The sequence below is a fragment of the Lonchura striata genome, chromosome 1 (assembly GCF_046129695.1).
Source record: "Lonchura striata isolate bLonStr1 chromosome 1, bLonStr1.mat, whole genome shotgun sequence".
Taxonomy (NCBI): domain Eukaryota; kingdom Metazoa; phylum Chordata; class Aves; order Passeriformes; family Estrildidae; genus Lonchura; species Lonchura striata.
The window spans coordinates 21,208,267-21,352,445 of NC_134603.1; the positions used below are offsets into that span (position 1 = coordinate 21,208,267).

General features: G+C 42.0%; 2 protein-coding genes across 3 annotated transcripts; one reads left to right on the forward strand and one right to left on the reverse strand.

Moving 5' to 3' along the window:
• Window positions 1-688: 688 nt before the first annotated feature.
• NCALD (neurocalcin delta) lies at window positions 689-58,640 on the forward strand. 2 transcript variants are annotated; one of them, XM_021529437.2, is made up of 4 exons: window positions 689-857; window positions 41,319-41,715; window positions 48,046-48,151; window positions 48,362-58,640. In XM_021529437.2, the coding sequence occupies exons 2-4, from the start codon at window positions 41,338-41,340 to the stop codon at window positions 48,457-48,459; spliced, it is 582 nt and encodes a 193-aa protein (XP_021385112.1). In that variant the 5' UTR covers window positions 689-857; window positions 41,319-41,337; the 3' UTR covers window positions 48,460-58,640. The 2 variants fall into 2 exon arrangements, with proteins under 2 accessions (XP_021385112.1, XP_021385113.1); XM_021529438.3 differs by having other exon boundaries at window positions 690-857; window positions 48,367-48,491.
• Window positions 58,641-64,854: 6,214 nt separating this feature from the next.
• GRHL2 (grainyhead like transcription factor 2) lies at window positions 64,855-114,288 on the reverse strand. Its single transcript, XM_077781398.1, has 16 exons — window positions 114,203-114,288; window positions 112,631-112,820; window positions 109,719-109,786; window positions 107,810-108,194; window positions 105,325-105,377; window positions 101,998-102,154; window positions 99,679-99,790; window positions 94,620-94,714; window positions 85,762-85,920; window positions 80,217-80,304; window positions 79,991-80,127; window positions 77,976-78,007; window positions 76,805-76,899; window positions 71,808-71,893; window positions 66,502-66,566; window positions 64,855-65,326 (listed from the first exon to the last, which is right to left on the reverse strand). The coding sequence occupies exons 1-16, from the start codon at window positions 114,286-114,288 to the stop codon at window positions 65,212-65,214; spliced, it is 1,923 nt and encodes a 640-aa protein (XP_077637524.1). The 3' UTR covers window positions 64,855-65,211.
• Window positions 114,289-144,179: the final 29,891 nt, after the last annotated feature.

Below are 144,179 nucleotides of genomic sequence, written 5' to 3' on the forward strand. Positions count from 1 at the left end.
AAAAAAAGGAAATTTGGAGGATGGAGTGGATTGTAGCTAGAGTTACAAGGAAACTTGAGACACTGGTGTTGTGTCTCTTCCTGCAGGAGAAGGCTGCACAGGCGAGTCAGAATCAGATGGAAGCATGTGCTGCTTTGTCCCCCTTCCCACGATGTTTTGCTGGGAGCAGATGGGGAGGCTGGCATGCAGGCTGGCAGAGGGAGCACATCCCGAGGCTGAGGGGCCCGAGGCCGAGCTGGCCAGGCAGCTCTGGGGGCCAGCCCCCAGCCCCGCACGGCTGCTGCCCCTCATCACCGCAGCAGGACCGCTGCTGCCTCGCCCAGTCCGGGCAGAGTGCGGGTGACCAAGCATGTGTCACTGCGGCCGTGAATAAAACTTCAGCTATGCGTCATTTAGAAAGACCCTAATTTTAGCTAGCCACCGTGTCGCTGGGGTGCCCCAGCACCCTCGGAGGGCAGCTTTTGTGCCCCTTTGCTCGAGCAGACCAGGTGTATAATGTCTCTTTCCTGCCGGAGGCTGGGGACGCGGAGGCGGAGCGGGACAGGGTTAGGAGCGCGGCCAGCCCCGCCGGCCCGCGGAGCTCGGGCTGCCCGGGCCGCGGCGTGCGCGCAGGGTGACAGATGACCTGTGGAAACCATTCCGGAGCCGGGCCGGCGTTGCCGGGACAACCAGCGCTCCCGGGCCATGTGACGGCCGCCTTGACGTCAGCCGGGGGCTGAGCCTGCGGTCCGGCCGCGCCGTCAAAGCGTGAGAGCCGCTGGATGCTGGAGTCATCCCCGCCGCCGCCGCCGCCGCTGCCGAATCCCAGGGGCTGCCGGAGCATGGACTATTAAAAACTTGCATTTCTGCGGTGTGAGGTAACCATTTGTTTTATGTTCTCATCACGTTTGGATTGTTTTCCTTAAAAAAAAAAAAATAGAATAGAAAGCAGCTCGTATCAGTGAATGATTTTTTTTTTTTTCACTTGTTTGTTTTGGCTGGAAGTTTGTCTTGATGAACAAGCCCAGCGCTATCAGATAAATGCAAAGCAGCTTCCAGTTACTAATGCTGTGTGTAGACGGCAAAACGGAGTTAAATATAGATGAATGATCCGTGAAAGGAGAATAAAATGATATCGCTCTCATTTGACACTTTAGAATATAAATGAACGTGAGTAATCCTAGGCTAATGCATTCGGGAGCTAAAAGAAATTATGTTTAGGCATTGTGGTCTTTATACCTCTGCTGGAATTTGTTGGTTTTTAATTCTGCCCGGTTCAGGCGGGTTTGAGCCCAGCGTGTCCAGTGAGGGAAAGCCAGCAGTCAATGCAGCCAGGAACAGCTTAAAATCCAACTCTCAAAGTTGGAGCATTTAAATCATCTTTGTTCACGCGGAGTCCCTGCACCCTGCGCGCTCCCCGGGCTTTCTGCCCCTCTCCTGCGGCACGCGGCACTCCTGACTGTACACTGTTTACAGAGGAAAGAACCAAAACCTTCCTGAAAAATTATCTGAAATATGCCAAGACAGCAGCACTGCTGTAACACAGGCTTTTACCCTTTTTCTCACAAGCACACATACACAGGGCTTTTTTCTCTCTCTTTTTTTTTTTTTCTGTTGTGCATTGAGATCCGTTAGAATAGCTAAAAAAAGAACTGCAGCATGAGCAGCATGATTTTTCAATCAGTGATTTCACCCTGATTGAAAAATGAAATGCTGTTTGAGTTTTTTTATAAAAACACGAGGGAGTTTGTTTCTGTATCGTGCTTACTCCGAGGTGGCTGTTGTGGGGAAGGATATCCCAGAGCTCCTGAAGTTCAGTGCCACAGGCTGAGTTTGTTTGTGTGGGAACATATAGATTTGTTTTAAGAACAGATTACAGCTGAAGCATCACGTGCATTGTTTCCTGGAAAAGTATGTTAGATCTTTCTTATCTTCTTTAATTATATACTCCCGTTCCCTTCCTCCCAAAGTTCAAAGGGTTTATCAATAATGGTAATGATTCTCTAAAGCAGCTGCTGTCTAAAACGATGTGGAGCTACAAAACAATTTAAACCATGGAGCAGTAAAATATTTTTTTTTTAATTCTATAAAAATTATTCTAATATTATCAAATGCAGCAAAAGTAATTGTTTCAGAAAAAGAGCCAAGACGGACATTAAAACTGAAGGCACTTCTCTAAGGAAGTTATGGCTTAGTGCTCTGGATTTCACTGTATTTGGCATTCTTAACAGAGAACAAGGATAAATGCTGAAATATCTAAGCCGCCTGAAACGTTTGAAAAATCTAAACCATTTCACTTGGTGTTATCTCATCAGTCCTTTCCAATTCAACTGATGCCCTAAGACATTATTGTTGCGGGGCTGAAATATTTCAAATTATCTTTATTAAATTCTTCACCTGATGCCACTGCACCAGTGCATGGGGAGTCTTGCCTGGCTCCTCACAGGTGAGTTTTACCCAGGTTTGCAGGAGCCTCGCAGTGCTAGAGGTGCTGGCACCCACGCACAGCCTTGCCACGGGGAGTGACGGGCGCTCACTGTCCCTGCCCCGTGACCTGCCTGGGCTGAGCTGGGCACAGCTGCTGTGGGGAGCCGTGTTCCAGCCCCTGGCATTCATCCCCCTCCATCTGCATGTGAGTTCCCCAGACTGTAGAGCTGGGCTAGAAGGGGAGGACAGGGAGGTGGTTTTTACAGCCCACCACCCTCTGAGGTCTGCTTGTTCTCCAGCTTATACTGCTGGGGTAAGTCTGCAGAGGGACTAGGGCATGGACTATGGGGACAGATTTGAGCTGAGTGGCACCTGCCATTCAAGAGAACTCATTCACCATCACATCTGCAGGATTTAATTCCATGTGTAGCTGCCATCACCTCCCAGATTGGACTAGGGTGATAATGCTCAGTGTGGGCTGAGGCTTATGCTCATTCATTTAGGCTTGAATACAGTGTCCTGTAGCATATGATGCCTTGAAACCACCTGTAAGTGGAAAAATAATTGATGCAACTTTAGCTCAAGAGCTATTCATTAGAAATGTCTTTAAAATACCTTCCTCATCGCCAGGTGGAATAGAGATATCTTTCTTTAGTGATACTGAGGTAATCCTGAAAAGGCTCTAACTTTACCTTAGAGCAAAGGATGGTAAAATGTGTCACATTTTAGCAGAAGGGTCCTATACATGCTGTTGCAAGAGATCTGAGAGGCAATGTTATAGGGGAAGCCGGTAAGTGCCACTGAGATTGCACAGGGATGCATCCTGCCTTGGCAGAGTGACAGCTCTATCCCCTCTTGGTGAGTCTTTGGGGGCTTTGCAGGCAGTGCCAGAGTCTGCAACTGGAGGTGACACAGATCCCTGCTCAGGAGGGAAGGGAATGGTGTGTGAGAGTCATCCTGGGGCTATGTGCCTCTGCTTGATGCAGTGATGTTGTGATGCTCTTGTTGTCACTGGTCAGCTCTGTAGCAAACCCTTTGGACAAGCACTGAGGTTTACCCTGGCAGTGTGTGAAGCTGCCAGGCAATGTAATGCTAAGCATCCCACCATCTCTGAGCTGCCATGTTTCCACACACCATGAGAAAAGAGCAAACAGCCTGCAGGTTCCTTCCCATCACCGGGAGGGGAAGGTGGCTGCAGCCCATCCTTCAAATTCTGCCCAACACTGACACTGCCAGCTAACTTGGGCTTGAAATCCTCTGGCATAGGGATTAAAAAAGTGAGATGCACATGGGCTTGGCGACACTTCACCTTCTTTTAGGGAGTCTAGACTGGCCCTCCTACTTCCCATCAGCCTTCATGTCATTTGCAGATGTCACCCCCTTGGCACACACATGATGAAGGGATGATCCCTTCCTGCAGTCTCCTTGTCCACGGCGAAGGGCGAGCAGACCTGCAATTCCCGAACTGGAGCGCTTCACCTTAGGAAAGATCTTGGCTGAAGTCACGTCTGAGATCTCCTCAAGTCACTTCTCACACAACTGCATACAGCAGAGAAATCAAAAACAGATGTGAGCTGTTGATGCCTCTGGCCTCATAATAATAACACTCAGTGTGCTCTACCTTGATCTGTTTGAGTTGATGGGCAATGACAATCTAAATTTAGGCCAGAATCATAATAAAACCTAAAATCCACTTGCAGTGCGGAACACTACTCCTTGAATTTTTTCAAACAGAATGCAATTTCTGCTGTCTTTCTAAAGGTCCTAGCTACTGCTGAGGCAATATCATGGGGGGAATAAAATCCTCTGTAGAGGGTGGCAGTTGTCAGTGGGAACTGATGCTTCAGGATGGAGTTTCAGGATCTTAAATTACTTATTGCAGAAGTTGGTTCTCACTCTGCTAAAAATCATTACATTGTGATAATTTAATATCTGCATCAACATTAGGAACAACTGGTTTAAATGATAACTGATCTAGAGTAGATCATTGGCATTTTAACTTACAGTTGTTTTTCCAATTAAACACAGATGCCATGTGTAGGGTACTCTGAATGCAAAATAAAAGTTGACCTGGCTGTTGCTTCCAAGCTAAAGCAACAAAAATCCTAACTCTGGAATGTTTTTGGTAGTCATATTTTAGAAATAATCTTCTGTGGTGAGCCAAAATCTGTACAGCCAGATAACAGCTTAAAAAATAGACTATGCTTTGGCTGTACTTTTCCTGCTGTTAAATCTATCTTCTTAAATATCAGGGAGTATGAGTTGAGGGTTGAGAAACAGTAATTTTGTAATTATTTTATATGGATTGAATTATTCTGTCATCAAATTTGCATTTCAGACAGCATTACAGTATGAAAATATAATTAGAAACTGTAATTCAGGAATTGCTGAATGTGATATTTCCCAGAGGGAGCACTGTGAAGAAGCTGCCCTTACTACAACTTTAGCAAATGTTGAAATTCTATAGGTGGGAAATGTGAAGGCTGAGTTGTAAAGTTCCGCTCCCTTCTGTGGTCTTCACATACTGTCAACTTGCTTCTTCATTTTTTTTATAAGATTCATTTCCACAAAATCATCTAATCATTACAAGCTGAAGGGCTCAGATCCTGTTCTGTTGAATTTCAGGCTGGCTGTGCTGATAGCTGCTGAATTGCTTTCAGCCACAAAATGACACTGAAATAATGTAAGGATCTGATTTACATGCAGAAAAAACAAGAAGCTTGTCATTTGGTATGAAATGCTGGTTTCAATTTGCCCAGCACCTGAAATTCCCAGCCACACCTCCTTTCACAGAAGGTAGCTGAGGATGGGTCTTGGTTTAGCTCTGTATATCTTCTTTTGTAGTTCACTATTTTTTGCAGTATGTGTTCACAGTGTTGTGCAAAGTTTTAGCTGTATAAAACCCACTAATGTCAATCATTATATTTTTTATTCTTGTGACAATCTATGGTTTAGCATAGACATACTAGCTGGAAACAAACGTGGCTTCTGTGTTTTAGCTGGGCTTGTATTGATAAATCCCATGTGCTTTTGTCTGAAACATGCACTTTTTAGAAGAGCATCTCCATGGCCAATTTTTCCCACCAACCTGTTGGGCATTGGTCAGGTCCTTATATGAAAGCAAGCCTGTGATGCACAAAGCAAGGATGGCACTGGGAGGAGACAGAAGCTGAGTGTGGGTCATGCTTGATGCTTTGATGTCCCCACACACCTGTCACAGTGCTGCTGAGTGACAGTCACAGTGCTACTGCAGAGGAAATGTCAGGATGGGAAAAGGAGAAGTGTGGATCTGTGACCCCAAGGATGGCATGGACACATGGGCTGGCTGGTGACATGGTTCCTAGTGACCCAGAGATACTGTCACCCCCAGAGTGCTCTGAGGATCGAGACATTTTGCCTGGGTGCTGGGGAAGATGTCTGTCCCATCACTCACATTTTGGGTGATGCACATCCTTCCCCCCATGTCTGGTATTTGCAGTATGAGCATAGGACAGGAGCTTCAGGGTGTCACTGCAGATGCCCATTTCTGTAAGGGAGGGTGCAGTATGCCAGGTTGGCTCTTTAGGGACGAGTGGCCTTGCTTGAGGTGCAAGTGCTGGTTTACAGGTGGGACACGAGGAGTTCCTGAACATCACAACTGCATTTTTGCACATTTACTTAGGAACTGCAAAAGAGCAGGAGGCAGCATTTCAACTGACTGTGTCTGCACATGGGAGCTGAAAAGCTTTGAGACAGGTTTATATCTGCCACATGTGTCACAAAGCCTCTTAGTTGTCTGCTGAATTTCATTGTGAAGAGAATGGGCTTTGGGAGCAGGCCAGAGCCAGGCTGTCCAGCCACAGGGGCACGGTGGACCAGGAGGGATGGGATGAGGGGGGAAGGAGAGCCCTTGGCAGAGCTGGCAGGATGTGTCCAGGGCAGGCTGATGTTCTTGCACTGCTGCATCTGCCCATGCAGGGAGCTCTGGCCATGCTGCTTCATGTCCCTGGGCATCTGAAGAACAGGCCAGACAACCTTTTTCTCTGTGAAATGGAGCTGTCTGAAGGAGTTGGGAGAATGAAATACTCTGCCAGTGATGTTGTTTAGCTGCCACGTGATGTAGCTGTGGCTAACAGGGCTGCTCTCTCTTCTGGGCACTGGGTTCAAAGTAGGGCTGCAGGAACACTGCACAGTCAACCCTTGTGCAATGTCTGCTACTTCACCCAAGAGAAGAGAAATTAAAACTGAAGAAGGTCAAAGTGGGCTTCTTTCCTTAGCAAATTCCCTCACTCCTGGAGCAGCAAGATTTCCTGATTATGCCTCATACAATCTTTCTGCATCTCCTCCAGGACTGCAAAACTACAATGGTTCCAGCACATATGAAGTGTCTAACTTCAGCTGAATAATACTCAAAGAGACTACATGAAGTAATTGAGCCCTGAGAACCTTTAAAGAAAATATTCTGCTCATGTTGTGCTCACAAATCCAAGATGCCAGGGGGATACAAGCACAAAGAAGTTGATTATTTCCACAACTGCTATGTGCTTCCTATCACAATAGTATTCTTTTGTGCAGAATGGCAGCAAGATTGCAGAGTCCTCTTTAGCTTTACCAACTTCACAAGCCCAGGTCCAATTAGAGCAATTATATCTCAGCAGAAGCACTGTCTGTTGTCTGCTGGACCTGTCTGTCAAGCATCCTATTCATTGCTGTTTATCATGTATGAGGCTTTTCATGGAAAGTTGTTCTGACCCTACTGAAACAGTCCCACCAGACGGGTAGCCTGCATTTTTATTTCACAGGCTGATGTGGATGAGAAGAGTACAAATTTACAACTGGCCAAGGATACATCTTTCAGTCTAACCACGATCTCCTCTCACTTGAGTATTATTGCTGGTTTGACACAGCACACAGCTTTCATGTTCAATTATTTCACTTCACCCTTCATTTTCAATTACTTTACTGCTAAAAATTGAGAACATTATCAGAATTCACAGTTCTTCCTTGCCATGTTCAAGGGTTTCCTTAATCAAAATCTCCAATGTGAATTGCAAGGCATGTAATGGTTGATGACACATGATATTAAACCACTTACAGCTCTGATGTCTGTGTAGACTCCCTGGTCTCTGAGTTACTGAAGTAGTGGGAACTACTAGCTGGGTAGTGGGAACTTCTGTAGAATGACCATTTGTATTTTGCTTTGACTCTCCTGACAGGGCCTGGTGAAGGAGCTGAGTAACTCCTTCCAAGGAAGTCCCCCTTGGCACCACTAAGGTAAAAGCTCAAAAGGAGAACTCATTGAAAGGCAGAAGTGCTGGGACTTGGGAAGGTCAGAGGCAATGCAAAGAGGAACTCTTTCTGAACAAAAAGTAGATATTTATTTTCTCACAGTGCTCTTGGAAAGGAAAATCCAGGGAGCAGTGTTTAGAGTCATCTTTATGAAACAAAGAGAATTATTTTTTGACAATTCAGAAATGAGATTGCCTGTGAGAGAGCATCCCCTGACCCTGCTGCTAGCTCCATGGTATCCATGGGAGTCCTGGCCAACATGCACAGCAGCATTTGGGCAGAACAGGACTGCTTTAGGAACTGAAAACATGAGCTCAGACTTTGGTTGATCTTCCTCCAGTATCATCAGGGCAGTGGTTCCCCCACATTTGTTTCCTATTTTGCCTCTTCTGCAGGTTTTAGCCCAGAAGGTCTGCTTTTGTCAGGAGGAACTGCCAGGCCATCTGCACTAGTGGTCCAGGTGTCACCTGTGCCTTCCCTTGGCAGAGGATGCTGCAGGCAGGAGACCTGTGCCACCCTGACCAGGGCTGCAAGGAGACCTGGCCAGTTTGGCCACACCGGTGGCAAGAAAAAGTGGGAGCTGATGAAGCAGCAGTATAACATGCTCCACATCAGCTCCATGGGGGTCTTGGTGAATTTTTTAAAGATGAGTTTATACTGCTTAACTGGATCGGCAGCCTTGGCAGATTCAGTTTATTTTCTTGCAGTGATGACGTTTTTGCTGAGAACCTGGGAGTAGGTTCTCTGCTGCTGTGCAGAGTCAGACTCCTCCACTTATCATAAACATATAATGTTTGTGATATTCAACTAGAAAAATACAGTTCCTTCAGAGATGGCAAAAGGTGACAGAAACACTAGCAGGGTGACTGCATGCCTGACTTTTACTCTTTTTGTTAGACCTGGGACCTTTGCATAAACCCTCACCTCAATTCAAGGAATCTGATTAGAAATAGAAGAATATTTCACTATTAGTTCACCATGTGCCAGTTATTAGTAGGCTGTGGTGTTGCTCCAAGAGCCTGTGGTAAGACACAGCCTTCCTGCATGCCACTCCCACCATATTTGCAGATGGCACTCCAAATAGGGTGCTGGGGAGGCAGCTGGGAGAGAAGGAGTTAAAACAGGCCACAAATACCAGTTTGAGACATTCAAACTGGTATATAGTAGCTTTTCTTTTGTTTGCTGAATTCCCCATGCTTTTACAGTGCTATTCCCATTATTCATTTATTCCCCAAAATAGCATTTTTAAGCAGAAGAATGACTTGAGTGGGGAGAAGAGGGGATCTGCAGGCCGAATGGGACAGCTGTATGCTCCTGTGTCTGCAGTGAGGGGTATTTCAGTATTTCAGGCAATTTTCCTTCCTCACTGGAAGCCCAGTAATTCCTCTGTGACAGTCCTTGCCTCCCAGGGGCAAGCGTTGCACAGTGTGCTCATGCTGTTTTTATGGCCCAACTTGAAAAGAAGCATCTCTTGCTGGTGGACACTCCTTTGAAGAGGAAGGATGCCTTTGCATCCAAGGATGCATCCAAAGGATGCCTTTGGAAATATAAGCCCAAAGGAGCCTGGCCCTAGGACTAGTGATGCAGGCAGATCCCACTGAGCTGGGAGGCAGTTCCAGCCATCAAAGCTCCTTGTGTGGCCCATCCTTGAATGCTGGCTCAGGAAAGCACTGCTCTGGAGGGGCTCCCTGACAGCACCCACCAGGGCTGGCCAGGGATCCTGCTCCCTTATCCCTCACAGTCAGGCATGCAGCCAAACACAAGCAATGTCAGCTCCAGAAACAGGTGCCAGCAGCCTTCCCCTAGGGCTACAGGGAGGGATGGTAGAAAAGAAGCCCTGAGAGGAATTAAAAATTAGATGCTTGTGTCAGTGGCTTCCTGTCACCACATCTCAGCAGCTCACCTTCACAGTGGCTGGCTGCCTGCCCAAGCACTGGGGAGAGACAGGAGCATCCCATTCTCACTGCCTTTGCTGGAGATCAGCCAGCTCTCCTGTGGTCCTGGTAGGTGGATGAGGAGGAGCTGCTTCACTGCTGCACGCACACAGAACTGACCAGAACAAACAGCATGTGCCTCTTTGTGGAAATCCCCTGAGTCCTAGTGAAAGGCATCACACCCAGATGTGGCCAGACCCAGATGAGTCACATGGCTCTTCAGCAGGTGCAGCTGTCCAAGTGTGGGTGCTGAGAAGCTGAACTTGCCATACCACAGCTCTCTCTGTGGTCTGGACTGTGCAATAAACCCAGTAACAGTGTGCTTAGTGTGGGTGGAGGCTGAGCCCACAAAGACTGGCATTTGGGCTGCAAGGGTCAAGCCAACCAAGGCTGGTATTTGGAGGTAGAAGGGCTGAGCTCCATGGGGACATTTGGCCCTCCTTAGCATCCAGTCCAGCTCCTTGGTGTGCACATGCCCTGAAACCCCTTCAGAGCCCCAGCAGATTCATCACTGAGCCCAAGGTCCCTTGCAGAGCATGTCCAAAATTATTTGAACTTTGGGTCTAGTTCATAATCCCCTCTTAATATCCCACACTAGGTAAGCATTTGCTTCCCCCAAGCCTTGATATTTCTGGTTTTGACACTAACATTCAAGTAAGTGACAAGCTCTCCAGTTTCCTGAGATAATGGCTGTGTCTGTACCATGGCCACTGGCTGTGTCCACAATAAATGAAATAGTGGGCAACCCCAGCACCAGAGCTCAGTAGTCAAAATCACTCTCTGCAGAGCAGTCCCTATCCCAGTCTAGTTCCCAATCAGTTCCCAACCTGTTCACTGGGTTCCAGGGGGCAAATGGCACACAGTCACTTTTCAGGAGGGTGCAGAGTTCAAGAGCACAGACAAGGGAACTTCTGTGCCAGTTGGCCCCGTGCTGGGGAATGCTCCCAGATGCATTTGCTTCATAGTCACAGGTGATGTGGTAAATGTCATCATGCATAACTGGGTGAGAATCCTTGGGGGTGAAAAAAGAGCCTTAAAAATAAAAAAGTGGTTTTTTCTGAAGCCCAGGTCTAGGTAGAGTTCTTGAGCTGCCACGGCCAGGAAATCAGCCCATTGGAGCATGACAAAAAGGCTGGCAACTCCAGTCTGTCAAAAAAAAGCATTGAGGTTCTAATAGGACCGAAGTGAAGGAAATGAGGAGCAGGGCTGGAAGAAAGGATATAAAAAAGCCTTTGGTCCATAGAGCACCAGGCTCTTTACTCCCCTGTTTGTGCAGAGGAACATAATCTTGTACACTACTGACCCTACTCTTTACAGAGTGTGGGTTTGATGCTGATTTCATATTGTTTATTGGTATATACTCTTTCCCCTGTGAGGCTCAGTTTTAATCCTTTTCTAGTTTACAATCCACTTATTTTTAAGATGTGAAAAATGCATAGGTCAGTATCCACTACTGTTCTACCATTTCTCCAGAAGACGTAAATTGTTATTATCTGTATTAGCTTTCTCATTGAGAAACCAACGTTACACTTTTTTAATGCTGTCTCATGCCTAAAATCTGTTTTCCAAATCCTCCTTTGCCTGAAGTAAGCGCTGTGCACTGCACAGTGCATCCTCCAGCTCCCTGGGGACTGCCCAGCCCCACATACAGCACTGCCTTTGCCACATAGCACTGTCAGGAATTTCACATTTCACTCTGCAAAGAGAGAAGTAATGTCCATGTGCTGTCCTCGTAAAACCTCAGGGTTGAAAGAGGTCAGAATGAAGGACACTTCTGAATGCAGTTTTCTCCCAGTACTTCTGATTGTGTTGAATTCAACCTTTCTGTTATGGACCTCGGAGCATAATGGCAGCAGGGTTTGAGAGAACCAGGGGAACATTTGCCTATCTCTTTGCCTGCAGCTCTTCAGGTAGTTTTGATTATTTTAATTACATCCTCTGTTAGACAGGGAGCATCTTCCACTTTCCCTGAATTTCCCAGTCGTGTCAGGTCACAGATCACTTAGTGCTACATGGAAGCCATCATATGGAACTCTGATATTATTTGCGGATTTACAGCAAATTCCTGAAAAGTATGAGGCTACTGGCTGAAAACTTTTGAACAGTGGTGTTTAGTAAAGCAGGACTTGGGCACGACTGTGTGAAAATGTAAAGTTTTCCCTTTTTACTTGCAAACAGGAGTTGCTGTGCTTGTATTGCTCCAAGTAATACAGGGGATTTGGGAAGACTAGCATTAAGACAGTTTTTCAGAGTCATTGAATATGTTTTAATCCTTATTAGCCTTGAGCAATTGGCTCCCAGTGAACTCATGGAAGGAGAGGTATAATTAAAGATCTGTCTTGCATGGCCTGCTGTGCATTTATAGCTCTGCAACTGCTCTCGGTAGTGAAACAGAAATATATCTTTCAAGAAAAGCTCAACAACAAGAAATATTTATTTCAGAAATATGAACACAAATGTTTCTTGCAAGAATCATCAGATAAAAGCAAAATTGTTCTTAAATTTCTCGTTCCACTAAGCACCTGGCTCTAATCTACAGTTCCTTGCCTTTGTTCATTTTTTAACCCATGTGGGATCCTATTTTAAGGCATTGTTATTTCATCCGATAATAAAGGTCTATTCAACCATATGTGTGTTTCATCAGTGTTGACATTTCTTGCTCCCTGTCATATTTTGCATTTTTCTTCAATCTTTCCACTGAAGAACCAGTGTTGTCCAAATTGCTGCTGCTCAGCTGGACACAACTCCCTGTTCCTTGCTATTTGAAGTTGATTACCTAATTCTGCTGGTGGGTAATTTTGATAAAGATTTCACAGAGTGCTAAATTTGTCTGCACAGATGATAGAATGACAGGTTTTTCTCCCAGCCATTGCCGAGGTTTATGATTGCTGCTTCTCAGGTGTCTGGCACAAATGGAAGTGGCACCGTTGTGGGACGTGCTTGTTATGCAGGCATTAGCTTTGAAAAACCCTGGATTATTGCATGGTTTGTCATGTCTGTTTAAGCACACTCTTTCTGCTCCTCCTCCAGTCAATTAGAAACTCTATTAAATTGAATAAACATATTAAAAAAGTAAGAGATTTACTCAAGGAATCTTTATTGCATTTCATTATAAACCACTGAATCTAATTTAACAAAGAAGATTGCTTTAATTATAAGCGGACAAAAGACAGATCTACTCTATGTTCCCACTAGGCAACTATCAGCAACATGCACCTTCTTCATCTAATGCAGTCTTGACAAGTAATTAGGTTTGGTAGTTCTCCTGGGAACAGCAGTTAACTGTATTACAGAACCCCCCAGAGACAATGACATCAGGTGGATTTGTTAGGTTCTGTGGTATCTGTTCTCAGCTGTTTTTTCTTGCCCTGAGGAAACTCATGACACAGCCTAATGTAGGCAGAGGGTTCAGATGATGAGCTGTTGATCTCCCCATCTTATCTCCAGCCAGTTTCACTGCACTTGGTGCTGCCCTCTGGAAGCTCAGCAGATGGGAGAGAGCTCTGGTGGCCCTCTGTGCTTTCAGACACATGCATGGCTAGTTTTTGTTGGCAGAGTGAAGTGCCTTGGTGCCATTCACTGTTTTGTACCTTATTACTATTTCAAGTCCCAAGCAATTTTCAGAGGAGAAAAAGGAAGAGTCAGTCCAAGGTGGTGTGCTAGAAGAACTCCCTGCTGCCTGTGTCCTTCCCTGTTAGATGGACATCTGAAAACTGAGTGAAGGTCTAATAAGCAGAGGAATTCCTCCATATCTGTCATGGTGTGGTTTGGAAGGGAGCATGAGGTGACATGGTGCCTTCCCACTGTCACAATTGAGGCAGTGCTGGGCGTGCCTTGAGGCAGAAGGATGGCTGTCAGGAGGTTTAGGTGCCCACAGCCTCTGAGCCCAGGTAGGGTCAAGAAGTGCCTGATGAGAGTCTGTTCTGTGCCATCCTCCTGTGAGTCTCTGCCAACCCAGGAATCTTGAAAATTCACCCCAACTAGTCCAGGAGCACATAACCAGCTGACAAAAAAAGTCATATAGATGAAAAAATCCTTTCCTTCCTCTTCCTGTGCCTCTGTTCAGTCAACACTAGTGCAGCTGTCACCCAGTAATTTTAGTGAAGTCATCAGAACTATTCAGAAGAAAAGAATGGTATTGTTAAATTATTGTGTTCCTTAGAGGAGACAAAAGGATGACAATAAAGAGGTGAAATTTTGTAGAAAGTTTGAATTGTTCAATACTGAATAGAGACCAGGCACGTCTGTAATTCACTTTCGAAGAAAATGCAAAACTTGATTTGGACAACAGCCTGCTAATCCTCCTGACTCCAAGGTTAAGCCCAACCAGCTGTGAATTTTATTGAGGCTATTTGTAAATCTTAATTTCAGTTAATTTTTTTGCAATAATGTATTGCTGCTCTCAGTGCTGTCTGATGCTTGAAGTGACAGAGCTGGCCAGCTTTCCTGACCTGTCTTTTGCATCCTGGCACTTGTTCCTTTGCTTGCCTAAAACTCCCCTCACATTCCTGCCACTGCCCATCACTGACATGTGGTAGGAGGTGATTACATAGTGCAGAGGAAGATAAAGATATTGCAAACTTGTTTACTTAACAACACTGTTTTTGGCTCTCCTCATGGTGATCCTCTGTGCCAGAAAAACTGCCCGCTGTAATAAGCATGCATGTTTTTTTGGGTGCTATTTCTCTTCCAAAAGTGAGGACAGTAGGAGATCACCTGACTCCCCTAGTCCACTGCAGGTATCCATGTGATATATAGACCCTCTTTGTGGAGTTTTAAAATTGCATTTTCCCATGACTTTGGCTTTTTGTCTTGTGATCTTTGAAGAAGGCTGTTCCACAGACTTTGCTGCTCTAGTGGTTTGAGATTTGCTTCTCATTCCCAGCCAAAATTTATTATGGCTAGTTTATACCCATTTGTTCTTTTGCCAGCATTGTCCTTTGGTTTAAACAGCTTTTCTCCTTCCCTGGTGTTTACCCCCTCTGATGTATTTATAGACTTCAACCATATCCCCTCTTGGCCTTTCTTTAGCAAGGCTAAACATCCAAGTGCCTCTGGTCTCCTTTGAGAGCACAGGCTTTCCATTCCCTTATTTGGCTTAATAGCCCTGCTCTGCAGCCACTGCAGGCCAAAATCCCTTTTCCTCAGTGTGTTTTCCTGGCCATGTACTACTTTCATCCAGGTGAGCCCTCATATTTTTAAAGACTGCTCATAAAGAGTGTTAGTATTTCACCCTCCCCGAACTACACAGATTGGTCTCAGCAGGTTCATTAGAAAGCATCACTTGTGTTCTGCAGGACACATCATATTGGTATTTTCCTGTTATGGCTATGTAAGTCCTCCAGCTCTTCCTCCTGCTCCATCATTTCTAGTTAAGAACATCAATTATTTCCACTTGTCTCTCACATGCTGCATTTTGCAATAAGGAGTCCCATCCCTTTGCACTCTTCCAGGGCTAAGATTGTCCCATTCTTCTGGTGGGGTAGTCTGGTGTCCACCTGATGGTGCCTGTCACCTTGGTGTCATCAGTAACTGCACCGCTTTGAGATTATGCATCCTGGTTATTAATGAAAATGTACAACAACATCCATCCTGAGACTCAGCTTGGAAGAACCCTACTGTAACCACCTTCCACCTGAGATTTCACCTCTGATTTCAATTCATGATCCTGAAAGAGGAAACATCTGCCTTATTCTGTCCAGCACATCCCTGAAGGAATGATTTGCTTTGATTTTACCCAAGTGGTTTTGCATTAGCCTTTCTGTATACATCCATGTATCTATTAGAAATGAATGCAGGTTAGAAAGCCAGTGCAGGCAGACTTCCTACAGACTTTCCATATAAGGTCAGTTCTGCCAAGAAACTTCAGTATTAACCTCTAACATTTCTACAGCTTCAGTCTGAGATCTCTCTTCAGCAGCACTTGCCAACTGTGGTGCTCAAGTTGGGGTGTTAGCAGATACGTTTTGCTCTGCTTCAGTCTCCCAGTGGATTACAAAGCCAAATTCATGAGTTTAATCACTACACTTATTTTTCAGACTTAGTACACTTTTTATTTTTTAAATGGGAATTTGGAATGGGCTGAAAATTCATTTGTGTTCTGGCAAGTGTCCCTCATATCTTGGCCTGCAGATGAAGAGCAAAAATGATATTTGTACCCTTTACATTCAAAATATGTGAGATTATAAATATATTGTAATCTTAAAACATTCCTGCTTGTTCTTAAATTAAGACTGTGAGATTTCTCCCTGAACATCTCCCTGTGAAGTCTGACAAACATCTGATTGTCTTCTTCTTTGTGCTAAAGGACTTAGAGAATTTTGGAGGAGTTGGTGGTGACATCTCACAAAACAAATAACACAGCTACTTCTCTTTTGGGCTCAAATAGACCAACAGAAGAGAAATTACAGACTATTTAGCTGCCCTTTTGATGACAGGAAAATCAACCATTGTCCTCCTTCCCATGAGTAGTTCCAGTTTTTATATCTATCAATGTTATCAGCTACTTCTTCTGAATATATTGTATAAATGAGAACTGAATGGACTGAATGAGAACTAGTTCCTTTAAAAAGAAGAGGAAGGGGCCTTCAGAAATAACAAGTCAATCTAGTTACGTTAGTTTCCTGCTTATAATTTAACTTTTTTATATTAACTTTAGAGCATTCTCTGATCTGAACAATAAGCTTTCATCTTTTCATATTCTGGGCTGGCTGAAAAGCCTTTGCCTAGTGCCTACATCTTATAAAACCAAAGATCTGTGACATTCCAGACTTCATCTTGTTTGGTGGACCAGTTATCCTGGACACTGCTCAAAGAATAATTGATTTGAGGATTTGTCAGCTAAACAGTCAGGTAGAAAAGTCTTTATTTTGTCATGAGGTTTCATTTTCCAGCTATTTTTGTTAAAATCAAGGAACTTCACATCAAGAAGGGATTATATAACTCAATCTGACACTCCATGTTGAGCAGACTGTTGTCTGCTCTAGCAATTTTGTGAAACTAGATTCCCATATTTCTGTTTCTGCCAACCATAAATTTGGAATTTGCTCACTCACTCTCTAGATTCCATTTAGAGATGGTATTGACTAGATTTCTTTAGCTTATATAGAGACAGTGAAATATAGATTTCTGAATCTGGAGTTTTCTGTAAGTAAATAATGTGGAGTTTGATATTAAGACAATGGCCTCCTGAACTGTTGTCGAAGGATGTATCTTGTTAAAGGTTGATTCTAGATTCAAAGCACTCAGTGTGTACCTGCACACATTCTCTGAGCCAGTCCAGTGTCCTTGCTCTGTTCAGGCAGAACTGGGGGCTGTGGCTGGGAGTGCCCAGCAGTGGATCCCTTCCACCAAGGAAGCTCCCTGCTGATCTGAACCTTCAGAGGGAAGGTGAAGATGAGCAGAACTGGACAGCTGGGTGCCCAGCAGCTGCAGAGCTCATGGTGTCAGTCAGAGAAGTCCCCGGGGGCTGCAGCCCCCGTGCCACCCCACAGGCTGGTGCAGAGTCACACTGTGCAGCCAGTGTGCACCAATTGGAACCAAATTTCGGCCCTCTTACCTCCCTTCCCATGGCATCATCACTTGCTGAGAAACTTGAGTATAGGAAGCATCCAAACCAGAAGCATAGGCAGGGGTGTGTGCCAGTCTGCAGCTGCTTAGCATCTCAAAAGGAAGACTGAATTCCTTGTATCTGGCGATGATCGAGATGCAGGGAGTCACTTTATTGACAGAATTAGTTCATATTCCAATCCATCTTGTGTGCAGATAATGCACTGTGGGATTGAGCTACTGTAGTAATAAATTTCCTAACCTAATTGTAAAAGATAAAAGCTCCAGTGAAGTGAGGCTTCATGGCACACTCCACTCCATTCAGTTTCCAGTCCTTCAGAAGAGCAGGCGAGAACGCCCTCCCTCAGGTTGCTGCTCTGTGTCTCTGACCTCCTCCTACAAAAGCAAATTTTCCAGGGAAGGAAATAGAGCAGCACTAAATCTTCCCTCCCTCTGGCTACCAGCATCTGCTGTCACTTTGCAGCTCACGTGAAAGGTCGTATGGAGCAGGGCCCCATATGGAGCAGCCCTCCAGGTAAAATAGGGAATGCTGTCTGGCCCCAGACCTGCCTCCCCCTGTCTGCTTCCTCCCCTCTTCTGCAGCAGTTCCTGACCACCCTACTCCTCCAATGAGTTTCAGATAGCCACAAGCACTGCCAGTCCACTGCACCTTTGATCTGGAAGCAGGAGTGGCTTCTGAGTACTGCTGGCACATGAGATGCTGATTCCCACTGGCTGTTGCAGCTCGGCAGCAGAAGGAGGAGGGAGAGAGCAACCTGTGGCACAGTGATGCTGGGTAGACATCTCAGGTCTTTGTTCATATTTTGGGCTCAGGGAGGGCTGAATGCACTGGGCATTGCACGAGGTCTGATGGTGTCTGGGCATTGCTCAACACCCACAGGCCTCCTGTGGCAGCAACTGAGGGACAGATACTGCAGCCAGTAAGGAAACCCAAAGAGCTGAGCATTTTAGGCTGATTGACAGCTTACACCTCAGCAGTGCAACTGCTGAACTTGTCCATCTCTGCAGCCTCAGAGACGGGAATGGCTCTGATGCAGTGTGATCAATCCCCAGGGAATGAGGTGGCTGCATGTGCATGGAGCAGCCGTGCAGAGAGGCAGACAGGTGCCCCTCAGCATCACAAGTCAGAGTCAGCAAATAGTTGAGGCTGAGAAGGACCCTTAAATGTCATCTGGTCCAACCCCTACATCTTAGCAGGTCATTGATTTCCATTCATGATTGAGCTGCCTTGCACTGCTAGTGAGACTGGAGTTTCTTGGAACTTCACTGAATTAAATTTTCCTCTGGCCATGCCGCTAGGATGGTATTCTTAGAAACCACAGGAATGAAGCTCATGTAATGCTGGTGGCAGTAGCTTTATTTCTCTTGGCCATGCTAGAGGAGTTCTCAAGCTCCACCAGACTTCTCTGAGAAATCGGTTGTCTTCACATTTGAAAAGACAGCATTTACATTGCAGCATTTACATTGCAGTGTGCTTGGTATGTGCTAGCTTGATATAATTTTAAGCTGTTGATCAGGACAAAAAGGAATCCCTGTGTTGATGTGTTGTCTTCCTTTATGAAGGCCAAAATATTTGATGCTCCAAGCAGTGTGCTAAAAACATCTGCAATAAGGAGACAGTGGCATATTGTTCACTTGGAAACTCCTGGGAAAAAGTATTCATGGCTTCTATATTAACAAAATCCAAATAAATTAGTACTGTTTGTGCTGTTTGAGTTCTTAGAGTGCAGTTGAAAAGGAGAGTCACACCAAAAAATATAACATTTTCGGGTACTCTTACCCTGCCCATAATTATTGCCTGCACAGACTGCTACAACCTATTTACTTGCACCAGCTTCACAGCTGGCCTCCAGCCAGCAGCTGAGGTTCATCCCTGCTCTAGATGTGAACTTCAGACGAGGTTTACAGGAAGCCTTCAAAAAATACGAGTTGGTGGTTTCAGCAGGGCTCAGCAGCACCAGCTCCACGGGTCTTCCTTTGCCTGCTTATTTTAATATCATATTTTACCATCTGCATTTCAAAGAGAAGCATTTGCAATTTTTTTATGAACCAAGGTTGGTATTAGACACTAAAGTGAACAAATGCTTTTTGCTTGGATTCTTTGGCCAATATGCACATTGCTTACAAGTTCCCATTTGGAACAGTTGTCACACAGGTGTGTAAAACACTCTGAAAAGCCCTTTCCTTCACTGCTGCAAGCACTTCCATCATCATGCAGAGCTCCAGAGCTGCTTATCGTCTCTGTGCACAGCACACCCATGTTACCCACCTCCACCTCTGTCTCAGCTTATCTTCCCTGTCTCTGCTGCGTGGGATGCAAGGTGGAATGGACTGTGGCCACAGACAGGACAGAGTCTGGGGAGGCACCAGAGGCAGTAGGCCAGGCAGTAGGGTGTGACGAGGTCAGGTGTTTTTGAGCAATCTGCTCAGTTCTGTCAGTTCTCTCTCAGCCAAGCCTAGGAGGTCTCTAGGCTCAGTTCTGCAGGAAGTTCCAGAAATGCTGCTGGTAGCTGCTGGACATCACTCTGATGTAAGCAGTGATTACTTTGCTGATCTGAGGGAGGGAGACATGTTGCATGTAACAGCTGTTACATGTTAGGGAGGTCTGGCCCATTTCCATCATGTTGTATTGTTATTTTCCACAGAAGTATTTACCAGCAGTTGCTCCAGCCACATACCAAAAAAAAAAAGAGCAGTTTTTCTTCCTTCAAATAAGAGTGAATGGAGCATTGGAACTACATATACATATTTTTATACTTGGTAGTTTCTCACAATAAATGTGCCACATGGCATAGGATGAAATTGTATTAGAGGAACCGGCACACACATCAAAGCTTTGATTGTAAACTTCCAGCTCAGAGAACGAGATGAGCAATCTCTATGTTCAATTATAGCTGCAGATATTTCCTTTTTCCTAAGCTGGTGTCTGTTACCATGGCCACAACCTTCAGAGTTTTCTGGCTGTTTTAAAGTCATTACTAGGAGTGAAAAAGCAGATGTTTAATTACATTCTTCTTATTCCATTCACTATGTACAGCTGACCTTTTAGAAGCCCTCAGTAAAAAAATAAACCATTTATTATTATTATTTTCCTAGAGAAAAATAGCAGAAGTTAAATAATATATGCCAATATGTACTTGGTCTACAACTTCTGAGTACTGGTGAGAAGGGCAGTTTCCTGACATCTTAAGGACCGGGTATTAAATTGGTATTAGCAGTAATCAGAGGTAAGTGAAAACCATGCTGTAGAAAATATAGCAGTTGTTGTCCTGGTCACTGACAACCCCAAAGGATTGAGAATATCCTTTGAACACTCTGGTTTCCACCCAAAGAGACACTGTTAAGCCAGAGCCATGTATCTGTACATCACCAGCAGAGTCCTGCACAGGTGTTGTGGCAGCACACCTGCTGCCCAGGTGTTGTGGCTGTCACTATCCCCACTGTGTGTAAAATCCTCTAGGATTTATAAAAACAGGAGGATTCCCCAGAAACAACTTCTCCACCACATTTTGGCATTTCTGGTTTGTGGATAGAGACAATAGTTACTCAGGAGATTGCTCAGCCAACAGGACTGCAGGGAACGTGGTCCCCTAGATTGTTCATGGATTGTTCATGGTATGTTCCTCTTTACTTAGACAACATTACCACTTGTGTCACAGAATAGAAGATTTGTTTATTAAAACTTTCTGTACTCAGGGTTGCCTAAATTTAGCATTTTGTCTGTAATATTGGTTACTCCAGTATATGATAAAAGCTTTGTCATCTCCCTGTGCACACCCCTCCCCACTAGACTCTTCTCAGGCCAAAAGAAAAGGTTGATTATAAGAAAGATCAAGTATGAGGTAGGTCCCGAATCCTACTGAGACTGGTATGTAACTTGGTTTATACAGAGAAATGTAACAAAAAGGCAGTCTCTGATGTCTGCCCACTTCCAGAGCTGCTGAGCAGGGACTTGGTGTGTTTGGCTTGAGCACAATTGGATAGAGCAACCCTACTTCTCATCCCACTCTTACCTTCAGTGTCTAAACTTACTTGGATCTGTGTTTTGTTGCTCTGTGCCTGAGCTCTTCACCAAAGACTTCCTTGATGTACTGAAGTGTTGGAAAGGTAAATGCACTAGAGAAGTGACAGATGTGAATTCATATCTCCATATTCAGGCTGCTCTCCCATTCTTTTCTACAGATTGGTGTTGTAGACCAATGCTGTTAAACACCTTCCTAAGTTTTCTTAAATCAGAACTCCTAGGTATCAGCTTCCTAATGAATTATGAGGTCTCATTGTTTAGCTGTTTTTACATAGCTCCTCTTGGTGGTGGAGCTTGCTGTAGCTAGTACTGCTACTAACTTGAAGCTATTAGTGTATTAAGACAACCATAGTCTCATCAAGAATTATGCTGATGAACACTGATTTAAAGATTTTGCAAACTGGAGCAAAGGACAGTGCTATCTCCCCCTCATAAACAGAGGTCACACTATGGAAGGAGACCCAGAATGGGACTGGAACCCCAAATGGAAACAGAGATGCCAAAAGAGGGAATTTAGTTCAGGGTCAATGGCTGCAGAAAATCCCGTGGTGGGAAATGTGTTCAGTGTCCAGCAGCTTCTCAGCATCCCTGCTGCTATGTGATGCTTACAGGATGTCCACACACAGCTGCTGCTGGGCAGGCAGGGGAAGAGCTGGCCAGCAATGGATGCTCCTCTCAGCCACTATGGAGAGAGTGTTGGCTGCCCAGCAGTCCCTTCTCTGACCATGTGAAGCTGGGCTGTCATGTTTTTGCTTTTATTTTTGGTTATGCAATTATTTTGCTAAGTTGCAGTCTCTCGTGTTGCTGTAAAAGCTGCTCTTGCTTCTGCAGTCTGTAATTAAATATGACCCCTCTCATATTGTGCCTACAGTACACACACCATGCACTATCCAAAACTCACAGTACCTTACACTTTTTCCCATTCACTTGTTTCTCAGAGATGTCAGTGTCATTTCCATGGTTGCAGTGAGTTCAGCAATAGAAGGCTTATCTTTGGGCTTTAGGAACTCATTCCTTCTAGAATAGTAATATAATGCTGCAGACTTACCTTAAGTAATCCAACCACCTAGTGTGGCTGAGCTGCAGGACAGAAACAGTCTTCTGCCTACACAGAGGCATAATCACCCTTGAGCAGGAAAGGAGACAGGAGAGCATCCATGGAGAGGACAGCACATTTTTAGGCAATCCCTTACTTAAGGCATGTTTTTAGTTTGCAGTGCTGGAAGAAAAGTAAGTGCCTTGTTTACAGCATCTGCTTCACGCTCCATGCATGACTGATCAGATCATATCTCGCTGCAGCAGCTCAGCAGAGCTGTGGTGCCAAGGTCATGTGAAGGTGCAGGGGGTGCTGTGCTAAGCAGCTGTGACAGCCAACCTCAGATCTATCTACCAGTTCTGAAGGACCCATTTGGTTCTCTCTTGAGAGCACTCACAGTTCAGTGTGGCATCCATCTCTGCACGAACTGTATATACAACTCTATGTAGTCATATATATATACGACTGCATATGTCGTATATATAGTTCATATATCTACATATGCATATATTGCATGAAAAGATAAAGGTGAATTTTCAAGTGGTTGGAAAAGCTGAAATTTGGGTAATCTGTGCTTTCTCTCTCAACTCTTCTAGCATGCATCTTTCATATAATAGGAGCATATATATTAGTGCAGTCAGTTTCCAATATGCTTCATATTGTGACACTCCTTGGAAAGTAGTTGCAGAAATCCAAGAGTGGGGTCTCTGTGAATAAGGAAGATGGCTTCAGAGAGGGGGAATTTACTTAAAATTCAAAAACTGCACACCCCAGATTCTTTTATTTAGTGCATCCTCAAGTAGAGACAGTCCTGCAAATCAGTGGAATCTGCCCAGCATCAACCACAGCTCTCCCCTCAAATAATTTGGGTGTACAAGGGGCTTACATGCATTACTGTCCTTGAAAGTGTAACTTTGCCCATTTGCTCAAGTCCTATTGCTACCTCAAAAAGTATCTGGAGAGTTTTCCATTTTGAACAGTCCTGTCTCTGTGTCTTTCTCAGCATGAAGATGCATCCGTGTTCCATAGTCCAATGCACCTTTCAGTGGTATCTCAGTGTTCCTAGATCATCTCATCAAGGGCCTGTAGTTTCTTCTGTGAATGTGCTATTCTAGACATTTTTGGTCAAATTTAAGTTAAATATGCTTCTGTTATCAGCTAGCTTTGTAAATGAAAGGGGTCAGAATATATAAAAGCTTCAGAGTTCCCAGATGAAAAAGTTAATGTCTCAAATGGCCATTGAATAGATACAGGAGTGATAATCTGCTGAGGTAGACTCCTGCAGGAAAAAAAAAAAAATAACAGAATAATTATTTTTTGTTTGTGACTACTTTCAAAGTTCACATACAGAGGCTCCTTTCCTTTCTTTGAGCATCTCACACATATTCTGTAGAAAGAATATTTTAATGATAAACCTGAGCTGTCTGGTCTTCCCTGAGCATCCTTGTTTACTCTGGGCCCACTTCAAAGCTGTGCTTAAAAGATCTGGTATTTTTTTAATAAAGAGTAAAACTAGCTTCTAGATGAAATGTGTAAAATAATGTCCATGCTTATGACTGTGCAAGGGAAGCTGGATAGAACATTCTGTGTTCAGTGTAAGGCCCTATTGCTGCCTGGTGCAGAGAGCAGGTAGACGTATGTCCCCAAGTTTTCAGAAGATGTTTGGACTAGGCAGGTGAGTTCTGCCTTCTGCCTTGGGGCAGAAGGAAATAAATCCCCTGCATGTGTTTGTAGATGAGCAACCTAAAGCTGAATATGAGTCAGCAATGCCTTGGCAGCCAGAAGGGCCAAGAGTGTCCTGGGGGCATCAGGCACAGCATGGCAACTGGGCAAGGGCGGGGATTGTCCTGCTCTGCTCTGCACTGGGGCAGCCTCACCTTGAGTGCTGGGGGTGGTTTTGGGCAGAAAATAAGAAATCTATAAAGGCATTAGAGGGCACCCAAACAATGGCAACAAAGACGGTGAAGGGCCTTGAGGGGAAGCTGTATGAGGAGCAGATGAGATCACTTTTGTGTTCAACCTGGAGAAGAGGACACTGAGGAGAGACCTCAACTTCCTCATGAGGGGAAGAGGAAGGGCAGACATTGATCCCTGTTCTGTGGTCCTTGTGATAGGACATGAGGGAATGCCCTGAAGTTGTATCAGGGAAGGTTTAGGTTGGATTATTAGAAAAAGGTTCTCACCCAGAGGGTGGCTGGGCACTGGAACAGCTCCCCAGGGAAGTGGTCACAGCACCAAGCCTGACAGAGTTCAAGAAGCGTTTGGACAATGTTCTTGGGCACATGGTGTGACTCCTGGGGATGGTGCTGAGCAGGACCTGGAGTTGGACTTGATGTTCGTTGTGGGTCCCTTCCAACTCAGTTTATTCTGTGATTCTCTGACTTACACCTCCTAATTGTTAAGATGATGGCAAAATCTGCTCATCTGCAAGGTGAGTGGTCCCATTCAGGGTTGCCTTCTGCCTTTTCTTCATGCGATATTTCATTGTCATCAGTCAAGAACTAGAGAATTGATTACATGGTGCATGGACATTTGTGCTCATACAGTGTGAAACTGGTGCTGTCATCAGGATGGTTTAACAGTATAAAAGACTTGTGAGGGAGATGATATATTTTTATTATGTGAGTTTATATGCTGTGAAACAGCAGAATGTACTGTTGGCATACACTATTGAGTGTTGCAGGCTGGCATCTACATTAAGAGATCATTAAAGAATTCCTGCCTGAGATGGAATAAGGTTACACCTGGAAATTAGTTTTTTCCTGAGGTCTTCCACTTGGTTTCAAGTAGCCCTCCTCCTTTCCCAGTTCATCAACTGAATTAAATTGTCCCAAGAACTGTCAGGTGAGATCAGGCCTTGCCAAAGCCCCTACAGTCTTCAAAACCAGTGGATTCCAGATGTATTTGTTGCCAGATATGATACAGATCTTCTAATGCACCATCTGCCTCCTTTAAAATGAAGGTGAGACTGCTCCATAGAGGTTAGTGACAACCTCCTTCTCCACCAATATCCCTCTCTGCTCCAAATGTGCTAATTACCCTTTTGTGCCATGCTTATAGTGCATTAACAATGATAAACTTGCAGGCCACCTGTTTCTCTCCCATGTTTATCTCAGGGCTTACTGCTTTGTTTGACCTGCTAAGGCACTTGAGAGAGTCCATTTATTTTTACCTCATTAGGGGGTCAAATAAAAGATTTGTTACAACCCTCCTTCACAAACACAGCTTCTTAGCAGCAGTATTTAACCCGTCTCATCCAGTTGTGCAGTATTTAGCCTTTTCACATGCAGAAGCTGGTGAGGACACCCAAGCTCTGTGCTAGAGAGAACACCCAAGCTTGTGCTGGTGAGGACTGTGTCCTGGTACTCTGCCAAGGAGCAGCACATGCAGCTGCTCAGGAGCACTGATACAGGTTTTTGGTCAGAAGACAACCCCATTATTGGATTCCCAGATGCATAACTAAGCAGTGAGTGGAGAAGAGTACACAGAACTTGTTTAGAAAGACCTTTTTTTCCCCTGCCAAAGGAACAGGAGAAATCTAAGTGGTGAGATGTGCATTATTTCAGTACAGCTTTCCACTTTGTGCTTGAGGTAGCAGCAGCTGCTGTGCCAGGACTCCATCAGACCTTTCACTCCCAGCACATATCCTCAACCCCTGGCCCATACAGGTTTGTTACCACTTGCTGGCCACACAAAACACTTTGCTGTGGCTAGCCAGCATCATGGCTTGTCCTCCTGACAAGCAGGAGGAGAGAGACTTTTAAAGTATGAGACCTTTATTTTTATAAGGCATGACACTGAGAGTGCAAGAGGTTACTACTGTAGCAAGAATGGGTCATACGGGACATACAGAGCAAGAAAAGAAACTGGAACAAATGTCAGAGACAGAACTCCATTGGTGAGATTATGATTAAATAAGAGCATATGTCCCTGAAAGGATCTGAAATATTTGCCATCAGGTAACTGGTAAATCTTTCATTAGCCACAGGCAAAATATTCTCATCAGAGTCAGCATCTCTCAGGCCAGTAGTCCCTGCCAGGGGTCCTAGCGTGTCCATGTCCTCAACTCCTTTGGAGGGATCTACAGATATGTGGCATGAAGACTACTGCTAGGTATCTGTGAGATAGATCAGGACTTATTCAGGAACTGGGAATTGGGGGCTCAGCATGGGACAACCTTGCCCACACAGCAGTGGTGCACACTTGTTTCTGTGCACATATAAAACTCAGAGTAGAGAGAGCCCATCATTTAAGTGAAGAACATGTTGTCGAACTTTGGCCTCCACTGCTTTGACTACAGAAGAAAACAAGGGTCTAAAAATAAGGGAATGTTTGCCTCTTGGAAATTTTCTAAGCAATTAATCCAAGAATTATTGATGTTTCTAATTTTGTTAGAAGAGGGAGGACCATCAGTCACACTCGAAAATACCAGCTCTTTGCTGATAACTCATGAAGTGGAATGGCTTTTTAATGAAGCTGCCAGAAGAAAGGTTTGCTGCCAAAATCAAGGATATTTCTCTATCCCGCTCATACTGCTTCATCAAGGAAACTTCCAAGAAAATTTTGATTTTCTCCCAAAGTTGTTGTGTGGGATTTTTTTTTTTTTTTGAGTGCCTGAAAACCAACTCCAAAGCCAACTTTGCTGCCAACCTTTTAAAAGAAGTAATGACAATATATGCTAATAGGAGGTTTCACAAATGAGTATGAGATCACTGAAACCAGTTCCCATCTGATCACACATGAATGAAAAATGTGTGGGTTTGAACTGTGTTCATGATATGATGATAGCTCCATCTTTCATTCAGATTGAGATCAAATTACTATTACCAAGTGCTGGGTGGTAAACTGTTGGTAAGTCACTGTTTTATCATCCTGTGGAGACTAATTTGAAAACATCCTGGTTTTAATGTAACCAAGACATAGATTTTAAAGCACCTATGAATGAAATAGGTACTGTTGCTTAATGTGGCTCCCTTTCCTAGCAAAATCATTAAAAAGCAGTGAGCCTCATAGGGTACATCCTTCTTTTAATAAAGAAAAAAAAAAGTAGAAAATCTGAAGTTTTCTACATATATTTGCATAGTTATCCATTTTTAAAACTTTTCTTTTTTTGAGGGTTCCTTTGGTAATTCACAGGATCCCTGTGTTGCTTACTGACTTAAGTGACTTTCCAGTGAATTCATTAGATCAAGATCTGAGAGTTATTTGGTAAATCTTTCATTAGCCACAGGCAAAATATTCTCATTAGAGTCAGCATCTCTCATGCTTACATACATTTTCACTCCTCTCCATGTCTGAAAAGTAATGTTTCCCAGGAAAAGGAATCAGAACATCAAAATCTGAATTTGTAGTTGACATTGGTGATAATGCTGTTCAGATTTCGGAAACTGCTCTTAAAACCAGCAGTACTCTAGTACTCTAGTACTAGTACTCTACCATTATGGCAAAAGCAGCAAGGCAAATCATAGTAGATGGAATGGTAATAGTTTTCTATTAATTAGATACCAAATACATCTTCGCTACATTTTTTTTGGATGATTTAACCATAGAGAGACACAGAGATTAAGCCATAGATGGTCTTCTTCCAAGGTTTAGAAACCCTGCTGCTTCAGAGATTATATATTTCATTGTTAGGATATTGTTTTGATGGTGCATAGCATCAAAAATGCCATTATTTGCAAATGCTAGAAGTAGGAATGGACATGTATAGGAAATGCAGGAAAACTTAAGAAAAATTATGTAACAGACTTTTTCAAAGATAGTAGGAAAACTAAGAAAGTTTGTGTTTGTTTTAGGGAGCTAAAGAATAGTAGTGGACAGTAAAAGGTAGGGGAAAAAGACAAAGTATAAGAAAGAAAGGACAAAGTTTTATATACTAACACAATAAATAAAAATCCTAGAAAATTAAAAATGGGGAAAGGCACTAAAACTCACAAGAAATCTCAGAGAAGCTGACATCTTGAGAACAGCAAAGACGCAAAAGTACACTGGCCTAAAAATGTAACAGGATCAGCTTTTCTGTTTATTTACAGTCACTAGGAAGTGGTGAATAGTGACATTTTGTTTCATGTTGGATAGAATCTGGTTTTCCTAAAGTTAAACTTCGGAAAGAAGCTTTCTGGTACTGGCACTTCTTCTTTTATACAAGAGTGATACAAATTGTTTGTTTTTCACATGAGAAAAAACAGTTAGTTTGTTTGAAGACAGTCATCTGATGGACTTTGTTTACTTCCTCAAAGGATGTTAGTAGTGAAGGAGGAGATGCTGTTAACCCTTTCTTTTGTGAGGGAGTTCATCTTAGTTGAATTTACGGAATATTTTCAGTGATGACAGAAAAGATCTCATAATTCATATTTTTCTGCCTAGATTTTGTCTTGGGTTTTATACACGATTTATTTTTGCAATCTCTGCAATGCTATAAACTTGTAAAAAAATCTGTTGAATTCATGCAAACAATTTTTTACTTCAGTCTGTTTAATGACTGTATGATATATCGCATTTCAAAAGTTCCTTTGTAAACCAGTGCTGTATATGAGTGTCTACTACCTAACTTAATTTTGAGAACTGCTGTGATTTTGTTTACTGATAACAAGCAATAGTCAAGATTATACAAGCATTTGTTTACATATGTGTGAGAGACAGAGAAGCATGGCAAATTATTTTTGCACTTCATTTGTCAAATGTTTTTCTATGCCTCTTAAGGGAGTTTGCTTACCGACCTTTACCATGTTGTTGAAACTCCCAAATTCATTCCTGTTGAGTAATTTCTAAAATCAGGCAGCACACTGTGTTATGCATGAAATAGCAGTTGGGTAAGACACAGCTCTGTGTTTTTCATGGTGGGCTGTCAGCACTGGATGTCATTCTGAGTTTCAAAGTGAATACAAATCAAAATCTTCTTCCAGTAACTTTATAGATTATATCCTAGCTAAGTTTCCCAAGCTAAGTTTTTTTTCAGGTTTGTATACAAATGGTGCTCAGAGGGAACAGAATCTCCACATTAAATGCCTGTTGTGCACTGCCAGATTCATCCCTCCCAGGTCAGCTGTCCATGTAGAGTGCAGAGGAGGAGGTGCTGTGAGGTGGCTTGAGTAATCATCAGATTGTCAGGGAAAGGAAGAGATACTGTCATCACTAATGGTAACCACATCCTTGTCCATGGAAACTTCGGGGGGCACAGCAAAGCACTTGAACTGGGATCCATGGCTGAGCTTCATAAGCTGACTGTATTGCTGGACCAGCTCAGTGGCAATTATATGGTTTTCCTGTACCTTATTTGTAGCACAAAGGTTGTATGTGAAGACAGACAAGAGGTCTTAGGAAAAAACAGCAAAGATATTGTCTTAAAATTAAAATATTACTTTCTTTCATTTGCTAAAATCCTTCATTCAGCATACCGTCTCAAATAGAATTAATATTATGACTCATCTGGATGAAATTAACTTTTGAAATAAAATATATTTATTTAACTGTTAATTTTCAAAAATGGGCATTTATCACAGAGCAAATATTCTATTTAAATTATCAATTTAAAACCTTTGTAAAATTGAAGTAGCTTACTGCACTGCAATTTGAGAATTCCAAGTTTCTTTTAAATGTAGGAGCTGTAGGCTGTGCCATATGTCACTGGAAGGATGTTTTCTCATATATTCACAGGAAAATCTTGGATTTGCAAGATGAATTCCATGAACTTGGCAATAGAACATGAGGAATAAAAGACAACTAGAAGCTAGAAACTTGCCATATGTCATTGACTTCCATGAGCAATGCTGAGCAAGAGAATATCACCCTCTCTTGCAGGATTAAATACTGCCCCAAGTCATTAATATAAAGCAGATGGCTTTGTTGTTGATTAGAGCTGGTTAGAATCTGAAATTCCCATTCCAAAGGAAATTTTGACATTTGTATTTATTTTCACTGCATATTGGAACAAAACATAAAAAATTTCCCAGTGGGATGGATATTAAAACTGCTCTGGAAACACCAAGTTATTTCACTTCATTGGTACTGAATTGTTTTCTCAATAATATCAAACCAGTGTAATTCTAAAATTTATCAAATAGAAATGCCAAAACAAAATTAATAAACATATAAAGTAACTGAAGTAACTGAAACATTTTGCCATGTTAAAAGGAAAAATTTAAATTGAAATTATAAATTCCAACATTTTAAAATAATTTGTTTTCTTGAATGTGACAAAACATTTGGATTTCAGCTAAGATGCATTATCCTAATGGAAATGGGCTCTACTGAAAAAATGGTCACCCAGTGCTGTTTGTCCAGGGCCAGTAATGTACAGGATCATCTCGCAAGTTCAAGGATGTAAAAATTCTGAGAAATAAGACATGCACAAAGAGAAAATTAACACAATATATGCACTTTGGGAACATCTTTGAAGACTGTCTTAAAAATTCCTACAACTCCCACAAAATTCCTTTAGTCTTCTAGATCTCTCTTACATTAGCTCTCTTTTGTTCAGGCACACTTGAGAGTGTTAAATGTGGGACAGTAATCCCTGATATGGACCTTCATATTTATGAACTTGTAAACTGTGACATTATCTTAGTGTGCCTTGTTTCCATCTCCTTAGAAAAATTCTGGTCCTGACTGCCAGAACCTCCCACTCCCAATCTCCAGCTGCCTACTTTTCTGGAGAAAGTTCCAATAACTTTCTTCAATATGGAACAAAAACTCACAGTTACTGGCCAGGTAGGAGCCTTCACAATCATTCCTTTCCCTATCATAAGAACATCTTTAAAAATACCTACTTTGCCAGCTAATGGCTCCATTTTTTCCAGTATCACGATTTCTTTTTTTTTCTGTCAACACTGCATCTCTGCTGTGGGATAGGAGACCATCTGTTAACAACTTTTTTAAGGATAGTCTAACCACAAATGTCAGTCTTTTGGAGTCACATGTTATTTATTTACAAAGAAAAAAATCAATATCATGAATTCACATCAGCTTCTCATCTTACTTTGTGCAACAGTAGCTTTCTGCTTTAGTTTCCACTACCCTCCACCAAGGTATTGCATATAAGATTACATAAAAGGACCAAACAAGATGTAGGACAGATTAGAAACCTGATGAAGTAGCTTCTGGATGAGTTTGATGACTGGTGTGCTCAGGTGCACTGGGGAAGATTATGTTACTGCTGGTGAGTGCCCTGCACAAAGGAGAGAAGCCCCACAGAAGAAAGGAGAACAAGCTGGGCTTGACGTGGCTGGACACGTGAGTATCAGGATAAAGACAAACAGCAGTGACGCAGGTGTGTGGGAAGGGTGGCTTTTCTAAAGCACTCAGGCCCTTAGTAGGTACCAAAATCAGTGGTGCTACTTTCTGGCAGGTCTCAGTTTACTGGATACAGATGCTTTTTGAGAAATTACCTATTGCACAGGTGTCCAAAGGGAAGGTGTGTTTTGTTTGAGAAGCCCAAGTTTAATTGTGGGTACTGGGAACTTGGAAAAATGTGACCTTGAGTATTTTAGGAAATGTGGCTTAAAAAGGTATTGTTAACCAAAGAGACTTTAGGCTCACAAGTTGCTTAATAGGAGACACAGTAACTGCAGAAAATTTCCATAATTTGGATCTTGATATATGGTGTTCTGAAAGAATGTTAATAGATAAAGTCACCTCCAGATGGAACAGGTGAGAGATTTTGCCAACTCCCCTGCTGTCAGCATTAACATCCATGTTTATAAATACTGCAGATGTCCTGTGCTTAGTGAAACAGCTGAATGCAGTAAAATATGGAAAGGCAGCTTCCTGAGGGTGGATGTTCTAATGTGCTGTTAGCAAAGTCTCTCTTGCCTTTTGCCATACAAAATTAGGCAAAGGCAAACATAATTTACAAAAATACTATTTCCGTAGAGGTTTTAAGAAATCACATATATGTCTAATGTATATCTAATATATATCTAATGCCCAAAAAGAGTCATCTGAAGTCTGCCAAGACAAAGAGTTAGTTATTTTAAAGACCATAGATTGTTCTACCCTGGGTTAATGAACAAAATGTTATGTTTTTTTCTTATGTGGTAAAGTGCTGTTTCTCAACTTCACAAATAAATAAATGAATGATTATGAACCAAAAAAAGCATGTGAATATTGGCATGGTTTTTATTGTTCTGAGTTCTAAAAGAATTAGGAAGAAATGAAATTAAATACCAGGACCTTTTCTGAGTGTAAGAGGAGATAAACAAATCTGTATGAGTTCTTCCTCTTTTGTCTGGTTTCTTTTTTTTTTTTTTTTTTTTTTTTTTTTGTCTTTTTCTCATTTCTCATTAAGGAATAAAGATTACTTTGATTACTTTCAAGCCATTCTGGATGGGTGAAGCCTTTGCTGGCCCCTAGGGAATGACTGTCCAACACTTCCAACACTTACTGTATCATTTTTTGCCCTGCTCATACAATGGTGGCAGCACTTCCCAAGGGACTCCAGACAAAGCCCAGGACACTGAGAAAGGCTGAAGTGCTGGATACCCCACTGTGTGCACAGAGGAGCCCACATTTACACCCTCTGACACTTTGGAGGGTCACTGTAGGAACTGGGAACATGGATTGCTTTATATGTATCTCCAGCAGCCCCTTTTCTGTGTGTCTGCCCTGCCTGATGTTAACTGAGCAGACAACCTTCCTAAAGATGCCTGGGTGTGCTCAGTGTAAGCAGCAGAGACTTTTTATAAAGTGATAGAGCTTCATCTCCCCTCTGTGACAGCCAGGCTGTTGATGCAGCAGCAGCAAGTACCTGGCTGCCAAAAGGTTAATGACAGATCTGATTGCTAAAATCTAATGGGTAGAGTTAGCCCATTACAGACACTCCTCTTTGGTGGATAGAGATACACCAAATTTCAGTCAGGAGCAGCTTCAGAAACAAGCTCTGAGTCCTAAATGCAGGGCATTAAGTTGGAAAGAGTGACCAGCCATGAATGAGAGAGGAATCACTGCACAGGGTGACACGCTGTAGAAATGCACATAACATGCTCTTTTCCCCAGCTCCTGGTATTAGAAGTGCTCATGTGCCTAGTCATCCTTTTTGTACCACACACTCCATCTTTCAGGAAATGCTTTGGAAACAGAGACCTTCTGTGGAAGCCCCAGCGATGCTGAAGGTGATGGGAAGGCAAGGGGTGTGCACATCAGCCCTTTGGCTGCTTGAGACTGAAACACTGTGTATTGGTCTCTAAACAGCCCCAGCCAAGACTGTGGGCATTGCTGAGAGTAGCATGACAAGCACTAGGCCATTGTCTAGTTAACCCAGTGGTGCTGAAGATCCCAGCATTTATTGATGGGACACTGCCTTTCTGCTGCATCCCCCTCCTACACCCTCACACCAGCTCTCATTGCTAAAATGCACTAAGGAATTACGATAAAGAGAAATAGGAGATGAAGTCCAGCAGCTGTAGCATTTCTCTGCCAGAGCAAATCAGAAGGGAGAAGAGCCTGGGCTTTTGATGTTACCCTTGAGCACCTCCAAGTCTGAAACGTGAACTCTTTGCAGCTGCTCCTGCTTGGACTGCTCGCCTCAACCAAAACACAGAACTATAAAGGATTTGCTTTCATTTCTTGTTTTGAGTTTCTCCTGGGGTAGCAGGAAAGCACAAATTCTGTCAGGAAAGAATAAATACTGTCAAAGGAGAAGTTAGGGGCACCTTTGGTAGGGGAAGGACTCCCAGTAAGGGGCTAGAGAAGCAGGAAAGTGACACTAAACAAAACAGGAACTTAGAGCAGTGAAAATGTCAGGATCCTGGGATCAAACTAAGATCCTAATATAAAGAGATGAGTGAATATGGTGATGAACATATTTGGAAGTACCAGTGGGCAACTGGATGGCACATGACACCTCTTCCTTCTATTGATAAATAAAGCATAAATACCCAATGATGATCCCATCCACACCTCTTCCTTGTTTTTTTTCCTCTTAATTTCTTCATTCATCTTCATTCCTCTTCTTTGATGTCAGCTATAGTTTTAGCCAGATGTATTTGGGTACTTGTTTTACTCCACTGCAAATCTGTTTACTGCCGTTCCTTCTGAATATTGTAAGAGAATGTCAGAATTTTTTTTAGTCTTGCTCATTCATTTCATTCAGTTTTTGCTCTTTGCCAATAGAAAAAGATAAATGGAGGGTGGCAAGGCTCAACATTTTTTTCTGCATGTATTATTTTTTTGTTAAGTCCTTGTGTGGTTTTTAATAAATTTGGTTTTCTTTCAAAAATATGTTCCGAGATGCTGTTAAAAAAAATTAAACAAAAGCCTTTCTTGGCAAGCATCTTCACACTGGTTACTCAAATGATAGTGTGAAAACAAACTAGAAATGGCCAGAAGGAAGCAAAGTGGCTGCTTCCAAGAGCCTGAAGGGTTGTTTTCTGTGGGATGGAAATAAAAAAAAAAATCTCTTGACCAAGTAGTGCTTGCATGTGATGGCAGGAGACTAAAACCAGAGAAGTCATTCTTCCCAGCACAGCTGCTGCTGCTGTTTCATGGTGCAGTGTCCCACCAGCGGGATCCTGCACGGACACTGGAATTTCCAGTGGGACAGTGGAGAGCCGTGCTGGAGGTGACTCTGAGGCTGTGAATCAGGAGCTCAGGGACTGATCACAGAGTCTCCTGGGCTGGAGCACACCAGACATCAACAAACATGTCCCTGCCTTGCTCAAGTCTCACTGGAGAGCTCCAAGATCACAAGACAGTGTTTTGCCCACATTTACTCTTGGGTTTGCATTCATGAGGAGGATTGCCAGGGAAGCAGTGTACACAATGGGGAGGGACTGTATCACTGAGGTAGCTGTTGCTCTGAACTGCCTCATTACGTAGCTCGTGCAGCAGTTAGCAGCCCAAAGGAATAACTGACCTTATGAAAGAGACTTGGCTTTTATATCAGATTGTGTTCACCAAGCCTTGACTTTTGGAACTGCACATAACTTCCCCCTTTCTGTAAGGACATGGACATAGATGAACCAGGGCTGCATTTGGGAGCATGTGTGCACTGTATGTGTACAAGTAACAGCAGAGTTTGCAGAGACTGACACATTGTGGTGAACTGGTCCTTGGTGTCTGAAGCATTACGGAGCAATGAGAGCAGCTGGCAGAAGGGAAGGAGGAGAGTAGTTCTAATGCAGTGAAGTTTGATAACAGGGCAAAATTTTGGCTGGGAAGCCCTGGGGACATATTCCCAGACAAAATCTCACACTCTTGAGATGCACCTCAGTCTCCTCTCGATATCCCTCCACTTACTGCAGGGTAAGGGGATGCCATACTGCAAGGTTTGGTCAACCAGGACGGGGCAGCACCCCTCCTCTGAGCTTGTGACAGAGCTGAGTTGCACAGTGGCAGCAGAGGAAGAACTGGTAGGGGTGCCAGAAAGTGATGGCAGAGGAATTTGGCTTGCCAGAGCCCTATCTGCTGTGCTGTGAAAGCTGGTATGCATTGACAGAAGACTGCTGATGGGTAGGACATAAAAGAAGGTGAGCTCCATGCCATTTCCAGATGTGCAGACAGCTTAAAAGATAGGTGGTCTATATGAGTCCACTTGTCACACATCCTAGTTTTCAGTAATGATCTGACAGGAGGAAAAGCCACAGCAGTGATGGTGAGTGGAGAATCACGCTGGTACCTCAGAGTGGCATTGCCACAGGGGATTGACTCATGGAGCACTGCTTTCTCACCATTGTCAGGTAGCAGAGCTGGCTCAGAGCGATGCTGTTCTCCTGCTCATACTTTAGTTCATTCCAGCAGTCATCAGGATCTTGTGCAGCTGCTTGGCAGAGATTGAAATCCCATGATTGCTAGTCTTGGGAAAATTCTCAAATTATGTGTTAGAAATGTATTAAAGACAGCATTGCACCCATAAGTGGATTATTTCTTGGGAACAGGTCAAACTGTGTGTTAGAAACCAAGAAACAGAAGTTTCTGAAGACAAAAATCACTTTCATTGCTTCTTTCTGAAAGGTTTTCTGCTTTCATTTTTACAGAATAGGTGTCTGTAGCCAAGCCTATGGTGTGATTCACCTTGCTGTTCCCACTGGAAACAGCTCAGGCAGGACCTGTTTTCAAATTGGTTCCTTAGACCTCTGAGGTGCTTTATGCCCTGTTAGCTATGAAGTACCCAATCACCTAAAAACTCCATTTTTAGAATAAGACTTCCCTGCACAAATGTCCTCTTCTCATAATACTTTTTCCCAGCAGGGGACTTCTCCTCAGATTTAAGCCTAAATAGAAATTAAGAAGTCTTGCTGTCTTTGGCAGACTGAGCTCAATACAACAACAACAACAACAACAACAACAACAACAAATTAAAAAAAACCAAACCCTTGTGATAGCAAACCTTCAACAGAAAGACAGAAAACATTTGCTTTTTTTAAAGAAATATGTTTAGATGTTTTACATGTTTGCATTGCAAATCTGTTTGCATTGCACTGCACTCGTTTCAGTGGGTTGGCTGCATGCTTCTGGTTGCTGCACCTTTCCAGCTCCTGCAAGGTTGTTGCTTAAGCAGGGGCAGTGTTTGCCTCACTCTGAGGTTTCTGATGGAGGAAACAACTGCGTGTGAGCAGCAGCAAGCTGCTGGCAAAGAGACACGTGGTAGCAGAGGTGCTCACTGCCCTTCTGCCCAGTCAGAGCTCCCTGTGTGGTGAGAAGGCTGAAACTGCACACGGCTGATCTGCTGCCCTGCAGGGAAAGCCATCACAGCAGTGGCACTCTTGGCTTGTGCTGAATCCTCACAGGCCAGCTGTCTGTCAAACAACTCTGTCGCCTGCATCTTAAAAACTCTGCACATGGACCTGAATAGAGGAACTTCAAGTATTTCCTTTCAGGAGCATCACCTATGACGTTTCCTCCCATAATCAGTGAGCAGGGATTCCTTCTGTAGCAGTGGCACTTTACTTCCTGATATTCTATAGTTGTTGGCTGAAATGGTATCAACCATTCAAGCCATAAACACATCACATTCTTTTACCAAAAAATACTGCCTTAAGAATTAAGACCTTTGTATTTTGATATGTTGTTCTATGTAGCAAGTCATTCATACATATTGTATCTAACACCATTGTGTCAGAGGAAGAAATTGCAGAATTAATTTGTCTTTCTCTTTGTACTCCTACATCATCCATTTCTCAGTATTGTCATATTTTACTATGCTATTGTGATTGGTGTTCACTATTTACTTGCTGTATTTAGAATTTCTATGTAGAAGATTGCTGCCTCTCCAGGACGGTTTGAGTGAATGAAGACGAGAGATCTCTGAAGGTTGCTCTTGGGGAATGAGGTTTATTGGGGATGCAGAAAGGTCCTGCCTCGAGCTGCTGAATGCAGCACGTGGCGAGGCTTAAAGAGGTGGAGGAAGGGAGAGACAAGAGGATGTTTTAGGAGAGGGGAAGTTCTAAGAGGAGGGGAAGTTCCAAGAGGCCGTGTGGCCCCTCGGAGACCCCTTATCAGGGGGTTTCAAGGTGGGCTGGAACAAGGCTTGGGCCAATGGGGTTACAGGCACTTGATGTTTTAGGGGAGGGACAGAGGTGCGAGGTGAGCCGTACATTTTGGGGGGTGAGATGGAACAGTCCACTCGACCCCTGGACCCATCCGTAGGCAAGGGCATTGTCCGGCTAGCTGGAAGAACTGTTCTCATCCTGGCTGTATTATTTATGAATAATTATATTTATCTATCTTCTGCAACACTTCTAATCATTTATTAGAAATTTGAAAGATCTACAGGAATGATAAAGCGTGAAAAAGTGTGAAAATCAGTTTCAATTTCATTTTGTTCTGTGCATTTATTGCTGTTATTGTTAGCTGACATCCTCTCAGTTTACTGCACTCTTCCTACAAGCTAATCTATCTTGAAGAGTCAGACAGCAGTCTGTGAAGTGATTGTAAGGATCTTCAAGTGCCTTCAATGATCTTCTGTACTTGGACTGCAAAAGCATTTTGGTTTTGATAGATAGAATAGGCACAATAAATCCCATTGTTGCAGTTCCTAGAACACTACCTATTAAAAAGGAACAATCTGGAGGGCAAAGAACATGATAAAAATTCATCACAAGTGGACTCGGGAATAGTGCTACTAGTTTTGACTGCGTCACCTGGCATCACAACACCTGTGGATTTCAACCTCACACTGTAAGTTATATATGGTTAGCTCACCCTTTCTCCCTGGAGAACACAGGATTTTCTGGTTATGATGCTCTGAAAGGCAGTGCATTCTACTCTTCTGTGGTTTTTATTATTTGGTGAAAATGTGTTGCACCTACAACACTCTGCAGTTATAGAGGCATTCACTTTTAGAGAGAAATACAGTCTTATTGGCCACCTCTTGAAGGACTGCCTGCATCTTACCTCACTATTTTCCAGAAGATTCTGGACTAGAAATGTGCAAGCTGAGTTTTCCATTTTCAAATGTTTGAGTTATTAAAAAGGAGGGGATTATATGGCTAATTCTAGCTCATTGCTACCCCAGCTGGCGTGCACCTTAGTCAGCAATCGTCCCTCCCTGCTCTCTGGCCTGGAATTGTGCTGCCCCTGGTGCTGCCGAGGAGCTGCCAGCCGGGGGCATGGGCAGCTGCTGCCTACGCTGGGATTTTACTGGGGGTTTGTGTTAAACTGGGGCTGCTACAAACTGACCCTGCCCACCTCCCCTGTCCAGTCGCTCTTCCATCCCACTGGCAGACCCTGATCATGTTGTTTGGCCTGACATAAAGCCCTCTGGCTGCCCTAATGTAACCCATTCCCTCAGCTAATTCCCAGGTTGTTTATTATGGGGCCATCCAACACCCGTGGAAGTAACACAACATTCAGCTGCCTTGGCAGCTGTTGGACCGGGCCTGTGAAACAAGGACTTTTTTGCTATTTTCAGGGCATTAAGAGCTTGGATTGCTTAAAAACTGTACAGCATGTTTTGATCAGGATTAGAAGACCAAAAGACAGTAGAAAAAAATTACCTTTGAAGTGGCATCTTCCACTTTTCAAGTATTTCGAAGATGCTTTAGAGGAAAAGATGTTGTTTGGTCAACATAGTCAACCAAGCCCCTGAAATTGTCAGAAGTTGGATAGGCTCTCATGCGGCAGGTTTCTTCACCCTTCCCATCCTCCTGTCTGTGAACAGGGAAGCCTGTTCTCCATGAACTGTACACAGAGAACAGCAATGGATTTAGACAGGACATACAGTTACCAAACTGTGATGCTGCTTGGTTTTTGCCTTTTTTCTTTTATATGTTCCCTGTATTCTTCACACATATATTTGTAACTCTGTGGCCTATAGTATTAACGACAGGTTTTCCCAGTACTTTTCCATAGCCTTTCCCTGGGCAAATTCCAGAACCCCAAGGCCCCAGGGTACAAGACCCCAGTGCTGTCTTGGCTATTCCTGGGAACAAAGGCTGAGAGTACCAAGGAGAAAACTCCAAAGAAAGGGCTTGACCTGAAGGAAAATTGCATCACCACTTGTCCTCCTAATTGGTGCTTTTTATCAATTATGCTAATTTCCTGAAACCCGTAAAATGTATTCACCCCTAGAGGGGTAGGCTTGTGTGGACATCTTTCCATAACTGCTTCTGAAGGCCTTCAAATAAATATCCGCTCTTATATTACCTCCTTACTAAAATTATCTTGAGTTTCATTTCCAGGTTGGGAAAAAGGCAACAGCTATATGCTACCAGACAGCCATCAGTGAATCCTGGAAACACAGATAGATCTAGGATGGATCCTGTGTTTTACACTTGAGAAATACAACTTTTTGGTCATTCTGGTCCAAGAACATAGGAAATTAAGGAATCAATCCTCTACTTGTCTTGGGGAGTTCAAAGTCCTTGGGGAGAAAGGGAGCTTCTCACAAGAAAAAAAAAAAAGTATTATCAGCCTGGGGGAACCTCATTTTCTTCTTCCCAATGCCAAACAGAGGAGACAGTAGATTAGCTTCAAATGGTGGTACATTTCTCCGTAGCTGCTTCTGCGATGCATTGATACTGTATTATTCTTCATTTTTCATTTTTAACCTTTCTTGGTTAAGAAAGGACATTTTATTGAATGCTCATTAGCCATTCCAGTCATCATTATTAGATCCATCTCTGGGCCACAGACTCCATTCTGACAACAGTGTGAGTCACATTTAAATTATTTTGCAATCCTACTTTACTTATCCATACATCATATCTTAGTTGTGACTGTCATTTGTGTGACCAATTCTCAGGCAGGTTTCTGTCAATAGAGAAGGGCTTCCCACAAATCAGCATAATGTTAAGCTTACAGTAAAACTGATGTTGCCTTTCAGAGCCAACACACTCGGGCTCCAAAACTTAAAACCCAGCGGCATCCATCATTAGTAAATGTGCTGCACAATGTGATATGTACCAACTTGCCTCAAATGAAATATAATTAAGGTGATTTAATAGAGACTGTATCCAATAATACTTCTTAGTGGTTAATTTAAGGGAAATGAATTTCCAATTTTATTGCCTGAGTATACAACACATTAATAGTTTGAGTGGAGGAATCCGCTGTTGATAAAATCTCTTCAGATTTTAACTTAATTTTGAAGTAAAATGGGAATTGATATATGCCAAACAAAAGAGGCAGTTTCTGTGTTGCTTTCTGGTTATAAAGATAGGTGTGGAAGGGCTTTGGAGCATACACTGCAGTTGCACTTTGATCCCATTTTGGAAGAAGACCAAGGGAACACAGGCCTTTGTACCAGTCTGGCTTCCACCAGAGATACAAAAATTGTGTCTCGTGAGGCCAGGTCCTCAGCACAGCTGGGTGACTGGGATGGAGGGTGTGCTCAGCACACAGCTACTGTTAGCTGTACCTTGCAACATCCATGGCTTACCTCGTGATTTCAAGCATGGCAATGAATTCAGTGTAATTACTGTTCTCCAAGTTGTCAAAAGACAATGTAATCAACATGTGGATTACATTTATTAATTTTTTCAGAGTATACATGTAGTTCTGGACATTGTCCAAGGTTTCAGTTGATACCCAAGAGTGAACTATCATCAGAAAACTCAGAATACAGCATACTGTTCTTCTACAGCCTCCAAGATAATCAGTATCAATAATGAATAATAATTAATATGTGTTTGTTTTTGCTCTACAGGTAATACTTTAACTCCAATATGGGAAAGCAAAACAGCAAACTGCGCCCTGAAGTCATGCAAGATTTGCTAGAAAGTACAGACTTTACAGAACATGAAATCCAGGAGTGGTACAAAGGCTTCTTGAGAGACTGTCCAAGTGGACATTTATCTATGGAGGAGTTTAAAAAAATATATGGAAACTTTTTTCCTTACGGGGACGCTTCTAAGTTTGCAGAGCATGTATTCCGCACTTTCGACGCCAATGGAGACGGAACAATAGATTTCAGAGAATTCATCATAGCCTTGAGTGTAACGTCAAGAGGAAAACTGGAGCAAAAGCTGAAGTGGGCATTCAGTATGTACGACCTCGATGGGAATGGCTACATCAGTAAGTCAGAGATGCTGGAAATCGTGCAGGTAGGTGCTGCTCAGAGGCACCCCTGGGCTCACTCCTTGAGAGCAAATTATGAAGCAATGTAACAGTGAATGAAAAACTGGCAGCACTGGTTTACAATGTGCTAAAACTGCTTGGATATAAAATGCTATTTCATTTGGCAAAGATTGTGTCACAATTCAAACTACAGCTTAATATCCACTGCAAGTTCTTCCTGAGCAACAGGCTGCATGGCTATTTCTTCCCTGGGAGCTCTGTTGGGCTCAAACACAGCAATTAACCTGCTGATAAATGTGATTCTCTAACCCTGTCAATTAATTATGATTAATTGCAGTTGAACCAAGCAGGTATACTAGAACAACCAGGCAGTGTGCTTTTAAGGAAGGCAGGCTCCCTCCACAATAAGAAGCAAATCTTTGAAATCATGTTATTATGAAGAACCAGCTCAGCTCACATATTATGAAGGTATTTTGTCTGCCTAATTCCAGTGAGGAGTGCATTATTAGAATCATACTAGCTGTCTTCATACTAAGTTGGCAGTATAGATAAACCTTATCTGAGTAGATAATTATCCCATACATAGCTTCTTTGGTTGTGTTTGCATGTGATGTTAGTAAGAGTCCCATGTTGCTGGCTTTCTCCAACATGTTTTTGCCCTTGAGGCACATCACTCTACTGAAAGATTTAAAACATTTTTTTTATTTGGCAGTGTATTTACACAGCTTGAATCTGTATAATGCAGCACCGTTAAAAAAAAAAAAAAAAAAGAAGAAAAAAAGAAAAGCCTGTTATCAAGATCCTTTCCTTTCCCTGGAAATTTTGAAGTGCTAACAATGTGCTGTATTATTCAGACTTGTATTTGCACTGAAAAGCAGGGAAAAGTAACCCACACAAATTACAGGCTGTGATAGCCAGGTGCATGTAGCGAGTCAGACTAATGGATGGTGCTCCTGTCTTTCTACCAGGGCCCTTCTCACATCCTCCAAGCAATACCAATACCAGCACTTGCACTGCTTCAGCAAGACCAGATCCAGAACTCAGCTGCAGATCTAGAGTTTGTTGTCTTTCACTTGGTCTGTTTTGTGCTCCTGTGTCTGAGTTGAGGAGCAGGACCTCCCTGTCTGCGCCATGACAAACCCCATGGAATATTTGCATTAGAAGATCCTCTGGTCCTTACAAATCTTCCTCTCCCCCAGGCAGGGTAAACAGACTGTCAATTACTGTTTTTCTGTCTGTATTTCTCCTCATGAAAAAACAGAAAGAATCCCAAGAGAACTAGCATAGACCATAGGAAACACAGGAACCAAAGCTGGGTGATTGCCATTCCTTCAGAGGAGGAGACAGCCCAGCAGCTGCAGGATCCCTCACTGCTGTCGAGGAGCCCAGGAAGGCACCAAGCCCACAGGCAGCACAAACCCTCCAGGCAAGGAGAGCTAGAAACAGGCAGAATTTGGCCAAAAATTTGTTCATGTCAAATGAAATTAAAATATCAGTGGCTGGATTTTCTATAGTAAGCCAAACAAGGACCAGCAAAGCTGGAAGCTTTTTCCAGGTTTGCTTGCCAGCAAGTCTAGAGGCTGAAATGCTCTGCCTCCTCTTCATATTTATGTCAGTACCAAATCATAGCATTGTCTTTTACAGCCATGATGGCATCATCAAACAAAATTGCAGCTGAGGGGTCAGTGTAGGGTGGCATTCTGTCAACACGTGCATCCAACACTGAGCAGCACTTTGGCTGGGCACAGCCCTCAGCCTGGCACTCCAGCCATCCCTCTGCACTTCTGGGAGGTTTGGCTCTCTCTCTCCTTTCAGACTGAGTGTGAAACTCAACTGAGTGATGCTCATAATCTCACCTCATTTTGAGGGACCCAATTTTGAGGGACCACACAAGAAACAATTATGGAAGTGAACAGCCTGAAAACCAGTTATTTCTGTACTGTGGACTATCAGCAATTTTTAAACCATGAAAGCTGCCCTTTCTGTGATGGAGCTTCCCATAAGGCAATGTCCTTGTAGATCTCACCCTGTTCTCTTCTTTCAGGTTTTTTTTAATGCATTGGTCTCCTTGTATTGCACTGGTCACCAGGAGCTCCTCCCAGTGGGATGGGATTTGTTGTGTAGTCTCTGGAAACATGTTCAGCTGATATCTGAAACTGAAGTAGATGAGCATATTTTCATGCTTTGATGAGAAGTTCCTTTGATGTAAAGTGATTAGATACAAAAAGCCAGCAAACAACTATCACTTTCATTTATGAAAGATTATTATTTTATTATATGGAATGACAAGATTCTGTATCAAATGTCTTCCTGGGGGCCCTCAGCCATCACAATTTTTCTGAGAATGAAAATCAGAACTCTGACATATCTTTATGTCTCAAAGGAACCTAATGCCAGTCCCTTATCTAGCAAATTGATAGAGTAGGATTATGTTTTCATTGGGATTTTTGCCTGAGACAATACATCAGAGTGAACACTAAAATAAACACCTTTAGTCTAAAAGTCTTAGTTTAACAGAAAAATACTGTCCCTGTGGGATTACTGTATTTTAAATGGCATAAGGGCAACACATATGTTTCTTCTTTTTTAGTCTGCTTTTTTTTGTGCTTTGAAATCCCTCATTCTGCAGTGATTTTCACTGTTATGCTGGTACTTCTTTGCATTTTCTTTCCATTGCTCTTGCCTAATCTAACAGCACTGCAGGCAATGCAGGCATTGCACTTTTGCCCAGCATTGCATTAAGAGATTGAAGTAACAGTTGTACGGCAGCACTGGAACAGCAGAGCTGCTGGTTAAGATGTCCCATGGGAGCCCTTGTGCCTGGCCAGCTGCCAAGGAGGTGAAGGTGATGGTCCATCCATAACTGTCTCAGGCCTGTTTTCCTTGCTAGATGGCAAAGCACGTGCCTTCCTTTGAGCTCTGTGCACTGTCATGCCCTTAACCACACAGGCACAGCCCAGTGCACTCACCATGCCTGTCCATGAGCATCCCTAGGGCAGTCACCAAAAAACCCTGCTTAGAGATCCACATGGAGCCACCTGCACAGTTTGGAAGCTGAAGGTCTTTAGTGGTGCCTGACAATTGTAGAACATCAAAAAAGAAAGTCCCTGGGATACTGCTACATTCACCAGGCATAGCACATCTGCAGGCTACTGTGGGAAGAGGCTTCACAGCCTGCCCTCTTGACAGACCTTGTCACAGCTCCTCTCAGATTCATGTCTCAGGCTTTTCATGTCCCCCATATGTTTACCTATAATCTAAATAGCCCAGTCCACTCAAAAATAGCTGCAAACCAGTTAGGAGTTTTGTTCCTCTTGCTGAAGCAGGACATATTTGGCTAGTCTCTTAAAATAAGAGTTCAAATGAGAGATGGAAACCTTGTTCTAAGGATACATTTTTTCACTATATGGACTCAAAAGACATTTTAAGAATACTGGGCAGAGACAAGAATAATACTTTCAGTTTAATAAAAACAGAGCACGCACGTTTCACTTGCTGGGATAGCTTCTTTTCAAGCTAGGAAGAAACAGAAGCTGGCATGGGAAGAAGCAAAAGCTGATAGGGCTCTGTAAAGACAGTGTCAAAAATCTCCATGAGACTGAGAAGAAAACAATTTTTTTTCAGGCCAGTCATTCACTTCATGGGACTTCTAGCCATTAGAGCTTATTTCAACATAGTAAAAAGGACCAACTGAAAATTTGTGCTGTCATTGCTGCTGCCATTGCAATGCCAGAAGCCATCACCATAATGAGCTTTTGGACAGTTTGCCAAGCATACCTGGAAGATGCAGCCATCACCAAAGCCTCTGGCCTGAGTGCAGCAGTGGCAGCCAGCAACTGGGAGCAAAACCTGTGTGAATGGGCAAAGGGATGAGATTTGCCCTAAAATCACCCATTGCTGCTCAACCAGATGGAGCTGGAAAATCAAAGGAGAGAGTTCAGCAGGGCAGCAGATGAGGCTGGAGCCTGTGCTTGCTCCAGTGACATACACAGGGCTCTGGAGGGTACAGCTTCCTGGTGGCACTCAGGGGTGCCAAGGTGCTGTAAGGAGCACTCCTGACAGAAATTCACTTATTTAAGCTGCCCTGACTCGAGAGACTGCTGACAGGTATCAACTTCCAGTGCAGAATGCCACTGAATATCACCTGGGATTTCAGCCCAGGTTCTGGGAGGCTGAGCAGTTGCACTCCATGTGGAGTGGGACCCCTGCAGCCTCTCAGTCACGGGTCCTAGCCCAGGGTTAGAACAGCCCAGCTCTATGTAATTATTGCATGAAACCAAATTCCTTTCAGAGCTTGCTCTTTCAAACATACAATAAAGAGTTTTGTGTAGCTGCACTGAATTAATAAGGGGTATGTCTCAAGATTCTTAATCAGCTTTAGCTGGCTTTTACTTTGGGAAAACTTCCCAATGAACTTCTGAGTAAGGACATAAGAATTTGTCCAGAGTAACCATTTTCAGCATGAAAAGAACGCTCACTATGTTATTCCCATCTGGCTTTCCTAGAATATCTCATCTGTTATTCCCTTCACACGCCTCTGTGAAAAGGACCCTGTAGGATGAAGTCATCCTGAAGTGCTTTTTTTGTCCTAAAAATCTGCATATTCTTACTATGGTTACTTTGATCAGGGTAAACATGCCCTCACTCCCAGTCTGGGGCATTCCTCCCACACTTTCAATGCAGATTCTCTGCTTTGGCATCCTTTCACCCAGAGAGAGGGAGTGACCCCTCCACCTCTCTTCCTACCCCAGACAAAAGCCAGACAGCTTCAAATGCTTAAACACTGGCAGATTTATCAGCCTCATCTCTGCTCTGACCCTGGCAAGCCTTGCATGCTGATGAGGATGAGCAAGGTCTAAATTCTTACTGTCCACCCTCTCCATTTTTTTTCTTTCCCTATTGCCTCCTTCCCCCAGTTCCCTCATCCCTGTGTTTACGTGCTTGTATGTTCATCCTTTCTTCTGTGCTCCTGGTATTGGGGTGTCATGGTTGTGTGAACAGCATCCCTGCCTCTACTGAGGCTCTGCCCAGTACTGTGGAACACTAATTCTCCTGGGAGACGTGAGGGGTGAGCTGCTGGCAGAGGAAAAGCCAGCAAGATGTCCAAGGAAGCGGCTGCTCCCTAGTCTGAGTGTAAAATGTCTGTGCTGCTTAGTGGCATCCTCCATCTGTGCTGTTACATTCCTGGAGCCAGTCCTTGGGGATCCTGAGCCAGATGATCTGAGCTGCTAGGCAGAGTGACTTTGTGAAGGGAAAGAGGGGAGAGGGGTAACCCAATGAGAAATCTTGACTTGCACAAAGGACCCCCCACTCCCAAAGCAGAAGGAAAGGAAGAAGAAATAACAAAAGCAGTCAGGTGACAGCAGGTGACAGCCAGTGAGTTGCAGTGGGCAGCAGAAGGGGCCAGTTGGACCAGGGTAATGCTGCCTTGGACTGGGATGTGCTGCCCCTCCACATGGCTGGGAGGAACCCTCAAGGCCACCACCCTGCAGCCCTCTGAGTGCTGCTGCTCTCCCAGGTGTGGCACTGCAGACACCTAACACAAAGCCCTGGTGTTTACTGGTGCTGCATGCTTATGTTTGCCAGCAATGTTTGGATAACCAGTGCAGAGACAGATCCTCATCCTTACTTTAAAATTAACATTAACCCTCTTTCAGGGAAGCTAGTAGCAAAGGTGGCTAATGCATTTGTCTGTGCAGAGACTAGGTATGGGTGGCAGTGGTGCTCTGTAGGCCAGAACATCTGGTCTCTGTGGAGAATATTGTGGAAGGGGTTTTGAGCTGTGCACACACACCAACCTCCCATGAAAAGGCCACCTCCTTGATGGTCCAGTCTTTGTTATCTGTGACAAGGAGTCACTGCTCTCCCTACAGACAGGATGCTTACAGGGAGGGAGACAAAGGAGATGGGGGAGAAGCAAAGGCAGGGTGAGGAGACAGGTGTGGTGAGGATGAAGCCTGTGTGCCCAAAGCATGGAGATTCATCACAGCACAGGACAAGACCTTGGTGGTCTGGCTGTTCCTCCAGGGTCTGGAAGTTGCCATTGCCCAACATATTGTACAAATGATACATTTGTCCAAAAACTGCTTTAATAAGGAAAAATGTAACCTTAGTCCAGACCCAGGTGGTGTTTGGTCATGACTAAATAAAGAAACACAGTATTTCTTAAATAGTGTCTTACTGAAGAGGGAAGCTGCATGTACTGGTGCCACCCAATGCCCTTCAGCATCCAAAGAGCAGGTCCTGCTGCTGCTCCAAAGATATTTTCTCATTGTTTCTGTCACAAGAAGATCACCATACCCTTGCATCAAGATAATGTGCTTCTTATCAGCTTTTTGCTCGTGTCTATCATGCAGGCAATCTATAAGATGGTTTCTTCTGTAATGAAGATGCCAGAAGATGAGTCAACCCCAGAGAAGAGGACCGAGAAGATCTTCCGCCAGATGGACACCAACCGTGACGGTAGGCACCCGCAGGGGTGGCTGCGGTGTCCCGGCACGTGGGACGATCTGCGGGCCAACAGGGGGTAGGCAGGCAGGTCTTCACCTTGCAGCGTTGCTTTCCCAGGAATTTTCCTGGCTTCCCCAGCTTCCTTCCATCATGCTTGTCCAGGGGTTTAACAGGTGTGCTGCAACCCACCACGTGCTGTAAGTAACCATGTTTCTTTTCTAGGAAAGCTCTCTCTGGAAGAGTTCATCCGAGGCGCCAAGAGTGATCCGTCCATAGTCCGTCTCCTGCAGTGTGACCCCAGCAGTGCCGGGCAGTTCTGAACCTCTACTTTGGATCAATTATGTATCTGCTTTTTTTTTTTTTTTTTTTTTTTTTTTTTTGCCAAACAACATTCATGGTAGTGTTGCCTCTGTATGGCCAATTATGCCTTCATTTGTGGCATCTTATAGCTTATTTTGTTGTGGATTAATTATAAGAATGCTGAATTGCTCTTAACAATTTGTCCAGGGCATGGGCAGTACTGTTCTAAACAGATATTTTGGTGTTATAATTGTTTTTAAAATTCCTTTTTGTTTATTTGTTTGTTTGTTTGTATCTGTTTTGGAAAGTAACGTGTTGAGGAGGAGTAAACCTACAACAAACCCCTTGGCAGCAAGACACACTGACAGATTTTAGATTGCTGCTTTAGTTGTTAGGTATTCACCTGCAGGACCTGAAAGTGTAGTAAGGCTGAACCAAAGGGGTTGTGATGGGTGGGGTAGGATTCACCTGGAACCTCCTCGCCCGTCCAGGAGGCACCAGTTCAGATCAAAGACAGGACTGGGAAGAAGTATGAAAATGCAAAACATGTGTGGTGTGTATCATCCATTCCTACGCCTCATTGTTTCAAGGCTGTGAACACTTTCCAGGTTGTGAAGAAGGGACAAAATGAAGATTGACATTTTTTTACTAGGTTTACAGTGGTTGAAGTCATATGGCTTTATCTGAAAATTCAGCAATTTGCAATCCTGGTCTCCAAATCCACAACTGACAATACCTCTTGCCGTTTGGGATCAGCAAAAGCAGACACAGATATGAAAAGCTGGGTCTTGACAATGAATTTAAGGGAGATACATGTTGAATGTGAAATTTTCAGGTTAGTAATAAAGCAGTTGCTACTTGGGAGAGTGGGCATTCACGTGAGGAACTCACAGACACCTGCAAGCAGCTCCAGCTAAGGCACATCTGCTGTTCTCAATGCTCTTGCATAGCAGGTAGTTTTGGGGGTGATTTTGTCTCTCTCCATGTAGCTACCAGAGTTTCTGGACCTGCTCTTAGGGGAAAGCTGTCATCAAAACTTGTTTTAAACATAAAATTGTAGCATTTATATTTCATTTATTTTAGTAAAGTTAAAAAAAATCTGTACTGAAATGAGGAAATGGTACGCTTTATGATATATTTATATATATAAAAATTAAAACAAAAAAAGATCAGCTCTTGAGAGAAATGTTGAATGTTTATCTTTCTGCCCAGGTGCAGGAGTTCTGAAATTTGCTGCTGCAAAATTTTGTCCTTTGGTCAAAGTTGCTGTATGCAAAGCTAGTACACACATGTGGGATTTCTTAGGGACTTTACAAGTGCAAAAGAAAAGCTGGAAAAGCTTTAGCAACAGGAGGCATTATGCTGACTAAATTGGCATTAATCACTCATTAGCTGAAGTCTGCTTTGTGATCCTGCCGGAGAGCTACCCATGCAGGCAGCAGCACGGTGTTGGGAATTCATGAGCTCATTAGAGTAACCTTTGTCTGACAGGCAAAGTTGGCATTTTGTCAAGTGACCTTGTAGATGCTAATCCCCAGTAGCCTTAATTTAAAATAAACCAAGTAAAAGAAGTCTGCTTTGCAGGTGATGATTAGCTAAGTACTAATTAGAAGTCACGAATAAGTAGTTGAGCATAAATAATCTTCTATGGAACACTAGCTAGCATGTACAATAACTGACAGAAGCAATCCTATACTTAATTTTTCCATACCATTTGCTTTGCTAGGTGTTAAGGGCAAAGCATTTTAGAAGAAAATAAAATTAAATTGAAAATAACATTGTTGATTAGTAGTACTAAAATTTTTATGAGTGGCTAATGACAATAAATGTCTTCAAGCACACATCTCTGTCTCAAACAATCACAAAAATCCAATTGATGATATATTTCCATTACATTCATCAAAATACTGAGCTGAGATGAGTGTGGGAAAATAAAAAAGCAAAGAGGGCCCAACCACAGGTACAAAGAGATTTTAATACACAGCACTTTCAGGTGTTATGAGCAACACTAGCAAGTTTTGCACCAATTCTTCTGGCTGATGAAAATATTCCCTGTCTCCTTCTCCCAAACCCTAATTAGACACCATGTGCACAAATCTAACCCTTCAAGGGATAGTCTGTGCCTACCTTCTTCAAGGTAATTTTCTGTGTTACCTAGAGAGGTTCTGGCCCTCTCTTCATGTCCATTACCTCATGGATTTTGGAAGTTATGTACTTGAGGGTTGTTTTTCAGCAGAAGAAGCCTGGCCAGACTGCTGGGGATTGCTGGAGGAAGGTCAGTGGGCACACACTGATCAGCACATCCTTCTGCCAGATGGGAATGACCTGTGCCACAGCCCAGCCTCTCCGGGGGTGCTCCATCACCACCCCTGCATGAGCAGGACAAGGTGACACCAGAGGATCCCTGCTGAACTTCCAACCTCCTGGCTCAGCACAGGCACCTGTGTCCAAAGCAGCCCAGGCCTGTGGAAGCTGGCATTTACTGAAGGTGAACTCGGATACCTCCTACGGTTCCATCTTCTTCCTAATGCTGTGAAAGCAGTTGCATGTGACATTTTAAAATGTTGCCTTTTCTTTAAGTGTATACCACCTCTTCTTCATTTTACAAGACACTTCTGGCTCAGAACCTAATCTCTCAGTTTGTTTTTGCTCAGTAGTTTTGGGGTGTTGGGGCCAGGCTCACCTCCTGTGTTACTCCCATACAACACGAGTTTGAAAGCACACGTTGTGCTGTGACCCCAGCAGAGATCTAATGCTTCCCACAGTTCACAAAATTTGGAATAATAAGAACTAGCTTACAGCTGCAGAGGATATAGCTGCAGATAAGGCTATTGTATAAACATTTACAGAGTGAGCTAGGGTTATTCTTTTACCTGACTGCCACTGATGATTGGTATTATTTTAAATTATTAACTATCCCTTTCTTTTTCTGTCTCTGCATGTACTTAAAGAGTGATTCGTAGCTGCAGTTGTGATAGGAACATCTGCAGACCTCAAATCAGCAGGACAGCAGTGGTGTGCTGTACCTGAGATTGAAATTTTCTGCTTTGCTGTCATTTGCATTTGTAATAATAATTGCCTTCATAAAGCTTTTGAAGGCGAAGTGGTGTATGCAGTATAAAATAGCACAGTAAGCCAGACTTTTGAGTGATTCATTAGCAGTATCTCCACACAGGAAGGATGGAGACAGCACATACTATTTCATATCACTTCTCAGTTTTGTAGATGCATTCTTTAGTTTTACTTGCATGTGCAACCGGCAGCGTTCACTCCTCAAATGAAGTTTAAAATCTAAGAGGATTTTCTCAGGTGGGTTTGCTAATCACCATCATCCTGTGATGATCACCCATCATCATCAACACTCCTGTGTTGTCCAAAGGAATTAATGAGTGTATCTCATGGAAAATGCCAGTCCCATTTATCTGGCATTCTCAGTCAGCTTGTCAAACTCTGGGCCAGAAGATGTGAAGTGAGGACTATGACTTGTGAGTTTTGCAATACTCTCTTTGTTTTAGGGTGCTTTGGGAAAGGAAAAGGGAACACAACCCTTTTAAAACCAGCACACGTGTTCTTGTAAGCACTTAGAGTTTGAGAGGGACTGAAGAATATTTATGTTTCAACATTATTTTTTAAAGCTATGTCAGTTCACAGTTCAGTGATGTTTCTGAGGTACCTAGAGCTATGCTCTTCCCTTGCCGTTCTTAGGAGCTTGTAGGATTTTTATCTTTTTCCTGGGGCATTCTTTGTTGCTCTGTGTTATAAGGCATGACCTCCACATTTTCTGCTGCCTAAAACCCTAAGTCAGAAGTGTGTACATTTCATAGCTGGATGAGCTCTGTGTGCAGAAATACTGTACACCAGCACAGGAAGTAGTCACACATGACCAAATCCCTGTGGTTTGAACAGTGCCCCTGGGGGATGAGCCCCAGGACTTCACTGATGGCAAAAGTGCAGTAATGCGGCTTAGCTTGATTTTCTTTCACTGCAGATCAGGTTAAGTCTCATTACCTTGCATTTGCTGTGGGCAGAACCTTGTCTCAGCTGACTCATGGAAACTTGGTGAACTGTGGTAACTTGGCGTTGAGCCCTAATCTGCCAACTAAGCTAAGATGAGAAGATGGCCTTGGCCATATGTCTCAGTACATGTGAACCAGGGAACACGGTGACAACTGGCAGGTCGCTGGGGACATGTGGCAGTGGGAAGGGAATCTCATGCCTCAGGGCAAATGCTTTGAGCTGAGCTGCCTCCTCTTAAAACTCTCCCCTTTTTCAGCACCGTTGGTGTAAGATGCAACATGATAGCAATATAGCAGGTCAGGGTTGGAGAGGCATCCTACAAGAGTTTCCTTTCAGAGTTTAGTGCCAAGTGAAACAATCAGACTAGTCTGATTGCTGGCTGGACAAGTCTTCCTGAACACTCGGTACACCAGCACCTCCTTTCATCTTTCTCATGGTGCTCCCTCTGTTTCCAGGCATGGCAGTCCTTGGGCTCAGCAGCTAGATGTCAGATACCTGGTGCAAGACTGGTGGAGAAGAATATTTCACCTGCCCTTTGCAGAAATATTTGGATGCATTCTTTGCTCTGGGTCTTACAAAGCAGGATGTCGTGTAGGAGTAGGAAAGCTGGGAAAGTTGGTTTTCTTGGTATCACAGGCAGAACTTGTGCTTAGAAATGCAGAGAAACTTGTCAAGTGCCAGGGAGCTGAGCAGTGCTCAGAGCTGTGTGCAGAGTTTTCCACTGATTGTGCAGTAGGCAGATAAGATAAACAGCAGTGATAAGTCAGGCACATGGTGTGATGTGCTTTGAGATAGGGCTTGACTAGAAATGGCACCTTCTGTGTGAGCAGCTCTGTCTGCTGCATATTCTGTCAGAGGTGCTGACAAAATACACTCTAAAATTAATCAGCAGAGCTGTTCACCATACCCTGGCAGGTACTGAACAAACAGCTCCCATGATGAGCATAAGGTTTTCCTTAAGTGCAGCTGAGGACAAAACATTGCCTATGGGAGTTAATTCCCAGTTGTGGTAGAAAAGAAGGGAAAGCACTGTTGATTCTCAAAGCCCAAGCTAGGGATGGTGGAATCAACATCTGTGCTTTAAGCACATAGAAGAGACAGGAGAGATTGTAAACTGGCATGGAAATCAGTGAGATTAGAGAACAGGACCACTGCTGAGGGACTGCAGAAGCCATTAGGTGCCTCTGGCCTTCAGAGAAGTAGAACCATCAATTGGATGCACAGTCAGTCTCCTTGCCCTTGCAGAAACTATCCCTGTATACTATGGGTATCTGAACAGCATCCCTTATTCCATCCTGGCTTTTGCTGCTGTTGTTTCCAAATTATCCATACTGAGAAGTTGTTTCCAGAGTGAGGATTTTCTCAGGATAAGGTATAAAGCTTTCCATATGTACTGTCCATATCTTAACAAGCTGGAAAGGCAGATGCAAGGGGCCTCTCATTGTTTCCCACAGGCTGTGTTATTTCAATGTGTAACTGGGATTAAGCTATCACCTGTAAAATGCTGACTAATAAGTAAAGCAAAAAAAGAGCTTGAGTTGTAGTGAAGAATGGGAAAAGACTAGAGAAATGAAAAACTGTCAGGACATCTCTGCCTGTAGCCCAGGGTCTGGATTTGCACAGTGAAACCCTCTTAGCAGAAGCCAGCACAGAACATCTCTACTCCAGCGCAGTCCATGGGACCTCCTGGGCTGCTTCAGCCCTGTGTGGTGAGGCTGGGGACTCTGGATCCTGCCACAGACATGATCATCTGAGATTATTAGGCACACTGAGGGCTTCCTAGATCTTGAGGCATGCAACAGCCATCAGCTCTTCAAAGTATTCACTTACTGTGCACCTGAGATGTTTTAGATCTTTGCCTCTTGCCCTGACCTTATACCAAAGATATTCTCACCTTCCCAGGGCATGTGCTCAGGGTGTCCAGCTCTCCAAGTCTTTGCAGCCACCTCCCAGTTGCCATCCCCAACCTCTGTGTGAACAAATAACAAACACCAGCCCTTGACATGTGAAGGAGCCAAGCTTGATGCGCTTAAATGGAACAGCTTCTGATTTGGTTTCCCATCTTTGGCCCACCTGTGAGTACCACACTATTTATTTCTTGTTATTAAGTAATGGCAGTATTGAGTATTTTAAGGGCACACCGAGCCTCTGAAACAACTTGGTTTTCGTGATGGCATCGGTGTTTGTCGAGGCACTGCAGGCTGGACGTGCCCGGTGCCCACTCTCCGCTGCCCTGGTCACTCCACAGAGAGCTGGTTTCTTCATGCTGCTGCCAGCAGCACCTGGCTGTGCATCCCCTGCAGAGCATCGTGCCCCCGGCCCACAGGAGCACCCAGCTGCTGTGGACCAGCAGACAATTTTGGCATAGTTACACCAGGCAGAAACTCTTCCTGCTCTCTGTCACAAACAAGTGTTGGGGTGTGACCTCTGGTTTTCTCCTCCTTGGGCACAGGGGTTTCAGCGATGTTCAGGGCTGGCCTCACGTTTTCCCCACCAGATGGGACAGCAGGATGAGGGTGATTAGCAAATCCACCTGAGAAAATCCTCTTAGATTTTAAACTTCATTTGTGCTGCTCATTGGCTGCACTCAGAGGGGAGATTAATGGGTCCAGTGTGGTAGTTTGAGGGAGAACTTTCAGTTTCTTGCCACCACCACCTTTTTATTTCCTGTCATTATTCCCATTTCTAGGGCAACCAATATTTTTTTATTAGTATCTGGAAGAAAAAGAAAAATCCAGGGTTTCAATCCAATAAGGATCTAAGGAAGGTTAGATATGGACATCTAACCTTCAACTAACTGTCCATATGAGTGACATGCTCAGTGTTAGTCGTATGAATGTTTCACAAAATGATGTTGCTTTGGTATTTTGCGTTTAATTTTCTTATTCACGTTTCAGGCATGTTTATGATTTATTTCATTATTTTGGATCCTCTTAGATTCAGCCCTGCTGGTCCTTCAGTTGTTATGCACAAGTCCCAAAGACCCTGAGAGCAGAAGTGACTGAGCAATTATTAGCAAGGTGGGCACACAGTGCTGGGTAAAAATGAAGAGTTTAATTACCTTAGGGATTTTTTTGTCTGCACACTTGCTTCAAGGAGACAAATTGAGCTGCATTTCAATATGTTTATCTCTTCCATTTTCTCACTTCAATTCCAAGCAGTCTTGTAGTTAATATTTGTATATTCGGCATTTTTTTGCTCTTGAACCTGAAGTGACCAATATTGTCTTCCTCTGACAGGAGTACTTAATACCTTTGATTTTTAAATATTGCTGAGTGAGTGAGGTGATGGATGCAAAAGTAGTTACACATTTGTGTGCTGGCTTTGGCTGTGATAATTTTCCTCACAGTAGCTAGAATAAAGGTCAGTTTTGGATTTGTGCTGGAAATAGTGTTGATAACAGAGGGATGTTTTCATTACTGCTGAGCAGTGCTTATATGGTATCAAGGACTTTTCTGCTTCCCGCCCCATCAGCAAGGGAGTTTGGTGCACAAGGGAGATGGGATGAGACACAGCCAGGACAGCTGATGCCAGCTGGCCCCAGGGATACCCCAGACCATGGCATCATGCTCAGCATATAAAGAGGGAGGGGAAAGAAGGAGGAAGAGGGTGACAAGTTCAGAGTGATGTCATTTGTCTTCCCAAGTCACCATTACCTGTGATGGAGTCCTATTTTTCTGGGGATGGCTGAATACCTGCCTGCCTCTGGGAATTGGTGAATGAATGCTTTGCTTTGCTTGTGCATGGGACTTTTGCATTCCCTATTAAACTGTCTTTATCTCAACCCATGGGTTTTCTCACTTTTGCCCTTCCAGTTGTCTTTTCCATCCTACTAGAAGGGAGCAAATGAATGGCTTTGTGGGACTTAGTTGCTGGTTGGGATTAAATCATAACAATTTGTTTAAATTTGGGCAGATATTTTTGAGGCTGTAGAAACTAAATTGAGATAAAACATGGCCAAGAGCTGAATAGATCAAAGTGTCCAGTTCCTATTTAAGTCCATGACCATTCCACAGGGAGAGCTTTCTCTGTTCCCTCAGGCTGTTGCATCATTGCAGCACAGAGTAGACATAACAAATCAGACTTATAATGATCTACTACGAGCAGACTCACTGCAGCAGCATGGAGTTCAGTATATCCTGTGTCTTGGCAAAATTAGATACCTCTATAGATTAATGCTTTGTAAGCAAACCTACATATCCTAAGGAAGACTTTTACTATTCAGAAAGGAGAGAGACAATTATGAATTAAATTAATTTGGTCCACATATTTTTCTTACAGCTGTCTAGAATTGCAAGTATCCTGTGTGTTGTTGCCTGTAGCTGTTGTGATGTGTTAATTTACCCCCCTAGTTCTGTGGTAAGCTCATCTGGTGGTATCCTGATTCTCCAGCTGGTTCTCTGGCAGGCAAAGCCCATGAGAAGGACACGTAGAGTCAAGTGGCTTTCAGGCACACCAGGGACAGCTTTTGGAGATGTGGCCCTGTGCTGGTCCATGCTTTGGGGGTTCTGTACCTACAGAGCAACATGTTAAACCTACTTGATAAAATGAAAGCAGATGATCAGGCCACCGAAGGAGACAGATAATTTGGCGGAGGGTTGTGTGTGTTCTGTGCCCCCCAGCATGTGCACGGTTTCCCCAGCTATTAACTTCCAGTTAAGGACCTTTCCTGAGCTCTTAGTGTTAGAGTTTTCTTCTGCTGATAATGTATTTGTATTATGCAACATACTCAGAAAACAGAAGATTATCTCTCTATGAGTGTCCTCTCCTCTTGAGAAGCTCTTCTCCTCTGTACATATGATATGCAGAATGTATGGGAGTCTTACCAGTGTTGGTTTGCATTTTTAAGACTGTACTAATTAATGTGTGATACTATTGTGTTTTTGTAGTGGCATCTTTGATGTAAGATGTAAAAAGTATTTAATTTTTTTTTTATTGTTCAGCTTTTAGAGATAGCACCAAGGACTGCATGTTCACTAGAATCAGCCTTTTTCAGGGGCTGTCATAGCTGCACGCAGGCACCGGTGTTTCACCCGGCATGTAGCACCTGCGTTCCACTTTTAATAGGGGTCAGTTTTGAGTGGAAAAGAATTCTTCCTGAAAAGTCTAGTTTTGTCTTTCCCTCTCTTAGATTCAAGCTCCCCCCTTCCATGCTGTGTGTGCCAGCCCTGGCCCCAGGAGGAGACCTGGGAGGAATGTCTCCTGACCCGGGGCACCCCTTGGCATCAGACACCCTCACCCCGTAGCTCACCCAATGTGTGCTCCTTGGAACTTGGTTTTCCTTGGAACTGCTGGCTGTGCCAGCACAACAACAGTGGGCTCACATTGCAAGACAATTTGTGCAAATGACTTTAAAATGAATTAACTAAAATTGAGGGGAATTAAGGAAAATAAGAGCCTGAGCAGCAATTTTAGGGTCAGAATCTTACTGGGGTGCTTAATACAGCAAGAACTTGGGGTCAATTCCTAAAAGACAGGACCATTTGGATGGCTTAGGTCTACATTTCTTGTCAGGTTTGGAGAGTGAAGTGGGGCTCAAATCCAGCCTTTCAGGCAGGGTTGACTTACAAGATAGACTGAGTCTGAGATGCTTGTCCAGATTATATCGTGGGCCAAAACACAAGACATGCTGCAGCTTAGGAGTTACTTTTCTTTCAGATTTGTTTTTTTGGGGTTTTTTTTGGTTTGTTTTTGGATTTTTGGGGGTTTTTTTGTTTTTTTTTCATTTTTAATGGAGAAAGCAGTTCAAACTGCACCTGGCAAAATGACTGACTTCAAAAGCATGTTTTTCCTTATTATATAGACACTCACAAAACAGCATTGTGTGGCTAAAAAAGCACATATGTGACAGTTTCTTTCTGAGTGCCAAAATATATAAGCAGTATTGTTTGAAGGGAAATAATTTTTTTTTACTGTATTGTTATTACTGTTGAACAAATATATTGTTTTTAAATGTTAGATTTTGAAGACTTTTGTATTGTAAATTGTTTTGTGACACGGTGCTTTTTCATACTGGAATTATTGATTGCACCTAAATATTAATTATTGCTTTCTTATATAAATATGTGACCTTGAACAATCTTGATGAAAACCAATGTATGGTGGATACCAACAGTTCAAAAAAATTCACCTACTGAAATCCCCTAAATGTTCTTTCCTACTAATAAACATTCTGCTGCAGCTAGTGATGGTGTGCCATGTGCTTTACTCCCTTCACAGAGGAGCCTTAAAGCCTCACATAGCTCCATGGTCTGGGGAGAAAACCCCAGAGAAGCCTTTGCCTGCTGCAAAGTTTGGAGGGCTCAGCCAGGGCTTAAACTGGGCATGGGCTGGGCTGGCACATTGCAGCCAGCTGGGCGCTCCACTCTAACACAGATTTTGCTCCAGCAGCTAAAGCCAGCAGCTGGGCAAGGAGTAGGATATCCTCGGGGTGGGTTATAAAAGCAAAGGAAGGACAGCACAAGACTGAGATCCCTGGTCCTCTGAAGCTGGAAAGAGCAGCTTAGCTGACTGACAGCAACTTTCCCTGCGATAGATAAATCCCTCTGCAGGTTTAGGGGACTTTTTTACCCCCTAATGACTGTCACACACATCAAGGGAGCATGGGCAGGGTAGTAGCTGTGGTTAGTCGCTCTGAGACGTGGCTGATGAGGCAGCAGCAGAGTTTGTCACAGCAGGGACTCCTGGCAGCCTCAGACAGGCTCTGGAGAGGGCTGGCTGATGCTTCTGTGCATGCTCCTTAAACTCCTCAAATTTTTACCTAGGTTAAATTTGGAGCTGGGATTAGCCGAGTGCAAAAAGTAGTTTAAAGCACACTGGAAGGTAGCAGAAACCAGTGCCTACTTCCTTTTGAGATTAAACAAAAATGTCTATTTGTGGAACTGCACATTAATCTGAGCTTGAGACAGGCTGGAGCCAGAATGAAGCATCAGTTGCAGTATTCAGGTATCTCCTGTGCTCAATGCAAACCAGCTTTATTACACAAGCTTCCAGTGTGCCAGACTCCCTGTGATGGACATTGTCCTCACCCTGCCCTCAGGGCCATCATACAGTGTTGCATAGAAAGACTGGGTGTAAGGAGGTGTTTATTTGTACAGGGGTGCTAAAATACTCCACTTATTACCCTTGCTGTCCCTCCTCTTCCTGTTCAAAGGCATCTGCCCCAGGCACTGGAGCACGTTGGACTCCCACAATCTTGGAGTGGACCTCCCACCACCTCAGGAAGAGGGAACCTGTGATCCTACAGCTCATGGCCCCATCTGGGGAGTAGCATGCTCCAGAATCTGTATCAGTGTTTTCTGCAGCACAAATTAAGCCAAGAGATTGGGAAGGTGCTGAAAACGATGGCTTTGCTGCTCCAGTGAGTCCTCTAAAGTTTTGGTCAGGAGCTAGAGGTGGAGTGTTTTGCTTCCTGCTCCTAAAAAGGGGTCAGTTCTTCTTAATGACCTTTAATCAAGGTGAGCTGAGTCACCTTGCTAAAGCCTGGCTCAGCCACGCCACAGTCCAAGCCTTGAGCGTGCAGTGGTTGCAGTGGCTCCCATCAGCCAACACACTTCTCCTCACCGCTCCATGGCCTCGCAGATGGAGCACTGCCAACCATGCAGCTCTAAAGCACTTGCATTTTAGGAGCCACTCAGTAAAACCACCTCCTGTAAAACATAATTTAACATCTATCACAGGCAGTGCCCAGGAAATGTGGTTACCTTAAAGGGCTCCATGGGAGCTGATCCTGGCTCACCCTGCACTGCTCATCCAGAGCACTGAACTCCTCCACCCCACTGTCCTGCTACTGATTGGGGAATCAACCTTTCCTGAGGCAAATGCTATCCCAAACAATTTCCCACCTACTAAGATGTTCTGACCTCCCGAATCTTGTTTGAAAAGTCAAACTCAGCTGGTGGAGAATAAAATGTTTGGTGAAAATGTTTTACTGCAAGCTATGTGGCCAGGTATGCTTCAGTGCTTTGGGAGTAGATGTGGGTAAGGATCTCAACTCAGGTGCCCAGGAGCCACAAAGATGTCAGTGTCAGTGCTTCCAGCCAGGTTCCCAGGACACTCCAACAAGTCACAGAATCACAGAATAGCTGGGGTTGGAAGGGATTTCTGTGGTTCATCTGATCCAATCCCCCTGCTCAAGTAGGGCAAATGAGAGTTGGTTGTTCAGGACCATGTCAAGGCAGCCTTTAAATATCTACAGGGAGAGAGACTCCACAACCTCTCTGGGCAACCTACTCCCCGATTTCAGTGGGAACCTCCTGTGTTTTAGTGTGTATCCACTTGCCTCTGGTCCTGTCTCTGGGCACCATTTAGAAGACCCTGACTCCATCCTCTCTGCACCCCCTTCAGGTACTGGTACATAGTGATTCTCTCTCTCTCTCCTGGAGAGATGTAGTAATACACACCACAGCACCAGAAATATTATCTCATACATAGGAATATTTATTTTTTTCCTTCTTAAAAATGTACAAAAAATAAAATAACTGTATTTACAGCTTATCAAACCCCTCTCCCAGTTGCAACACTATTAAGTTACATGAGCTATATTCTTAATATAAAAGCACACTATACATTAAGTTTCCTTGTTTGCCAGAAAGACGGCTTGTCACAATCTTTGGCACAAACATTCTTGTTTGTATCTGTCTCAATTAATAGGAAATGGAAGAGCATATAAACATTTAATAAGCTTTACATTTTATAAGTCATAAGATACTCCTTTCCAGTTCCACTTAAATCAATATACAAGCATCTCTGATGACAGCTAGAGAGTTTAGATTTTACTAATTGTTTGAATTAATTTACATTTAAACAATTCATAGAATGAAAGAGAAAAATATATAAGAAAGACATTCGATCTCTGAATTCCATTGACCAAAAACTTTGTGAGAGAGGACACACATGAAAAAAACATTCTTTTCTTTGTAGTTTACACTCAGTGTTAAAAATCCTCCAAAATGTCTTGATGGGGTTATCATAGTACATCCACAAAGCTTCACTCAAGGGATGCACTGTATTTTGGGAATATCAGCACGTGACTGTAAGAAAGAACTAGAATTTGAGAATTTGAATAGGATTTCATAATAAAACATCAAGTGGACGGATGAAGTGCCAAATCCGCAGCAGGAACCAAAATTAGAAGACTGTTCTCCTTTTGTACATTTCTATCTAGAGACTTTCAAAATGTAACATCTACAGACAGTACTGCTATAGCTCTTCATAGGGAAAATGCACTGAACAGCAAGCCACTCTTCAGGCTGCAACTAGTTAAGATTCAAGATTGCTATCTTGAAGAAGAGAAGGAAATGAGAATTTTGTTCCTTTAAATAAACAACCACAGCAGTGCCACAAAGAAACAAAAGGAGGCAAGGCAGATATTCCTGTCTCGTACTGAACAGTAGCCAAATCTTACTTCCATTTAATTCATAATATTTGGAATGTCCAGCATTAATCAATATTTTTTATCAAACAAAAGCAACATGCATATTTTAAACAATATACATGTAAGCACTGTGTACTCCTCAGGATATCTGAGTCAAGCAGGGCACAAGGCAGCCACTGCTTCAGAAGTTTGCATTACTCATACCACTCCTGCCCCTTTCCCAGCACTCTGATGGACTGATTAGGACCAACAAGGTGAACCCTGAGAGCTTGCAGCCTGCCACAACCAGCATCCAAGGTTCAGGGCTCCTCCAGCAGCTGATGCTGTAACTACAACTGAAGGGGTGCAGCATGGATACTCAGTCTTAGTGCTTGTGATGCACCTGTATCTGGAGCAGAAAACAAAGCCCTCAGACCTTGGCAGATAAAGCTAAGGGTGATCATCCTTACCTAGCTCTAGCTGCTTTAAAATAATCTTACCACCAATGTAGTCACGTTCCTGATAACTTCATTGAGACTCTAAGAAGGAGCTAAAGGCAAAAGTATTAGCTTTCTACTATCAGGAATTTGCACACTTTAAGATGTATTTAGAATAGCTTTCAGTTAATCTTGGAAGCAACTTTCCTTTTCTGGACAAGTGGCAGACTGAAAGCTCCTAAAATGACAATGGAAAGAAAGGTCCTGAAGGCCCAGTATTTCTGGAGCTCTACACTTCTCACTGATCCTGCACTGTTCCTCATCACAGGATGCTGGAGCACCCAATCTCAGCTCATCTCGACCCAAAAGTAAGACAAAACCATCCCATTAACCTGAGTGCTGGTGCTGCCAGGACTACCTGTCCTTCTCTGTGAACTCTAAATTCTCTACTGGCTTTTCTTAATGCAGCACATTCCAACCCAGGCCAGCCCCAGGTATTCCCTTGGACAGCAGGTTTGTTGAGGGCAGAACTAGGGCTCAACTCCTGCATACAATTACTCCTTTGCTTCACCTGCAGCTTCTGCCCAGACATCTTGACCAGCTGAGAGATCCCAGATGATAGTCTGAGGATTACAGATATCAACAGAGAAATACAAGAACTAACAGTATTGCTCACCAGTCCTGTGTGCTGAACCCAGTTCCTAATGCCTCCTGTCCAAACTGTCCTCTTTTTTTCTCTAATAAAAAAATATCTGGGATAAGTCAGCATAGACTTTTTATGTCAGTCTGAGCCAAACAGAAACAAACTGAATCATCATAAATCTCTTATATTCCCATATTGTTTACTCTTGAGCAGGGTAGCAAAAGCATCTTTGCTGGAGTGCATTTTTATATAAAATTAAGGAAATTACAACAGAATTCTGCATCAGAAGGGGAAAAAGTGCAAGACAAAAGAAAAGGGCAGGAGAAACAGAGAATACATACTTTGCTTTACAGGCATATGTGAATTCTGGGTATGTTAGTGCTGATGCTACCAGCCTGAACCTTTAACAGTTTCTGGTCCCACAGAAACTTTTACATGTACTTAACATTTCTATTAAAGGAAGAGATTTTAATGGGATGCTACTGCTAATGAAGATAAAGTGTGCATGAACTTACAGGACAATTCATGCAGATATGGCCAAATCAGACTGATCAGTTATCCCAGCTACTTTGCTTGAATGTAAATAGCTCCACACAGCTCAAAACACTACATGAGCCCTGTTAAACATGGCAGTGTTTCTCTCTGCCATTAACCACCAAATAATAAAGGTTGTGTGACTAAATGAGAAAAAGTTTTAGAAGGAAAATAATAAACTTTAAAGGCTGCATGTAGGGAAGGACCCGCACTTCTGTTTGTCACACAGGATCCATGTACATTGCATAGAGAATAAAATGCAACTGAAACTCATGGAATTAGGTGCTAAGTGAGGAGCTCATTACAACAGTCAGAGGAGCTGGAATGGAGAGAGAGAGATGGGGGGGTTTGGAAGTCATAGGGACATTCAGCCCTTGAATCCCTTTCCTGGTACAATTTCAGCCTGCACAACTTTTATCTCTTCACAGAGTTCACAAGGCAGGTGTGGAATTTGATGGAATAACCATGTACTTCAACTTGGGTTCAGCTGCAGCCCTTGAGAGAGACCAATCTCCACTCCTCGTCGTGGGATACTCCGTCTCCAGTGGAAAAATTATTCCAGCTTTGATAAAATATTTACATCAAGCCCAGGCTTATACATCACCCAAGTGTCCTAGGAATCACAACAGAATCATTCAATGGAAATACAAGAGCAAATATACTTAGAAGGAAGAGTTTGAAGTCCTGTTTCTTACAGTCTAGAGGAAGGCTTTGACACACAGGCTGCTGCAGAAGTAACCTTTCCACTACAGGTTTGAGAAAAGACCACTTTAGGAGTCTCTGCTTCATTAAAGGAAGACGACCAGGAAGAAGTCCCTTCTGTACCTCTTGGCAAACCAGGCAGCAGACATGTGGTGTCTCTTGGATTCTGTTACAGCTGGATGGAAGACTTGGGTACCTACAGCTGGGACTTGCCCCATTGTGCCAGATCATCCAAGACCCATGAGAGAGCCTGAGCCTGCTCTAATATTTTAATATACAATTGTGTGAGCAAGGATGGAGCATATGAGTACAGATTCAATTATCAGCTTCTCAGTACACACTCCTTAATAGATTGTAGCAATTTAATCCTCTAGGAAAGATTCTATTAAACCCTAAACCAAATACATACAAAAACATAGTGGCAGTAAATATGCCCACATACAGTAGTTAAAATATATTATTGCATATTATAAACATTATATACAAGGTTAAAATGGTTTCTTTTCCATTTACTTACAAGTGACAGTTGTAGCTGAATGCTTTACTTACAAGTCCTCATTGCTACGTGCTGAGAACTACCAGAGGTATTTGGCAAGACTATACAATATAGAGATATAGATCAGTATGAGCAAGTGAACTGTAAGCCACTTTGCCCATTTTTAGCACTGCAACAGATTTTTAGCAATGACAGAGGCAACTACTGGTAAAGTGATTTATACCAGATTTCTGAAATTAGACCAGCATAGTTACTGAATGTGTTTTAGAATGAGCTTATCCACACTGAAGTGTGGATTAAAATGCTGCATTTCACATTTGCAGTGGATCATCTGGTTACAATCTGGGGCTGGTAACTGCTTGTACACTAAAGAGTGAGGAACAATAAATAAGGGACCAGGTTAACGTGAATGGCCTTGTGCTTGACAAACCCAAGTCTATCTGCAGTGGGTGCACTTGTGCAGAATGGACAGTTTTCAATGCAGTCGTGTAACAGTTTCTCTGATCAATGTCTGTCAAGTAAATGGGAAATCTGCTTTCCAAGAAGGATGAAATGCTGTGGTTCCTTACAAAAAGGCTCTGCCTGAGGCTAGATCTCTGTCAGTGTGATCTTGAAGCCTTCAACCATGCTCTCCATGTTCAGGATGAACGTGTCCTCATTGGAGTAGTGCTCAATAATGTTGTCATCCATGTTTACCAGGATGCTGGTGACAAAGGCAGAAATCAATGTTTTTATGTACCAGAACACTGAAAGGAAAAGTTATACACTCTGCCACATGTACTTGCTTCTCTACAACACAAAACCAGACTCCAGCACATGCCAGTACAGGCTCTCTAGTAGGAATTATCATCAAGATCTGCCCCTCAGTCTCTTATAGTCTTCAGATTAGAGGCTGCTCCTTGCCAGAGCAGTTAAGGGACACACCAGGGCTGTTAACACACTTAGGCTACCCACAGATGAGCTGCACTTCACATCCCTGTCAGACCCAGCTAGCTGATGCTTCCCATGCCTGGTGGTGGCCCCCACAGGGACACATCCATGCTACTTCCTCAGGCACATCATGTGAGCTGCTAACACAGGGAAGCAGTGTAATTTGTGCTTTGCACACAGCTCACAGACTTAGAACTCAGCCTGGATGTGAAATTATCAACAATGACTATTACAAGTGTGTATGAGAGTTTTCCTCGCTCTTTACCTCCAAGTGTTTCTTCTGTCACTTAGAAAGAAGCAAAACATGAGGCGTTTCACCTGTCTTCTCAAAAGCTAAAGAAATCTCCAGACAACAATGCTCTAAGCTAGTTACAGCTGAAAATAAATGACTGGTTCAAAATTATATTGCTACAATCTTGTGGTTAAATAGAACTTTAAAAAACAGTTGAAGTGAAGAGATGTAGTTTTACGGCAAGGAGCAGAAGCCTAGCTATTCTAAAAGTCCAGCTGCAATGTTCATGTCTAAATTTATTTGGCTGAAACCCCTGCAGCAAACATTGCCTGCCTGTCTTTCAGAGCAAGACAGTGGCCTACTTCCTGCTAATACTGCAGGAAAACTCCACACTGCATCCACAGCAAAGGCAGCAGCTCCCATACTGGCCCTCCACGATGTTATTAAGCACATTGTCTACAAAACAGACTTTATCCACATGTCTTATCCACAAACCCTTCCTTCACACTAAGTTTATGAATACTGGTCAGACACAGTTTGGAGATCCATGTTTCTTCTTCTGCCATCCCTTAGAGTCTCCATAGACATGAAGATTTCAAGCACACGGGTATATCTCCTGAAAGAGTTTGTGCTGCCCATGTGCAGCATCATGAGGCCCCAAGTATAACTGAGATCTCTGAGTACTTCTAAGATCCTTAGTTATGTAACTAACTTACCCCTTTTTACTCTTCTTATAAAGCTTTGCAATCTTTTCAACTGGTAGCCCATATTTCTCAGAAATCTGAAACAAAAATAAAAGAAATATCACTAAAGATGAATAAGAACTATAAAAAATCTTACCTTACATAAGACATGAAAACAAATCTCTGCAAACTTTGACAGGGTAGCTATACAGAAAAGTCTGACACAACCATATCATGCTTTCATTTAAGGATGACTTGGGGAGCAAGAATCCTGAACCGCTTAATCAAAACCCACAATTGTCTCCATCCAGAAACTCAGATACTATAGTTTTTATAGGGTGTGAGTCATCAGAACTGCCCCAGCATCTCCTAGTGCTCTGTTCAAGGAGTCAATGCTCTTCCCAGCTTCAGATTTTACTAGGGAATTGAAATCTGATCTTTCTGTTTTTTCTTAATTTGATTTTTTGGGCTCATGGGAGCATAGGCTTCTCCCACCAGGCAGAAGGCAGACACATGGCAAACCAACAGGAGCTGACTGACCAATGGAAAAACAAAACCATACACATTTCTATTTCTCAAAGAGATTTCAAAGTTTATTAAGCTAACAGGATTCTCCATGGTGGTACTTTTGTCTGAAAAGTATCTTCAAGGTACCTGTTATTGTAGGAGGGCTGAGGGCCTCTTACTAAGAACTCTTACTGGAACTAAGAGGCTTCTGTATTACTGGGAAGGTAACTAAGTCTAGTTACTACATTAGCAAAATGAAAACACTATTTGGCTCACAAAACATCATCTGAGTGCATAGATAACAAGATGAGATGTCACAGAGAAGTGTGTTATCAAGGTAAAGGACTTGTAAAATAAACTTCTTACTAAAGCAACTAAAGCAATAAAGCAGAAAATACAGTAAAACTTTAGAAGGAAGAACTACTTAGCTGACAAATTACCCATACCAACAAGTACTTCATTGGGATGCTTTGGCATTGCTTTGCAGCCGTGTACTAGCAACTTTCTTGGATGTCTATTCTGCAGTGACTTTGTGGTGTGCTTATGGTGTCCCTGGGCCCTTCATCTGAGCCAGGTTTGCTTTCCAAATTATGATTTCTCTTTGAGGGAACAGGTCTCACAGTTTACACTTTAGAAGAGGATTGTCCCAAAAGGCAAAATAGTTATAGAAAAAATACTTTTTTTTCTCCCCAGTGATTAATGTTCTGTGGTGTTCTACTGCCAAGCAAAGTAAGTTTCCAGCTCTTCACAAATAAATGAAGTTGCAGCTAAATAGCTGACTACTTCTGTATTAGGGAACTGAAATGCATAATTAAAAATCCATTTAAAGACTGGCAAACATCAGGCGTGGTAAAATCCTTTATTTGTGTTTGTATTCAGAGTTCTGTTGAGAAAAGTTATTTTAGGGAAGTACATTAAAGCAATTATCACAAAAGAGAAAATGGAACGGATAAATTCAGCACTGAGGACAGATTCAAAGAGTTACATGTTGAACACCAAGCATGGCTCCCATCCAGACAACCAAGATTCTCTGAAAGAGAGAATTAATTAGCCCATACTTTTCTATATCACCTATAATAGTATAATTATCATCTTAGGCCAGATGCAATTTTGTACTTAAAAACTATCCCTAATAATGCACAAGGGTATCAGCTTGACTGGTGTTCTATAGCATAACTCCAAGATTCTGAAGAACTAATAAAACTTCTCTTACACTGAAAACAGTGTTCTCTGACTATTAGCATACATCAGTGGCTAACAGAAAGGGGAATAACTGATGAGGTACAATAGACCCAGCCACTCCCCAAGTTTTTCACCTAAAAAGCTAAATTCAGCTGGTATTTGCTACTTCAGTTTCGCTTGCACCAGCATGCTTCACTGTTCTTTCACTCTTTATTATCCTCTGGCTTTGCTTATCATGAACAGAATGACATCAGATAAACAATCTGGTGTTGAATTTTTTATCTGTATTTCTGTTGTACCCTTAACTTTAAGTTTTCATGTAAAGCAATAATAAAAATGGCTCAATTTCATCAGACAGTTGAAAAAATCCTTTGTAACAGGCATTGGAGAAAAACTGGTAACCCAAAACTGCAGAAAGTGTCACAAGTGTGTGTGAATATGAGGAAACAATCTCCTTCTCTGGGTTGTTAACTCTGAAGCCCAGTGATATTGTAAAGATCAGCACTTGAAGACACTTTTCACTGACTCCATGCAAATACACAAGCTGAGCAAAACATTTCTTGCCAAGGAGGCTTAATAGCAGCTAATATACAGCATTCTGCACATTCCAGCATAAATCTTCCCTAGGATATTTGGCATGCCTAACACTCATACATTCCAAATGTTGCTCAAAGCGTTTTGGGACTCTGGGACATCACTTCCTACATAAACTATGAGAGGTTAGGCTGAGAAAGCCTTGCCTGTCACACTGCCTATGACAGGTGTAGGATTTATATAACTTGCAGGGATTAGTGAGCTTTGCAAAAGACTTCCAGCTGACTGAATAAGCACATTTCTCAGGAACCCCTGGGATTCAATCAATTATACCAAACAGCAAGCTGTGGAAGCAAGACTTAAAGTGGGGGTATGGGAGAGCCTCCCCCTCATAGTCTCCAGTACAAATGCACTAAGTCCTGCTGCAGAATTGGAGAAAGCATAGAGCGAGCATCTGCTAGGGCATCTCACTTAACACCCGCTTCTCTGAGAGTTTGCTGCCAGCACAGGGGACCACCACTTACTGCCAACTTCCATTCAGAATGACAGGATTTCTCACCTGAACCCAAGCAGGCTACAATAAATTTTAAAAAGGTGTCTCTATTTGGAGGAATATTTTTCCTTATCATCTCCATTGTCCATTTGTCAATCTTCTGAGATTTCTTTCTCTTAGGATGCCTGAAGCAGTGTGACAGCCTTCCAAGTGGCACTGAAATAGTTGTCTGGGTGTCCCTTTGGGCTGCAGTCCCCTGGCACGGTAAGTTTGTCTGATTGCACAAGCCACCAGAAATGCTCTCTGCTGGAGTCAGGAAACCAGAAAGGGCAATATCTGGGTGTGTCCAGGCATGTAGGAAAACACCTTTGCCAGCTTATTTCTATTAAATGGTCTAGTCTGTTGTCCTACACTAGCTGGAAGATCACATATATAGACAGGTACCTAACAGCCTACCTAGCTCTATTGAACTCAGATGTTAGCTTTAAATTATTGAAAGACTTTGGGAAATGCCTGAATTTCCCAATTTGAACTGCCTTCTGTAATTTGAATAAATATGTAATTTTGCACAATGTAAGACTGAGGTACCTACTGGGATCCACAGTTATCCTGACTTTGGCTCAGGCTGAAATCAGGGTGTAGAGCTGGTCAGTCACCACATGTGTGATGTTTTATATTTTCCCTTGATCAAGACTGATTAGTGAAAACCAAACATCTAAGCTGCTTCCTGAGAAGTGCTGCATTTCTGAAACCCAAAACCTCTAGATATTTGCCAAAAGGAAGATATCTGAAAAGTAATCTAATTGTTAATTTGGAATAAGGATATATATGAGAACAAAATAAACACAGGATCTGAGAAAAGCATACCATTAATAACAGAAAGTTAGGGGAAAAGTCAAAGATCTGGAATAGTAACTAACAAAAAGAAAAGATTAAAATCCATAAACAAAGAAGGAGAGTATGACTGAGGATCACTGGAGCTCCCTTTAAGATGTGGGGTTCTGTAATACTCAGAGGCTCAGTTCCTAAGTTCTTAATACTGAGAACAGAATGAAGCATTTAAGATACACACAATTACAAAATTACATGATTTGCTGCAATGACTGTAGAGAGAATATTTAAGAATATGCAGTTTGACAGCTTTTTGGCATTGTTTTACCCACAATATCCTACCAAAGAGAATTAAAATTTTCTGAATGTGTTCCTTCCAGTGAACTGAGACATTTTACAACAGATCAGATTTCTCTAGTGCCGAAAACATGCCAGTGAGTCAGCAGCTGCACTGACTGAGGTATGCAGAAACCCTTCCTGCTTCTGCACCAGCTTTGTTTTTGTTACATGGTGGCTGGAGAACAGGCATGGAGAGGCACAGACTACTGGAGAAAAAATATTCATGCTAGCTTGAACAGTTATAGAAGGATTATAACATTCTTTTACCTTCCATACAAAGACAAGATGAAATCATGTTGCAGCTTACCATGAATCAATCTGCTGCTGCCTCTTCAAGTAGAGCCTGGTTTTTGTTACCCATGTGCTCTGCCTGACAGCTGAGCTGCAGTCACAGCTAACAAACAGCATTGGCAGAAGCACAGTTAGGACATCCTTAGTGTGCCACCGACTATTCTCAGAGATACCCTCATCTAAAGAGGTGCTTTAAGCAAGTTCACTAACCCACAAATCTTTTTCTGCCTTCTGCTACTGGCCAAATATTGACCAAATAATTCAATCTTTACTGCATTAAAAGTGTTCAGTAAATGCAACAAGATACTGTGACAGTTTTCAGAGAGCATAAATATACACACTTCTAGCACTTGGCTGAGTTCTCTAGGGGCACTTCCATCCATTCCCGTCTTCTCCCCTACAAGTAAACAAGGCTGGAAATCAACTCAGCATCCCACATGTCAATCTCGCATTCCTCCACTGAAGCAGTGAAACACGTGATTATTTCTTAACTCTTCCCTTACCAAATTTCATGAGCCATCAGCTCATATAAAGAGGATTAAACACAGAAATAGCAACTCTTATGATGACAGCTAAAGGATAAAAAGCAAAAACTCAAAGAATGAGCAAAGAGGCAACTGGTAGGTAGGTCATGCTGTAAGCGAGGACTAGAGAAGGAATTTGAGACAACATATGAATGACAAGTCTGCACTGGCTCAGCACCTGCCTCCTACATGCTCAACAGCAATTGCACAAAGGCCATATGAAATTCCCACAGAAACAGAGCATCCTTGGGCCCCTTCTTGGAAACCAGGCTGGGAATGTACTGACAAGCTTTACAGGAAAGGATTCAACAGGCTCTGAACTATCTGTTCAGAAAGTTTCAGAAAATGAAGGTTGCACCTCTGTCTTTCCCTGACACTGGTTAACTAGTGCTATTCCTCAAAGTTCAAGTCTCCAATAATTAGTTCTGAGATGCTGTTTAAACCCCATAAACTAGCTGACAACACTGAATTAGGAAAATGATAGCATTTCAGAACTGTGCTCCAGAAAGCCTTTAAGAAATGCTTTAAATGCATTTGAGAATAACTTCATCTTTATATTATGGTTTATCTCAATAATACATGGAAAGCCTCAAGATTTTCTTGCCAAGAAAGACAATATGAGGATATTGGATACTTACAGCTTCCATTAGCCCCTTTACTGTGGGTGATTTCAGCATCAAAGCATCAAACACCTCATCTGTCTCCTTCCTCACATACAAAAGCACTGAAATAGAAAAAAAAAAATCAAACTCAAAGCAGGTTCAGTCAATTGCACAGATTAAATATCCCACAGTGAATAGAAAAACAAATATTAATCCATGACAGATAAAATGAAGCGCTGAAGATGATTTGCACTTAAAGATGTACCTTTAATATCATCAGTGATCTAGACATGGACAATACATTGAAATGGACATGGACAATGCATTGAAAATTCAGCAAATTTAATCTAATGTGAAGAATCTCTACCTTCCAGAATCTAAATCTCCATTTACAGAAAGAAGCTAAAAAGCAGTGGGGCCTTGTCCCTTGGTTATAGGGCAAAACACACAATCTAGATCATCTTAAACCTCTGTCTTGGCTTGTACCTCTCCAGGTTTAATCTAAAAGGCTGGGAAAGTATATTCAAAAAAGGCAAGTCTGGGCTGCCTTTAGCTGTGCCTTTGGGAGCAAAATCAAATAAAAGGTAAAGAAATAGTTGTCTCTGACATTACCATGCAGATGACTACAAATGCCCTGACCAGCATAAAAATAAACACTGGGGAAAATGAGTTCAAAGTAATTTGAGACTTTACAGGGAAGCCATTCAAGAGCACAGCTGGCAAGCAGGCATTTACCAGTGTGCCCACCTGCTTAGGCACCCAAATACCATTTGTGTTCCTCCTCCCTCAGATGTTAGCTGCTAGCTGTCCACAGGCACAGTGCCCTGCCCTCTCTAGCTTTTGCTTTCTTCACACTTGCAAAGGTAAAAGGAGGAACCTTGCTATAACATGGCAGAAGCAAACAGACCAGGTGCAAAGCATATAAGCATAGACACTAGAAAAGTATTTTAGGCATCATCTCACATAACTGATAAGTAGCAGATTAAATAAGATGTTTTGCAATTTATTTTGTTTCCTAAATGAAATGCCTTTTCAAATAGCACTGTTGCACAAACACACATGCACTGTGATGTCTGTGTGACAAGTTACATTGATAACCTTTTTTTTTTCGGTAGATAGAAAAGGAAATATTTTGAAACTACAAATTTTCATGGTCCAAGAGATATCTTCACCACGTAACTCAATAGATGACTCTCTCATTTGTGGAGAATTGTAGCTTCTTTGCCCAGGTTTTGAAGTGACTGGAAAGAAATAATGGGTAGCTCTGTCCCTTCACTTTGCCTACAAACCAAATACTCAGGTCAATGTTGGGTTTTTTGCATCTTCAATTCAGAAATATAAGCCACAAAACTGCTACCACAGCATGTAGAGTCACATCCTTTTCACTTATATTTTGGCTACTCTTTGGGGCCTGGTTTGAAAACATCCTTTTAATGGAGCTAGAAGCTGAGTCAACTTTGGGTCAAAAATGTAAACTGTCAAAATGTAAAAGAAAAAAAAAATCCACACCAGGAGTTAAATTTTGCCATGCCTGATATGTTTAATTGCATGAACAAGCACTCACTCAATGGGCTAATTTTACCAGTACTAACACTTTTATATTAATTTAGTAAACATTTTCCTTGTGATTAAAGGGTTGTCCTTTAACTCCTGGCTTTACAAACATCTGGAGCTCTGCCAGCCTTAACAATTACAAATGTATCTGAAAGGAGAAAAAAAAATCACTTGGTTCAAAGTTAAGCTTGGGTACATTACACAATCCCAGTGCTGAGCTTTACATCTCTGTTGTGCCTGGTGTGCCAGGCAACATTATACACATAGAGAGACAGGATTAGTAAGCACATGGAGGGTTGTTAGGTTTTTCTTTACTCTGACAGGTGTGAAACTCCTGGCTCTGATTCAGTAGAGCACTTTTCCACAAATGACTTGTGGTGACAGTGATGCCTTAGGATGTCCCTGTCTCATCCTTGCCCTTGCACTCTCTTATTCTGGTTTGTCTCAACAAATTTTCCTGGATGACAAATTCTCTCAAACAGCACATGTGAGTGAAAAAACAACCCTTTTTTTTTGAGTTATTCTCCAGACAGATCAGATCCCTGCCTCAGTGTACAATGCAGCCCCACAAGCTTTCATGCTGGCAGAGCAGCAGAGATGGCTGTGCAGGGGGCACAGCTAGAGAGGAGGGAAAAGGGCTGCAAAGGCTCCACTGGGCTCAGCAGCAGCATTACCACTACATGACTGTGACCATGTAACACAACTCACATCCTCTGATCCTACTGTCATCACATTCACAGCATCTAGATGGGATCTCTCTAACAGTACAAATTACAAGATTTGCAGGGGAACAAGGAGGAAATATTGTACAAGGTAATGAGCCATTTTTGCCTGAAAGTTACAAGATAAATCCAAATTTGTCTGATCTACTCCCTGGTCTTAGTCCTTAACCTTCTTGCCAGCACTGAAAACTACTACAGACCTTAATATTCTTTAGATGTTAAAAAGAATAGCAAAAGATGAGGGGAGATAAATTTGTCTTTAGTTACTTAAGAAATAGCCCCAAACAAACCAAATTGCAGAGGGGCAAACAGCCTTTGCTCAAGACAAGGGATGTTTTTGCACCAGTGAGACTTTTGGAAGCCAGGCCACCGAATTGAGGATTATGTGTGAATGCAGAAAAACAATGTTAGATACCTCTTTTAAAATTGTTATCAACAACACACATGAGGAAAAATGAAACTAAGGACACAATGAGTCAGTAAGACTTGAGGCATTAGGAAGGTCTGAGCCTGGGCACTACCAGTGCTGTGACTGGCACCCTATGAACAATGACTACAGTCTCTTTTAAGTAGTCTCTGGATAAAGATGTGGTACATCTTAGTCAAGGAAAGAAGGGCTGGTAGCTGTAATTTAGCTTTCCTTTCTCACTTTTGGAGTTTTTGTTACTGCCCAGGCACAAATTCCCTTGGATGGCTCTAAAACCCCTGATTGTTATGAATCCAAAATGTTTCAGAGTAGTTTAACATGACTTTCCTAAGAGGAAAAAAGCCAAACAAAAAAATTACTTTCTTGAAACTGAGAACTACAGGACTGGAAATCCACCTGATCTATAATTCAGCTGCTGGATTTATAATTAATGGGAAACTCCCTATGAAATCTGAAAGGAAAAGTGATTTGAAAACTTACTGAGAACTCAGAACAGGAAAAAGCCAAGTCTAGCCAAGTAATTAGCTGTGATGCACATTTAGTACAGATTAACATACTTTACATTTCTGTGTTGGGCACTTGGACTTCCCTGAGAGGTCAAGGAGATGAAAGAATAATTCAGAAAGAGGCAGCTACCTGAGTGAGAATATGAACCATGTTTGCAAATCCCTTCAGACCTGTTCTTTTGAAGGTTGCCCCTTAATATTTTTACTTCCACCAGACAGTGTTACAAGTAGGTCCATAAGGGTGAAGTCACACACTTCCACTTCAGTCCTTCAGTGGAGCTTGGACACCTCACTGGCTGCTATTTACCTGCACTTCTCTGCTAATAAGACACCTTGGGATTACACGGCATTTAATGCATATTTTAACGTACATTTTCACATATCAGACCTGCTCCCTATCAAACATTACACCTGTACCCCATCTACACCTGCTCTCTAGGAGTGATTGATTCTGCTGTACCAATAAATCTTGAGAAAAGAAGCTTCTAATATGGCAATGCTGGGGGAAAAAACCAAAACATTTTAATGCCCAGTGAATTCTCTGGCAAAGACAGAGTTCTCAAGTGGGTAGATTCAGCTGAGCTGCACACCATCAGCATGATCCCAGATGCAAGGTTCCAGATGGCAGGAAGTTCACCAAGGCAAAGGCCACACTGGAAAAGCCTTGGCCTCCAGCCAGCATAGTCCAAGATGAGAGAAACACTGAACAGGAAGGGGATGTGAAGAGAGCATCCTCCAGCTTCTCTGGTTCTGTGCCTCTCATGGATTTAATCACTTTACATAGTTTTGCAACCAGCTAATTTTTTTTTTTCTTTCTAATCTTACCTTTGAAATGCTTGCAAGTCCTGAATGATATCAAAACAACTAACCACAGCAAAGAACAGAAATAATCAAAGCAAACCAATACCTCCTTGCAGGCAGCTTCCTAGGCTTCCAGCTGGGAAACCCAGGTGAAATTGTAGGAAATGACAGCTCTTTATGTAGCCCTCATGGCTGTCATCTTCTACTTGATAATGTGAATTTAGCCAAAGTCTTGAGTCAATCAAATGCAAGTCTATGGTCAGTGCTAACCTCACATATTAAATGTAAGACTTAACTAAAATAACCGTATGTTCACATTTATTTAAAGAAGGTATGAGTCTCCATCCTATAATCTTCTATGCTTCCCCTGGTTCAAGCAGACCACCCTAACCGACAGAGAAACTTTGCAAATGCAGGCTTGTGGGAAGTAATTTCTATAAAGTTCAACTGCAACTGTAACAATACCCATCTGGGCAGTGAAAACAGTTAAGGGAAACAAACCCTTAAAAAATTCAGTTACATCTTCTGGAAGATGTCTCTCCATGTTTTATATTTCTAATAAGGTAGGAAATTTCTGATTTTATTCCAACCAATCTAAGTCTGCAGTCAGCAGGAGCTTGCCTGTTAAGGTCTCTGCATTTAACCCAATGCATCTTGCATATTTGCTTGTGATTGCAGATAGAACAGAAAAGATGAGCAAAAGTTAAAAATAGACCATCACAGATTTGCTACTGGAACTTTCATAAACTTTGTAGCTTGGCCCAGAACCAAGAAACTTCCTGAGTTTTTTTCTATACACTTCTCTCCTGATCCCTTCTTGAAAAAGCACAGTTCTTTTTTTTAAAGTAATTTTTAGCATTTGTTGCCTCCTTATAGCCTGCAGATGCAAAGATCTCTTCTTCCATCTACCCATATTTGCACTAGCATCCTACAACTGACTTTGTCCAAACCACACCTGCCCTTCCCACCTTGAGGGTTTGAGTCCCACACAATGATTTTTAACTGCTAAGAATTGACTGTTACCTCTTTTCAGACCTTCTTCTTTGATTTGTTTCAAAGGGGAAGGACCAAACTCCTCCTCCACAGGCCGGAACATCCTTTTGACCAGGATACTGCTACTAGAATACACAAACAGGGACCACCACAGTAAAACTGTGCTCACAGCAGAAGAGGAGACAACAGCAAAAGTCATGACTCACTTTGTACTCTGTCAAAAACACTCACTAGCTAGCACCAAAAGCCGAAACTGCAAGGACTTAGCTTTTGATGCTTATCTGAATTATCCAGGCCTTTTAAAACTGCCGAGACTGACTGGCTGGGACAGATGACAGGAAAACATGTTCCGATGTTACATGCTAATTTGAAAGCCCCAAAGGCCCTTAAGTGTTTGAGGGAAGGGTGGTGGGTATTGCTTGATGCAATAAACCCCTTTGTTTCTCAAATTCCACTGTAAGCCTTATGAAGAGCATTAGTTTTAAAAAGAATAAAAAGGGCCTCATGTTTTCAAGTCAGTGTTGACTGCAGGTGCTTGGCCAGTCCCTACCACAGGTCACTTTTTGCAGGTTTATGGCAGTGTAGTTATGTTACTCCATAATCTCAGATTTGAGGGATTCAAGCAATTTACAAAAGTATGAGGCTGACACATAATGCAGGCTGAAATTCAGCAGCCCATATTAAAACCCTTATTTCATGGCACCTCTAACTATTAGAGGGACTTTAATAAATTCTTGCAGTCCCTCCAAAGTCAGAGAGGGGATTCTCCCATTTCCAACCTTTGTCCTTCCCAGGCTCTCCCTTCTCTTTCTGTCTTTCTCTTCTGACACTTGGCCATTCTCTCTGCAGTTCCTGTATTTGTTGCATACACATGTGTGCACTGCTAAACAGCTTTCAGGAATGTAGTAAAGTTCAGTGCTTCAACAAAAAATTCTCGGTTTTTAAATTATTTAAGAACCCTCATGCTTACATAGATGGCACTTCACTGTCAAATATAATTGTCCTCTCCCTGTATCAAACCTTAGGGCTCTTTTACTTGGAAATGTATTAAAATACAGACATAAAAAGCAAACACTTTACATAGGAAAATATGAGGGAATGGGGAGAAATGGGTCAGTTTTATCTGATTTTGTAGTTTGTATCAACTTTCTATGAGTTTAAACTGTTAACTGCAAAGCTTGGGAAACAACAAATATCTTACCCTTCTCTCTCGTCATCTGTATTATAGTAAACCTAGAAGGATGGAAATAAAAATCAATTACTCCCAAAACTCAGACACTTGCTTAACAGAATAACTTCAAAAGGGAGAAAAGACAGTGTTTTGCAGTTTGTCATATGTTAAAAATCCTCTTCCTCCTATAAAACACAAACCTCTCGTTCTAACTGTTATCTGGAAGAAGAAGTGTGGCTTGGAGAAAATGCTGTTGAATATCATCTACTGGAAATATATTAAAGTTTATTTGAGCAATATTACCCTCTTCCCTGCTTTATATCATTTTCCCAATTACTTTACAATCCTCTTAATCAGATTGCTACTCACCTAAATAACCCCTAATACAGTTTAGGCCACAACACTCAAAAGCTTTTGTACATATTTAATACTGTCTGAAAATCTAATTAAACTATAAAGAATAAGATTAAACTACAGGCCTAAAGGAAATACAATTACTAAAGGTACAGCTGAACATTTTTTGCACAGGCTGTGGGCAGAAGCCCAAGCTCAGTTTTATGTAAATCCACGTAGCTCAGAGTCGCCGGGACCGAATTTACAACAGCAGCAAATGAAGCTGATAGTAGCAGGGGAGGTATAAAATCAGTCTGTTGTCCAACACTTTACAGAACAGTCAACCAAACTCCTCATAACGTGCCCACACTGCAGGTCTGCATCAACCAGTGCAACCCTGCAGCTGCTGAGCTGCAGTGCAAGTGCGGGTCAGAGGCACAGGGCACCACAGCCACTCCTGCAGGGCAGGGCAGGGCAGGGCAGGTCTCCAGCACTGAGGCTGGCAAGACACTTCAGAGCACACTCGACTCTCACTGGGAGCCTTCACTTCTGAATCTGTGCCATGAAAATAGCTCAGAGGTGTACGTGTGCAAAGCCGAGGTCTGTAACAATAAGTTACAGCAATAAAAAACATGGCTGAACGTTGCCGAAGAGCTAGGAAATGGGGATATCTTCCAGTTAGTTTAGAAAATTATTTACAGGATTATATATACTAAGGAATGTTTCCACCATCTCCTGTTTTGAAACAAATCCACATTTTGGTTAGAAAGCCATGAGGACAGAAGGTACCCAACACTGACATGTGAGTGGGCGTCTTTCCAATTTGGGAGAGTAAGCCAGTGACAGCTGTGATTACAACGTCTGTGCTCTTTGTGCTTTGCTCAACTACAATTCTCACTGCTTCAAAATAATTGACAATTCCAATACTCAGTTTCATTTAATCTTCATCATTTTCATATTTTTCAGCAAGATGCATATTAAATTTTCTAACCAACTATTTGTCTTTATAAACACATGCATAATGGTTTCATTCTACTCCCTGAGATGCTAATATATAACACGTTCATAGTAAAAAAGTTGTCAGAGCTGACCCTCCAATTCAGGTTTTCAACTTCCCAGCAGGGGATAAAATAAAAAAGAGCCAAGTCAGGAAAGACTTCCTTATGATCGTAACTGCCAATACTGAGTATTTACATTAGTATGTTAGAGTTTTACTTAGAAGAGTGAAAATATTTTTTTCAAGGAATTTCCAGATCTCTAGGTGATGCCAACAGAAAATGGATAGTGGTGCTTAGTGACCCTACTCTCGATGTTTCTACACGTGTTAAGAGCTTGGTCTTTGTTTTCAGCTGTGACAGGGAGGGGGATCTCTGCTACCACAAGGTGGCACTTCATTTCACCAAGCCAAAGAGTGCACTCAAAACCAGATTGTGTTTCGGTCACAAATCAACGTTATACTTAAAAGCAGAAGAATGACAGAACTGTAACAAAACCAAACTAGTCAGTTGTCAAAGAAGCATAAATTCCTTTTCACCCAGAACTCCGAAAGGTACTTGCCTCTTGTAAGGTCTTCTACAAATGATGTGCCAAAACTGCATTTACCAAAATGAGAGCTGAAAGAAGTGGCCTCCAGGAACAGCAATTTATTTCCCTAAAACCTGCCCCAGAGCAGAGGCAGCCAGGTGGCACCTGCTCATCTCATTATTTCCTACCTGTCCAGTTCTTTGTAGGTTTCCAAAGTGAACATCCGGTATGAAGAGAACTGGCTGGGAATCCAGGTCAGCCATTGTTTTGAAGAAGGTGATATCACTCTTTTTCTGCAGAGGGAGTGCACTCAACTTCCCTTCAGCTGTTAGGTGGATCACAAAGCACAGAGTTGTGAAAGGAGGAATGTTCAGCCTGATTTAGCCCGAGACCAGAAAGGCCCACTTCACTCACCATTATTACATGATGTTTGGGATGCCTGGCCTTTGCCTTTCTTCCTGTTCTGCTTTCTCTCTTCATCTCGGATTTTCCTTTCTGCTCCCTGATGCAAAAAAGACAACCCACAGATATTACCCAAAGAGGAACCACTGTGAGCATTGTACTTTGCAATGCCTGGAAATACGCATCAGACACACAGAAATGCTGAAAGATAAACTGGTTATTTCACTGAAGACAGATCTGCCCAGTCTGTTGGAAAGGTACCGGGCTTTGCATAGATCACCTGTGCCTGAGACTCAGCTGGCACATCCAGTAGCTCCCAGGGCTGCAGACAGCAAGGGAAACATATCCACATGTTGGTTTGGAGGAGTCAGGACAGGCAGTGTGCAGTCTGTAGCAGGACTGATGCCAGCACAACTTGTGCAAAAGGCATCCCCAGCCCAGAGGCTGCAATGGACAGAGTGCTCAGGCCAAACATTTTGTGTATGTAATGGCATAAAACACCTGCAGGATCACTATCATTTTACATAATGTCTGTGCTGAGGTCTTCCCTAAACTCTCCTCCACCCAGGAGAATCTCTCCAGAAATAGGAAAGCAATGTAGCACTGCCCTATTAGGCACCAGGAACTCCTGGGAAGTTGCAGGCTTCTGTAATGTAAATACACTCTCAACAAGTTTAAAAAATAAAACTTGTTACTGACATAAAAAGCAGCAACACCTCCTTTGAAGTTCTCCTAATTTACTTTATAAATAATACCTATCACATTGTGAAGGGTAACGAAGATCCATATGCTCCCAGACGGTTGGCATGGAAGATTACAGAATTTTTTTCCAAAATGAAATTAGAGGTTTCTTGAATAGAAAGGGAGAGGAGGAACATAAGGAAAGCAAAAAACACCCACTCAAGATGGCAAAATTCACACATGAGTCAATGAACCAAGTTTAGAAAGAGTGCAAGGAAAGATGTACTCTTGGCTGTGATCTATCAGTAGATTTCCAGAGGCTGAAAAATCTGGAGGAAGAAATAACTCTTTAGGAAAACAATGTGTCAGACAAACACTGCCTCCAGACCAGGTCGCAGTCCAGTTGTCACTCACCAACCTCAACCACAGAAGCCAAAGGATTCAGAGTTGTGCACTTATCAAAATTGTTTCTAGAGGTACTTTTGTAACCTTTAATGACATCTGTTCTAAGAAAGGAGCAAAAATACACAGCCATTGTTTATGTCTCCATACATTTATGTCACAAAAAACACCTCCTGAGAAACCTGTGCTGCACAAAGAGCTCTGCCAGGCAGCCACAGCCCTAGCTACCACTTGGTGCTGCCACTCTGCTGCTCACAGGGAACGGGATGAACCACCAAAGTATTTCATACACAGCAGCAAGTGTGAGTTTCCTCTCAGGAAAGCAGAAACTGAGGAGGACTCAGCCTTTTATACATAAAAAAATATATGTTTTACTGATTTTCTGTATATTCTTTGCAACCATGAACTTGATGACACTTGACAGCTTTCTCTTCATTCATTCATTCAAACCAACACACCCCAAGATCTCTGGGGTGCAGGCATTCCCTGAGCTGGGCAGTCATTCCCATCCACCAGTGTTGATTTTTGCCACAGCCACTTCCCAAATGTGGCAACTGCAATACCCACAAAACTACCTACCAACCCTTTTGAGCTTTGAGCAGCCCACACAGCACATGGCAGGGGCCAGCTAAGCCTACAGGATGGATGTCACAGTCACAGGGACAAGACCACAAAATGATTTTTGCATACTAGAGTATTTCTGCTGCATTGTTTTGACAGCTGAGCCATCTGACACATATCTAATAAACCACAGTTGGCACATCTCTTCAGGACAGAAGAAATTACCCTCCTACAGGGGACTATAAACTATGCTGTGACCAGTGAAATGATGAAAAGAGTTTATAATTTTTCCATTGATATCTGGGCTTTGTATAAATGCAAGGAGTACTTCCGCTACTAATCATTAACAAAATGCAGCCTACAAATTTTAGCTGATTCAAAGTGTTTTCTTCCTAATCCTTCAACTCATTTAAACTGAAGTCTTGCACTCTAGCTCCAGCCTGACAAAGCCCTTGCCCTCATAAGGACCACTCCCATCACCACTCTGACACTCATGTGCACACTTGCTTCTAGTTCCAGGCTAAAGCATTCCACATCTCATTGGGCAGGCACATAGACATCAGCCTTCTTCTCTCCAAAGCTGAAGATTAACAGGCAATTGGAGTTGCTCAACACACTATGACAGTCCATCTTCTCTATGATGCTCCACACCAAAAACAAGGACGCAAGAACTGCACATATTCCAAAGAACATGTATTTTTTCAGGTCAAACAAAACTGGATTAATTTATTTTATAGTGGATGAATGTTATGGTATTTGTCAAGTTCTACTTTCTTTTCAGCAAAGATAATCACATATGGAAAATCAAGTAGCTCTGAAGTCCCAGTTCTTTCATACACAGTGGCTAAAGCATTGTGCAATATATAAATATAAATATAAATATGCCTGGTAGCAATATATAAATATAAATAGGCCCAGTTTCCCTGACAACCTACTTAAGGAATAAAAATTATATATTCTTATAATGCAGCATCAGTGATCTGCACATGATAAAAAGACTGCAAGGCAGAGAATTAGCACTGACAAAACAAGATGTGGACTGTAACAAATTCTTTGAAGATTGCCTACTGAAAAACAAACATGGACAAAAGACTGGAGGACAAATAGGGAGTATGATAAAGTTAGATTTGTTAAATAACATTTACAGCCTTTGCAGCATTTATCTCCATATATTTATGTCACAGAGCACATTCTGGACATGAGTTGGTGTTGCTCTCAAATTTATATGTCAACTAATATTAAAATCAAGGAATTGCCAGAAAAAATACTAACATATATATATAATATGTACCATTAAGCTAAATGCAGATTTATTTCTTCAAAGATAACTCTTCCCACAACAGCTATGCTGTGTTGCAGCTATAAGACAATAATTTGTCAGCAAATATTCTTAAAAACTGCACACCTCCACCTGCGATTTATTTTAGTGAATATACAAATACACCCACTAGTCTTAAAGAGGCACCACCACTACAGAGATAAACATTTTTAATAACACTTCAGGCACAGAAACATTTTTTTCTGCCATGTTCTAGAATGAGAAACATTTCACACGTAGGGAGGAGGAATTTACTGTACAGTTCCAGTAGGCCAGGTGATTGTAATAAATCAGGTATACTTTTCTCATCAGCTTCTCTTTGAGGCTGTCAGATTGGGGCATAACAGCACAGTTCACACTTTCAAAATATATAAAGATCATTATATGATTGCTGGGGCTTTTTTTATGTCCCTATAGTACCTCTTCAATTCATCATGACAAGGAGGTAAGCAATAAGTAATAGTCTCAGCTTCACAGCCTTTCCAAGGAGGCAGCAAGCTTTGTCCATGTCACTGAGGGGGGAGTCACAGGCTAACAAGAGAAATTGAACTATTTAGCACCACCTTGACTAGAGCTAGGTGTTTATTTTGACATCTTGGAAAGATGAGGATACCCCAGCCACATCAGCTACCTTCCTCTGAGCACGATGAATTTTCCCAGTGCCACTTGCAAGTGGAAATTCACCGAACATTTATTTACTTAGAAAAGCATCCTGTGACAAAGGGATGTTGGTAAAGAACTGCCAGCATACATTTCAGGAGAAGCAAGAATTCATGTCTTACCAAGTGCCAATTAGCACGAACTGTCATGTGCATTGACATTGATAATTTTTACGTGCTCAAGTAATTTTCACACCTGCATTAACTTAAAAAGCTCTACATGTGTGCATACATTTATATTAAGCACATATATAGCCTATTATCAGTATTCTTGAGCCCTTCAGTTCCCACTTCCAATACATTTTTGGTGTGTATAGCACTTTAACTACCCTGTGATCTTTCTGTCTACTTTGAGACAATTTTGATTAATAGACTCAACATTCATTTCCTGCATTTTTCATCTGGATATTTGAAGCTCCAATTAAGCTAAAAGATGCAATGAACATGTATTATTCAAAACTCTACCAGTTGTATCTAGGGGTCACCCGTGATGAGTTTGTGCCCTGAATTTCCTTCCTTTTTAAAAATAATTCAAGTTTTTCTAATTGCTCTTCAGAAATAGGCAGATGAAAACTACTTACTTTGTATTTACTGAGCTGTTAAGATCCAGCTGTAGCTTCAAATCTCTCAATATTTGACATTCAAAGTTACAACTGAAAGCATAGCATTTTGGCTGCAAGACCTCAGTGCATACATTTACATTCATTACTTCCAAAGATTTTCCTCCACTAACATAACTGACTGATCAGCCCTCAAGATGTCGTTGTCAAAACAGCAACAAGGGAATGAACTGAAAAGGGGGAAGGAGCAGCAACACAGAGACCTGAAACAGCTGAACTCTTACCCTTTCCATTAAAAAGTTAATGTTATGTTTTGCCTGGGGCATGGCCTTTTGTCTTTCTATTCCCACCTGTAGGATGGTAAGACTAATTTGGATAAATTTCCAAGTCACTTAAATAGATGTAGGCTCCTGAATCCCTGAACCTTGACTAGAATCCAGGCATCAGCTCCCCTATGAAAGATGTTTCTCAGCATGGAGAAAGTCATCAGCTGGCAGATGCTGAACAAAACTGAAAAGTGGTCACACTCTCTTTGAAGAATCATCACCGATATTTCTGAGCAACTGTTTCTACATGGTGATATACACTGCTGACCACGACACTGTCTAATTCATTCAGGCATGACCTATGTCTGGGTGCTAAAACATCTTACTAGTTTCCACATAGGAGCAGTCATACCTACAGCAAAAAACCAAAATTTTGCTAAAGAAGGTATGAACACACAAAAAATAGTTACTGAATTACAAAATGGAAATGGCTAATATATTTTTTGGATTTTACTTTTGATAAGAAAATCTCAGCAACATAACAGCTTCTAAAATAACTGTAAGCAAAGCAGGGAGAAAAGCCTTCAGCTGTGTCACTGGAATTTGCTGGTTTCCACTGCATTATAAAAGGGAGTTTAGCAGGCCCTTATTGAAAAATGCATTTTTCTGTCAGAGAAACTGACATGAAGTTTACCTGCTATCTTATCCTGGCTGTCAGAAGGGATGACATCAGCAGACTGCCACTTATGTAAGCCTATGATCAGCACTAACCCTCCAAATAAGAGATATTTGCATTTGCACTTTATATTACTTTTTGATATTCCAGAATCATGACCTATAACATGCTGTGCTCAAACAGTCCAACTATTGCTCACAAGCTGAGGAATCAGGGCCAAAAAGGCTGCTAAGCAGTAAAATAATTACATGATAATCAGATTTGTGATATAGCTGGTCCAAATGTTATGATGAAATACATACAATTCTTCATAAAATTTTTGAATACAATTCTTTAAGGAAAGAAACAGCATTTAATTAGGTCTAAAATACAGCAACAATAAACTGCCTAACAAGATTCCTCCTTCATGCATGGTAACTGTGCTTTGCACTTACCTTGTCACAAAACACCTTGATCTGGCAGTAGGCTCGGTGGATAGGTTTATTGCTGCGGTTGTTGTAGCTGTAAGTATCGATCTGAATCATCAAAGGAAGACCTTTTACTCCTTTTTGTGAGGAGAAGTCTGTGCTCAAGCAATTCACTGTGATGAAAATCTGTGTGCCAGAGAGATTACTTTTTAAAATGTGATGCAAACAACAATTAAACTTCCAGAAATAGTGGCAAGAAATGGGAAAATAAAAAAGTTTTAATTCAGCTATGATGCACGCTCTGGCAATTCACACATTTATCCTCCACTTCTGTCCAGCAAAAATACTTTCATGCTAGGAAGAAGAGCAAACTGGAAAGCCATATATTAGTGCTTCAGTTTGGATCAGAAGTTCACATTTGAGGTGAATAATTTGGTTCTCCCAACTTACCGTGCTTTGGTTCACACCAGAGCTCAGAATACATGAACTGGATTCTTTTTGGAAGAACCAGACCAGAAAGCTATGTTCCAGGAGCACTCAGATCCTCCAGCTGCTCACAGTTGCTAAATTCATGGGAACTGACTAAAGATAATCTGAGATAAAACCTCCTAAAATGTGCTTTATGTGGATGTCAGGATGCCAGCCCTTACATATTTCACTCTACAACCCTGCTCTGTTTGCACTATTTGTTGATACAGATCACCTTGCTTCACCCTTTCCAGCTGCCTTAGGTATGGCTTGATCATCTGACAGCTCATTCCAATTTAGTGGGACAAAGATAAACTCTACTCCTTTTTTTTTATTCTAAAAATTTTCTTCACGCTCTCATCAATACTACTGCTTTCTCCATCCCATTAATAGATACTCCTGTGTTTCACTTTAAGGCTCCTTCACAGTCTCTTGTCAGTTTTGAAGATGCATCTCACCCTATCTTTCAAACTAGGAAGGAATTTTTCAAATATTCATAAAACTACTCCCTACCTCTTCTCAGAAGTTTTCTTTGTTAAACAGCATCCATGTAACTTGACACTGCATTGAAAGAGTCACAGAATCGTCTGAGGTGGAAGGGACTCAGAAGCATCATTGGGCCCAGCTCTTAATGGCCCATCCAGAGATGGAACCCACAACCTTGGCATTAACAAACTGAGCTAGCAAGTCTCCTGCTTGCCTGCTTCAGAAATTCATCTCTTGCTCTCCTTCGACAACAAAAGCTTACAACTTGATCGCCACTAATCATATCTCCCTCTCATTAACTCAGTTGGCACCATGGTGTGTGTCATCTATACAGGACCTGGGAGAAGGGTTTCTCACCACCAAAGTCTTCCAAGGACTATTCTGACGTAAAGGAAACATGAACTGAAATATCACCAATAGCTTTCAGTCAGGATGGCATGGATAAAATTCAAGACAAGAAACTATAGTAAAAATCTAATTTTCAACCCAGTGAAGAATATTGCATTACATAATAATTTGGGGCAATTGTCTATTAACCTGATTCTACTTTTCACTTGCCCTTAGTTTAAAAGGAACAACAAAAGACCAAACAAAACCCCAAAAGTGTGAACCAAGGAAAAGGACTGAGAAAACCAGCAGTACATACTCCTGAACCAGGAGGACGTAAAACCTGCTCCAGAAGAATAAGGACACTCAGGAAAGAAGAGATCTCAAACTGGTTTCTCAAACACACCTGATGCACACCTCACCAGGCAGAGGAGAGGGCAGCAGGCCCCTGGGGTCTGGGAGGATTTCTGAAGGAAGAGCATGAAGGACATTTCCCCCCCTTACCCTCCATTCTACAAACAGGGAAAATAAACCAACAGGTAAGTGAACAGAATGCAACATCCCTAAGAAAGACAGCTGAAAATAAAGAAGGGCTCCAGCAGGGCTGGTGGGGGATACTTTACCCTCCTGGCTGAAGTTAACATTACAGTCAGGGTCTTTATGATGGAGCCAGAGCAGCTTGTTTGCCTGACTGAGCTAATGGCCCCTCCTCTCTGCTTCTGATTGTATCACAGAGCTGCATTTACAAATGAAATAGTTGAACTTTAACTGCAGAGAAAAGAGGGAGGCAGGGAAAGGCCCTAGGTGAAACTCTGATTTTGAAGCTGATAGCGTTATTTCTGTTTCAAATTACAAGCTGATCTCCTCCAGCTCCAAAGATAAGCATAGACACAAGGAATACACCTTTGAAATATGACAGCCTGAATTTTCATTTGCCTTCAGAATCATTTATAGTGTCAGGGCAATGGTTTAAAGTGTGTGAACACACAGCAGTGGAATGAAGTCTAACATAAAACAGAATCTGGTCTCCCTATATTTTAGCCCATACTTCTGCACAGGGATTTTCCAAAACGTACGTTCAAGTGTGAGAAGACATGCAGGCTTTGCATCAACCTAGCAGCTCATACTTCTTCCACCTTTGCTGCACACTCAGCTGAGAAGCAAAAAAGATCATGTCCCACCTTAATCAACTACAAACACTATGTCATCAACTACATACACTATGTCATCTTTTTCACTGCCTCCACAATCAGAGAGCAGAGCAGGAATGGCTGGAGAAGACAGACTTCATGGTTTCAAGAGTCCCCATACAGCAATAACAGATTATTCAGCATGAATAATAGATAGATGCTGTAAGACTCAATATCTTGTCCTGACACTGTAATACATCAGGATCTCTCTGAGGAGCAATGACTGTACATTCATGCACATGAAGTGTACTACACTTTATGTCATATCATTTGCATCTCACAGATAGATGGATTAGAATTAACATAGATCATTGATACTGGGGAAATTTTCTGCCTCCATGCAATGTTCTATCAGCTTTCCTGTAAAGCATCACACTGACTTTGAATTTGGAAAACACTGGGGTGTATAGAGACAAAGAGGACATAGGTTCTGTTATTTATTTTACAGGGTTTTTTTCTTTGCATGATTAAAGATTTGCAGTGCAGCAGGCTGCTATGGTGAAGAGGACCTGAAGAAACATCTGGACAGTCCCCTCCTCTCTCCCCTGGTCTGATCAGAAACTACCTCCCCAAAGCAGTGACCTGCCCTGAGCAGCACTGATTTCAGCCATTTGTCCTAACACATCCTTGCTTTGCCTTTTGCAGCTCTCACCTTCCCCCTGTTCCGAGCTCCTGTCCATAATGCATGTACTCCCACTCTCAATGAGACATGAAGCAAAACGACTCCATGGGTAGCCACAAAAAAAAAAATCTTCTAACTTTTCTTAGAAGATGCCCAGATTTAAGATCTCCTTTGCTGTGGTATTTTGCATAGTAGAATTAACATGATTAGAAAATGTAGAGTTAAGTAGAAATGACAGTAGCAGGAAGAGAAATCACTGTCTCCCTCCCACGCCCTGTCTATACTTGTCTTAGAATTATATTAATAAAATTTAGTATGATTGTACCCAAATTCAAATACATCCTTTTTTTTTTTTTTTTTTTTTTTTCCCTGTGCAAACTGGAGTTTAGCAATGTTTTGCTATCTGGAACACATTGTATAATTGTCATTATAGTGATGTCTTTTTTTTTAATGTCAGCATATCTTAGATTAGAGCAATTAATGGCAGAGTTCCACCCATGTAGTCTCCAGCTCAGGCATGCCATTGGCAATTTAATACGAATTTAGAGAAACATCTGGTGCTGAGAAAGTTTCACAAGTGGCCCAAGATAATGGCAGCTCTTTTATTTGTTATAGAGTACATCTAGAAAAAGCACTCTATCTTTTGGGGACTACTCCTCCACGATGTAGCTGCTATTATGAGAATTACTGTTTGTTAAATACTGCAGCATAATTAGGGATGTACAAGACACAAACACAGTAATCCGCCTTAAGGGAAAGCAAGGCTCAGAAGTGCATTTCCCTTTTTATCATTTAATTCAGCCAACATGACTCTTGCTGCGGTCTCTCAGCTTATACACTAAAGGTCTACAGCTACGAAACTTCTAATATAAGCCTTTTATTTCTATTTACATTTCTGGCTCCCATTGTTTCAGAAACTGCCAAGGGCAGAAGGGAGGCACAAAATAAGAAACTTAAAGCAATTTCTCTGCTGAATACTGGCAATACATAGAACCGGGGTGACTGGTCTCTTAAAAGTCTTCTTTAAAAGGTTCTCCCTCCTGACTCCTAACAACAAAGAGTTAACTGACTCTCAAATGACTAACATCCATCCCATCATTCCTCACATACACAGAAAGTGTGGGTTTATAGTTTCTCCTACCAGCCGTTACCTTATAAATCCCACACAAAGGTAAGACCTTTGTTTTATTTCAATACAAATGTCTCCAGCAAATGTTTACACTTCTCTTTTGAAGCTTCCTCAACCCACACCACACCCCGGCAACTACATAAAAATGCCATTTGCTTTGAATCCCAGATACATACTTACCAAGCCATTTGTATACACTGAATTTCAACACAATGTGCTACCACAGGTTAACTGTTCTCTAATATATACACGTGTGTGTGCATGTCTCGCATCTATATATACACTCATATATATATACACTCATATATATATATATACACACATGCGCACACAGACATGGTTTATTAAAGTAGATGCCAAGTCTAATCCTACATAATTTCTGCTACTAACTCCCCGAAATGAAGCATCTTTTCCTTCAACCTTTACATTTTTGGAGTAGAGTTGATGTTAATTTCCTTCCTAATTAAATTAAATTTGATGTAACTTAAGAAGGAAATTCACGATTAAGAAAAATAAATCTTACACTAGTCAAAGCCTGTCCTAAGTATCACTAACAATGTCTAAGAAATATGGATTGCCACAATACAAATTACTGCTAGAGATAGTGCTGCTCTATAAGCTTGATTTTACCATTGTACCCACTGGAATTGGAGCTCACTTTGGCCCACAATATCCAAGAAACTAATCCTGCAAATCAGTCACTCTTTGAAAATAGCTTATTACTGTATGAGCCATGCCAAAACTCATTAAATAACTGGAAAGGTTCCCGGAGGCTTCAGCATACTTTGGATTAAAGATCTACTTTTCAGTTAAATATAGCAGGGCAGTTATTGCATGCAAGTACACACAACAACTGCTCAGCACACAACTCCTGCACTCACTGAAATCACCTCACTCATCTGCCAGCACTTGCCTAAATAACAGAGCCACCAACATGTCTGCTTATTGCATGTCCAACTTGCAGTGCTTAGCAGAAATCTGTAATTCTCTTGATATCACTGAAAACTGTTTGTCTCTTTAAGGTGACATTTTTTTGTTAGCAACTGTTCACTGAAGTAATATCTTTGATTTTAAGGCTAAAAAATACTTTCCCTAAAAATATACAATTAATTGTTTCAGAAGTAACACCATCAAAGCCAATTTAAATGCGCCAAGTACCTACCAGAGAGAAGACATATCTCAAGAAGGTGGTATGGTTTATAACAAATACATTATCCTTTGACCAAGAGAATTCTGTCTCTTTAACCATCTTTCTTGCAAACTAACTTCTATCAGTGCTAACACTGCAAGCAGACAGATGAATGTCCATCAGAAATGAACCTGTGTCCAAGAGACTCCACTAGAACTTTGTCAACTGGCTAGATGCTGCAGCAAAATCTTCTATAAGGCATCAGCAAGTCAACAACATAACTTCTAGCATATTATAAAGACACTTGTAAAATATAGTTAAGTCAGACAGTTGTTGTTAATTGTTGTTTGTTTCCTCATCTTTTTTTAAAGAACTCCTTTAAAAATACTAAACATAGCATTTGGGTTCAACCAAAGGGAGATAACAAATCACCTTACCCATAAATGCTACATATTTATAGCAAAATTAAATTTGGGAGGGAAACAAAGATGGATTGTACAAAACTGTTCTTCTCTTCCGATCCCTGCTCCCTTACAGCAATATTTTTTTTTCTTAAGAAAGCACTGAGTCTGACATGGCTATGGAGTCTTCCCCTCATTTCCCTGGATCCTGCTCTGAACCACAAGCCCCCCAGTGACCTCTAGATACCAGCCCCAGCAGAAAAGGATACTGTTCTAGAAAAGGGTAATGACGTGCCAGGACTAACTCTCCTCTGCCAGAGGCAAGGGGACTGCTGCTGTCAACCAGACACAGCAGAGAAAACACTAGCAGAGTGGTGTTTCTGACTTTGATGCTGTTTCCTTAGTTCACAGAAAGTAAGTGGGATTATTCCACCTCTTTATATGCACTGTACAAGATTCTGTTTCCACTGACTCGTTCTGCCAAGCAGCAGTTGGAAGATGATGCACCAAGCATGATGAACTGGAGCCAACAGCCCAGTTCCATTGACATTACTGAGACAACACAGAGGGGCCTCTGCCTCTACCCTCTGGATTCCTGTTTATCCCACTAAGACCCAGCTTACCAACCCTTAACACACTTAGTGGTAGCTGGCAGATTGGGACTGCCATACCCATTCCCTTATACCTTCATCCTGAAGGATTGTGAGGGGAAGGCTGCTCTCTGTGTGTGTGAGGAAAAGTTTGACTTCAAATGAGGAGAAATACAGCTTTAAGTTAGCTGCCATCCAGATGGAGTACAAAAGTGAGAAACCTGATGTTCAAGATAGGTCTTCTAAATGTGTGATTCGGTTTCCCAGGAGAGAGAGGCGTATTTTGTTAGGTGATTTCTACTACCTCTGTTTAATTTTCCATATCACTCCCCAGTGAACTTCCAACGAGAAGTTTTTCTTTGCTTCTTCCAGGGCCAGTAGTGTTTCATCACATCCCAACTCAGAGGCCCTGAAAAGAACTGTTGTGTACCACTTTTGTTTGACTTGGGAAAAAAAAAAGGCTTTTGTGCCTCTGAGGGGTTAAGTTTTAATCTTGAAGTTGTAGTGAAAATGGAAAATAATACTGAACAGAAACAATTGAGGCAGTTGAAAGATCATCATTCAAAAAGCTTAGGAAAAGGGAGTCTGTAATTATGCCTTGAAATTCTTGATCTCCCATGGATGAGGTAATTGCTGGAGAAAAAACAGCCTCCAGTGACATGCCTCAGAAGCCACAGCTTTCCAACACCGCAGGGGCATCCTATGGGAATCCCCAGACCCAGTGCAATCAGCTATTTTATCATACTTTCCAGCAGGAGCAAGCATGTACACATGCATGTGTGTGGGGAAGGGAAACACTTTAGTGCAGACAAGGTGATAAGCTTTCCTGTACAATCTGATTCATGCTTGATAGCCGAACACTAAAGCACATTATGAACCCTCTTTTATCAATACATTTATAGTTCAAGCTCCTGAAAGATCAGATATTTAATATGCCAAAATAAATATGCATAAGCCAATTTGCATTTTAATCACTTTCCTGCTGAAATACAAGCAGCTTAAATTTTACTCCTAGCACTTTTTTAATCCAGAAGGAGTCTTTATTTTAAAATCTTAGCTTGTTTTGTTTCCAATGATCATTGCAAAAGTTGCGTTCATAATATCAAGGCTAGAGCCAGGTGAATGGTATGAGATTAGAAAAAAACATCCAAGCTTAATACCTGACATTAATGGATATGACTTCCTTGTTCCTAGATCAACATGGGTGTCTTGCTAAGTCTGGCTCAGAGCTGCAAATGTCTTATTAGAGAACTGCCAGTCCTGGGACAAGACTGCCAGGTTCTAGCCCTGGCAGCGCTTCTATAAAGGTCCTCGAGGAAGACTGCTGTGTTGGAGATCCCAAATTGGTGTTTGCTTGCACAGTGATCACACACACACACAGCAGTCACCTGTTGTGACTGCAGAGGACAACCTACAGCTGTATTTTGAAATGGAAACTCATAATAGGGAAATATCTGGGCCGATCAAAATGTAATCACTACATGAGTAAATACAGCACCATTAGCAAGTGGGCCAAGTACAACTCTGTTTATCAAGGCCTGCTTTTGAAAGAGCTGGGTGATTTTCAGAACTATTGTCTTTTCTTTTAAGATGCGAGTCAGAGATTAAAATCCCTCTTACTATAAACAGCCAGCACTTTCACCTTCAGTCAGGAGTCAGGAGGCTAAGTGTTAATGCTACCACTCAGTGCGCAAAACAAGTTCTCAGAGGACTTGCTCTGAGGATGCAACCTCTCTAATGCTGCTGGAAACGCAGTGGGCAATTGTGCATGAAGAGGTCTTTGAATCTGAAAGATTCATAGCTCTACTTAAACACTGGACATTTTGTGTTCACCATGAAAACAGTATCAGGAGTTTGCCGAGCTCAGTGTTTGCTGTTTATTAACTCTACATCTCCAAGAGTACTGCTTTACCCCCACTCATTTTACACAGCCTATTTCCCTTGTTGTTTGCTTTCCAGGGGGCCAACTACTTCTTATAATTACCGGCAGTTTTTCATTTCTCCCACACTAGTCCGTGCTGTTGAAGCACTCTGACAGCCTTTATACAACCTTATCTGTAAGAAACTAGTTAAGGTGTTCTGATGTTCTGGTTTATAGGTCCACTTAAGAGTCACATTCCTGAATGAAAACCCCATGCCTGAGGGTACTTGACCATTAAAAAAAAAAAAAAAAAAAAAAAGGTAAAAAAAAAAAGCCTCAGTCCTCAAAAATATTCGAGGGACAAATTCATTCCAATTTGCAAAGATGGTCTGTGTAACAATATAAAAAATAATGGTACCAACACAAGGGAAGGCACAGTCTAACTTGCAGAATATGGATTACTGGAGATGCTTATAATGTAGAAAGAAAGTCGACAATTTACAGAAAGAAAAGACTCAGCTTGTGTCTTACACCTGGCTTTGCAAATGGGAAAAAAAATCTGTTTCTCAAGATGGGCACCTACCAACAAGCTCTCTTATTTGTCAGAATGGAGAGAAGTGGAACAGTGCCTAATGATGGATGATACTTATAAAGGGATGTCACCTGCATGGCTTTTCCTCACCTTTGCCTCCTCATTGACATCCCAGGTAAAGGACACAGCATTGAATGCAATTTCTTCAATATTCCCAATGGTATTAAAACTCTCCTTGTAATCAGCTGTAAGAAAAAAAACAAGAGTAATGAAAAAATTTGAACTGTTTTACAACTCATAGTGCTTCTTTGCCTCTTAAGCTAGGTTGTCTAGTGCATCAAAACCACCTCTTGTATTGTTTATGATTAATTATGAATAATCTTAATTGCAAAGAGGTAATATCATGCAACCCAATTCTTATACATAGTATATCATTAGCCAATGTTCTTGTAAAATATTGTTTGCTCTCAAAAAGGAGTGTGACTCTGCTGGCAATGGTGCATTCATTAGCTTGACCAAGGAATGGCCAAAACTGGAAAATTAACTGAAAACTACTGAAGCATTGAAAGGGACTGTTCAAACCTTAATATTAAGAAAATACATGGTAAATCCTAAAGAAGCTTTCTAAAAGTCTAAGAGCTATGACTGGAGGAAATCATCAGTGTGCATTCCAGCTTTCACAGGAATTATTGCACTGGATGCTGAATTAATATTTATATATTATTAAAAATAAAATTAAAATCCCCACAAAAATCCAAACCACCACAAATCTTCCACAAAGAACCAAAACTACAAAGATCCTTTCTCCAAAGTATGTGCACTAATAAAACAGCAAATGAAGAAAAAAAAAATTTAATTTGTCTGACTACAAAATCGGCACCTTCTTCTCACTTCTTCCCCACGTGCTGTTATTATTTTCATCAATGAAGTAGCATTTTGGAAGGAAGGAAAAGCAAAAGGGAGGAAGATTTCAAAGTTGACTAACCCTCCCCCAAAATAGTAAGGCTGGAAAACTATGTAAAAGCAGACAATTCCCAAGTCTTCTTTATCATTGGAAAGAGAAACAAGCACTGCTTTTCTCTTACTTTGCTGGACAGTTTAACACCTTTTATTCTTTTTGATGACAGATTAAGAGAGATACCAGGTAATAGCAACTTGATTAAAGGAACTTCCAGATCGTTCACAGTATTGGCATAAAACTCTCTCTGGGATGAAGATTTCCTAAGAATTCCTCGAGGGCTGTAATTGGACTCAGTGCCATAGGGCTGAGATTACACTCCTGATCTAAAGTTTACCCAAATCTGTGCTTCAGAAGCACGCGGATTCTTTGCTTTGTAATCAGTTATAGAAAGAGGATATTTTTGTACTCTGTAAGACACGCAAATGGGTCCAATATTCATTCCCTTTGCCTAAACTGTTGGTCTCTAAAATATAATTTCTAGATAATAACTGCTTTAAAATAATTTATAACAAAAACATTGCTACAATAAGAATTATTTCATGTTTGGCAATCAGTATACTTTTATCTCATTTGAAACACAAGAATGCTGACATCTCACTGGGCAAATAAAACTGTATTCCTGGGAAACATGAATGATTTTGGATACAGTAAAAAAAAAAAAATCAGTTTAGACCATAGAAACAGCTTGAGATATTTGGTGATGTAGCAAATTAACAAAGTGCTTGAGAGGGCAGGCAGGCTTTTCATTCCCACCTTGAACTCAGATCTTTTTAACTGAAGTAATTGGCTTCACTATCTAAATTCAGTGTGGGGATGCAAATGAGAGGAATTAGGAGACACATAAGTAGTTTAATATGCATGTGCACACATCCACCCACCTCTTAAATTTATGATTCACCAGAAATGGCCTAGTGCAACTGACTGCTGCATATGGGCGTGCTCTGTAGGTGCACTTAGGAAAGAGATGAACAAGATGTCTCGTAAAAAAACCTGTTTTCTTGTCTTAAAAGGCTGTCAGAACCTCACCAATCCCTCCCTTCTCTCAACACATGCCTCTCCTTTAATTGCAGTACACAAATCTCATGGGGTGTCTATGTGACACTGTGTTAAAAAGCAGAAGTGCATCCTATTCCCCTCAATTTACAGACAATTAAAAAAGAATGCTCAGTTGATTTAGAAACCATTTACACCTCAGAATATTTGAAAGCTGTTAGAGTCACTACAACTTTTCCTCTTCTCCTGCTGTGAGTTACCAGAGTTGTTCAATATGCAAAAAAAGGCTGCACAGGAATTATTTCCTCTTTTGTTACTTTGCGTATTAAACAATGGCAAATTTTTAATGTTAAACACTAATCATGTATTACATGTCATTGCATACTTTTGTATTGTGGACATAAATAATACAAACTATCCTGAAAAAAACAAGGGCAAATTTCTATGGAGCACAAAGCTTCCACACCCACTCTTCATATTTGAACCTGTTCTAATATGTCAAATTATTGTACTTATTCTAAGTAATCAATATCTACTGCAATTGAGTATTCTTTATTTTAAAATATTTGAAACAAAAAATTTAGTGATCCAGTGTCACAGCACTGGGAAAATAAAGCTGTTTTCCCCCTGCCCCCTTATTCCTCCTACAAAAGTAAACATGCACCTTAGTCCTTCTTCAGAAAAATCCATTACAGTACATAGGCTAAGTTTTGGAAAATACCTCACCTTCTTGCTTAGTAAGTGTCAAGCCCTCAAGTTTATCCCTCAAGCACTAAGGATTTGAATACATGTAAGTACATGCTTGTTTTTATTAATATCAACACATCTTCAGACCTGTCACTGCACCTTATCCACTGAAGCATCCTTCCTCCCAGGAGGTGCACCAGCCAGTACACAAAACAAATTAAAGCAGTGACCCCTGTGTGTCTGGAGTGAAGGAGCAAGTCATTATTTCCTCCAATGTTCAGAATGTAACTGCAGGCCAGAAAGCAGACAGACAGATCCCTGCCACAATGGAAAGCAGCACAAGCATAGTCCCCCTGTCCCTCTGAGATCTGAACAGCTGGAACTGAAGCATCCCAAATTGATTTGATCCTCTGCCTGCTAAGGACCACATCATGCTCTAGATTAAAAGTGCATTTATAAACAATTAGAAATGATTCACAGATGTTAAACATACTACAAACATCAAATTAAAATAAGAATAACATCTATGGAACAGGTGATGCAGAGTTTTAAACACTTAATTTTCTTTGTTTACTACACAGGGCCTGGACATTAACTCCAAGTATTTATAGGACTCCTTCAGGGATGTGAAATTTTAAAGGGAAATCTTCTTAGAGTAATTCAAAATAATTTTGCATGGAAGGGACCCCTGGAGGTTATCTGGTTCAAGCAAGGCCAACTTCAAATTTAGATTAAGTTGCTCAGTTAGATCATTTGATGATAAAACTAGAAGATTTTGTTAAATGCAGCTTGATACTTGGGAGCCATTCTGGCCTAATAAGCCAGTTAGCCATGCCAAAGAAAATGAAATGTACTTCAGAAATATCATCCTTGTAAGAGGTAAGGCTGTATTTCAGTTGTTCTCAAGAAAACACTACTGTGCAACATTTAGGTCTTTTTTTTCTGAAAACTGAGGTGAACCATGCTCTTACAGCTCTTATATCTGAAGGGCTGTATCAGTAATTCTTACTACACTGTGCTTTGCTCATGTTTGCAGTGCAAATAAAGAATATGCGCCTCAGTGTTCAAAAGTGCCTCAAAAGTCAGCACAGAGCTATTTCACCTCAAACTAATGGAAAATTAAAAGACATTCACTTTAACACAGGTAAACACACAGCTCATGCACAGCACTTATTTTGCAGAGCACTATTTTTCAGAATATGTATCATAAGTTAACTTGTTGGGCTAAGGCAACCGAAATGTGCCAGGACACCACAAATGCAGTGGAGTTAGAGGGTGCTGGCACTACAGTGGAGTGAGCTGCTCAGCACATACTTTTCGAAGGTATAAGCACTACTACCACAAGCTTGTAGGGACTAGCACAAAAAAAAAAGCAGCCTTCAAAAGAGCTGTAAGATGGCCTGTTTCTTCTTTTAATGTGTCACAATAAAAGTAATTTGTTCTGGGGTGGCGGTTTTACTGAGTCAGGTACCCCAATGGGCAAGAAGAGAAAATGGGGGAAAGGGGGAAAAGAATGAAGTTAATGAAACTGTTCAACCAGAATAATGATAAGACAAGAAGCAGAGAGGACATTCTGGAAGAGCTGTTTGGACAAAATACAATCCACCCTAAATAACGCCAGACCTCAGTGGAAACTGCAGCATTTGAAAATACACAGGCAGCAGAGTGATTAGGACCACTTGGGGACAGATTCCCTGATCACACAGTTCAATCACCCCCTGAAGTGTCCAAATGTTCTCTCCAAGTAACCCTGCTTTGGTTTAGCCCCCCTCTCTGCCCACTCTCATTCCTGCCATTCAATGGTTTGGTTCCCTCAGGCGGTCAAAACAAGATAGACTTTGCCTGCTTTGGTCTTGCCGACTCCTTTAACTGGAATCCGAGCAGATGGGTGCATGTGTAAACTGCACGTGGGAGGGGAGAAACGCTTGATGTCTAGACACTGCCACTGACTTCAACTTCAGGCTCCTTGGCGGCAAGTACGTGCTCTTCCTCTGCTAACATGCAGATAGGACAGCTGGGGGTGACGTGGGCTTGTAAGTACTTTAGATGGGATGAAAGGTAAGCAGGTCTCTCAGGACAGCATACCAGAATTTGCTTCTCCCTCACTGCTGACTCAAACTCTAGGGGTGTAGGAATCCTGCACACTCCTTTGCAGTCACCACAATGATGACATCTGCACTCTCAGGCTGCAATTCCACATCAATTAGCTAACATAACTGTTGCTGGATCAAAGACTGGATCACCCTTTGAAAAAATAAATGTAACAGATACTCTGCCACACCTGAGGAGGTGCAGACCTTGATTTCCCAGCTGCAGAAGGAGATACACCACTAAATACACATGCAAGGGGCAGCCCTTCTGTGTAAATACTGACAACCATTCCTTCTGCATGGTTCTTATCCAGCTCCATAGACCCCACAGTCCTAGCAGAATTGAGCCATTGCTAAAAACTCTGGTACAAGCCAAGAAGCCATTGCCAATATATTCCACCATATTCCTGTGCAAGGCACCAGAGCTTTCCATATCTGAAATCTTGCCTGAAACATCTGGAGATGTTCTTAGACTTACCAATGTCAAGGACTCTCTGTTTAGCTGTGTGCTGCCGGGAATGCCAGTACTTCCAATATTTCAGTTGTTCATCTCTGTTTTTATCCTCACTGAATACAACCATGACCACACTCTATGGAAAACAACACCATTAGTTAAATAATTAATAGTCAGGAACACAAAAATTAAAATCTCCATATGCCTCTAATTCTGATCCAGCCACTACCCTCTCCCAGTACTTTGGTTGTACAAGATTGGGCTTTATCAGTCCAATACTACAGTGTAGTTAAAGACTCAGGGCAGAAGAAATGCAGTTGTAAAATAATGCAAGGCCCAGGATTATGTTCTTGATATCCAAATAAAAAGTAATAATATTCTTAGTTTTAAAAAGCCAGCTTCACTGACTAAAGGCAAGACATTTTCAATTTAGTATACACAAATACTCTTTTTGGGAGCAGGACTCTTGCATTTATGTGCTTAATGGCAAATTCAGTGTAACTATTTACTTTGAATTTGCTTTGTTAAATTGTGATTCAAAGGAAACAGATTGAATTTTTATGCAAAAATTTACACAAGCAATTTTTGAAAAAGCCCTGCTGTAGGCAAGCAAAACAACATAAGACAATGAAGGAATGATCATACCAATTAAAATTAAGTGAAAATAAACCACAGAGGAAAAAAACCTTCACTTTTAAATGTCCTGTTTTATTTTCACCCCAAGACACTAAGCCCAAAAAAATCACTACCAAGCTGCTTTATAAGCCAAGGAGGTAGATTACAATTGTTTCATCATCTGTGTCCCTCCACAAGCCACCACCACAACCTTTCATGCACTCTGTGACCTTCTGCAGTCCACCTATAAAATGCTGAACACCATCACCACATCTTCCATGTCTACCTAGCCTCTCCATGGGCATGAGGCATATTGGGTGGGCACCAGGTGTGTGTGGCTGGCCAGCTGATGCACTAACCAGAACTGGCCGAGCAGACTAGCTTTTCCACCAAGGACAGCACCGATGTTTTTATTAACCACTTACAGGGAACTTGTAGAGGTTTAATACCTTCAAAACCTCTTGCCCCTCTGTTAGCTTTGGATGGAATTGGCAACAAATTCAACAGTCACTTGAATACAGCCCTGGCAAACAGAACATGATTGTGAAAGTTGCACACTGTTTCACAATCTTCTGTCAACTACATCCTCTAGAAGGATGCAATCTCACCTCTCCTTTATAATTTCCACCCTTCTGTTTCCACAGCTTCAAAATTCATGTGGCAGTGCATTGAACCAGGCATATGAGGACTGGTTTTCAGTCAGACTAGTGACCTCCTGACTCCTGTTTCAGCTCTACAAGTCTAGAGCTGGAACCACAAAATGGGAAGGAATGTGTGGCAAGGAAAGAGATTGCACAGAGCAACACAGAAATCTTACATCAGATTTAGCTAACAGCTTCATGTCCTAAGGAAACCAGGCTAAAAATTAACTACTCATTCAGGTTTCCAAATCACTGCCTCTGTTTAGGAAGAGTCTCTCTAAACTTGTATGATAGAAACATATAGGTTGTTGTCTGCTTCAATGCTCACATTGACTTTCATTGGTCCCTTTAACTAAAGTCACAACATTTTTAGAGAGTTTCATGTATTTGGATGGAAACATTTTTCGGCCTCATACATATGCAGCTCTGCCAGCTTCAGGGCAAAATTTACAGGACTCATTGTTAATTCCAAGGTTACTGGGTTAGGATTTATCAACTCAAAAACATTACCAAGGAAATCAGGACACCCATTCACCAGGTAGATGTTGCTGAATACACAAGCTACAGTTCTAGGCATAGAATCCAAGATGCAAATAATTCATTTTGTTACACTTCTGGGTGAATGTCAAGTGAAAGCTCACTCTTATACAATGAAAATTATTTTAAATTTATGTCAAAAAGGATGGATTCAACTCCTCACGTTTTCTCTGAAATGCACTGGAAAAGCTGATGCATTGCACCAGTGAGTAAAGATGGACTCCCCAGTACATGTGGCAGATCGTGGACTTCTTTGCTTTATTCACAGCAATAAGTTCACCAGTGTTAAGTGTATCTGTGGAACCACCAAACTGCCAAATCATAAACTGAGGCTATATCATTAACTCCTAAGATCACACTCTGAAAAAACTGGACTGCAAAGCATTTGTTACCACCATCAGTAAGGTGCTCTCCCACCTTTACATTAAGCATGAGAATAAGCTTGCTCTGTCCTTCCCCCAAGAAAAAACATAAAATTAAAAGCAAATCAACCACAGCCATATCTGTCTGCAGAGCTCCATTCCCACCTAGGAAAGAAATGGGACTATACCCTGACTTTGCTGATGGGATGCCGGAAGCATTTGTTGTCACCCGTCTCACTCAGGGTGATGGCATAGAACTGTCCTTTGTTCAAGTAGGTCATGGGTCCTTCCCCTTGCTTTTGACGCAGAGACTTGGTAGCTTCTAATGTGTACTGAAAAGTGCTGCTGAAAAGACAAGGAGAGAAACACCCACAAAATCCATGTCACTTTCCCCTCTTCTCTTTTATCATGTAATTATTGCATGAATAAGGTATAAGAAGCTAATAACAAAATTCCAGGAAACTGTCACATGGCAATTTAAAATTGCAATTTTCTTTTTTGACTTCATCAGATCCCGCAATCAAGCGTAAAATTATCTGGACTTTAAGTTTCTCAGATCAAAGGCTAGAGCTGTACTATCTCTGAAAGGAATCATTATGAATTATGAGACTGTGTACCTCACAATGACAGTGCCAATTACCAAGAGGGGATTCAGCATGATTTGCAGGAAATCATCAACTCCACAGACATTTAAACTTAGAAGTGTTGCAGAAAAAGAAATAAATAAATAGGTTTCTTTTAAATCCCAACTAGAATAAAACATGCTGCAAAAGATGGATGCAGAGAATGGAAAGTCCTACTGCTACTTTCAGCACAGTTCCAAGATGGAATACAAAGAGAAGCAAGTTCAATTGTTTATAGACAACATGCAAATCAAGGTTTTTATAAGCTTTCTTTTCAAAATTAGTCAGACTGAATGAAGTACCTACATTTAGCTTTATCTTCAATCAAGTAACTTCCCTTTAGAAAAATATCAGGGGAAAACAGCTCTTGTGTTGAAATTTTAGATCTTAAAAAGACCCTCCTTCACAGAAGAACTTTCCAACTTCAAAGCATGAACAGTTAAGGCTCCATTAACTAGTGAACTGGTAGCTGGAAACACTTCTCACTGAGCCTCCAGCCACCACCTCCAATAGTGGTCTTGAACAATAATCCAATAAAAATGATGCCTGCAGCTCCTCACAGTTTCTTAAAAAAAAAAAAAAAAAAAACCAAACAAAAACCTCAAACTGCACTGGAACCTTAATGCAAAGTCCTCATGAACTGGAGATATAGTGGAAGCATTTTCACAAAGGCTCTTATTCAGCAAAGTGTTTAAGCAGTGCCAGAACAGAACCAAAAGGAGGAATATGTTGGTCCAAAATAACAGTGTATCCTTAACTTTCTAATTCAAGCAAATACTCTAGATCATCACAGTACTGCCACAGCAATATAGAAATAAAGGGAATGCAAAAGATATTTTAACTATTCAGTGGAAAAAAAAACCACAACAAAACACGTAACTAATAATTACATTTAAATCCCCACTTGAAGAGAAGGTAGGAAAAAACACAAGAGATCCAGTCTTCCATCCAAAAGGAGTTTCAGACAGCTTAGTATCAATTTTTCAGTTTGGTTGCAAACATTCAATCAAATGAAGAGAACTTGTAAGTCCTTCTTAGCTTATAAATTGAAATCCAGTCATTTTTCTAGTTGGTTAAAAGTTACAAATAAAAGCAAAACTAAGGTAATAAGCAAAGACTCATCTATACCTATCAACCCACCGATGGCAATGCTGCTGCTTCCACACAAAGCAGCTGCTGCCACCATGAAGGCTCTTGCATGCAGCAGGAGGGCAGCACAAGGGCACCGCCGTCCCCTCTGCTGTGGCATGTGCTGGCACAGCCCCTGTCCTGTGTGCAAGGGGAACAGAGACACTGGCAAGTGTGGACCCATCTGAGCAGATTAGAGCTATACCACCAGGGCTGCAGAACCAGCATCCATCCTGCTGCAACACTTGTCCTACAGATGGACCACCACAGAGGTAGGGGCACAGCCTTGATTTAGCATCACACATAGGGATTGCAGATAGGGTGCCCAAGACCACTTATGACACACATTAAAGCACACTGAGTGCCCTGAGAGATCTGCCTCAAAACCTCACACCAGACAGAAGAACTAACAAGGATGTGTGCTCAGAAGGGCTTAGAATGATCAAAGTCAGACACACACAATGTCTTAACAGAACTCCTACAGTCTGCCACAGGCTGGTCTTCCGTTCCCTAGCATTCTATATGTTCCGGTAAAAAAATGTAAATCCCAAACACATTCCACTTGGCCAGTTTTGGAGCCTCTGTGTAGCATCATTTGAGAGTTTTCTTCTTGTTTCCAGTTGGCAAGCAAAGCATGCCCTATAGCAGGAGGATTACTCTCACTCTTAAAAACTTATTGCAGTCACTCAATTATTACAATACTATTATGAACTTCACCATGAGTCTCAACTAAACCCCTGTGTAGTCACTAAGAGATCTTCTAGCAAACTTCCAATTACTTGCATATTTACCACTTCTTTTTTCAATCTGAAATTCTCATTTCTGAGCCTTCCACTTCCAGGTAGACCAAATACATATTTCCCAGGAGTTTTCTTAATGTGCATTCAGAGGTTTCATTCTTAATGTAACCTGGGCTGTAGCATGAAAGAATTAAGAGTGTGGGAATTTTTAACAATACCAATGCTTCAAGATTCAATGTTACAAATGTTCAGTGTAGTAAGTGAGCAGCCTTTGCTAAATATAATTTTCCTATCTTCTGCCTATATAATGACTCAGTTCTGAGCTCACTGCAGTTAATGATTGTTTAACATTCTTCAGAAAAAATATCAAGTTGTAAGGAACCTTCACCACAGTCCCAGTCATATGCCTAATCCACAAAAACTACGTAGGCATGTCCCTGATTCTAAAGTGAGAGTAATCTCTCAGATATAAATAGAACCATTCACATGGATGAAATAAAGCATCAGTTTAAATCTTTAGTGATTACAATCTTTCCTAGATAAAGGGACTCTGTAGTGTTTGCCCACTTTACATACACATTCTTCTGTGCTTAGACAGAATGGTATTCTTTTCAAACTTTAATTTTTAAAGCTTTCTCTTGAAGCTTTTCAACTGTTCTGGACATTTGACTTGTGCATTTTGCCATCCTGAAAAGATTTTTCATGACCTGATTGTCAAAGCTATGCTCTTTTACCTGGGGAACCGCTCAAAAGTTTTCATCTTTCATATCTTGGGCAGGAGGCTTCAGAGGAATTACAAGTTTAAAGCAATGCTGAGGGAAGGCAATAGATGAAGATATAAACTGGCCAGATCTGAGAGCTAGCATGAGCAGGAGAATTAGAGGAGACATGCTTGGCAGCATCAAGGGAGGCCTGCAGGTACCCCAGGGTGAAGAAAGGAAGGGTGGGAAGTGGACACAGGCAGCTACTGCTCAATACATTCCTGCCTGATGCCAGCCAACACATTGCAAAGCTTATGCCATACCTTGTTTGTTCATAAATATATTCTTCAGCCCCCACTGACACACTCCGATACTTCTGAAAAATAAGAGCAATTAAATACTGTTTGATAAAATCAAAATTCAAATACCAACAAAACTGCAACTAGGTTTAAAGATAACTCAGAGGAAAACATCAACTATTTAAAACTCCAAATACCTAAAAACCGCTGTGGATATTAATAAGCTAATCACATTTTATACAAAGGTTAGAGGTAGACATTGTAAAAAACATACAATTTACTTACCTAACCTCAAAGAATTTGTTTATACTATAAAGAGCTAACAAACTAAGCACAGCTAAACAAGAAAATAAGAGATTAGAACAGTATATTTATAATTGTTAAAATTGTAACGAAGAACACAGCAAGCAATTGACCAAAGTGTCCACTACCATAGGGACCTATAAACTCAGCACTCCTTCAGTACAAGACAACTATAACCCCATAAATGTTTTAAACCCATTCCTAAATATGTATTTATAATGTGTTTGACAATTAACTAAGTATTAGAACAAATCCAAACCCACTCATTCTCACCAATACTTAAGGAATACTTTGCAAGCACTTATGAAAACTAGTAAGAACAACTGTCTTCCTACTTCTAAACACTAACTTTGCCTAAGTTTCTTTTGGCATGTTCTGGCATTTTACATTATGGTTTCCCCACACCTGCTCCATCCAGCTGTGCCTACACAACAGTGGCTGGTGGAGCAGTCGGAACACAGGCTAAGCACATCCTGGGGTTTGGGCAGTTGAGAAAAACAGAGGCAGACCCAGTGTTCAGTAAGGCTACAGCAGGGTGGCAAAGCTCTGACTGCTCCCATGCCACATGCATGAGAACACTTGCAGCTGGAAGGCCACCAACAGTGGCACACATCTCCCCTAACAACTATGGCTGGGGACATAAAATTTATTGTCCAGTGTCCCTTGTAGAATTAATAGGGGATGTGAAGATGGAGAGGAGTGAGTGTACTTAGAAAACCACTACAGCCAGTTTTGGCAAGTGGAGTTGAACAGATTCTCTCTCCACAGACTGTAGAGAAATCCTAGATGACAAGTACTGTACCCTGTTATTAACCAGACATTTTAAAAACTTGTAACAATATACAACCATTGTAACAAAATCACTGTAACACAGAATCATGTAACAACATATAGATGTTAAGTTCCTATTTATGTCCAAATTTAACAAGTTTGCATGTTTGACAACTCTCTCCACAGGGCAGATTGACTGTTTGGGAACCTCTCAGCAGCATGTCCCAGAACAAACAAATGGAATGGAGTCACTCTGCTACAGCACCCCAGGGAAAGCCAAGAGCATGGTACCATAAGAGCCATTGACCAGTAACACAAAAATTGCCCAATTAATATTACTTGATAATGCAGAGCAGTGTCTCTAATCCAAGGTTTGATCCTACTGATTTTACAATGGGAAGCTAGATTTCTTCATTATTTATTCACTTAGTTGACCTACATGTGTTCTGTATCTGAAAAGATTTCACCTCCAGATATCCTGGATCTGTGTCACTCATGGAGGCAATGTACTTTTCCATAATACACATACACAAACACACAGTAAATTTCTCATGCAGTAAATCTAGGCAGCTCAACCTTAATGTAGCTTGTCTTGTACTTTTGTTATGTTTACAATTTTGTAAAGTTGGGAGGAGAAAAACCCTAGGGGAGTTTTACCATCTAATATCTTTAATTATTTGCAGAGGTACTATCAGCTTTAAATTGTCCTCACTGATCTACAATTCCAGCTTGTCTGCCTTATTCTGCAGCAGGCAAAAGCAGCCAGAGGGTACTCACTATAAAAAAGTTGATGTAAAACTACTTTGACAGTAGCATAACTGTAAAATAGTTAGGAGTTCTCCTTGCCTTTTTTCTTCTCATTCCTGTACACATACATGCAGTTCTTCCTTGCCTGTTGAATTCTCTGTTCCCCTCTATTAGTCTAATTCTGCTACTTTTTCTCACTTACTTGTGTTGCAGAATAGAGCTTCATGCAACAAACAGCTTCTGAAATTACTTGGGTTTATCCAGCAGCAGAGGCTGTTGCTACTCATTTGCATTTTCAAAAGAACATCTAGAATTTCCCTGTTACAAAGTCGCTATTTCTTGCTATTCTGAAGGCAGATCTTGTTAATGGTAAATCAATCTTCTTTCAGAATAACACAATACCCCAAAGACAAAAAAAATCTGTATTTATTATTCTCAGAATTTTCAATAAACAACTTTAAAATTGTCTTCTGAAACGTCTCATGATGCTCCCCTTTAATCAGAGCACAGACTGATGGGAACACAGCAAGGAGTAGAAATTAATTTGTTGAAACAAGCATCACTATTCTTCTAATGGCTCTCGTGGACAGTTCAAATCTCCTTATCTTGTTTACAAGCTCAAATATCCTTATCTTGTTTACAGCTTTTTATTGCATTCTTAGATGCTAATTTGAGGTGGAAAACTTACTTCTGTTCCTCCATCTTTGAAGGTGTCGCTGTAGGTACTGTCAGGAGTACTGCGCTGATCATCTTTAAGATAATTTGTGTGGGGAGCAATGTTGGACACTTCGTATGGCTCAAAGATAACACCCCGGTGCTCCTCATTTTCTCCTCTTGCATAGTGTGTTTGTGGGGTCATAAAAACAGGGGTGAATTCCTCTGCTTTAACCACAGTCACTGCTGACCCTGTGATGGGTGTTGAGCTCCCAGACACATTTGTGTTGTATTCCCTTTTGGATGACTCCAAAGGATCTTGGTTCAAGGAAAGGTTAACGGGCACTGTCTTCAGGACTTGCACACGGTTCTCTCCCCCACTTAAGTTATTCTGAGCTTCCGTGGTATTAAGACAATTTCTGTGAGACAAACCAAAAAAATTTATAAACTGTCCTGATAGAGGAAATCTCCTTAAATAGCTTAATGGTCTTAAATGTCAGGGAAGAAGATTTTTCAATTCTGATAAGACACTGCCATAAGAAGTAATACATTAACAAATAGGAAAAAAAAAAAAAAGAAACTGTGAGGCAAGCAGAGAGGTCCAGACTCTTTAACAAATGGGGAAAGACAATGATTTGATTTGACTTGTTACAATAAATTCTGGGTATCCAGGATTGCTCTTGCCTTAGCTTATAATTTGGATGCAAAATCAATCCAGCAGTACAACAATCTTTAGACACAAAATAAGAATAAAGAGTAAGGCAGGACATGGATTACTCACAGTAGATATTTTGCACATGAAATAGGCAGAATATCAACAGCAAAATTCATATGGAGATGGCATGCTCTCAGGCCACTATTATTTGCTTAACTCTGGTAGCAATGCTATTCTAAAAGATCAAGCCCAGGAATTCCATTGTAGCAGAGTAGATCAGTAACTATAGTGGCTACAAGGTAACCTCAGCAGCATTCCCACAGCTACCCTCAGTTGCTGTTGAAAGCGATCTGATTGCTTGTAGCAGTTATACTGACATAAAATTGCTAACTCATAGAACTTCTAGTAGGCATAACATTGCTTCGTTTTCAACCCAGGAGAAATGCTGTGACACTACCTAGTGCCCAGTTTCTCTTAGCTTTCCACTGTAGGCCAGTTTCACCAATCACACTTAATTCAGGAACTGAACATCAGGAATTTCTCTGGTTTGTAAAAGAAAAACTGTCCAAAAAATATTTCATAGCTTATTTTGAAACAGTAAATTTATATTACTACCTATTGAAACAATCACCTTATGAGCAGCTAGTGGAGACCAGCTGAGGCTGTCACAAATTAGTTACATTGAAATAAATCTTGCGTAGCTCATCTCTGTCATAATTTTATATGAAGATACCTTCCCATATGTAAAAACTTCTTTGTTTCTACAAAAATATACACTTTCTTTTCTGCAGGTCATAATAGTAGGAGGCAGCTTCCTTTGACTGAAGTCACTTTTAGCCTACAGAGAAAAACTGAAATCTGAGAGGAGCGAGCAAAATATTCTGAGCAAATAATTTTAAGAGCTACTTTATTTGCTGGGCAAATCCTAAATTATGTTAAATAAATCTATAAATGAGATTACTGAGGCCAAACTACTCACTTTTGGCCCTACAACAAAGAAAAACAGACAACTGTCAAGATAATCTGATTTTACTAATCTCTGCAGCACAACACCACCAAGAAACAAAGAGTGAAACTCTCAGCTACCTCCCAAACTGCATGTTTGAGAATACTATCCATTTTTTCTAATCAATTGAAAGTAAAAAGGAGTAAAAGGTGCTTCCCAAAACAACCTTAATTCTTTTAACTTCTGAAAGAAAACCATAAACCCCTCAGGCTCTCACAGTTCCAGTTCACAACTGATCAACACTTGAAGTAGCTGGGTGTATGATTTTGAATAATACTGTACCTTTTATCTTGGTCTTCTTGATTATCACTCACTTTGTTAACAGACAACAGCCTTTTATCTCTGGGAACCTGAGAACAACACCAGGCATGGGGTCAGGTAAATGCAACTGTCATGCATTTGCAGCTTCAGACTGCTGTACTGTAACAACTAGAAAAATGTAACTATCTGTGTTGTCTAGCTCAAAGATTGCTAGGAGCTTTTTCTTTGGGAGACTGACTGTGAACAGAAAGAAAATTTCCAAAAACAAAAAATAAAGGAATTGTTTTCTTTTCCAGTTCTTGGGCACACCAGTTAGGAACAAAGCAATCTTCTTCATGTCCTGTCTTTTGAATATCAAGCTAGGCCAAGCTACCTCAAAACCAAAGATCATATTATTCCAAAAATACACACACACTTTCACTGAAAAAAACAAGATGAGAAGGAAGATACAATGCTTTGATGAGTTCTGCCCCGAGACCATTTTAGTTCAGACAAAAAAGGCTTTTCAATTAAAACATAAGCACTAGGTAAGTCCTCCTGTTAGAGAGAAGCCTGGAGTGCAGGAAGGTTGTGGATCTTTTAGTATGGGGACAGGTCAAGGCATGCTGGTATGTCATCAGAAACACTGACTTCTGCTTTGCTCACTGCATCAATAGCTATGAGAGGTATAAAAACCTAGTCAAATCTGGCCCCTTGACAAACTCAGAACTGACACCAAGCAACTTTAAAGATTTGTACTCCTACATACCAGTGTTCTGACACCAGCACAGATATGAAATCACCAAGGGTGAAGTTCCTATGACCATATTTTCTTTTCTTGCTGAGCCATTATTTTGGGAGCTAAAACTTCTAATCTATCTTTTGCAAAAGACATATCCACTCCATCGCAGCAATTAATTCAGGATTAAAAAGCAAGATTAGACCTAAGAATGGGCTAAAGCTGTGCTTTTTACTATTAAATATTTTAAGGAAACATCAGAAAAATATCTGACTTTAGAGGAAAAACAGTATTACAGTGCACTCCAGTAGTCAATGTTAACATCAACAATAACTGCAAGACAGCAGCACAGTCCCAGAGTTCTATCCAGAGTCATTCTGTCTTTTAGGGACATCCCCTTTCCCTATTAAGCATCCTTCTGCCTAAAAAACCTATTTTTTTTTTTTTTAACTGGGATAAAAGCTACAGTTTACATATGTTGATTCCCCTTTTCAGATTATATATTTTTCTCTGAATGAGGGTCTATGTTTAGGTAAATATCACTCCAAGAAAAAAACAAACAATTAAATTCAAATAATTCCTATTGACTGGAAAAAGTAATTCAAAAATATTACCCAGCATGTCAGAACTAATAAGCCAGATTAAAAATAAGGACAATTCAAGAGTCTGGTGCACTGGAAGTCCTCTGCACTTCCCCATTACAGCACAGAGGTTAAGTTTTAAGTTTGTGTTTGGGAGCATCAATAAGAGTTATCATTTCTTCCCTATTTAAGACAAAAATAGATTATGATTGAATGCTGGAAATGGTTTTGAGACGTTAATCCCACCTTATTCCATCTGAACCCAAAGTTTTAGCAACTGCCTGGAACAAAGAGTAGATATGTCTTTTAGAACATGGTTTTGAAAAGGAAAAGGGCTATTTTCTGGTTTTTTTACAAAAATCCATCATATTAATGAATGGCTACATACAAAGGTACTACTAAGACAGAAGCCAATACTCTAGATGCTCATACACATCCTGAATTTTATGAATCTATATTAGTTTCACAGACTCTGGCACTGTGGTAACTATGTCAAGCAGAGAAAAGGACCTTTTTTCTTTCTCACTGGGAACAGTTTTCTCTACTGACAACACACAAAAGCAAGGAATATAATCAGCAAAGCAATTAATATTTAACCGTAAGGTTGGTATATGGCATCTTCCCTACAACCCCTTCTCCTGAACACTCAATATCACAGAGATTAAAAAGTTAAGTCCTTTCATTAAAAGCATTTATACTAATACATACTAAAAGCAAAGGTTTTTAAGTCCCATTCCTGTTACTTCTTCATGAATTACAAGGAGACCTGACATTGCTGTGCTGGCTTTCACAGAAGATCATATGTCCAAGGCAGCCATAGCTGACTTCAGGGGAATGGAGATTGTTCATTTCACTATAACTAATTCACACTCTAGTGCTTGGCAGGCAACACTGATTCTGTTTGCAGAGTACCAAAGGGTCAGCATGGGTTTCCAAATGACAATTTTGCTTTACAAAGAGATGCATTCTCTAGGACTCTCCTCTGATTTCAGCAAAAATCTCAAACATAGCTTTACTTAAACATGATGAAATATATATATTAAAAAAAAAGTTACCAAAATTGCATGTAAAGCCCTGGGTTTAGAACATAACAAACTGAAACTACATTAGTGCTTTTCCTGTAAATTGACTTAGATCTCTGGCTCGGTGTCCATTAAACTGCCAGTGCAAGGGCTAGCCCTCACTGTATGTTTGTATACAGCCGACTGCAATCATTATACAAACAAAAATAACATGGGAAATTGTCAGATGAGAGATACCCCAGTTAAAGAGCAAACTAAAACATGTGTGGAATGAACCAGAAAAGCAGACAAACATACAGATAGACAAGGCCTCCCCTTTTACACTTCAGTATTTCAAGTATCATCCAATGTTCTTGCAAAGGAAGAACACTATGCTCAAAAAGAAAACATGGTATAAAATTTAATATGGGAATTCTGAGATTTTTTTTCTCTCCAGAATTAAATACATCAAAACTGTTTCAGACAGGCTTCCAATAACAGAATGGGTGCATGATGGAAACATTAGAGTGCATTAGATGCAGTGACTTCTCTCCTAGAAAACTGTCTTTTTTGATGCCTCTTAGAGTGGTCCCTGCTATTGCAGCAGGGAGGGATAATGACAGAATTACCTACTTTATAATAGTCATACAATAGGCCAAGAGCAGCAGCACTGTCCTCATCACCATTTATGCTCATCATAGCCTTGGTAGCTGCTGTTAAGGGATTCTCCAAATACGACTTCCAGGCTTCATCTTCACTGGTGTAGGCTCGTCTGGTGTTGAATGAAGTGTCATTTGGCACTAAGGCCACAAGTCGCTTGTTACTGCATAGACAGGAAGAATAAAATTGTGATCCAGAAGGGATTACTTTATTCACAAGGCATGGTAAAGAACATCAAATAGCTCAATAGTTACATGATTACATCAAGCAAGCATCTCTGTTTTACACTTGGTGACAAATATTTATCAGTATTAGCTATCTTCAGTCCTTAAAAAAAATCTAAATGCGTGCAGACCTTGAGATAATACTTCAAGTGTATTTTTACTAATATACAGCTAGAGCTACAAAAATATTTTAGACCTATTTGGAAAAAAATGAAGCAACAATATAAGAATATTTTGCCCCAGTATTCTTGCTATGTGCACACTTGATTAGGGAAAAAAATCCAACATTTAACTGACATAAGGAAACATGAATGGAAAACAAGAAAAAGCATCTAATACTAATTTAGAGTTCACCTAAACAGAGTATAGTTCAGTATTTGTTAAGTGGGTACACCTTAAAATTAAGCTATTCTCTGCTTTTAGAATGCAACTTGTCAGCAATTTCAGAGAAGTTTTCTGTAACAGTACATGTGCAATAGGTCCAGTGGATAGAACAGAAGTAAATATATTTGGTCTCCATGCACACTTTATCACTCACTGCATCTAATTATAAACCCATGGTAACACACACAAGACCATTAGTGAGTGGCATTTGCAGCCAAAGCAGTTTCCTCCAGCCTGAAAGTTGTACAAACTGGCCAGTGCCCATGTATACTGCATAAGAAGCTGCTGCACCACAGCTACAGCTGAGATTTCCAGTATAATGGAAATATAAATGAAGATAATAGTACCTGCTTTTGCAAAATGTTCAATAAACTTATTGATAAAAGAACTGCATAAGAAAAAAAAAAAAGTTGCAGGCCTATTACATAAGATAGTAGGCAAACAGATTAGGCATGGGAAATAGCGAAGTGAGGAGCATGGTGCTTCACGGGTGCTACAAGAGCACGGTCAAGAATTGTGGCTCAACTTAGAATTACGACAATGAAACTTTTAACATTACACCTTACAAATGCAAAAGTTGCAGATATGGTAGTATAACTAAATACACCGACTTAACTGGTAAAACTAGTAGTTATTCCTGGTGACCTTCATAAAACACTTTTTGCCATCTTCCACATAAAAGCCAGTTTAGTAGTCAGCCTCCTCCTTCTTTTCTGCCTTACCTGTGGAGTGCCAGCTCCACAGATCTAACTCAACCAACTGCTGCTACTGCACAGAGAGTGGCATTTAAACTGTGCAAACAAGACTTCTATTTGTTTTCTGAAATAGGATTTGATAAATGCACAATTAAACCCACACAGTAAATGCTCTCAGATGCTTGGAGCATGCCTTGCCTGGGCCCCAAACTTCAGTGACCAGCAGAAGTTTGGGGTATCACCAGAACTCTGCTGTGGTGCCAGTCCAACCTGCGAAGTGCATGCTCCAGTGCTTAAGGAAGAAGAGGAGGATGGTGGAGATTATCATCTCTATGGTACAGAGCACTGTTTACAAGTTTCTTTATTTAATGAAAAACAAAATAGTCCACCTGGTACACAGAGCACAATTTTATGAGCTCTGTGGGGGAAGAGAGCATTTCATAGCTTCATATCAGAAAATACAACCAATTACAGTACCGGTTCTATTTTTCTTTCATATAAAGTAACTGGATTTTTGGAAACTGCCTTTTTTTGTTGTTTGGTTTTTTTTGTTTTCGACAACACTTCTGCCTGGCCTTTGGCTGAAGATTTTTGTCCCTCTTGTTTTCACATATACATTTGTGTTGTTACGGGTTTGCTTCAGCAAGTGTAGCTGAGCATAAATTAGGAGCCTAAGGAAACACAGAGGCAACTGCTAGGTCTACCTGCCTCTTCAATACCTTATTGTTAGAAACTCAAATCAGATTTGCAACAGCCCTGCTGTTTGTGCCAGAGGTAGCTGAGGGCCTGTTTCCACTCTGGAGTAGTCAATTCTCCCTGGCTCAGAGGCAATGATTCCAAGCAAGGATTCTCCTTTCCTCAACAAAGCTCCCCTTCAGCTAAATCTGAGCTGTTTCACCACATGGGCAGGTGCCCATTGCAATGCACAAAATCCCGCTCACCCTTCTTCCTGTAGCAATCGTCCTTTTAAATCAATAACTGCCTTTTGTTCTCAGAGCGCTCACAGCCGTGCGACAGTCATAACTGATTTATGAGCACCACAGTCAGACAGCAAGATACCTTTAAAAACATACCTTTTATGACTTGGGCTGTGCTTATCTGTAAAAATGCTGGAAGGGAGGAGTCAATCTCTGTTGCTCTAATTTAGCCAAGATGATCTTAAAGCAACGACTAGAGTGCAGTCTCTCAGAGGTGCATATCTTATTGTCTTGGGGAGAAGCCAAAGCAAAGGGGATAAATGCTCTAGAAACAGCAACACTGTAAACAGCTGGGATGGTTGGAAAGGCACAGGTGCATAGACCTAGAGCCTTCCCAACATCTCTCCAGAGCATGTTTTTTCCTAAAACTCAGGTTTTCACATTTGAAAACGAAATATCTGTCTCCTCTACCTTAAGAGATAGTCTGCAGTATAATCAACTGCCACACTCATTGTGTTTACTCTGCAAACAGACTGAAACAATAGCATGAAGAAAAATAAAAAACTTCCTCATCACCCCTGTCCCTGTAATCAGCTCTGTAGGAGGTTAATGGTCAGAGCTAATAATCATGACTTAACATAGTCAATAATTTCAAATATTATAGCCAAAGTAGTCAGCCAAAACAATTGGGCTCACTTAAAGAAAACTTCTCTATTAAATAAGGCTGTTTGGATGAGAGGTAGACTTTCTCTGAAGAAATTAGACTTGAGCATGCACACACATTCCCTTTCCTTTCGGCACAACTGCTGAACCTCCTTGGATGATTTCAGCTAAATGTGACAGAGGGGTAGCAAAATCCTCCATAACCAGAGGACATAAATACAGTGCATTTTAATATACACCAAGAAAACCCAACTATGCTAAGTGAGGCTCCACACAGGTAAGCTCCCCTATCTTGCCAGTCATACTTCCATGCCAGGGCAACCCCAGCTGTTCCAGCCATGCAACTGATGACAGCTGGCAGCTGCTTGGGAGGAAAGTGACTCTGGTGGTACCTGAACCATGTGGAAGACAAAGGGAGACACCTATGAGCAACAGCAATCCCACTACAGAGCTGCCCTGACCGTCCCAGCTGAAAGAACAGCCAAATTTGGAGCCTGCAATTAGCAGATCCATAGATCTATTAATCTTGTCAAAAGCTGAAAATACATCAGTGACCACATCTACCAAGAACCACACACTTAAGAAAGACAGGCCAAGATTGCAAGACTCCCACTCAATCTGTCCAGCAACACCAGCAAATACCCGCTATAGCCCCAGTCACAGCTAAGAACCTGCTAAAGAGCAGAGAACAAGAGCAACTCCTGCAGTGCCCATTCCTCTAGCGGGCCAGCCCACTACTCCTCTATCTAGGAGTCAGGATGTGTGTTAACCAGAATACAGCTGTGCGGGACACACTTGTACAAGCTGAAAGCACATCCTCATTTTATCATGCAGAAAGAGCTGAAGAATAAGGATACTTCGTATGTAAAAAGTAAATGTTTCCTTTCAAGCTACCGCTTGAGCGCCTCATGAATGCAAAATGTTTCCACTGTATTACGTCAAACAGTAATAAGTGTTCAAGAAAAAAAGGTCTTTTCTGAGCAATGGTCTACCTAGGAACCAGACTGCTCTAACATGGGAGCATTTACGTCAAAACTAAAACTTCCGACGGCCTTTATTTTGCAAAATCTTTTTATTCTCTCCACTGCTTAGTAGAGATTTTCCTGTTCATACCACCCAAAGTGATTTGTGCATTTTCATAAAACAAATTTTCCAGATTAATAGTAGTTACAGTGATTTTTTTAAACTTTTTTACAATTATGATTATGGAATTTTATAAAACCGATACAAGTGTAGTATATAAATACAAAGATATCCAAAACTTTGTTTCATTTCAGTTGCCACAGTGTAAATTGGAGAGGTACATTGTACTTAACATCAATAATACTAAATGGAAAAGGCTAGCCTTTCAAGCTCTTCCTGGGATTAAAGATAATGAACACACAACAGCCATCCCTCGGGGCTACAAAATCTTACTACAGGCAAATTCTCACCCAACCTGATGCAATTTGCAAATTAACTCACAATGAATCAGAACTGCCCATTAACAAGCTCATGAACAGTGGTAAAAGGCTTGGTGCTCAGTTTCCTTTTTATTCAGAAACAAGGTGTCCTGCCTGCCAGTCTCTCAAAACCAATTTTGATGTTCAAGAGCTTTCTTTTGAATTTAGAAAGCTCAAGCAGCCCTCAACTTCTCAGCTATATCTGCTACTGAACATAAAGCAGACTGATGCAGCCACGCTGCATCAAGTACATCTGCACCCTGCTGCATCATATGCTCAGCATTACATCCTGATCCAGTTGGCACTAGTGTGAAAGAAAGCCTCTTCCTACCTGCCCCACATCTTTTGCTTTGCCCAAGAAATTCAACCCTGAAATCCAAAGCAGATTGCTTAAACTGCCAAGGTGGGCAACCAGCCCAGGCATTTCCATTTTTTAACTGTGTGGTGTTGTTCGGTTTGGTTGTTTTTTTTTTTTTCTTTTTTGACATTGTGTTTGTTCTTAAAAAATAAAAGTAACAATCATGATGCTCCATGAATATACCTGCAGACTTCTTCACCCTGTGACAATGCAGGACTTTCCCCTGCCTGCAGAGCTAGGTGCCAGATGGGAACACATAAGCAATGTGTCAATGTGTCTGAGGCAGGAAAACAGGAGAGGTTCCAATTCCCAGGTTTCAGCCCAGGCCTGAGCCTGCCCATTCTTACACAGATGAGATAAAAGAGCACCAGGCACTTCTGCACACATCCTCTGCAAACTGCTCCTTCAAGAGAAGGGATACAAGGCTTTGGTCCATACAGCTGTCATAAAGCATCCTGAAATTTTAGCACTAGTCAAATAACTATAAAAAGCAAGACAGACTCACATCACCCTTGTTCCCAGCCCAGCACATCAAGGTCATAGAATATTTATCATAAGCTCCTTGTTAGTGGCATGATAAGAAGGTGACCAGGGCAACTGTCTCCATTCTGCAAATGCTGGGAGAAACAAAAATTCTAAAACAAGATTCTAGCCAAAGGGACCACTTCTGTTGCACACAGACATGCATCACACACCATGGTGCATCCTGGTCTTTCCTCCAGTGCAAAGTCAAAGAAATGGTGAACTTGTAGAACACCCATGTTTCATTTGGTGTGACAAATACGGGAGCATTCTCCAGACACATCCAAGAACTAGAAAATAGAGCAGATGATTCCACTTCAGTTTTCACACAACTAAGAAGGGCAGAGTATGATCAAACATTTCAGCAGCTCTCAAACCCTCTGTAAGTTTATTTTTCACTTACAAAAATCTTAGTTCAGCTGTAAGAACTATAAAACAGATCTACAAGAGATGTTCATGCAATTTGTCTTAAAACTAATGCACATATATATGAATTCACAGGCACAAAATGAAGTAGTATGACCATTTAAAATGCGGGACAGATCCCACAGAAGCTGCATAAATTAAAACTTCAGATTCCAGATCATAAATTTCTGCCTGTGCTCATTATACAAAGAAGTATAAATCAAAGCTAGTCCTAGCACTTGAAACCATTTGTTTCAAAGATTCTAATGTTAGTTTTGGCCCAAGTTTATTACCTTCAGAATACCACTTCACCTACTTGACATCAAGTTTAAAACAAAACAAAAACAAAAAGCAAAACAAAATAAAAAACCAACCAAACAAAATACCACTAAAAAACTCCACAATTTGTGTGGCTCACTGCAAGTTTTGATTTATTGGGTTAAAAAAAAAAGAAAAAAACAACTTGATATTCGTCAGGATTTATTGCCAAACATATAATTAAATAGTTTGCAATACTTTTGTTTCAATTAGATAATAGGGTTTTGTTAAAACTACAAAGGAGCACAAATATTTTACAAACAGAAAAATTATGACCCATGTGTCTCAGCATTTTGTCTTTCATAGCTGACAATCATATCATTCCCAGAAGCAAAACACGTCTCCAAAAGGTACTTAACCCAATCCAGTAACTACATAAATATACAAATGAATTGAGAGTGAAGGAAAAAAAAAAAATCAAAGCATTTAGACCACCAGGAAACAAAAAGGTAAGTTGCCCTCTGGCCCAGAAGTCCATACCAAGGAAAAAAACTCCCATTAAAGAGGCTGAGTCATTTTGCCTTCTAATGAATGCAAGTTTGGGACTCTTGCAATTTTGGGACAATTATACTTTTTGAGCACAAGATGAATCTGAGCAAGATTAAACATGTGAAATGATTAAAATAAATTATTTTATCATTAATAATAGTCTGAGAGGAAGTAAAATAATACACTAAGAACGGCAACAATGAACGGCAAAACAGACTAGTTTAACAATTACATGCCTAGTAGAAATTTATTTGTTTTTACTCAGAACCAAAATAACTTGAGCATGCAGTAGTGATCAAGAGATTAAAACAAATAAGTGATTCATTAACATTGACAAAAAATTATTATTAACTATGTCAAAGCGGAAGTAAGAAAAAGAAATATGACACAGGGACTAAATACATACAATAAGTGCCTACTGAGGACTAGTTCAAGTAAGTAATTACTTACCCTGGGACAGACTTTTTATACCCCTGATTTCAGAGACTTTTTTTTGTTCACTTGTGATAAAATATTATTTCTACTAATCTTGTGTTACTCACGTACTAAGTCTGTTACTTTTTTTTTTTTAAATCAATATAACAAGTCTCAAAAAAGGACAGGTTTCAGCACATTTGTAAAAAATCAAAATGAGGAAAACCTGAAGCTCACAGCACTTCTGCAGAAGCTGACAGAGTTGATCAGAATTAGCAATTATTTAGCAGCTTCATGGCAGGCCATGCTGTTTTCCTAAGAAGAGTACTTCATGTGCATAGCACCCAAGGTTGTTTTAACTGACTTGAAGCAGCTAGAAGCAGGCTGTAAAATTAAGAACAGGTCATGACAAGGCTGCCCAGACCTCCTACAATTTAATCTGACCCTTGGCCCCGTGGTCCTTGTTCATTCACTGCTTCCACAGAGTTAATGGAAATTGAATTGTTACTTCACTGACAGCACTGATTGCCATTTTTTCAGGATATTAAATCTTTTATGTAGCTAGAAGGAAAATATTAATTTAACAAGCCATCCTGGGAATCAAGATTTCCCACAAATATTTTTAAAAAGCATAAAATCCAAAAATATACTTCATAGAACTACTTAAATGCATTATTATAGAATATACCATTGCTTCCTTAAATCAGGAAAATTATCAGATCTATATATAAAAATATATAGCTATAAATAGATATATATAAAAGAAATAATCTTTGATGTTTGAGACATTCTCAAGCTATAGATACATTGCAATATTTAACTTCAGCATTCAGATGTATTTAATATGGTTTCCTTGGTTAAATATTGTGTAAGCATCTACTGTCATTTGTATTGTGTCAGCACTGTAGAAGAACAGAACAGTACCTCTGTATACTAAGATGTCAGAAATAATTACTTCTCTTCTTTTAACTAGCTAGTATTGTCCCAATCACTGATCAAAAAGCAAATGAAGATTGACTCCAGGATTAATTCCTAGATCAGCATTTGAAAGTGCTATTTTGTATATGTACTAAGAACAGCAGCTTAATTGGCTGCTTCCTAATTAAAAAAAAAACTTAAGGTAACCACTGCACTGGATTAATATTTGCGAAAATGCTTGGCAACAAATGTCAACTGGTGAAATATCATTTCCCCTTCAGATGTCCCAGCCAAACAGGGCCAATGATGCCCCTGCTGACCCTTCCACAGGTAAGAGGTTATGTGATCATTATAAGCAACTTAAAGCGACCTGGGAAAATCCCCTCCCTCCTCTTCAGCTTTGATCTTCAGTCCGGTCTCAGACTCCAGTGCCAGAGAGACAGTAGTGTAAACAGCAAGTCCCAACCATATGATATTCTTACTCCTCTTAGCTAAGCTTATGGTTGGAAGTTCTGTGAAGTTCTGCACACCGATTTTCCACCTTCCTTGCAAAATGTGTTTGACCCTCAAAGAAAAAATTAAGAAGAAAACAGAGAATCACGTTGTAAATTATACACCCCCTTTATGTTACAGCACAAGATGTTCAAGTTAAATGTTATGAAGGCAGTAAATTTACACACTGAGGAGAAAACAGTAAATCAAAATTACCCTGTGAAGAGCAACTTCTGCCACAGATACTAGCAAGCAGCAAGCTGGATGTGAACATGCCTCCACTGACGCATGGGAACAGGTCTGAACCCATTCCCACCTACGAGTTTGCTCTCCACTCAGTTATTTACCTACAAGCACATGCTCTGCTGCAGACCCAGGCTGCCTCAAGCCCTCCTTTGTGAGGGCAGTCTGAGCATGCCCCAGCCCCAGCTACCTGGTGTCCTGAGCAGCTCTGCACACCCCGGGCTGTTGGGAGCCTGACAGGGGGCAGGCAGGCAGCTGGGCAGCCAGCAGAGAGCCAGGGCAGCACCCAGAGAAAGAGAGCCGGGGCAGCACCCAGAGAAAGAGAGCCGGGGCGGCAGCCCCCCCAGAGAAAGAGAGCCGGGGCGGCAGCCCCCCCCAGAGAAAGAGAGCCGGGGCGGCAGCCCCCCCAGAGAAAGAGAGCCGGGGCGGCAGCCCCCCCCAGAGAAAGAGAGCCGGGGCGGCAGCCCCCCCAGAGAAAGAGAGCCGGGGCGGCAGCCCCCCCCAGAGAAAGAGAGCCGGGGCGGCAGCCCCCCCAGAGAAAGAGAGCCGGGGCGGCAGCCCCCCCAGAGAAAGAGAGCCGGGGCGGCAGCCCCCCCAGAGAAAGAGAGCCGGGGCGGCCGTGCTGGGGCCTGCCACTGGCCTGCAAGTGTTGTCCCAGCCCACCTGGGCCTTCTTCACACAACTCCAGGAGCAGCACGGACACAACTGTGGCATTTACAAGGCAGATCCCAAATGGTTGCACAATTGCTGCTGCTCCTCATTCACAGAAGTGCTGTCAATTTATAAAGCCCAGTTAAGTCTCACTTAAGTAGCGAGCTCACCGATTCGCTCCACTAATGCACTAGAGCCATGACTCTGGAATTTTGAGATTATCTTTTTTGTATACTACAAAAGAACAACTTTAGCCTATAAACGCAGAAGTGTACCCTAGAATAATCTTTTCACCCTGCAAAACTGATGCTCCCTCCTTACCACCCTATGTCCCTCAGTCTTCATTAATGCCCAGGTTCCCCTCAAAGGATCTGGAAACTGGATAATAATGGAAGCAACAGCACAGACCTAAAAAACACTCAGAGTGGGAGGGACATGCATTTTCTTCTGCAGAGATTATAGTTTGAACAGTTATTTTCTTAACTCCTGCCATTTGCTTGCACCCCTGCTGCATATGAACCTTGACCAATGAAAAATGGATGTCAAAAATAACACCAACTCTGAGCCAGTTCTCTAGCTGCACAACAGCTCTACTGACACACCTGAGAGGTTGGAACAGAGGTAGGAACAAGTGGCCACAGCCTGCTTAAGTCGGTATTACCTCTGAAAAATGCACGTGCAATCATGCCTTATCTCTCCTGACCCCAGAGTTTGTGGAAACAAGCAGACAAGACCTAGTTTAGGCAGAAAGACTAAAGGGAAAGACAGGGAAGTAGTACACCTATCTTAAGGATAATCTGCCCTTCTAAGGTCCTCAGTTAGCATTACAATCAAACACCTGGTTTTTTAGCATTTTCACCTAACTGTCCACCTTCCTCCCTTAAAGCACTACAGAACCTGTCCCCACTGCTCCCTCCAAAGACAGACACTTCAGGCAGCTCTGTGTAGTACTGCAGAGGGTCTATCACCTCTCCAGCAAAGTAAAAGCAAGCAAGTCCCACAGAATGTATTCTTCCACACTTTCTATATCCCTACCCCTGATTAGTCCTCTACACCAGCACTTTAGTAGCAGAAGCCCCACAGAAACATGTCCAGTGACTCTGACAAATTTAATGACTTCAAAATAATGAGCTGTACTCTCCAGTCTTGCCTGTAGGGAAGATCTAGTTTTAAGTAAAAGAAAGGCCACGTGGAGGAGAATATTGCACTCTCTGGATTAGGTTCTAATTGGATATAATTAGAACCTAAAAAAAAAAAAAAAAAAAAAAAAAAAAAAAAAAAAAAACCGCACCACCAAAAACCTTCCCATGCAAACTCCTCACACCAGTCTATCAGTCTATTATCTCATTCCATCTGGCCATCTCTTCTGGAAACAAATGTATTTGTCTTCTCATGTTACACTTGTCTGTAGAGAGCACAGAGATTTCTTTACTCTTCATTTCCTTTTCAAACCCTTACCTATCACCTATAAATTTTCTAAACACCTTAACCAGAAACAGATCACATGCATACCTGCAATGGAGCAAGTGCTGTTACTTGAGGTTGTGTGCTCTGTACTGCTCTTAAATTCCTCACAGTGGTAACAGCAGCAGCACTACACAGAGCAGGGGATAAAGGGCATTAATCTCCAGTTTCAGTGGTTTACACGTTTGCCATATCGTTGCTGTTGGAAAGGAAGGATAGTCCAGTATCTCAGTAGCGTCCCAGACCCAGAGGCAAACCATTTTCTCTTTAGTTTCTTACATGAGTTAGGTTTCCTCTCCACTGTTTTTCTGATTCAAAGCCGACTATGGTGTGAAGTTGCTCTTCTGCCCCCCCCCCCCCCCCCCCACACACACCTTTCCATATTCCCCACCCTCGCCCATTAACTGCCCTTGATCTGCCGCAGCCTAGTTTCTGGCTGCTAAAACTACTGGCAGCTAGGCTTAGCCAGGAAGTAATTTACAGGCCCCTTTCACCTTCACGCCGTTCTGGAACTGCCCATTGCTGTGGGATGCCCTCTATCACTGTTTATCAGCTCTTCCACAGATAATTTGGCTCCCCTCCCAACCGAGTTGCTCTTTCAGCTGCTCCTTCACGCACCCGCACCCCTCAGGGCTCTGTCGTTATTCCCTTCCTTGCACTTTAATCATTTACTGCTCTAATCTGGCCACCTAAGGCATTAGTTCCCATCCCAACTCAGATGAACTTCTAAACGCCACTTTCAACTCCTACCCAAATTGGTTTAATTTCATGCCATTAGCTACCTTCGTATAATCCCACTGTCATCTGATGTTTGAAAAGGTCAGGCTTAATATTTTTTGTTTACTCTTTCCCCTCTGAACCGTCCTATCCTGTCTCTTCTCTATCAGGGGGACCCAACCCTGCTGTTTTCTTTTGTCGGGTAATCTCCTTCTTTCACTCTTTGACAGGCAGGTTGTCACCAAGCCTCTCTCCGACATCAGGCTCCTCCTCTCCACCTCCTTTGGCACAAAGGCTCCGGGCAGCCCAACCAGGGCTAGCACCTGAGCAACACCAAACGCAGCCGAGCTCACACCCGTGTTTGGGGCACTCCTACCTGCACCAGGGCAGCAGTAAAACAAAACAGCCACCTCCCGCCCTCCATCTTCCTTACCCCGTAACTCTCGCCAGCCGCCTCCAGCAGCAGCACTAATCACCCGAGCAGGGAAAATGGCCTTCCCGCCTGGCTGCCTCCCGGCGGCTCTGGGCGCCGCGCCGAACCACCCGCCGCCATGGCGGGAGCGCCTGTGCGGCTTGTTTACCGGGGGAACAGCCGGGCCTGGCCGCTCGGCACCGGCGCTGGCACAGCCGCGGCGGCAGGAGGGGCGCACGCCGCGGCCTCCGCGCCCACCGACGGCTCCTGGCGGCGCTCGCCGTCCCGGGACGCCGAGCCCGCCGCGGTGCTGCGGGTCCGGGAGCACCCAGCACCACGGCCGGCCGGGAGACAGCGGGAGTACCCCTGCTCCGCGCGGTGTCCCGGCCTCGCTACAGCCAGGCCGGGCGGGAGAGGGGCCGCGGCGGGCCCGGGAGGCTTCCTTCTCGTCTTCATCCTTCTCCTTCGGCCCCGCTACTGGAAAAGTTACTTTTTAACCCCGCCGGTCTCCGGGTAGCCGCGGGCCCGCCCGGGCGTCCCGCCGGGAAAACAAGGTCAGGACGGCGAGGCAGGAGGCGCCGCATGGAGCGGGCGGGCAGCACCTGGGCCGAGGCAGGGCCTTCCTCTCGCCGCCCGGGCCCCCTGCCCCGCCGGCCCCAGCCGAGGGGGGGAAGATGGCCGTCCCCGCTCCTTTGGGGATAAAAGCCCTTTGTTGCGCCAACACAAAAGCCAAGAAGCTCTTTACGTCCAAGGCCTTCGGCGGCCGGAGGCCGCTCCGCTCTTCCAGGGCGAGGAGCTCTCTGTTCACGAAAAGTGACCCTCGAGGTGAGGGGGGGAAAAACAAAACAACACAAACAAATAAACAAAAAGCCCCCTCTAAATTACAAGGGGAATTAAACAAATAATCGCGCAGCCCCACGGCCAGGCGGAGAGCGAGGTGCGGGGCCGCGAGCCGCAGCCTCGTCCTCGGGCTCTCCGGAGTGTCCGTGCGCCCGCTCCGGCGTCGCTGCAGGAGGGAGAAGAGAGAGAAGCGCCGTCCCGGCGGGTCCGCGTCCGCCACCGGCGAAGGGGAGCACGGCCAGCCCGGCGGGGCCGCCCCGCGCAGCGGGCGCAGCGGCGTGCCTACGATCACTTACTTGTCCGTCTCTTGTGACATGTTTGATCCAATGAACTCTCTCCCCTTTTCCCGGTGCCTCCGTCTGCCTGGCGGAACTGGACTTTCAGGTCTGTGCAGGTGAAGGTGTGCGTGTGAACGCCCGGGACGGCAGAACCAGAGCTACTGGTAATTCTGCTTTCCTTCCCCCCCTCTCCCGGCTCCACAGCCAGCCGCCGAGGCAGGACAGGTAGAGCCCCCTCCCCCTGGCATGTGGGGAGCGGCGGGGCTGGGGCGCCGGCGGGGCTCGGCACGGGAGAGCGGCCGGGCCGGGCGCGCACAGGTAACTTTCCCGAGCGGCGCTGGATTCTTTCACTAAAGGAGCGGGGAGAGGGACGAGCCGCGCGCTGATTGGGCAGCGCGGCCGCCAGGTGCGCTGCCATTGGCAGAGGCGCGCACAGGTGAGGAAGGAGCCGCCGCCGAGCGCCAGGTAACGAACGCACCGCGCCGGGAGGCACCGGGGGCCGCCGCCGGCGGGAAAGGAAGGAAAAGAAAAGGGAAAATAAAAAAGAAAAGGGGAGCCGGCGCTCGGGCGGCGGGCAGTTCCACCGTCCAACAACGCCTCCCTGCCCCCGCCGCGGACGGAGGGGCCCGGCCGGCCGCGCTGAGGAGGCGAGGAGCGGCGCACGGCCATGGGTGCCCCGTGAGGCTGAGGCGGCCCCTGCGCGGTCCGCCTGCCTCACCTGTTGGGCTGCTCCGTGCCCGAAATCCCCGGCTTCGCTGGCCTGTGGCTGCCGTCGAGTAATGCCCACGGAGGTGTCGCCCTTCGCAGGACAGTTTGGAAGATCGGGTTTTTTCTTGGGTTTGGGGAGGTTTTTTACCTTTTTTTTTTTTTCCTTCTTAATTTTTTTTTCTTTTGATCTTACTACGGTTGGGACCAGCTGAGTTTGACGTTGGTGAATGTCTTTCTGCAGAAGGCATCTCACGGCAGCAGGATGAGGTGGTGCCAGGTGATGACACCCACTGTGCAGATCTGAGAGCTGATACCTGAACTGGGGATGCTGATGATGGGTGTTGAGGGGTCTGATTTGTCAGCAGGGGAAAGCTGGAAGAGAATGGAAAGGTTGGAATGGAGCATTTACTGAGGCTCTTGTCAGGGATGAAGTGAATGAAGAAGACTGCAGATCCATCAGTCACCCTTCAGCCAAGTACAACCTACTGTGTACTTTGCCAGAGGACCAAAGTGGGTTTACAAGAGACAACCAGATCGGGCTGTGGGGGCAGCAGCTTTGACCCTGATGGAGAAGGTGGGGGAGGGGACCTCCTTGGGTCAGTTTGAGAACAAACAGTGGAAGGGTAGCAACGAGTCTCCCATCTGCTATCACCCCATTCTCAGTCCCCATTCCTCCATCAGAGACAGGCCAGGACTGCATTAATCCTTCCTGCTGCCACCTGCCCTCCTGGAAACAGCTTTCTGTACTAGGCATCCAACTAGACTGCTGTCAACCTCTGCTGTACAAATCGTGCTGAATGTGTAAAGAATGTATCATCATGTGGGGTAGACCATTATGTTACTTAATCATCTTTGCAAGACAATTACCTAAATTATTTCAAATCCATCAAATTTATAATGTCTTTGGTGAAACAGATTTTCCATTTTCTACATTTGATTTCATAAAATCATAGAATACCTTGAGTTGGAAGGGATCCTCAAGGATCATTGAGTCCAACTTCTGAACAGGGGAATTTCCCTTGACAGGGGAATGTAGTAGGAGGGATATTAATGGTAATACATATTTGTATAACCAAATATATATGTACACACACAGACACACATACATATATACATAGATATAAAATGTTATGGTCTGGGGCCTTTATTTGCCTACTGCTGCAGTTGAAATCAAACTTGACTCTGATAAGTCTGTGGTATTATGGGATCACAATCAGGCACAAATATCTATTACTGGGTCTCATTCCTTATCTGTGTTCATAGTAACTAATAAAATAAAAAAAATCAGTATAAATCAGTTTTAAGTCAGCTTAAACAGTCTCATTAAGATTTGTCACTTTAACTAAACATAAATAGAAAAATACTTTCCCTAGGTCAATGACTCTTTGATTGAACCAATCTCTTTGTCCATTTACCAGTCAAAGGAAAGAAACACAGTCTGTGAGTCCAGTCAAAAGTTGTCAGTGTTGTCATTATTCATGGCGATGCTTATATAAATTGTTTTGTATCGTACTATAAGGCTTCATAAAACACGAAAGAAACAGAGCAATTTATTAATATCAAATGATGCAGTCATTTTGAATACAGAATTCTGTATAACCTTAAAATAAGTTGGATCTCTCAAATACATTACTATATACTGTTTTCAAGAAATAGTGGTAGAATGTTATAATAGTTTAAGTTACTGAAGCTCTCACTGTTAACTGCAGAAATTATAAGGTTTCTTTCCCAAATAGTTGTTATGTGGAAAGAAACTTTGAGACCTGAAAAGGTTATCTGTTTGAGCACCATCAATCCATCAATAGGATTAACGCTAGTTCAGGTATCCTCTTTCTCTTTTTTAATTTTTCAGTTTTAAGAAACCTTTGGATGTTGTTGTGTTCATCCCCCCTCCCCCTCCATTTTCCCATATGAAATGCACAGGAAGAAGGAGAGGAAGATCAGTGATGAGTGCACTTGAAAATGCCACCTTCCCCAAGGTAGAAATGCTGCTGATATGTGATTTTACAAGAAAGCAAACTGCATTTGATGCCATCTGTAGTCCTGGACCAAACCCAAACTGTAACTCAATCTAAAATGGAGTTTGTTGTTCTAGCACTGGGTCAAATACAAAACTGCCTTTAGCAGCCTGCTCTCAGGAGAGATCCTCTTAGAATTAGGTAATCAGGAGACTGAATTACTGCTAACTGTCTTAGGAGTAGTTCCAAGGTCAAAGTTAGGAATATAAGTGGAAAATGCAGTAATGAACTCTTTTGATCTGAGGTAGTTGGAGATGACAACTGTTATTTAGTTAGGAGTTGCTTATATAGAAAAATATACCCAGAAAATTATTTTAACTAGGAAGGTAGGCATAGGGCTCACAGTTGTCTGGATGAGCCTTTTGCTTCACACTGCAGGCTGGAATCAAATTGTCAGAGTCCACCTCTAGCTGAACAGGTCAAACAAGTCCTACTTAATCCAGCCTGATGCTCATTCTTCATGATCTACAAGATTATTATAAACTAATCTGTTAGTCATTGAAACATCAGATAATGTTATTTCTGGGCAGACCAGTCTTGCTACCTGTAGAAAAAAGGCTGTGTAGAGTAAAAATAGAATGGTCATGCCATACATTATTGAAAATCTAGGACTTGTCTTTGGAGTGTACAGGAAATATTTAAGATGGCAGGGTACTGGTTTTCATACTGTGCTTGCGTCTTTGTTTGCACAGTAGGTGAAAGTTTTTTGTGGCATTGTAAGGGTTCAGTGTAGAATTCAACTGTCTAAAGCTCTACCTCATGTTTATGCTATTCACTCCTGTAGCAGTGAATGTCGTTTGGACTTGCCAGCACTGGGTAAAGGAAATCAAGTGCACAAATAAGGCTTAACTAGGCTTACTAATTGCACCAAGTACTTAAAATACACTTCAGAAAACTATTAGATGAAGTATATGAGATAAAAGATGTTGGAGATATATTTATGTCAAAACTGTGTTCTAAAGCAGTTCAGTGAGAGAGCAGATGTTTGAAAACAACTGTTTTCAGTAGGCAGTGATTACCACATATTTTTATTTGTGTCTTTCTGTCACTGGTGGCTGTTGATATAAAATGTATTCTCTCACAGTAAGTTCAAAGACAACCACCTACTTACTAGTTTTGTGATATGCAGCATTTACTGTTAATCTTCCCTACAGCCCTTCCTTTGTAGTCTTCTGTATGAACTATATTGGAATTTGTGCAGACCTTGATCCTCAACTGACTTCAGTGAAGCCATCGTGTACATCAAAATAAGCTTAAAAGATTTCAGCACAACCCTCCTATACCCCAAAACAGGTCATTCTTCTGCTCTAAGAATGAATTGCTGTGCACTGTTAGCTTCAAAAAAGTGATTCTAAATAACCATGATCCTGGTAACAGTTGATTTGTAATGCTTCACAATTGACTATAAAATTCCTATTGGAATAGGACATTTTGTGATTAATGGCAAGTATTCGTGGATTTGCCTGGAAACTGCAGTTTGTGCTCCCCAAACAGACCTACTGGGAGCCTTTTAACAACCAGAAGCTCTCAAGTACCTCGACATCATGGGTGACAGCAGCAGCTCAGCCGAGGATCATGGAATATCAAGCATTTCCTGGCCACAGAGTAAGGTGTGAAGCTGATTGTGGCACTTTCTATATGAAGTGCTGATTTGCATTTCTTTTAGATTCATCAAAGCAATATGGAAATATATAAGGGGGAAAAAAAGAATATTTTTGTTTTACTAATTTTGAATATAGACTTCATGGTTCTGAAACGTGGCAGAGTTATAACATGACTATCCTATATATCTGCAACACTGCACTGAGGCAGCATGGCACACACAGTGTTGTTTCATCTTAAAACAGAAGTAATTTTTGGTGATGAAAATACCTCACATTATGTCAGTCCTTTCAGGATTGACATTGAGACATTGATACAGGTGAGAAAGTGATAAAGCCTGACAATTGATTGGAATATTAGGTGCAAATTTGATTAGCAGACATTAAAATACCAATTATCTCATAAAGATTACTCATAATTTTGGAACCAATTCAATAAGATTTAATATAGAATGATGGCTTTTTTGCAGATACTTTGATCTGCCTGGTAGAATTTTTTAGTGATTCATTCAACCATTTTTAAACACTGGGAAAATACAGTTAGGTCACCTAATGATGGTAATTTTGGTGTTAGTGTAAAACTGTAGTGTGAAAAAAAGAGTAAGGAGACATCACTGAAAGACAGTTTCATGTGACGTGGGATCCAAGACTTTGGAAATACATTAATTATGCTGACATTAAAATTGTGTCCTGTCTTTATGGGGCAAAGCTAGAGAACATAAATAACCTGACCAGTGAGAAAAACATTTTGAGTGCATCTTCATAAAGCTTTGTCCAGCTTCTTGTGTTAATTGACAAGGTCTTTGCAACATCATAGAACAATATTACAAATTCATAGACACTTTTTGAGTCATCCTAATTCAAACTGGTTTGAGATGAAGGTAAAGAGCTGTTGGTTTGTTCAGGTTGTAAACAATTCCCACGGAATGTAACAAGATTGCCCTAATACCTATATATATATATATTTTTAAATTACTAGATAATTTTTTAACTGACAGTGATGCTTTAAAACCAACTTTTTGTCAGAATTTTTACTTTTTTTCTCCTTTTTATTTTTTTCTCCTTTTCTTTTTTATAAAAATTTTAATTTTCTCTGTTTTCTTTTTTCTCTTTCTTCTTTTTCCTCTTTCCTCTTTTTTATTTCCTTTACCCGTTTCTTCTTTTTCTTTTTTTCCCTCTATCTTAACTTTCTCTTTGTCTCTTTATTTTATACCTTTTTTTTTCCTCCACTCCTCTTCTCTTGTTTTTCTCTTGACAATACAGAAGTCCCTCAGTTGTACAAAATCAGCCCACGTTGTTCTTGGGACTGCAGTGGGTGTCTGGGGGAGATGGGCTGGTGTTCTCCAAGTTCCATGGAGGCCCAGACTGAAGGCTCTGACTGCAGAGTGGGAATGGCCAGGTCTGTGTTTGCCACCAGGAACGCTGCTCCCAGCTCACATCACTCAGTCCTTGAACCATTATGACCAACAGAGCAATATTTTAAAGGAACCAGAAATAGGGATGTGATCAACATGGGACAAAACCAAGAGCAGCAAATGTCTTTGCATTGGTTATAAGTATATTGAGAGTTTAAAAAAACAGAGAGGCTCCACAGGTCTAAAATATTGCCCTGCAACAATAAGCATTCTAAAAGCCATGATGAATGTGTCTTTTTGCTCCAGCAATCTGTCTTAAAATAGGCATAAGTGTTCCAGAATGCAGAAGGTGAAGGATGGCATATAAACAATTGCTTGTTTACTTTTCCCACACTCAAGAACTAGAGTAAATTCAGTTCATAGAATCCACAGAAATACTTCAGTGGTAGGAGTTGGGAAACAGAGCCATAGACTTACCAACCTGTTTGCTTAAAATCAGTGTAGTTTTCCCTTAAAATAGGTCAATATTATAATCAAAGAGAAAGGTACTTAAAAAATAACAGCAAGTGGAAAAAGCTGCTTTCAGAATTCACAGAATAAGAAGTGGGGTTGACAGCCACTGGACTATTGCATATTTTTCCTTGTGGATGCCCTCATAAGCAAGCAAATGTTATTTTATTTGAAGGGCAGAAGATAAAGAGGATTGTCTGGTGGCACAAAAGGAACCAGTGTTGGAGCCTCTGCAGTGCCTTTTTCTGTGGAAAGGTCACCAGACCCTGTGTCTCTGTGTTTCTGTTTAAGCTTTGTCAGCTCTGCCTTTAGTACCTTTACAGACAGGTGTAGCAGTGTCACTTTCTACAACTTTTTGGTATTCTCTTTTGAAATAGAGGAGTATTTCAGAAGAAAGCCTCCAACTGGTTTCATTCATAAACATAAAGGCAGTATATAATATTACTCTATACAGAATTTTTGGGCAATGCAGGATCACAGCTTGTTGCCATAACCTTTGGCCTTTTTTTACCACTTAGGTTTGGTTCTTCAGTACTCAGGAGCTTCAAGATCATTTAGTCCAAGGCCTGGGGAAGACCCCAGTTTTAGATTCCCTGCAGCTGCTTCGTCAGCCTGTCCTATCAGGTTTGCCATCTCAGTGATACCATGTTTATACGATGCACATGCCCTGCATGCACCTACAAGCCTGCTTTATCTCTACTCAGTGCTGCAAAAGTAGATTTTGCTGTTCCGCTGCTGCTGGAAGGGCTTCCCTGACACCCATGGAGATGTAATAATTATTCTCTCATTCTGCTCATATGTCGTGAGATAGCCAGTCTCAGAAATCAGGCTCTCAGTGCCTCACTTTGATGGGTTGGTTCCAAGTTGCTTTACACCTCTTTTTTTCTTTGCAGTAACTCTGTTACCTGTGTGCACTACTACACTGCCTAATTCACTATTGATTTTTTCATTGTCTTTTAATGCAGATTGAGGATACTATGTAATTCCAACTTCTTGGAATGTTGCCTGACTGTAACATATGCTGCTTTTACCCTGCCTTTGTTTCTCTCAGTTCCTAGTTTAAGAAATGATTAGACAAAACATCTGTGTTTTTTTCGATGCAAAAACTTCTTTATGTGTCACGACCTAAGACACTGCATGTAAATAGGAACTGCACTGCAAATTTTCCCTCCATTTTTTTCAGTAGAGAAACAAAATCTTTCAGAAAAAAAAAATTTACAAAATCTGTGCTTTTCCCTTACATTTTTATTTCTATTCCTTTTTCCCAAGTAAGAGGAAATTTTAGCTATAGAAAGAATCAAGGTGAAAGCATTGTGCAGTGAGGAAGTTTTACCTGACTTCAGGACAGAGATGTTCAGTATTTGCTTGTCTCTGTTTGACTTGAAAACAGTACCTGGAGATGGCTGTTTGTTTATATGGAGTGTCTGGGTGTGAGGGGAAAAGCATTCACATTTACATTTCTTCACTGCTTTTTTCTCTAGCTCCCACACATGACCAATGGCCCTGCAGGGAAGGGTGGGGCAAATTGTGCATGTTGCTCTTTATTTCACCATAAACTTTACTCTGAGTACTAGGACTTTTAAGGGGAAGGCAGACCCTGCTTTAACACCAGTGGAAGCGTGAGTTACCCTCCTGCAGAATCAATATCATGGTTAATATGCATGGGGAGAAATGTAAGTAAAATCTGTGTAATTCCAGAATTAACTAGGTGCAGGAGGACACTTTAAAAGGTTCAGGAAACTTTTGTGAGAGGGAGCCCATACCAACACCACAATCTCCCAGGCCCAAGACAGAGACATTTGGTATCAGGGAAAAGTTGCTTAAACTCTTTCAGCCCAGGCACCATCTGCCAGAGACAGTTCTTGAGCTTTGACACTTTCAGGGAAGGTGTGCAAGGCAGACACGGGGAGGTAGCAGCACCTCTCTATTTTATACGTGAGGTTTTTGAGTGACAGACTTGCCAAAGATTATATGGGGAGGCTGTGCAAAGCCAGGGATTTGTTACCCCTTGCCCAAATCTCAGGCTAACGCCAAATACAGCTGGAGAGTTTGCTGAATGCCTTAGCCTGACTCCTGGAAAGTACTCTTGCATTCCCGGTGGAACCACAGAGTTCCCCAGTTTAGAATGCATTTATTTTTAAACTGCACAGACAGGGAATATATTTTGACAAACATGTGCCAGAGTGTTGAGTGCTTTGTGGATTCATAGCCCCTGAAACGTCATCATGCCTAACTTCTCATTAAACCTGCTGCCTGGCAATATCCACTGGTCTTCCTGTGAGCTCCCAGGCAGAGCCTGAGAGAGTGTGAGGTGCCTTTCTCAATCTAGCCTTGCCAATTTTTTTTGTTTAAATCACTAGCGAAGTTGAAAGTAGAGATTAGAGAGGGAGAAAAATTCCAGGTGAGTCCTACTCACAAAATTGACAAACTACATATGAAATATGATATTTTAAAACTTGTTTAAAATCTCATTTTATCAGGGCTAATTGGTTCATCCTATTGGTGCAGCATAGGCTGAATTTTGAATGTTGCACTGATAACTCTAAACTGACACCAGTATCTACACAGGACAGCTGATGATGCGGTATCGAATTTGGCTTCCAATACACATCTTACCTTGGGCAGAGTGGAGTCCTCTCTCACCAGAGTTTTATAACTCTTGATGAAATCTTTCTCAGTGTTATGTATGCATGAAGCGCAGGTGGTGGACACTGATCTTGGTACCACAATGTGGAGCAAAGTAATCCCATAGCAGTTATTCCTGTGATATCTATCCCTGAGGTCACAATGATGAGCAGGCAGCAACTTGAGTAAAAAAACAAGGCTCAAAAATTTGTCAGAAGGTCCTGTAACCTTAGTTATCCTCGGATCTTACTTGTAAGGTGAGGGGGGAATAACTGCATGCTTCAACCCTGCTCCTTACAGTGAGGTTGAGTAAAGCACATCTGTTTGAGATCCACAAGAAATCAATGTGTTAGATTCACCACTGGTTATCTGAGTCTAGAAGAGAAGAGTAGAAGAGTGTTTGACTGCCCAAAGGGGCTTTTTCTCTTTCTTACCCAGGTCATGCATTTCTGCCCTCTGGTGTCTCAGCAGGAGCCTTGCTCTTTCATCTGCCTGAAGCCTGTTTTCATTTGGTTTTTTTTAATAGGGATAGTTTTCAGGCAGGTACATAGGTTGCTTTTTGACCTCTTAAAATTCCATTGCCAAACTGTGGGAATGCTGGACCCAACAAAAAGAAAGAGGCCCACCTCTTTTTGGCAGCAGCCCGATTGTAGCGTTTAGTTAAAGTGATTGTCAAAGTGCATGCAGAACAGTCTTTTCTGTTCAGGGTGAACTAAAGCCTTTCAAGTGTAAGCATAGGGAATTAATTACAGCATTTGCACAGTCCTTTTCTCCCAGAGTCTCGCACATGGCTGGAGCACATGGTGTTTCCCGGCGTTAGCAGCAGATCAGCCATCACCAGCAGCTCTGGGAGCGCCCATTCCTTGTATGTTTCAGCTCCTCCAGTGGCTGGAGTGGTGGTGAATCTGCAAATGCAAGACAGGATCAGCATCATGCAGTACCACTGAAGCTTCCGAATTCATAGAAGTGTATGGATGTGAAGTTATCTAGTCAATAAGGTATTCCATTAGTCACAAGTGAAATTGCCATCTTTTCATTGAAGGATGTACATTTAGAAGGTGTTTTATAGACAGTATAATGAAGAATGCTACTCATTTAAGTTGTCCTTTTTACTACATACCCATTCTTTGCTTTGGAAGTGACTCCACTGCTGGTTAGTGCTCCAATTTTGTAAGGTTTAGACAGCAGATGCCCGAAGTTAAATTTGATGCTATGGCTCTCCAAACACCATTGCAACATGGGGGATGGGGAGCAGGGATTTCCCCTTGATCTGTGCTACTCCCTTTGGGTTCCAGAGCTTCCATCAGGGCAGGGAGGGGGAAAGGAGACTAAGGGTATCTTGAAATCTTCATTGTCAACAAGGCCAATTATATACATGCCAATTACCTCAGTTAAAACAACCAATCACACTATAATGGGGAGAACCTTTAGAGCCTGAGGAAGGTGCTTTGAAATGCCTCTGCTCAGAGATTCCCTATTAATGCCAAGAATTGCCCCAGCAGCAGTTCTTGGCTCCAGTGATTGGAGTCTGGTAACAATGACAATGGAGCTGGGCAGACTGGGAGATGGATGGGAGTGGTATGACAGTACAGGAGCTGAAATTTCAACAGCAGTCTGGCTGTAGAGTTGCAGTACCAGCCAACACAAATCCTTGGTGGCAGTGTGAAGGAATTGGATTTTTTTTTTTTTGTTACATGTATGTGTAGTCATGGTCTTTGTGTCCAGGAAATTGCTTAACCTGCACTTTACCGATCAGTCACTTCCCAGGAATTCTGCAGCTTCCTCCAGCTTTGGGTCTTTCTAAGCTTCAAGCATAATTTTCTCCTTTGAAGCACTATACTGCTTTTTTTAGAAGGCCTGATCCCTCAGTGGATGGAGTCCACTGAGAATCCTAATTTTGAGAGCTATTGATCAGGCCCTATATGGTTGAATTCAGTCTGTTTGCAGGTGAGTGCTGCTACTTGCTTAGTAAGGCTCCTCACTCTCACTCCTCACTGGTCTCTGATTTTAGAAGAGGATTCTTCCCACGCCACATGATTGCTCCTCTTCTAAACTTCCCAAATATTCACTGTGTGTAGTCCCTGTTCAGTCTGGGACTGATGTGCTTGTTTTGTCCTCCTTCATTCAGCAGAGCTTCGTCATCTGTATCTAGACACATCAGTGCAATAAGGGCAGATATTTCTCCTGTACATGTAGAAGAGAATTCCAGTTTTAAAGCAGTAGCTGTGTGACGTGTCACATTTTCTGTGAAAGAATACAAGTAAGTCACACCCAGGTAATATAAGTGTGTCTAACTGTCAGCTGGCAGAGGACTAAGTCAGTTTAGGCTAATAGCTGCCAAATAATAGATATACAGATGCTCTTAAATTGGTTTAATTTATGTATGCTGGCCCTGACAATTGGAAGAAAAGATAAATATACACAAAGCCTTCAAAGCTTGGGGTGTTGTGATGCTAATTGAAAAGTCACCAAAGGAAGCCTGCATGGTGTGTGGGAATCCTAGTGCCTGAGATTAGTGGCTAATTAGTGCCTGGGAGCTGGAGGGCACTCCTCCCAGCTAGCTCACATTGAGAACAGGCAGCTTGGCCCTGGCAGCGAAGCAAGGGTTGTGGACAGCAGACAGTTGTGGAGATGGGAAGATACACATAGTGTCAGTGCTGTAGCAGAATCTCCGTACGTGCACAGAAGCAGTGCCAGAGATGCTGCTGTCTCGATGGCTTGCTGTGTCCTGAGCCACAGCAAAGATACAGGCATCTGAGAACTGAGCTCTTTTTTTCTTTTCAACATACGCACAGCTCCTGTTATCTTACTTTCTGCTTCTTTTATGCTGTTTGCAGCAGATGACAACACACTCTGGAGGCCCTCAGCTTCAAACCTTGCTTTAAGTCTGATGTAAATGCACACAGATGGTGACACCCCCTTCTTTGCATTGTGCTTTAGAATCATGACATTTTAAAAACAGAGGTTTCATCTGTCTGCCAATGTCTCAGTATTTCCCTCTAAAGTTTTTCCCTGAAGTACAAATGAAGTATGAGAATCAGAGATTTAAAGAATACACTTCTGTCATATGACTCTGTGAGGGTGGCCTTTAGAAAATTGTAGGAATTGGTATCGCTGATGCATCACTGACACCACTGAACTAACCAGGACTTGCTTTGATTAGGCATGCATCTCTTTTTCTCCATTGTTTTGCATTTATTTGTGAGAATCCCGTTTATTTCTTAAAATAAGAAAGGTTGTTTTGTAACTCTTTAGAGTTACACTTTTTCTTCTTTTTGTTACATTTGCTTTTTCAAATATGAAATGTGTAGAGACAGCGTTAAATTATTGCACAGCCTCTCGATTAAACCTCACACAGGCATCAAGTACCAGTACCATGATGGGTCACTTCTGAAGCTGGAAAATTTTCTGTGTCACCAGCTGTGGGAATAACACTGTTTTGCTCAAGCTGGAGTCACAAATGGGATAATGTCATAAGCCTATGGTCACCAGCAGTGGCCTGAGACCATGTGAGCTGGTTGCAGTCAGCTTTTCTGGTGATCAGTGCATAAGAACATCTAGTCCAGTTTCCTTAACCCTCAAGTCAATCAATCCTCTTCAACAGCTGTTAAAAAAAAGCTGAATCACCAGTAAGAGCTAATTACAAAGTAGACATCCTCTATATTAAATATATGTAAAATTAATGCTATGAGAAGAGGTAAGATTTGCTGCCAGAGCTAATTCATAGTTGTGAACAGGTAACAGGCTTTCAGACACAGAAGTTCTTCTATGAGTCTGAAAGAGAAAACCAAGTTATTCTGGCCAATTCTCAAAAGTTCTACAGAAAGAACAGGCATGACAGCCCTAGATGCGGACAGTCAGCTCTGTCACAGATAACACCAGCTTGCAGGGCAGCCTGGAGAGCCCAGGTGCTCCAGGAATCTTAATAGCCTGTGTGAAGCAACAAATTCCTGAAACCTTGCTCTTCCTTCAGTAAATGTTTGTCAAACCAGGAATGAGAGATACAAGAAAAAATCAGCATTTTCTGGTGAAATAATTTCCAGCTGGTTCTAGGTGGGTATTAGTAATGAAGCTGCCAGTTTCCACAAGATAACCTTTGAACAGACATCCTTTTATTAGTCATATTTTAAGATATTGTCCCTTTTTATTTTAAGCAAAATACCTATGGGTACCATTATTGATGGTTTCAGATCCTAGTGGACATTAAAATTATACCCATGGAAGCTGGTCGGTGCAGTGACCGATGCAGCATGGGAATGTGGTGACAGTGCTGCAAGCTGAAAGACATTCCATGCTGGAACCTGGCATGGAGCTGGGAGCAGATAAGGCATCTGAATAATCCCCCTGTAAGGTGAAGAGGGAGAAGAATCCCAAATCAAATGTATTCAGCTGAATAGAGCTTGTAAAGGGACCACTGCTTGCTTGAATAGCTTTTGAGAGGAATCTTAAGAGGACAGACTGGCCTGGCAGTCAGGTTGCCTCTGCCAACATGCTCCTTCCTTTTGGGAACCCCAAGAGAAACCATTTCCCCTTTTCTTCTGGCCATATCGAAATAGCCCCTTCTCCTTCCCTCCTGTTCCCTGCCAGGCTTGGGATATCTCTTGCTACTGGGTGAAGAGAAGTAGGGCCAGACCAGCTATTTGTTCACAGTATTCATTTAAAGTCAAGGCTTGACAATGATTATTTGTCCATAGGTTCCTCTTTTCTTGGGAAAAGGCCCTGTCACGAGCATTCAGATAATGCAGGTGGGTCTCAGCTGACCACAAACAGTCCAGCCTTCTCCCCAGAGTGCAGAAGAGACTCTGGGAGAGGGACTTATCCATGTCTTGATCTCCAGATGCTGTGTCTGAGCAGTTCCTGTATTGCTGAGGAGTTTTGTGGGGCTCCGACAGGCTATGTGTGTGAGAGAGGACAGGAGAATACTGTGAAGGAGCTGAGGAGAAGGAACTGCAGAGGGGTTTCCAATTCCTGAAAGAAATTCCCTATGGGTCTGCAGGAGCCCAAAGCTGTGCTCAGCTCTATGAAACCTGTTAGCTCAAATGTAGATACCAGGATTTCTTCTGGTTTCTGAGTCATTTCCTCATCATTTAGAGAAGGTACTGGACTGATCCGAAGTTCTGCAAGCATATCTGATTGCACGTCAGCGAAAAACTCCTCAAGATCAGCACAAAGCGCTAGCCTGCTCCAAAGAAAACCACCAGATCCCATTTTGCAGCTTTTGTTGGATTAAAACCAGAAATGCCATTAAGATATTCAGAGGGCTGGAGCACCTCTTCTATAAAGATAGGCTGAGAGATTTGGGGTTGTTCATCCTGGAGAAGAGCAGGCTCTGGGGAGACCTTTTAGAGTGGCCTTCCAATACCTAAATCTACAAGAGAACTGGAGAGGGATTTTTGAAAAGGCATTTAGTGATAGGACAAAGAGGAATGGCTTTAAACTGAAAACTTATTTTTATTAGGTATTAGGAGGAAATTCTTCCCTGTAAGGTGGTGAGGCACTAGAAGAGGTTGCCCAGAGAAGCTGTGGATGCCCTGTGGAAGTGTTAAAGGCCAGACTGAATGGGGCCATGAGCTAACCTGGTTTAGTGGAAAGTGCCCCAAACTAGATAGTCTTTAACCCAGCCAAGACCATTCTGTGATTATATAAAATAAAAAATTGAAATGCTTCTTCAAAGAAGGTATAGAAGCCAGTTTGGCTTGCAAAAGCTCTAACGACTGCTTTCTCCTGGTAAATTCCAAAACAAAACTTGTCTATTCCAAAATTAAGAACAATAAATTTACCTATAAAATGTTAAAAATTATCCATTTCAGAATGAAATTCAGTGTTTAAGAGGACATCTGAGAGATCTACGTAAGTCCAGTTTAACTGGAGCAAAGCTAAGGTGAGAGACAGGTCAAAATCAAGTTTACCATGGAGGCTATCTGCAAACTTTGCAGAGAAAGTTTACCATCTTACTGGGCAGATCATGTTTCTGTTATTACCAATAACAATCTGGTTTCTACTGTTTACTCTCCCCTCTTTCCTAAGCTATTGCTTCTGACACAACACCTGGGGTGACTCTCTGATGACACTGAGTCATGTTACTGAATCAGAAGTGTCCCAGATATATCACCCACTGTGAGAATGTGTAGGTCCTCTCCCCAAGGCCCTCATCATCCAAGTCAGAGAGATTGTAAGGAGGAGGTCATGGCAGGGTAGGGTTAGCTCTGCTATTTTGAATGTTGCGATTTATAGCTGTAGTTTTCAATGAAACCCAATTTTTATTTTATTGCATTTTGACGTTAAAGCATATGAAATCTTACAGATATTTCAGTGGAAACAGTCTGTCTTTCCATTTATGCTGTGAGGGAATAGGTTTTCTATGCAATTAGCCAGGAGGATTAAACTTTATGATGGAGCAGTTTGGACTGAGCTGCTTTCTCTTGCTGGCCTGTTCAGAAAGCTCTTAGGGGGACAAAGCCAGCCATCTTTACAGCCTCAGTAGGTGACAGGAACAGGCTGCAGCCTCTGGCTATGTGCAGAGACCCCCCCTCCTCCACAGGAGCTGTTCCTGTTATGCTCCATGGAACAAGTCTGAACAGGGTGAAATGAAGAGGAAATGCCAGTTCCAGGCCTCCCAGATGGCTCTGAGTTACTCTGTACACTAACTTTTTCACCCTCAGGAGGTTTTGCATATTAGTTCCTCACCATCCACAAACTGCTTTTGGGTCAGCACTAGAAAGCCACTCCACCCAGGGGATTCAGGGGACGTGAGCTCTGTCGTGTTTTCTGGGCTGCCTCTCTGCTCTCCTGTGTTGGTAATCCTCTGCTCTCCTGCAGGTATTAACACGTACAAGAAAGCTTCATCACAATAAATAATACCACAACTTGCCACTTTTTTCTGTCCCTCAAAGACACCATCATACTTTTAAATCAGCCCCAGTAAAAAATCATCAGTGGGGCTGCAGAAAGGTCAAAGGTTTGCTGGTTTAGGATTTCGTGGGAATGTACGCTTTTTTGGACTTGGCCCAAAAGCTTCGTTTACCTGTTTGACAGGTAACAATTAGCGAGTAATAGCTCTGCCGGCTGGAATGTGGCTGCGAGGGCCAGCGGGCCTGGGTTACCTGGTGGGCAGGTGTGGGTGCAGCGCCCAGATAGGTATGTGCATGCACAGCATTCCTGGGAATCAGTTTTCCCTTAAAGATGCAGCGATGACTGCAGGGCACAAAAGGGCTGGGCTTAGCCCAGGCTCCAAGACACTGGAGCTGTTTGCAAGGTAAAGAAATAAAGTAAATAGTGGAACAGGAGAGGAGCTGAGGAAAGGGCTGCGAGGAAAGCAGCTGCCCTTTTATTTCATTCCCTGAAGAGAGAAGAATTTTGATTCTTCCCTGAGAATCCTGATAACAGATAATTTAGTGTCATCTGGTGTCATGGGAGATAGAAACAGAAAGATGGGAAAAACCAAACTCACTTGGCACAGGATAGATGTGAAGTGGGAGAACCATGTCTCAACTGGATTAGAAACAGTTAAACAGCTTATGAGCAGTTGTCTCAACTCTGCCATCAGCAAGAATCCAAGCCTTATGGGTTTATTGAACAAAACCACTTTATCTGTAGCAAATGGCCCCATTTCCATCTCCTGCAGCAGTCAGGGAAGATTCCTGCATCAGCCCCTCCCTCGAGGGAACCTGGTATAAATTATGTAGACAGTCAGGGACTTTGCATGTGGGTTGAAAAAGTTTGGTTTTTCTTTTTCCTAACCACTGCAGGTGACCCTCCTCTTTTAGGAACAGAAAGCTTTGCTCATTCTTTTCATATTTTATTCCCATTTGTGAACAGACTTCTGTGTTTGTGTGTTTCCACTTTGGTGTTTTATATTTGACAATTGAGCTATTGTGTGACTTTGGAGAAGCCACATCCCCTTTCCTGGTCTCTGTATTTTCACCTGCAGAGTTGGAGTAACGAGTCCTGTGTTATTAACTACAAAAAATGCAGATTATAACTACTGCTAGTTATTAACATGCATTGTATTAGAGATACATATAATACAATAATTCCTATTTTTAATAAAAATCTTTTTTTTTTAACTTATAAACAGCTTCTCTGGCTGAAAGAACTTTGTCCTTGGGGTACCAGTTGATGTCATTTGAGGAAGAAGAAATACAAGTATAATTTGAGACCATTTTCCTTGATCTTAAAGGACCCAGCATAATTTTGAGTAATTATGCATTATTTGTACACTGTTATTTAGTAGGACCTTCATTAAGAGGGAGTCTCTTTGCTCAACAGCGTGTGGGCCAGTAAATGGTCATTAAGCCTGACTACTGGCTGACACAATGGCAAGGTTTGTATTTATTCTCATGAACTCCACAGGAGCCACAAGAAAGCACTACAGAAGCACAGAGACATCTCTGCACTGGGGATCAAACCAAAGCAAAACACAAACCTTTCTCAGAAAGTGCTGAGAAATACATTATGAGTCCTGTCCCTCTGTCCACAACCACTGCATGAGAAGGTGCAATTACCTATCCTGGCCTGGACCAGAGACTCATACACTGCACTCCACACCTCTGAGAGCCCCTGCCCTTTGGGAAGAAGTGAGCAGCATTCTTCCCCTTCCAAGCATCCTTCATTCTGAGTCTCAGACTTCCTCAGCTGGAACTTGGCTCTGCATCTCTGCATTTCACATCTCTTAAGTAAACACTCTGTTTTGTGGATTGGTCTGACTGCCACTGGGACCCCTATGTAGTTTTTACCTCCATAATGTTATGCAGCCATGAGCCCCACAAGCTGTGAGATACTTCAAATAATAATTTTGTTTATTATAGGCCACATTTTTGACTGCAGCATTGTGCATCCATGGTACTGTGTGAAACAGCAGGCAAAATAATCTTTCTGGGAGTCCTGGTAGCATCCCTTGTTAAGGACAAGAGGAACTGCACAGAGAACCTGAGCCATGATTAAGTGCTGAGTGACGTGCTCTTCTGGTGCTCTTAGGAATGGGAAATTTTGTGCTCACAGATTTGTTAACATAGAAAAGAAATAAGATGGCAGCCAGTGACAGCCTGATGGTTTCACTGGTTTCACCAGTGGCAGCCTGGTGGAAATGTTTTGCCTCACCTTCCACTGTGATAATTTTTTTCTGTGAAAACAAGTAATTGAGCCTTTCAGTTTGGTGCTGCTTTTTGCTATATCAGCACTTCAGCCACAACACTTGGAAGCATTTAAAGAGTGGCATTAATTAAAGGTGACTCAGAAGCAAATGGGATATTAAGAGCTTGGAAAGAATGGAAGAGTAACTATTGTACAAAATGCTTTTCTAAATGAACACCTGGAGGGATGAAGCTATGGAGAGCATGGTTTGGGAAGCAGCCTTCCCACTGCAGCAGTGCAGTCATGGTGACTAAACACACCTTTTGGAAGCACACACTGTTTGGAAGGGGCTTTCAACCATCACCAGGTAAAGCTTACAATGAGTGACTGGTTGCATGTTAAGAGGCAGGATGACACTACTTGATGTTTCGTTTCTGTACAAAAGGTTAGCAGTACTTCAGGCTGAACAAGGGGACTCTCAAGAGTATAGCAAAGACTCTGTTGGTCACTGGTAGCTACCAATAAAGAGTCCACCAGATAAAGTGGGTCATAAATGGCATCTGAAGTAGTCTTTCCCTCTAGCAGAAGATATTCCAGCAGAGACACGCAGGAAAAGGATCAACTCAAAGGAATTCACCACCACAGGTTATTCCCAGGCAGCATCACTGCCTAAGGAGGAGCAGAAAACTCATGGCCTTATTCTCTGTGAAGCATTTGTGGAATTTTGGTCGCCATAGAAAATACAGAAAGGTCCCTCCCATGATGCATAACTGAGCCCACAGTGGCC

What these genes read in the sequence shown, in the direction of transcription:
- GRHL2 (XM_077781398.1), bottom strand. Translation starts at nt 114,288, where the DNA reads ATGATAATCTCCACCATCCTCCTCTTCTTCCTTAAGCACTGGAGCATG. An exon ending in TCAAGGTGTTTTGTGACAAG is followed by an intron (nt 80,305 to 85,761) that starts GTAAGTGCAAAG and finishes TTTTTGCATCAG; the next exon opens with GGAGCAGAAAGGAAAATCCG. An exon ending in AGAAGAAGGTCTGAAAAGAG is followed by an intron (nt 71,894 to 76,804) that starts GTAACAGTCAAT and finishes TTTCTATTTCAG; the next exon opens with TGCTTTTGTATGTGAGGAAG.
- NCALD (XM_021529437.2), top strand. Translation starts at nt 41,338, where the DNA reads ATGGGAAAGCAAAACAGCAAACTGCGCCCTGAAGTCATGCAAGATTTG. An exon ending in AGATGCTGGAAATCGTGCAG is followed by an intron (nt 41,716 to 48,045) that starts GTAGGTGCTGCT and finishes TCTATCATGCAG; the next exon opens with GCAATCTATAAGATGGTTTC. An exon ending in GATGGACACCAACCGTGACG is followed by an intron (nt 48,152 to 48,361) that starts GTAGGCACCCGC and finishes TTTCTTTTCTAG; the next exon opens with GAAAGCTCTCTCTGGAAGAG.